Source organism: Rana temporaria, chromosome 1, assembly GCF_905171775.1.
Source record: "Rana temporaria chromosome 1, aRanTem1.1, whole genome shotgun sequence".
Classification (NCBI taxonomy): Eukaryota; Metazoa; Chordata; class Amphibia; order Anura; family Ranidae; genus Rana; species Rana temporaria.
The window spans coordinates 247340183-247484361 of record NC_053489.1 but is presented as its reverse complement, the minus strand read 5'-3'; the positions used below and the strand labels follow the sequence as shown (position 1 = coordinate 247484361).

Below are 144179 nucleotides of genomic sequence, written 5' to 3'. Positions count from 1 at the left end.
CGGGAATCCCGGCCGTGTGTACAGGGCTTCAGTGGTAATAGTAAACAGGACAAATAAAGGGGGTGAATCTTATTAACAGGGGCACAGTCAGCAATAAAAAAAAAATGGCAGGTGTTCTAATTCTTGTCCACTCTAAAAATGCCAATTGTGTTTCTTGTGAAAAAAAAAAAAATGCCAATTGTGTGGCTGTCAGGCTTAAATTGCAAGTCAGTGGCTAAGCAAATAAGTTACAAGCAGAACGCAGAGCTCCTGATCTGTATGCTTGTGTTGGGTCGGTGACTCAGAAAGAATCGAAGACAAAGGATAAGAATGACAGGCAATTAGCATTTTTAGAAGGAGAGCTCAGTAATAGCAGCCTATATATTTCTATTGGTATAGGTTTCCATTTGGTGTGGTATTACTGTACAAAAGATATGCATGCAACAGCCTTTACTACACCAACAATAGCTCAGATATGTATAAATGAGTAGTTGGTACTTTCTCCTGGTCCATATGCTTATTGTAATGCACCATCAAAAGCTATGAATTTGGTGCATTAGATAGGAATGTACTAATATAAATGTACTTCGGGAAATATAGATATAATTTTTTTCATTTTTACTACCGTTATCCTATTAAGAGAGAACTTTTTTAAAAGAAAAAACTTCCATAATAAATATACATTGACTCGTCTTTCAATGTTATGGATACAAACCAGCCACTGCACACAATTTTGCAGGAAAGCACACTCTACTCATGTACACAATGCTCTAATGTAAAATTCTTAGGCAGCCACAGGTAACAGAATGCAAATATCCATTGCTGGTCGTGCTTGTGTTGGTCGTGCGTGTGTTCTGACATTTCTCACACATGGTAAAATCATCATTATTTAATTTGTTTGCTGGAATATTACTAATAACCCCCAAACATTATAGAAGGGGTGCACAACCCTGGAGAATATGTACCAATGCAAAAAATGTATTCTATGTGCCATGAGCAGTATTTTTTTTCCTGTTTTTAGGAAAAAATTATTTTAAATTGCCGGTACTACTGTTTTTAAAATAGTCGGTGTTCATTTGCACTGCCTGATCTGCGATTTATATGGACTGCAACAAACTTGATAGCCTTTCCTAAGTTGCCTAAAATCCTGGAGATAATATCTTAAAGGGGTTGTAAAGGATTGTTTTTTTCCTAAATAGCTTCCTTTACCTTAGTGCAGTCCTCCTTCACTTACCTCATCCTTCCATTTTGCTTTTAAATGTCCTTATTTCTCCTGAGAAATCCTCACTTCCTGTTCTTCTGTCTGTAACTCCACACAGTAATGCGAGGCTTTCTCCCTGGTGTGGAGTGTCGTGCTCGCCCCCTCCCTTAGACTACAGGAGAGTCAGGATGCACTCTAAGTTGCAGATAGAGAAAGGAGCTGTGTGTTAGTGGCCGTCCTGACTCTCCTGTAGTCCAAGGGAGGGCGCGAGCACGACACTCCACACCAGGAAGAAAGCCTTGCATTACTGTGTGTAGTTACAGACAGAAGAACAGGAAGTGAGGATTTCTCAGAAGAAATAAGGACATTTAAAAGCAAAATGGAAGGATGAGGTAAGTGAAGGAGGACTGCACTAAGGTAAAGGAAGCTATTTAGGAAAAAAAATTGTACCTTTACAAGCCCTTTAATATGTAACACATGCTGCTTCAGAATAGTATGATCTAATAAGCAGTGCTCGCTACTATTAGGTATTGATTATTTATGTCTTGAAGGTGTGCAGTACAGTAAAACCTTGGATTGCGATCATAATTCATTTAGGAAACTTGTAGGCCAAAGCACTTGCATATCAAAGCAAATTTCCTCATAAGATATAATGGAAACTCAGATAATTCGTTCCACAACCATTTATTCATAAATATTTCCGTTTATAATCCATATAAAAAGATTCTAGCAATGTGATAGGTTGTGTAACTATAAAATGTCCTTAAACAAATGGAAGCCTCCACAAGGGGATTAGGAGCTAGAGAGTATAAAAAAGAAGAGAGGTGACTCTAAGGCCCCATACACACCATAGAATCTATCCGCAGATAAATCCCATCAAATGGGTTTCTGCGGATAGATCCTATGGTGTGTACACGCCAACGGATATTTATCCGCAGATAAATCTCCCCTGGGATGGATTTCCAGCAGATGGATATTTGCTGACATGCTCAACAAATCCATCTGCTGGAATCCATCCCAACGGATGGATCCGCTCGTCTGTACAGACTTACCGGATCCATCCGTCTAAAGGGATTCCCCGCACGCGCCGTAATGATTTGACGCATGCGTGGAATTCCTTATATGACAGCGTCGCGCCCGTCGCCGCGTCATAATAGCGGCGACGGCGCGACACGTCATCGGCAGAGGATTTCAGCGCGGATTTCAATGCGATGGTGTGTACACGCCATCGCATAGAAATCCTCTGAAATCTTAGAGAGGATTTATCCGCGGATACGGTCCGCTGGACCGTATCTGCGGATAAATCCTCTCGTGTGTATGGGGCCTAAGTGTAGCAATATGGTTACATTTAATGAAGGTACAACATTTAGCAACTCACATGGTTGATGATTAAAAGAGGCACATCTAAGTATGCAGTCATCCAGGGTAAAGCTGGCCACATAGACCATCCCCCGCACCGCCGTCTCTCACAGCTGTCAGTCTGCAATCATGACCAGGAAGACTACCCTGCAGTAGGGCGATCTGAAAGCGAGGTTTGAACCGCTCGTAGAGTGCAGCATGGAAGGGACAACGTCGATGGCGGTGCGGAGGAAGGTCTATGTGGACAGCTTTACCCCGGACGCACCTCTCTTCTCTTTTTTATACACAGTTGTGACATGACACTACTTGTATATCAAGACATCGCTTGTTTATCAAGTCATAATTAATAAATACATGTTGCTTGTCTTGCAAAATACTCTCAGACAAAGTTACTCTCAATCCAAGGTTTTAATGTGTATGTAAAACGTTAGGTTGCCTAAATGCATGTGCTCTGTGTTGTTTTTTTTTTTACTTAAACATATCAATGTAATTTCAAAAGCTATTTTAATATATTTCTATCTGCAGCTTACATTAAAATCATACCTGTTGATTCTGCCATGAAGGTCCTTTTGCAGTCACTTCCTGTTATAGGGTAACAATGCTCCGTCCCTGTCTCCAAATTGTTCCTTGCGTTGTCACAATGTCACACAGGCTTCTAATGAAAAGGACAAGCGACTGTTTTCACTTTGCATGCACAGAATCATCATGAAACCATCACTGGAGTACATGTAGACAGCAAGAGGCTACAAAGAGGATGTGGGAGATCACATTTAAATAAAAAATGGTAATTTTATATGATACAGTGTTTTATCAAACTGGCATTGGGGCTTACATCTACGGTAATTTAATGCTATCTGGAATCCTTATGCCGCGTACACACGATCATTTTTCGTGTTGTAAAAAACAACGTTTTCCAGGCTCTAGAAAAAACAAAGTTTTTTTCAACTTCGTCATTAAATCGGCGTTGCCTACACACAATCGTGAAAAAAAAAAATGCTCTAGCAAAGCGCGGTGACGTACAACACGTACGATGGCACTATAAAGGGGAAGTTCCATGCAGATGACGCCACCTTTGGGGCTGCTTTAGCTGATTCCGTGTTTGTAAAATACGATTCACGCTTTTCTGTCTGTTACAGCGTGATGAATGTGCTTACTCTATTACGAACGGTAGTTTTACCAGAACGAGCGCTCCCGTCTCATAACTTGCTTCTGAGCATGTGCAGGTTTTTCACGTCTTTAAAGCCCACACACGATCATTTTTTACAACCCGAAAAACGACATTGTTAAAAACGTTGTGAAAAAATAGAGCATGTTCGGAAAAAAATTGGGCCGTTTTTCAGAACCCGAAAAATGCTCTGAAGCCCACACACAATCGTTTTAAATTACATTTTTAAAAAACATCGTTTTTTACAACCCCAAAAATGATTGTGTGTACGCGGCATTACAGTTTACCCAATCCTTTAACCTGGCCCTTGTTGCTTAACCCCTATGCCTACTAGTAGCCATACACACTTAAATTTGTATTATTCGATCAATGTGCAGTTTGATCAAAGCGATTGGATCTGTAAGCAATTGAATAGGCACAACTTCCCTTTTCAATCAATTTAGGCCAATCAATTTAGGTCAGATCTGATCAAACGGAGTTGATCATCCAGGGAGGAATACTATTGATCGTTTTGTAATGATTGACAGCACTGACATGCTTTGGTCATGAATTTGATTACATTTCAGTCGATCAGTATTATGAGATTGCAACACATATTTACGATCATATCTTCCAAATATCGATTGAATTTCATTCCCTTTGTTTGGCCCATCGATTAAATGGTTTGTAAACTATAGATTGATTATCTCTATTGAGTGAGATTGATCAGAAAAGTAGTTGAAATCATTTATTGAAGCATGTATGGACACCATAAGAGTCTCCATACACATTGCACAACCTTTGTAAAATCGACTTTAGATTGTTCAAAATTAAAGTGGAAGCACAGTCAATTACTACCTATACTTAAATGTACTCCCACCTACATTCTAAGCCTAATCTAATTACCCTATAAAGGAAAGATGTGCACCTATGCTGAGGGCGCTCTGGCCCAGTCACACGATCGGCTCCCAGTGGCGGCTTCAGTGAAGAGGAGAGATCGCCGATAACTGCTGTAGATCCTGGGCGATGATCTCACCTATAGGCTTACTATGGGGCATCTATTGTTGGCTGTCTCTCCTCTACACTGAAGCTGGTGCTGGGACCCATTCATGTAACCGGACCGGTGTGCCCTTAGAATAGGTAAGTATAGGTATCTATTCTCTTACAGGGTAGATACAATAGGCTTAGAATGGGGGGGGGGGTAGATTTAGAGTGGTTTTAAAGGCTGAAAACCTACCTTCATTCATTCCATGCAAAACCATTTTACAGAGCAAGTAAGTATAACATGTTTGTTAATTTAAAAAACAAAACAAAAAACAAAAAAAAACCTTAATAGCACATTGAGGCTGGGTTCACGCTAGTGCGAATCCACTGCGAAACCACTGCGGGTTCCCGCATCTCACCCGACTCGCACGGCAGTTCACACTGCACTATGCAAACTGCTGTGGAGTGTCATACAACATTAACGACACCCCCATTTCAGCTTGCATATCGTAGTGCGCACTGACAGTTCGGACATGAATCGGATCGCATAGGTGTGAACACCCATGCGATCCGATTCTGGTGCGGACCAAAAAAAGGGTCCTGTGCGTGTTTGGTCCGAATGCGGTGCGATATCAGCCATACTCTCTGTATGACTGAAATCGCATTTTGCACGGACATCGCATGTGATTTTCACTGCAGTGCGGTGCAAATCACATGCAATATCACACAGCGCACTAGCGTTAACCCAGCCTGAGTATAGTTAGTGTTTGACTGTACTTCCACTTACAGTATATGGGGACCTACCCAACCTCCATGCAACAAAAAGTCTTGTTGCCACAGTAGTATCAAGAGATCTTTCATTTGCAGACAGCCTTGGAGCGGTATACACTCTACTTCCCACCTACCCGAGCTCACCAAACAATTTGTATCCAATCAGGAAGGTCCTTGCACTACATAATTGTTGATAGAGCTAAATGAGTTTGTACAATTATATTACTGTGTTTCCCCGAAAATAAGACCTACCCCAAAAATAAGACCTAGTGTTATTTTCCAGGAAGGCTGCAATATAAACCCTACCCCGAAAATAAGCCCTAGTTTAAAATGCTTGTAAATCCTATAATCCACTCTATTACAGTAGTATATAATGTACAATGTGTGTGTTTCTGTAATATAATTGTGGGGAAGAGAGCTTCGGAAGTGCAGAGTAGGGATGAGCCGAACATACCCGGGTTCGGTTCGCATCAGAACGTTCGAACAGACCGCGGGTTCGCGCGAACATTTAGAACCCCATTGAAGTCTATGGGACTCGAACGTTCGAATTCAAAAACGATCATTTTAAAGACCAATATTCAATTTAATGTTGGTAAACGTCTTTCAGAACCCGGGTCTTGCCCCAGGGAACATGTATCAATCGAAAAAAATATTTTAAAAACGGACGTTTTTGCGGAGCAGCGATTTTAATGATGTTTAAAGTGAAAAAAAAAAAATGAAAAATTCCTTCAAATATCACACCTGCTGTGTGTCTCTAGTAGTGGCACATGTTTAGAAATGTCCCTGCACAACATTAAATTATTATAAGAACAAAGTAATTTAATACTGGTTGCGCACGTGCTGTCTGGGAACAATATCTCGATTATTTTAGGGGTGGTGGGGGGGTGGCATTATCTTTTTGGGAAGCAAAATTGTAGAAAAAAGGGCACCCCTCAAACATACTGTAATTGTAGCGCAACAAAGAGCCACGTGCAAAGTATTGCATCAAAAATTGTTATTAGGCGCCCTTGTTACAAAGGGCATAAAAATGTGTCCATAGGCGCAACATAACACTGCAACCCCTCCCAATATCTGTAATTGGAGCGCAACAAGGAGCCACGTGCAAAGTATTGCATCAAAAATTGTTATTAGGCGCCCTTGTTACACAGGGGCATAAAAATGTGTCCGTAGGCGCAACATAACACTGCAACCCCTCCCAATATCTGTAATTGGAGCGCAACAAGGAGCCACGTGCAAAGTATTGCATCAAAAATTGTTATTAGGTGCCCCTGTTACACAGGGGCATAAAAATGTGTCCGTAGGCGCAACATAACACTGCAACCCCTCCCAATATCTGTAATTGGAGCGCAACAAGAAGCCACGTGCAAAGTATTGCATCAAAAATTGTTATTAGGCGCCCTTGTTAACAGGGGCATAAAAATGTGTCCGTAGGCGCAACATAACACTGCAACCCCTCCCAATATCTGTAATTGGAGCGCAACAAGGAGCCACGTGCAAAGTATTGCATCAAAAATTGTTATTAGGCGCCCTTGTTACACAGGGCATAAAAATGTGTCCGTAGGCGCAACATAACACTGCAACCCCTCCCAATATCTGTAATTGGAGCGCAACAAGGAGCCACGTGCAAAGTATTGCATCAAAAAATTGTTATTAGGCGCCCTTGTTACACAGGGGCATAAAAATGTGTCCGTAGGCGCAACATAACACTGCAACCCCTCCCAATATCTGTAATTGGAGCGCAACAAGGAGCCACGTGCAAAGTATTGCATCAAAAATTGTTATTAGGCGCCCTTGTTACACAGGGGCATAAAAATGTGTCCATAGGCGCAACATAACACTGCAACCCCTCCCAATATCTGTAATTGGAGCGCAACAAGGAGCCACGTGCAAAGTATTGCATCAAAAATTGTTATTAGGCGCCCTTGTTACACAGGGGCATAAAAATGTGTCCGTAGGCGCAACATAACACTGCAACCCCTCCCAATATCTGTAATTGGAGCGCAACAAGGAGCCACGTGCAAAGTATTGCATCAAAAATTGTTATTAGGCGCCCCTGTTACACAGGGGCACAAAAATTGTGCCTTAGGCCACGTGCAAAGTATTGCATCAAAAATTGTTATTAGACGCCCCTGTTACACAGGGGCACAAAAATTGTGCCTTAGGCCTTAGGCCACATGCAAAGTATTGCATCAAAAATTGTTATTAGACACCCCTGTTACACAGGGGCAGAAAAATTAGGCCTTAGGCCACGTGCAAAGTATTGCATCCAAAATTGTTATTAGGCGCAACATAACACTGCAACCCCTCCCAATATCTGTAATTGGAGCGCAACAAGGAGCCACGTGCAAAGTATTGCATCAAAAATTGTTATTAGACGCCCCTGTTACACAGGGGCACAAAAATTGTGCCTTAGGCCACATGCAAAGTATTGCATCAAAAATTGTTATTAGACGCCCGTTACACAGGGGCACAAAAATTAGGCCTTAGGCCACGTGCAAAGTATTGCATCAAAAATTGTTATTAGACGCCCCTGTTACACAGGGGCACAAAAAATTGTGCCTTAGGCCTTAGGCCACATGCAAAGTATTGCATCAAAAATTGTTATTAGACACCCCTGTTACACAGGGGCAGAAAAATTAGGCCTTAGGCCTTAGGCCACGTGCAAAGTATTGCATCCAAAATTGATATTAGGCGCAACATAACACTGCAACCCCTCCCAATATCTGTAATTGGAGCGCAACAAGGAGCCACGTGCAAAGTATTGCATCAAAAATTGTTATTAGGCGCCCTTGTTACACAGGGGCATAAAAATGTGTCCGTAGGCGCAACATAACACTGCGAACCCTCCCAATATCTGTAATTGGAGCGCAACAAGGAGCCACGTGCAAAGTATTGCATCAAAAATTGTTATTAGGCGCCCCTGTTACACAGGGGCACAAAAATTGTGCCTTAGGCCACGTGCAAAGTATTGCATCAAAAATTGTTATTAGACGCCCCTGTTACACAGGGGCACAAAAATTGTGCCTTAGGCCTTAGGCCACATGCAAAGTATTGCATCAAAAATTGTTATTAGACACCCCTGTTACACAGGGGCAGAAAAATTAGGCCTTAGGCCACGTGCAAAGTATTGCATCCAAAATTGATATTAGGCGCAACATAACACTGCAACCCCTCCCAATATCTGTAATTGGAGCGCAACAAGGAGCCACGTGCAAAGTATTGCATCAAAAATTGTTATTAGACACCCCTGTTACACAGGGGCAGAAAAATTAGGCCTTAGGCCTTAGGCCACGTGCAAAGTATTGCATCAAAAATTGTTATTAGACGCCCGTTACACAGGGGCACAAAAATTAGGCCTTAGGCACTGGTGGCGGAGCACAGAAAAACAAAATTTCCTACTAGCTAACAGCATGAAAAGTGAGGAGGAGAAGGATATTCCATCAGCAGCACAACAGGACAGTCACTCAGCATCAGCAGTCTCAAAGGGATCTGATATTTCAACACAAAATTCTTATTCAGTAACATCAGCATCAGGTGCTTGGTAGCCGGTGTTGATCCAAGCCTGATTCATTTTGATGAAGGTCAGTCGATCAACAGAGTCGGTGGAGAGGCGTACCCTGTGATCGGTCACAAAGCCTCCAGCAGCACTGAATGTACGTTCTGAAAGAACACTGGATGCAGGGCAAGCCAGTAGCTCAATTGCGTACTGTGCAAGCTCTGGCCAGTGATCCATCCTCAAGACCCAGTAAGCCAGAGGATTTTTCGTGGGGAAGGTGTCCAAGTCGGATCTTGCCGCTAGGTATTCCCGGACCATGTAAACCAGACGCTGGCGATGGTTGCTGGAACCGGTCAGACCTTGGGGCTGCGGACAAAAAAAATTGTCTGAACGCATCGCTCAGACGGCCACCTTCTCCACCGCTCCTTCTCTGACTCACCGAAGCCTCAGCAAGACGTTGTCCAGGGCCAGGTTTTGGTAATCCCCCCGGTTCTGGGACGCATTGCACAGACCCTTCTGCAAGGCCTCCCGCAGTAGTTTCATTTTCTGCTCCCTCTGCGATGGCAACATAAGATCCGTTACCTTACTCTTGTAGCGTGGATCAAGGAGAGTTGCCAGCCAGTAATGATCCCTCTCCTTGATAGCACGTACACGAGGATCCTTACGCAGGCTTTGCAGAATCAGGGAGGCCATGCAGCGTAGGTTTGCAGAGGCATTCGGGGCACAGTCCTCTGGGTCACTGAGGACGACAGGATCCTCAGCCACCTCATCCCAGCCACGTAAAAGTCCACGTGTTCCTTGGGACTGTAAATGATCCCTTGAAGACTGCTGCTGTTGATGCTGAGTGCTAGGCTCCACCTCCATGCTGCTGATACAATCCTCCTCCTCCTCCTCCTCTTCCTCATCCTCCTCCTCCTCTTCCTGTGTCCAGGTGGGCAAGCAGGAACAGTGTCTGGATAAAGGGGGCCTTGAGAGGTAAGGAAGTCCTCCTCTTCCTCCCTCTGTTCTGCCTCAAGGGCCCTGTCCATTATTCCACGTAGGGTGTGCTCCAACATGTGAATAAGCGGGACAGTCTCACTGATGCATGCACTGTCACTGCTCACCATCCTCGTGGCCTCCTCAAATGGTGACAGGACAGTGCATGCATCCCTGATCAAGGCCCACTGGCGTGGTGAAAAAAAACCCAAGCTCCCCTGAGCCAGTTCTGCTGCCATATTGGCACAGGTACTCATTGATGGCCCTCTGCTGCGTGTGCAGCCGCTGCAGCATGGCCAACGTAGAGTTCCATCTGGTGGGCATGTCACAGATTAGGCGGTTCTTGGGCAGGTTTGTATTCCCTCTGGAGGTCTGTCAGCCGAGCAGTGGCATTATATGACCTCCGAAATGCACACAGACTTTCCTGGCCTGCCTCAGGACATCCTGTAAGCCAGGGTACCTGCCCAAGAACCGCTGCACCACCAAATTGAGAACATGCGCAAAACAGGGCACATGGGTGAGTTTTCCACGTCGCAGGGCAGAGAGGAGGTTGGTGCCATTATCGCTGACCACCATTCCAGGCTTCAGCTGGCGTGGCGTCAACCACCTCTGAGCCTGCCCCTGCAGAGCTGAAAGAACCTCTTCCCCAGTGTGGCTCCTGTCTCCCAAGCACACCAGCTCTAGGACCGCATGGCATCTCTTGGCCTGCATTCCTGCGTAGCCCGTCGTACGCCTACGGAGCACGGCTGGTTCTGAGCCAACATCACCACAGGAAGAGGCCACAGAGGAAGAAGAAGAGGAGGGGGTGGAGGAGAGAGGTGTGTCACAAGCAGTTGTAGTGTTTTGGAGGCGTGGTGGTGGAACAACCTCCAAAACTACTGTGCCTTGACCTGCGTCCTTCCCAGCTGCCAGCAGAGTCACCCAATGGGCCGTAAAAGACAGTAACGTCCCTGTCCATGCCTGCTGGACCATGAGTCAGCGGTAAGATGCACCTTACCACTGACCGCCCTGTCCAGCGAGGTATGGACATTGCCTTCCACATGCCGGTAGAGAGCCGGAATCGCCTTCCGTGAAAAAAGTGGCGTTTGGGTACTTGCCACTGAGGTACTTGCACATTCCACAAACTCACGGAAGGGGGCAGAATCTACCAACTGAAAAGGTAGCAGTTGAAGTGCTAGCAATTTTGCTAAGCTAGCATTCAACCGCTGGGCATGTGGATGGCTGGGAGCGTACTTCTTTCGGCGCTGCAGCAGCTGGGGCAGGGAAATTTGTCTGGTAATATCAGTAGATTGGCCGGATGTACTACCACTACTACGTTGTGACACACCTATTTCTACACCTTCGGTGCAGGCTGCAGAGAGGACTAGGGGTCTAGTGGGGTTTGAGGTCACAGAAGGGCAAGGGGAGGACCGCTTTGGTCTTTGGTGTGGGTCTTTCTGGTATGCCTGCCAACGAGCTGCATGGCAGGTCGACATATGTCTGGACAAGCATGTGGTGCCCAAGCGGGTGATGTTTTGGCCACGCGAGATACGCTTGAGACATATGTTGCAAACAGCAAAGGTAGCATCTGATGGACAGGTTTCAAAAAGGCCCACACCAAAGAACTTTTGCTGTACCGTTGAGACACAGCAGCGCCACGTAATGCAGTTGGTGTACTGCCCTTAAGCTGACCCCTGGAGGGCTTCCTGCCTCTTTGAAGATGTGCCTGTGCCTCGTCCTCTTCCTCCTCCTCCTCTCTCCTACCAGGCACCCAGGTAGAGTCAATGACCTCATCATCCCCTCCCTCCTCATCATCACTGGCGACAACCTGGCAGTATGCTCCAGCTGGGGGAACATCACTCCCAGATTGTTGTCCCTCTCGGCCACCCCCTCTCCCTGGGCTCACATCAATGCCTTCCTCTATCAGTGTTCCGTCATCGGAGTCTTCAAAACGCTGTGCATCTTCAGCTAGCATGTACCCAACACTGTGTTGAAACAGTTCGGGGGACTCCTCAGGAGGACACGGTGGGACTAGGGAAGGATTGTGTGATCCCATTGTGCAGAGGGTAGAGGACGCCTTGGCAGCTGCTTTGCCAGACAAACTATAATCAGTCTGTGTGAGAGAGGATGAGGAGGATGAGGACGGCTTGGTCATCCACTCAACTAATTTCTCAGCATGTTGAGGCTCAACACGGCCAGCTCCCGAAAAGAAGGACGAGCGGCCACGGCCACGTGCTGAAGAGGATGCACCACATCCATCACCAGCGTTACCTCTAGATGCAGAGCCTGCTTGCCCTCGTGACTCTCTGCCTCTCTTTGTCCTTCCAGCCATAGTTATGCGTTCAGGTGTTATGTAACAAAATAGTCGCTGTCACACCAACTGCGTTCAGATGGTATTAAACAGCAACCACACAGTAAGAGCGACTTGGCTCAAGTGTAAAGTAACAAAATAGTCGCTGTCACACCGACTGCGTTCAGATGGTATTAAACAGCAATCACACAGTAAGAGCGACTTGGTTCAAGTGTAAAGTAACAAAATAGTCGCTGTCACACCACTGCGTTCAGATGGTATTAAACAGCAACCACACAGTAAGAGCGACTTGGCTCAAGTGTAAAGTAACAAAGTAGTCGCTGTCACACCGACTGCGTTCAGATGGTATTAAACAGCAACCACACAGTAAGAGCGACTTGGCTCAAGTGTAAAGTAACAAAGTAGTCGCTGTCACACCGACTGCGTTCAGATGGTATTAAACAGCAACCACACAGTAAGAGCGACTTGGCTCAAGTGTAAAGTAACAAAGTAGTCGCTGTCACACCGACTGCGTTCAAATGGTATTAAACAGCAATCACACAGTAAGAGCGACTTGGTTCAAGTGTAAAGTAACAAAATAGTCGCTGTCACACCAACTGCGTTCAGATGGTATTAAACAGCAACCACACAGTAAGAGCGACTTGGCTCAAGTGTAAAGTAACAAAATAGTCGCTGTCACACCGACTGCGTTCAGTTGGTATTAACAGCAACCACACAGTAAGAGCGACTTGGCTCAAGTGTAAAGTAACAAAATAGTCGCTGTCACACCAACTGCGTTCAGATGGTATTAAACAGCAACCACACAGTAAGAGCGACTTGGCTCAAGTGTAAAGTAACAAAATAGTCGCTGTCACACCGACTGCGTTCAGATGGTATTAAACAGCAATCACACAGTAAGAGCGACTTGGTTCAAGTGTAAAGTAACAAAATAGTCGCTGTCACACCAACTGCGTTCAGATGGTATTAAACAGCAACCACACAGTAAGAGCGACTTGGCTCAAGTGTAAAGTAACAAAGTAGTCGCTGTCACACCGACTGCGTTCAGATGGTATTAAACAGCAACCACACAGTAAGAGCGACTTGGCTCAAGTGTAAAGTAACAAAATAGTCGCTGTCACACCAACTGCGTTCAGATGGTATTAAACAGCAACCACACAGTAAGAGCGACTTGGCTCAAGTGTAAAGTAACAAAATAGTCGCTGTCACACCGACTGCGTTCAGATGGTATTAAACAGCAATCACACAGTAAGAGCGACTTGGTTCAAGTGTAAAGTAACAAAATAGTCGCTGTCACACCAACTGCTTTCAGATGGTATTAACAGCAACCACACAGTAAGAGCGACTTGGCTCAAGTGTAAAGTAACAAAATAGCCGCAGTGACACCAACTGCCTTTAGTTGCTATTAAACAGCACGCACGCAGTAATAGCGACTGCGGTCAAATGCGATTTAACAGCACGCACGCAGTGACACCAACTGCCTTTAGTTGCTATTAAACAGCACGCACGCAGTAATAGCGACTGCGGTCAAATGCGATTTAACAGCACGCACGCAGTGACACCAACTGCCTTTAGTTGCTATTAAACAGCACGCACGCAGTAATAGCGACTGCGGTCAAATGCGATTTAACAGCACGCACGCAGTGACACCAACTGCCTTTAGTTGCTATTAAACAGCACGCACGCAGTAATAGCGACTGCGGTCAAATGCGATTTAACAGCACGCACGCAGTGACACCAACTGCCTTTAGTTGCTATTAAACAGCACGCACGCAGTAATAGCGACTGCGGTCAAATGCGATTTAACAGCACGCACGCAGTGACACCAACTGCCTTTAGTTGCTATTAAACAGAACGCACGCAGTAATAGCGACTGCGGTCAAAGCGATTTAACAGCACGCACGCAGTGACACCAACTGCCTTTAGTTGCTATTAAACAGCACGCACGCAGTAATAGCGACTGCGGTCAAATGCGATTTAAACAGCACGCACGCAGTGACACCAACTGCCTTTAGTTGCTATTAAACAGAACGCACGCAGTAATAGCGACTGCGGTCAAATGCGATTTAACAGCACGCACGCAGTGACACCAACTGCCTTTAGTTGCTATTAAACAGCACGCACGCAGTAATAGCGACTGCGGTCAATGCGATTTAAACAGCACGCACGCAGTGACACCAACTGCCTTTAGTTGCTATTAAACAGCACGCACGCAGTAATAGCGACCTGCGGTCAAATGCGATTTAACAGCACGCACGCAGTGACACCAACTGCCTTTAGTTGCTATTAAACAGCACGCACGCAGTAATAGCGACTGCGGTCAAATGCGATTAACAGCACGCACGCAGTGACACCAACTGCCTTTAGTTGCTATTAAACAGAACGCACGCAGTAATAGCGACTGCGGTCAAATGCGATTTAACAGCAACGCACGCAGTGACACCAACTGCCTTTAGTTGCTATTAAACAGCACGCACGCAGTAATAGCGACTGCGGTCAAATGCGATTTAACAGCACGCACGCAGTGACACCAACTGCCTTTAGTTGCTATTAACAGCACGCACGCAGTAATAGCGACTGCGGTCAAATGCGATTTAACAGCACGCACGCAGTGACACCAACTGCCTTTAGTTGCTATTAAACAGCACGCACGCAGTAAATAGCGACTGCGGTCAAATGCGATTTAACAGCACGCACGCAGTGACACCAACTGCCTTTAGTTGCTATTAAACAGCACGCACGCAGTAATAGCGACTGCGTTTCTGTGCAATTCAATAGCCCCAGTTGCATTAACAGCGACTGCGCTTCTGTGCAAATAAATTGCACACGTGCAGTAACAGGTAATGCGTCTGTGTGTGCAATTAACTAGCACACGTTAAATAACACAGAATAATTATATTTAAAGTAAATCCCTAATGCAGGCAATACAACACGTTAGAGCGCTGCATGTAGAACAATCTCCTGCCTGATAGATAAACTAGCTGAGCTGTACAGTTTATAAATATATTGACAACGCCTAAGGATGTGAATATATTCTCTACAAACTGTACTTTTAACTATACTGACTACACTTCCTACTCTATCTATCTTTCTATCTATCTATCTATCTATCTATCTAGTTAAGACACTGTGTCTCTATCTCTCTATCTCTCTCTGTCTGACTGACTGATCTTCTCTAGAACCGCCAACACACTACACTAGGCAGCCGTGCAGGCTGCCTTTTATAGTGGGGGGCGTGTACTAATCCCCCTGAGCCATAATTGGCCAAAGCCACCCTGGCTTTGGCCAATTATGGCTCTTCGTTTTTTGAGCGCTGTGATTGGCCAAGCATGCGGGACATACAGCATGCTTGGCCAATCATCAGCGCTCAACGCCCCAGTGAATTATGGGACGTTTTGCGTCACTCGAATTTGGCGCGAACGACCCGTTTTGTTCGAGTTTCGACGAACGATCGAACGACCGATGTTCGAGTCGAACATACGTTCGAATCGAACGCGGAGCTCATCCCTAGTGCAGAGTGGCGCTGTAACGAAGATATTTGCCACAATTATATTACAGAAACACACACATTGTACATTATATACTACTGTAATAGAGTGGATTATAGGATTTTACCAGCTTTTTATCTCAGTTCACAGTGGGGATTCCTGAGAGGCAGGGAGAGAGAGGGGGAGAGAAGACAGCACATTACATGGTAAGACCTACCCCCGAAAATAAGCCCTACTGTGTCTTTTGTTGCCAAAATTAATATAAGACCCGGCATATTTTCAGGAAAACACGGTATATGTATGGTGAGCTTAAACTAATCCCCAACAATAAATATCCCACTCTTATATAGCCACCTCATCTTGTGCCTGAAACCTATGTGTGAGACTCTCACAATTCTAGTCCTGAAAGTTTACAGCACTGATTCCATTGCACTGAAAGCTATTTTTTACATTTATTTGTTTATATCGTGATATATATATATATATATCATTGGTAAATTACAACAAAATCCGTTCAGCAATAAAGCAGCACTGGACCATGCAGTGATTGACTAATTTTTCTGATTTTGCTGAACCTGCCTTTGTCCAGATTTATACAAAAATGCAACCAATGCATCCTGCCATTGATATGATGTAGAGTCTGAAATGCTGACACAGCTTTTTCAGCAATATCAGTGCAGAATAAAATGGTAACATGGTATGCAGTATCCTTGTCTGCTCTACAATACTCTAGCCTTAAAGGGGCTGTAAAGGTAAAAAAAGAAATCCTAAATAGCTTCCTTTACCTTAGTGCAGTCCTCCTTCACTTACCTCATCCTTCCATTTTGCTTTTAAATGTCCTTATTTCTTCTGAGAAACCCTCACTTCCTGTTCTTCTGTCTGTAACTACACACCGTAATGCAAGGCTTTCTCCCTGGTGTGGAGTGTCGTGCTCGCCCCCTCCCTTGGACTACAGGAGAGTCAGGACGCTCTCTACGTTGCAGATAGAGAAAGGAGCTGTGTGTTAGTGGGCGTCCTGACTCTCATGTAGTCCAAGGGAGGGGGCAGGCACGACACTCCACACCAGGGAGAAAGCCTTGCATTACTGTGTGGAGTTACAGGCAGAAGAACAGGAAGTGAGAATTTCTCAGAAGAAATAAGGACATTTAAAAGCAAAATCGAAGGATGAGGTAAGTGAAGGAGGACAGCACTAATTTAGAGCTATTTAGGGGGGAAAATTTGTACCTTTACAACCCCTTTAACCACTTAAGGACCGCCTCCTGCACATATACGTTGGCAGAATGACACAACTGGGCACAAGCACGTACATGTACGTCCTCTTTAAGTGCCCAGTCGCGGGCGCGCACCCACGGCGCGCCCGCGACCCGGTCCGAAGCTCCGTGACTGTGGCCGAGACCGCGATCTTTCCCTGGAGCTGAAGAACGAGGAGAGCTGTGTGTAAACAGCTTCCCCGTTCTTCACTGTTCCCTGATATAGGGAAACACGATCAATGATGTCACACGTCCAGCCCCGCCCCCCTACAGTTAGAAACACATATGAGGTCACACTTAACCCCTTCAGCGCCCCCTAGTGGTTAACTCCCAAACTGCAATTGTCATTTTCACAGTAAACAATGCATTTTTATAGCATTTTTTGCTGTGAAAATGACAATTGTCCCAAAAATGTGTCAAAATTGTCCGATGTGTCCGCCATAATGTCGCGGTCACGAAAACAATCGCTGATTGCCGCCATTAGTAGTAAAAAAAAATTATTAATAAAAATGCAATAAAACTATCCCCTATTTTGTAAACACTATAAATTTTGCGCAAACCAATCGATAAACGCTTATTGCGATTTTTTTTACCAAAAATATGTAGAAGAATACGTATCGGCCTAAACTGAGGGAAAAAAAAGATATTTATTATAGCAAAAAGGAAAAAATATTGCATTTTTTTCAAAATTGTCGCTCTATTTTTGTTTATACCGCAAACAATAAAAACCGCAGAGGTGATCAAATACCACCAAAAGAAAGCTCTATTTGTGGGAAAAAAAGGCGCCAATTTTGTTTGGGAGCCACGTCGCACGACCGCGCAATTGTCAGTTAAAGCGACGCAGTGCCGAATCGCAAAAACTATCCGGGTCCTTTACCTGCATTTTGGTCCGGGTCTTAAGTGGTTAAATATGACAAATGTCTTCTTATAATAAAACTAGCTTTAGGTTACAATATTCAATGTCCCTGTAGTCCTCATTCTCTATCCTCTATAAGACAAGACACAATACCTGAATCTGCAGATCACGTAGCCTCATGTATACATGGAAATATGTAGTCTCTGCTCATTCTGGTTTAGGTAGGAAACTCTTCAGTTCTATTTTTTATAAAACCAGAATTATTTGGTTTTGTTTTACATCGCCACTTCCTCCAGCAGAAGAAATACGTAAAAAGTTATTGTTACACCAACTTTAAGAAGATCCCCCCCATTCTCTATAAAAACTGACAATAATATGTAATGATAATAAAAAAAGTCTACCTAAACAAGTACGCTATATTCTCTTCTTATTGCATTTGCAGCCGTTTACAGGCTGCCTTTGTGCTACCTGTGGCCCAGCTCCAACCCTACTTTTTTTTTAGAATTAACATCACCCCATGGGTGAGTACATGGCAAAAAAAGAGAGGATTGAGAAATGTTGCCTGGTGGTGGTGTCAGCAGGTGGCAGAGAAACAGCAGTACGCTGACCTTCCTGGCAAAGAGCTGGGCAGGGGGCATGTAAGCAGGAGGCAGAGAAACAGCAGTGCACTAATATCCTCCTAGTAAATAGCTGGGCAGGAGACATATTAGCAGGAATCAGAGACACAGCGGTACACAGCTTTGTTTAGTGAAGAGGTGTGCTGGAGGAGGGGGGCTTTAGCGGGAGGCAGGGAAATAGCGGAATGCTGATCTTCCCAGAGAGGAGCTGGGCAGGAGGTGCATGTCAGCAGGAAGCAGAGAAACAGCAGTACACTAATCTCACCAGTGGAGAGCTATGCTGGGGGTTATGTTAGCAGGTGGCAAAGAAACAGCAGTACACTGATTTACCTAGCAAAGAGCTGGGCAGGGGGGCATGTAAGCAGGAGACAAAGAAACAGCAGTACACTGATTTACCTAGCAAAGAGCTGGGCAGGGGGGCATGTAAGCAGGAGGCAAAGAAACAGCAGTACACTGATTTACCTAGCAACGAGCTGGGCAGGGGGGCATGTAAGCAGGAGGCAAAGAAACAGCAGTACACTGATTTACCTAGCAAAGAGCTGGGCAGGGGGGCATGTAAGCAGGAGGCAAAGAAACAGCAGTACACTGATTTTCTCATTGAAGAGTGTGGGGGTGTCAACAGGAGGCAAAAAACAGTCTTTCTCCAGGCAAGAGCTGGGCATTGGGCTTTGCAAAGAAGCAAACTGACCACACAGGGTTGGATGTGCTTCCATGCCTAGCATGGTCAATTTAAAATAGGAAAGCAGGGATCACCAGATATTTAACCCCTTTCTGCCTGGCGTATACTGATATGAACCTCTTGTCCCTCCGGGCGGACGTCATATGATGTCTGGGCATTCCCGGTTGTCTAGGGGGCGCGTGTGCGCCGCATTGCTCGGGACACGTGCGCGTGCCCGGCGGCTGCGATGTCCGCCGGGCACCCACGATTGCCCGCAATCACGGCAGGACCATAGATCTGTATGTGTAAACACACAGATCCACGGTCCTGTCAGAGGTGAGGAGACCGATGTGTGTTCCCAGTACAGAGGAACACAGATCTGTCACCTCCCTTTGTGAGTCCCCCTACAGTTAGAATCACTTCCATGGAACATATTTAACCCTTTCAGCGCCCCCTAGTGTTAACCCCTTCCTTGACAGTCACATTTACACAGTAAACAGTGCATTTTTATAGCACTAATCGCTGTATAAATGTGAATGGTCCCAAAAATGTGTCAAAAGTGTCCGATATGTCCGCCGCAATGTCACGGTCACAAAAAAAATCGCAGATCGCCGCCATTACTAGTAAAAAAAAAAAAATATGCCATAATTCTATTCCATATTTTGTAGATGCTAGAACTTTTGTGCAAACCGATCAAATACGCTTATTGCAAATTTTTTTTACCAAAAATTTGTAGAAGAATACGTATCAGCCTAAACTGAGGAAAAAATTTGCTTTTAAAAAAGAAATTGTGATATTTATTAAATCAAAAAGTAAAAGATATCTAGCCAGATTCACGTAGATCGGCGCATCTTTGTGCCGGCGTAGCGCATCTCATATGCGCTACGCCAACGTAACTCTGAGGGGCAAGTGCAGTATTCACAAAGCACTCGCTCCCTACGTTGCGCCAGCGTAACGTAAATTGGCCGGCGTAAGCCCGCCTAATTCAAAGTAGGAGTAAGTACAAGTACGTTCCAGAATCGGCGTATCTTGGTCATTTTTATAAAAAAACATATATAATGTTTGGGGGTTCTGAGTAATTTTCTAGCAAAAGAATGATGATTTGTACATGTAGGAGAGAAGTGCCAGAATAGGCCCGGTATGGAGGTGGGTTTTAAAGCCCTGTATTGAAGTGGTTAAAAAAAAAAAAATCCTCAGTTTAGGCCGATATGTATTATTCTATATATTTTAGGTTTGCGCAAAAGTTATAGCGTCTACAAAATAGGGGATAGATTTATAGCATTTTTATTATTATTATTATTATTTTTACTAGTAATGGCGGCGATCTGCGATTTTTATTGTGACTGCGATATTGCTACGGACATATCAAACACTTTTGACACATTTTTATGACCATTCACATTTATGCAGCGATCTGTGCTAAAAAAATGCACTGATTACTGTATAAATGTGACTGGCAGGGGTTAACACTAGGGGGGCAATCAAGGGGTTAAATATGTTACCTAGGGAGTGATTCTAACTGTAGGGGGAGCGGACTCACAAGGGGAGGAGACTGATCTGTGTTCCTCTGTACAAGGAACACACCATCGGTCTCCTCTCACCTGACAGGACATGGATCTGTGTGTTTACACACACAGATCCACCGTCCTGCTTCGTCACTGGGCAATCGCGGGTGCCCGGCAGACATCGCAGGTGCCTGGCGGACATCGTGGATGCCGGGTGCGTGCATAGGGTCCCCAGTGATGCGGCGGGCACACATGCACGCCCCCTAGTGGCCTGGGAAAGCAAGGACATCATATGACTCCCGCCCAGAACAAGGGCCGCACCGCCCAGCTGTCATTTGATGGCAGGCGGGCGGCAAGTGGTTAATGGTGGGGTCATGGATGGCAACAGCCTTGCCTTTACTATCTACAGAAGTGACCCTGTATACAATGTCCTTTTTCCAAGGTTTGCAGATCACAACCTTTTCAGCCTAATTATACAGGCTATAATTCCAAGAGAGAAGGCAACTGTTGTACCTGCTGTCATTAGCCGTATTAGCTGCTATTATGTCATTAAAGAGGAACTGCAGTCTGCTCACATAATTTGTATTACATTTTTTTTTGCCATTCTGAAGCTTCCCTCCAACCACTTTGCATATTTTATAAATACTGTGATTCTGTACCTTTGCCAAATATGCTGCAGAAATCTCCCTCCACTGAGTCTGGCTGCATCCATTTTAACTGTGGGCAGCTGAAGCTGCTGCCTCTTCACTTCCTAGATTTACACAGACACACAGAGGCACACCTCCAGCTCTGCAGCTCTCATTGGCCCCTTATGACTCACCCCCCCTCCCTTCCCGGCAAACACTCACAAGCTGTGCATGATGTCATAAGCCTAGACTTTTTACCAGACAAGAAACAGGAAGTGGGCTGTATAATGTATTTACTGGCAGAAATAAAATGTTTTACTATCCAAAGTTAAAACAACAAGGGCAGAAGATTTAATAAATGGAAAGATGAAACAATTACTGAAGGTCCATTATGTAATTAATATTATTAACATTATTGTATGTCATTACTATTATGCTATTAGCTACTATTGTAGATTTCATTCATGAATTGGGTCTCATTTACACTGGCAGTGACATATACAGTAAGGTGGTTATTTATGAAAGGCAAATCCACTTTGCATTGCAAGTCCACTTGGAAGTGCATTTGCTGTAGATCTGAGGGGAAGATCTGAAATGAGGGGAAGCTCTGCTGATTTTATCATCCAATCACGTGCAAGCTAAAATGCTGGTTTTTATTTTCCTTGCATGTCCCCCTCAGATCTACAGCAACTGCACTTCCAGTGCAAAGTGGATTTGGCTTTCGTAAATAACGATCCACAAGGAAGTTACGCTGGCGTATCTATTGATACGCCGCGTAACTTCTATTTTGCTCCGGCGTATCTTTGTTTTGTATCCACAAAACAAGATACGCCTGAAGCTGTGCTAGATCCGACTGGCGTACGTCTTAGTACGCCGTCGGATCTAAGGTGCATATTTACGCTGGCCGCTAGGTGGCGTTTCCTTTGATGTCCGCGTCGAGTATGCAAATTAGCTAGATACGGCAATCCACGAACGCACGTCCGGCCGGCGCATTTTTTTACATCGCTTCTGTAAGGCTTTTTTCGGCATATAGTTACCCCTGCTATATGAGGCGTATCCCTTGTTAAGTATGGCCGTCGTTCCCGCGTCGAATTTTGAATTTTTTACGTCGTTTGCGTAAGTCATTCGCGAATAGGGCTTTACGTAGAATGACGTTCACGTCGTAAGCATTGGCTTGTTGCGGGTTAATTTCGAGCATGCGCACTGGGATACCCCCACGGACGGCGCATGCGCAGTTAAAAAAAAACTTAATTTACGCTGGGTCAAGACGTATTAACATAAAACACGCCCCCATCACATACATTTGAATTGCGCGCCGCCAAAGTTACACTACGCCGCCGTAACTTACGCCGCAAATTCTTTCAGGATACAAAAAATACGCTGTAAGTTACGGCGGCGTAGCGTATCAGAGATACGCTACGCCGGACGGAAAGAAGCGCCGCGCTTCGTGGATCTGGCCCTAAATGTTTATGTCTTTATAGGGCATTCCTAAAGGCATATACATGAATGTACTGACTTTAAATTGTGTAATTCACACAATGCGTTTACCTGTGTTTAGGCATATGTGGGTGATATGCATTTAGAGAAAACAGAATTCTGAGTATCCAGGGGCAGATTAGATACTCTAAAAACACACGTAACCATACATACATAGAAACGCAGGAGAACCTTACTGTTCTGCGTAAAAAAAAACAATGTTTTTAAACAACATTTAGCCCATTATTACCCATTAGTGAACCCTAAAAAAATTATATTAACAGCCTGCCTTAACTTTTTTTGCTGAATTCCTGCAGGATTCATTCTTTACTATTTGTTTACCAACACAGAGCTCTGGGTTGTGATTGTACACAGCAGATCAGCAGGTCCCGCCATGAATCATTGGCTGGGACTTGCTGATGGGGGGGGGGCATGCATTTGCGAACCCTAAAATCACAAGCAGACATTGACATAAAAGTACATCGCTTTGCCTGTCCACAGTACATTGCGGCCGGGAGGTTCGTAAGTGGTTAAATGAGAGAAAAAAAAAGGTTTACAACCGCTTTAAATCACCCGTCTATACTAAACTGCACAGATGGATGAATCTGCAGTGGCAGCTTATTGTATTGTGACAGCCGGCACCCACAGCTGTGAAAATACCTGAACAGTGCCACTGTCTGATTGGATGCACTCCACTGATCACAGGTACAATGCAATGCAAGCAACTGTGAAAAATAAAGTATGCACCTTTGCTTTCCTGCAAAACCTGTGCATGTATGGATTTTTTATTTTATTTTTTTAATATGAACTTAGGGCCAGATTCAGGTACATTTACGTTGCGCAGCGGCGGCGTAACGTATCCCATTTACGTTACACCGCCGCAGGTTTACAGCGTAGGTGCCTGATTCACAAAGCTCTTACCTGTAAACTTGCGGCGGTGTAACGTAAATCCGCTCGGCGCAAGCCCGCCTAATTCAAATGGGGCGGGCACCATTTAAATTAAGCACGTTCCCGCGCCGAACGTACTGCGCATGCTCCGTCCGTCAAATTACCCGACGTGCATTGCGCTAATTGACGTCGCAAGGACGTCATTGGTTTCGACGTTAACGTAAATGGACGACTTACGCAAACAACGTGAAATTTTAAATTTCGACGCAGGTACGACGGCCATACTTAACATGGGTTACACCACCTAGAGGGCAGCCTTAGTTTTACGCAGCGTATCTCGACGGAAACAACGTAAATTTAGAGCGACGGGTAAAGCGTTCGTTCGTGAATCGCCGTAACTAGTCATTTGCATATTCTACGCCGACCGCAATGGAATCGCCACCTAGCGGCCGGCCTAGAATTGCATCCTAAGATCCAACGGTGTAAGTCAATTACACCTGTCGGATCTTAGGGCTATCTATGTGTAACTGATTCTATGAATCAGCCGCATAGATACGACGGGCGGATCACAGAGATATGACGGCGTATCAGGAGATACGCCGTCGTATCTCTTTTGTGAATCTGGCCCTTAGCCTTTAAAGGGGTTGTAAAGGTAAAAGTTTTTTTTACCTTAATGCATCCTATGCATTAACCACTTGCCAACCGCGCTATAGCAAAAATACTGCTACAGCGCGGTCGAGTTACTGTGACAGGACGTCCCTGGGACGTCCTCGTGCACTTCCGCGTTTGCGCGTCCCCTGGGGCGCGCTCGCGGAAGTGTCCGTGCTCGCCGGGTCTAGAAGACCCGGCGCATCACGGATCACGGTAAATTGCCGCGAATCGCGGGTGTTTACCACGTGATCGCTCCGTCAAATGACGGAGCGATCACTTGTTAACAAACCGGCGTCATTTGATGACGCCGGTTCCTCCCTCTCCTCTCTGTACCGTTCGGTACAGTGCGAGAGGAGAGGAGAGAGGGGGGGGGAGCGCGGGGTGTCAGCAGTTCTGTGGCTGGATCTGTGACAACTGCAGTCACAGATCCAGCCATCCCTCCCTGCACAATACTCTGCCATACCCAAATACTCTGCCATACCCAAATACTCTGCCATACCCAAATACTCTGCCATACCCAAATACTCTGCCATACCCGAATACTCTGCCATACCCGAATACTCTGCCATACCCGAATACTCCGCCATACCCCAATACTCCGCCATACCCCAATACTCCGCCATACCCCAATACTCCGCCATACCCCAATACTCCGCCATACCCAAATACTCCGCCATACCCAAATACTCCGCCATACCCAAATACTCCGCCATACCCAAATACTCCGCATATATAATGTTTTGGGGTTCTATGTAATTTTCTAGCAAATAAATTGTGATTTTTACATGTAGGAGAGAAATGTCAGAATTGGCCTGGGTGCTCCAGAACGCCTGATGGCGCTCCCTGCATGTTGGGCCTCTGTATGTGGCCACGCCGTGTAAAAGTTGCACACATGGGGTATCGCCATACTCAGGAGGAATAGCAGAATGTGTTTTGGGGTGTCATTCGTGGTATGCATATGCTGTGTGTCAGAAATAACCTGCGAATATGACAGAAACAAGTTTGTTTTTTTTTGTTTTTTACAGAATTTTCGGTCGTTTTTCTTTTATAGCGCAAAAAATAAAAAACCCAGAGGTGATCTAATACCACCAAAAGAAAGCTCTATTTGTGTGAAAAAAAGGACATACATTTCAAATGGGTACAATGTTGTATGACGGAGTAATTGTCATTCAAATTGTGAGAGCACCGAAAGCTGAAAATTGGTCTGGTCAGGAAGGGGGTTTAAGTGCCCAGTGGTCAAGAGGTTAAGGTAAAAAAACATCTGATAGCACCGCCCCCCCCCCCGAGCCTCCGTTTTACTTACCTCTCCACTCGAAAGTCCCGTGCGCGTTCTCATCTTGCTGTTCGGTTCCCAGCCTTGCCATTGATTGGCTAGGCTGGGCGGATTGATAGCAGTGCAGCCATTGGCTGGCGCTGCTGTCAATCACAGCGGATGACGCGGCGCGCCAGGGGCAGGGCCGAGTGATACAGTCGGCGGCTATGGCCGCCGCTGTATCACGGGAGCGCGCTCGTAAAAGCTTTCCACCATGCGAGGGAGATCGCATGAAGGTGGAAAGCTTTTGCGAGGAGGAGCCGAGACAGCCGCCGAGGGACCCCAGAAGACACGGATCCGGGTCACTCTGTGCAAAACGACCTGCACAGCGGAGGTAAGTATAACATGTTTGTTATTTATAAACAAAGACAATTTTGCCTTTAGTGTCCCTTTAACTTTCCCTCAGATTGTCAGTCCGTTCACATAGAGTTGCCTCTCTCTTTTGAGACACTTTTGCTCTCCACCAATAGAGACTACAAGTGGCTAGACTGACGTACATTACGCAGACATGTTCCACTGTAGCACTAGTCACCATCAGGAAACCCACCCTGGGAAATGATACTTTACATTCACCTTATAACTGAATTTCAGTTCAAAGTCTTTTGCAACAACTGTGCAAACTTTGACTCCCACACCGCACAAAACAAGAAGTAGGGTGTTAAGGTAGGCCAACGGTTTTGTGACTGAAGATTCAAATGTCTTTTTAAACCACATTAGCCTGAGATAATAAGGCTTAAGAAACAAATATGCAATTTCTGATGCAATGGTTGTGGTCTTCCTGTTCTGCTATTGTCACTTACTAACTTTATTCTAGGTAAAGGGATTTTTAAACATGACAGCAATCAGCATTAAATCCACAGTAACTAGCCCCTGTATTTCCACTTTTGCAGTCAAACACCCACTTTATATTTGTTACATGTCCCCATTCACAAAGCATAACTTATAAAAAAAAAATTAAATTGTCAGCTTACCTGTTTAAGGTGTTTTATTCTGGACCCTCCAGCAAGGAAAACCTAGGTACCTCTATTTGTTTATGAGCCTGGATAGAAAACGATTATGGTGCAAGTTTGAAAATGAGTTGCTAAGCTATTGCTATACTTACTAGCAAGTCCGCATTGCAATACTCCAGATCAACTTTCTTTGCAAACATTCTGCTGCAAGTTCTGGTTCAGTTATGTTGTGAAATAGTCATCCCACCACAGGGGGCACTGTGATTTGCAGAGCTCTTGTAGAATCACCGCTGCAACTTTGCTATTGATAGAGACTTGCCAAGCAAATTTGCTACAAATTGGAAAAGTATCAACTAGAATGTGTGCTTTAAGTGCTCTGCAAGTGTGCAGTTTTCCAGTGACAATGTGCAGTAAGTGAACAGGCTTAAGCTTCGTACACACGATAGGTTAACCAGAGGACAACGGTCTGAATGACCATTGTCATAGGTTAACCGATGAAGCTGACCGATGGTCCGTCACGCCTACACACCATAGGTTAAAAAAACGATCGTGTCACATCGATCGTGTCACAACAACGTGCTGAAAAAAACGAAGTTCAATGCTTCCAAGCATGCGTCGACTTGATTCTGAGAATGCGTGGATTTTTAACCGATGGTTGTGCCTACTAACGATCGGTTTTGACCTATCGGTTAGGAATCCATAGGTTAATTTTAAAGCAAGTTGTCTTTTTTTTAACCTATGGTTAAATAACCTATGGGGCTCACACACGATCGGTTTTGACCAATGAAAACGGTCCATCAGATCGTTGTCCTCTGGTTAACCTATCGTGTGTACGAGGCCTAACAGTTCAACACTGCCACAAATTTGTAGCTTCTTGCATTGTATGTTAATAAGGACAGACTTGGGACAGCTTCACTCTAACATTGTCCAAAAAACCTTGCACAGCCATGACATCTCCTCCTGAGAAACATCTGAAAGGTAACAAATATAAAAATAAAATAAAATTCTGACATACCGTATTTATCGGCGTATACCGCACACTTTTTCCCCCTTAAAATAAGGGGAAATCGTGGGTGCGCGATATACGCCGATACCCGCTTCCCGCACTGTATTTGAACCTTGCCGCCGACATATACCGAGCGCATCACTCGGGTACACTCGGCCAGGCTCAGTTCCTTCGCGGTCATGCGGTCACGCCCTGTGCCGCCTCCTATGTGAGAGGAGCCGAGCGTGGCCGAGCGTGCCCGAGTGTACTGCGCTTGGTATATGTCGGCGGCGGTGTTCAAACACAGCGCGGGAAGCGGGGATCGGCTAAGAAACAGCGCGGGAGAAGCAGGGAGGACACCACCGAGGCCGCAGACGGACGACAAGGCCACCGATGGACGCCGGGCAAGACACCGACGAGGGGCATTCAAACTGTAAGTATTTTATTTTTTCCTCAAATTTCCCTTCTAGGTTGGGGGTAGGCGCTATACGGCGGTGCGCGTTTTACCCCAATAAATATGGTACTTATTGAATGAAAACACTTACGAAACATATAGTGAGGTTTTCTCAGATCTGACTACAATAGTGTGCAGCCGGAAGGTGCATCCAGGTGAAGAAGCGCTGCAACCCCCACTGGATTCCATGGCTCAGGCAGAGGCGTCCCTAGGGGGGGACCAGAGGGGGCCCTGACCCCCCCAACATCATGCTATGCCCCACCATGTGCCCCCCCCCCCCCCAAAAAAAATGTTGTTTTTTTTTGCAATTTTTGTATTTTGCTCCCCGAGAGGGAGAGCGTCCCCAGTCAGCTCTGCAGGGGATTCCTCCCCCTCCCTTTTGTCCCTGTCCCCCTATGTGCCCCCCCTAAATATGAAAGCTGGAGACGCCACTGGGCTCAGGGCAGGGGTGCTCATGCTGAACAGGCTTCGATCCCCCTCCAAAGCCGAACACATGCAAGGATAAGCCAGCACTCCATTATAACAGCATAAACAGACTTCATTAAATGCAAGATGATAAAATATAGCTGAAAAAATAACCAGCACGTTTCAACCGTTAGGCCTTAATCATGGCTATTGCAAAAAGGTCTCATACACTTTAATAGTGAAACAACAATCACATAATCATACCCAGGTCACATGACTTTACAAACAAACTAAAAACAAACATGAAAAAAACAACTTATATCAATACGTGTATGTCATGCCTTCCAACAAATGCTTCTTATGTTCTTTTGTTAATTGTTCAATACGTTAATGGTATGTAAAGTAAATTGTAATATCGCCATCTAGTGGCTCTTTAGTATACTTATAGTTCTACAGATTAATTACTGCAGGTAGGCAGGTTGTTGCTTAAAAGCCACCATAGCTTCCCATCATTCTAGTGGACTAAACCATGAGGTCTGAGAGACAGCCCCCAGTAGCCATCTTATTTTCATTAATGCGTCTTCTCTAGAGGATACCACACTTTCTCAGCTGCAATTCTATCATCAGCCTAATGGAAGCATCGTCTGTATGTTTATAACCCCTTTCCCTAGTTAGACTAGTGTGTCAGTGTCAGGATTGTATATTTTGTATATTGTATACACTGATTGAATGTTATTTCTTTTATTTGTAGTTTTACTCTAATATCCCTGCAATAAAAGTTGATAAAAGACCTAGCGCCTGCCTCAATGAGTTAATGAGTTGTTAAGGGAGGAGAGTTAGCTGTCTGTCTAAATATACCTCAGCCACATGTATTGAGGGCAGAACATGTATATACACATACTCCACATCAGAAACATGGGAGCACAAATAAAAAATCTGCAACATATAGAGCATTCATTTTAATGCTAATGTAGCACCCTGCTGTTGCCAGGTATAGTTGCCTTGGCCAATTGATAGGAGATCAATTGATTCCGAATCCACCTTAATGCTGTTCTTGGCTGAGGACAATTAATAACTTATCTTATTAACCTCCCTGGCGGTATGATTCTGTCTGGAATTACGTACCAAAAGCGGTACAATTATTTGCAAGGAAATTTGGCGTCTTATACTGTAGGCCTGTAATTTTTAGAAATAACTCACTTAAATCTGACCAAGCAAGAGTCTTGTAGGCATCCCGGGTATGATTTTTTTTAAAACAAAATTATAAATTATAATATAATAAATAATTATAAATAATTATAACAAATAATAATATAATTAAAATAAAAATTATTCAATAATGTAATCAACTCAAAATCACTGAAATTTGCTCAGTTGCAGAATTGTCGCTGTCATTATTTATTTATTTTTATGACGAATTTCCCCACAAATCGCTATCGCACAATTCTGCAAGTGATTATAATTTATTATCGCTGTTTTCTAGCTGATCTAAAACCATTTTTGACATAAAGGGACACTTTTGGACAATCTACAGTTTGCAGGCAGAAAGAACAGTTTTTATTATATAAAAGAACATGTAGGACACTGGGCAGACCACTAGGGACAAAGGGGGTGTGTATTTTGTACATACAGTACTGTAATCTATAAGATTACAGTATACTGTATGTAAAGTGTTTGTTTACTTTTTTTAATTTGGCGCCGTTCTCCGCTCCCGTGCGTCGTAACGTTGCAGGGAACGGAGATCGGGGGCACACGGGGAGACTGTGAATCAAGCGAGGAGGACCCGCTCGCTCACACAGCGGGGTGGCATCGCTGGATCCAGAGACAAGGTAAGTAACTTGCCTGTGGATCCAGCGAGAAGGTAAGCCGCGCCGCTGCACACTCTGCACGTCCACCCCGAGCGTGACTCGGGGATACCGATCTTAACATGAAAAACCAACCCGGAGTCACGCTCGGGTTTACCGCCAAGGGGGTTAAAAGGATACTTGCATTGTTGTTTATTTTCTCTTTCACGTGTTCCGGCATCATTGCGTCTTCCTTGGACAAGGAGAGACAGTGGCCCGACATGTATAATAATGCTCAATATTCATGGCTTTTATTACCGTATATATTAGATACCGTGTTTCCCCCGAAAATAAGCCCTACCCCGAAAGTAAGACCTAGTGCAATTATCAGGATGGACTGCAATATAAGCCCTACCCCGAAAATAAGCCCTATCAAAGTAAAAAACTGTAATCCATTACTGTATACTGGTGCAGTGTCTCCGTTTATTACGGTTTAATTATATGTTTCACAGCCACTGGAGGTCCTCTTATCGTCCCGGCTGATGTCTGCAGCCCCTTTCTATTCAGTGTACGAGCGGGCTGACGTCAGCGGGATCTCGGCTTTCATCCTCTCCTCTCCACTAACGTTGCCTGGATCTCGGCTCTTCTCTTATCCTCTCCCCCGCACTGATGTCTGCAGCCCCTTCATCTTCAGTGTATGGAGCGGGCTGACATCAGCGGGATCTCGGCTCTTCTCTCTCTTCCTGTCCCCCCCACTGATGTATGCGGCCCCTCCCTCTGCCATACATGGAAGGGGCTGACATCAGCGGAGATCTCGGAGAAGAGCAGATCACACGTGAATGCCCAGGGGAGCTGTAAAAGGTATTTGATAAGGACTTTAAGCAAGATGTTTTTTTTTTTTTAATAATTAAACTGACTTCTTACCTGTCAGTGGGAGGGGGGAGTGGTGGGGGGTGACACAGGAACTGTTTAATTTCTTACTGATTTATTCATGATTATTTTTAGAACATGGAGAGGGGTAAATGATGCAGCATATGCACTGTGCTATCTATCATGCTTTAAAAGGAACAGTTTTTTTTGTTTTGTTTTTTAGGGTTACAACCACTTTAATGCCGTTATTAAATAATCCCTACCCCGAAAATAAGCCCTAGTGTGTTTTCTGTGGCAAAAATTTATATAAGACCCGGGCTTATTTTCGGAGAAACACGGTAGATAGTTAGGATATAAGGCTATTGTATATATGTTTTCCCTTAACTATTGGGTGGTACACCACACGTTAAATTATATATATGATGTCTGATATTTAGCTACGCTGTTTGAAATACCATTCGCTCATATATGTGTTGCACATGTTTATTTCATGTGGTATGCCACTTACATTGTTTGTTGTTGTTATTATTATTCCTTTCCTGTTTCCCCACCCATCCCAGTTTTTGCCAGGATATTAGATCTCAGGCTTGAGGGTTCAAATTATTTTTCTGCAAACTCTGAGATGTAGTTTTGTAGACAGGGGGGGGATGTTTAGGCAGGGTTGCAAGTAAATTTACCAGCCAGGTATAGTTGCCTTGGCCAATTGATAGGAGATCAATTGATTCCACCCTAATTCTGGAATTGCTGCACTTCTCTCTTCTGTCACTAGATAGCCGGGTATCTGGTGGCACTAGACAAGGGCATTACAAGGACAGATTAGGAATAGGTTGGGTATCTCCGCCAATGGGCAGGGATCTTCTTGGTTCACTTGGCCTGCTGGGAGAGCCTATTTATTTGGGTGAGGTCAGGTGATCGGGGTTCTGTGCCACCTGGATGGCTGTCTGGGTTGACATGTGTTGTACTGCCTGGGGCTGCTAGGCCAGAGCCTGAGGCCTATCCCGGGGGCATCTGGCTGCTAGGCTATCTGAGATCCTATGCAAAAGCAGAAGAGCAGTACAGGGTTGGAACTGCGGCTTGTAGTCCAACCAGAAGGGACTGTTCTGCGGACCGGAGAACTTGGCATGGTCATAAATAGAGGGGAAGCTGTCGCCACTAAGGGACCATCCACCTTGTTTCCATGGACCACCGTGAGTTATTGAAGTAAGTACCAGAGCAGTATTCTCACCAACCGGGGACAGTGAAGGATTGGGAAACTTCAGCAGATGTCAAGCCAGGGACCCAGCCAGTGAAGGTGACGCTTGCAGAGCAGTCTTGTGTGCCAAGCCAGGGACTGAGCAGGCCAGTGGGGTGATGCTCGAGGAGTATCTGTGAGTGCCAATCCAGGGACCTAGTAGGGACAAGAGGGGTGACGTTTGAGGAAGATATTCAGTGAGAAGATTGGAAGAGCTCAGGAGATCCAGTGGCAGTGGATCAGCGGATCTAAGTGATAAACTGGGAGCTCAGTTGAGTGAAAATCTAAAAAAAGGAGATTGTGGAGGAAGTGAAAGCATTCATTGCAAACTTTGTTAGAAACTGTTCAAGATTGTTGCCATAGGAGACAATGTGTCTACACATGCAGATGTGGTGCCCATCTGGGTGCGTTTCCCTGCGTGGCTGTCTACCTATAGAAGTTTTGGAGTCTGCTAATTAACATTTCAACTACTAAAGGGTGTCCTGGCCCTAACCCTTTCTCCCCCAGTTCTGTTCAAGAGAATGTATTTTGCATTCAAGAAGAAGTGTCTGGCGCCCATGAATATACCTTGCATTACATCCACCATGGCTCGTAACCCACTCCACCTAGAGGGATATCAGCTGTCCCTAACCCTGGAGGCCTGGAGAGGCCCGGCTACACTATAAATATCTCCAATGTTTCAAGCACTTTAGGAAGATGCATGGAGTAGACATTTTCATCTTGTGATATAGATGGATTTCAGCCAGCAGCCAGGTGTGGGGTAAGATATTGCAGGTTATTGGAGTGAAAGGTTTTCTTGATACATAAATTGCAGACCCACATCCCACATGAACTCAACCATAGGTGGGATGTGGATCTGTATTTTAGATAATTATAATACATTTCTCCCATTCCACCTGCACCATATTACCTTCTGGCTTGCAATTTTGTTTCCATATTCTTTATATATTTTGCAGTTATTTATTTGTCCTCCCATGTTTTTTAATGTGGAAGATCTGTATATACAGGTAGTGATACTGTATATACTACATTTGCTATGATGTTTTAATATATTTTTAATGTTTGTTGCTAGTAGTTTGTTTGGAAAGGTATGTGACTTGATTGTTTCACTATTTAAGTGTATGAGACCTGAAACATGCTGGTTGTATTTCAGCCGTATATTATTGTCTTACATTAAAGTGGATGTAACCCCAATTCATGAAATTTGAGCTGGGCACATAAATCTGCAGTATTTTGTTATCTCTCTTCAAAGAGCTAAGTCCCGTAGCTCTCTCCTGCATCGTTTTGATAACTTTTGATACATTTTCTGACACATCAGATAAAAGCAGCCTGACATTTCTGTCAGGGGAGGTTGCTAAAATAGATTAGCAGGGAGCTGGCCCTGTTTCAAAACATATCTGAGAGTCTCTGCCTATGAAGTGAGGGTGTGTGTGCCTTTCCTCCAATCAGCAAGTTTAGCTATCTTGACTGTATGTCCAGACATCACACTCTGTGTTAAACAGGAAGAGAAAATCTCCTAACACAATCTGAACATTCTAAACAGTATATAAATGTGAAGACAGTAGATATACATGTAAAACCTGTGTAGGAATATTTGGTTCATACCTGTGTATCATCTGAGGCTGTTCACTTCACTGAGTGTATGGAGGGTTTACATCCACTTTAAGAAAGTCCATTTATGTTGTTATATTGGAGTATCGGCTTTTCCATGCATGTATTCAGGTGCAGAATTCAGCCCCGTAGCCAGAGCATGTTAACCTCTTTCAGGGGTCGAAAGTTGCTGTATCCAGATAGGGCTGGATGGTGCAGCAAGTGCTACTAAAGTTGGGAGCAATATGAATGAATGCCCAGAACTCAAGATGCCTGTATTCTGAACATTCATCCTGGGTGCATAATGCCTTAAATGTTAGTACCGCTAATTGCATGGTCCAACCTTGTCCAGCCACAGCAACTTAAGTTTAACAGGCTGCTTGCAGTGGAGCTGGGCAGTTCACCTGTACCTACTGCCTTTACCTCATCTCTGGAGCTTCATGCACTGAGGCCAAATGGCCAGTATGCATGGGGCCTCAAAGGTAGATTAAACAAGTACCTTTTTTAGCACCCAAATAAATATGCAGTTAATGCTTGTCAGTATGCTTGAGAGAGAGACAGAGACTTGTAAAGCGCAACACATGCGAACTGAATCGCCTCTGGGCGCTGTATCCATTTCATGGGTAAGGAACCCCTTGACCTCAGAAGAGATGGGTTTTAATCTTTCTCCTGAAGGCCAAGTGGTCCGACTCCAGTCGGATGGTGGTTGGTAGTGCATTCCACAGGCGAGGTCCCTGGACTGCAAATCTTCGATCTCCTTTGGACTTGTATCTGGCCTTGGGTATCTGGAGGAGGTTTTGATTGGTGGATTGCAGAATGCGATTGGGGTTATGGGCTTTTATTTTTTCGCATAGATATTGGGGGGCGTTGCCTTGAATACACTTATGTATTAGGCAGAGTGCCTTGAAAGTGATTCTGTCTTTTACTGGCAACCAATGAAGGGATCTCAGTGAAGGTGAGATTGATTCCCATGGTTTTTTCCCAGTCACTAGTTGAGCGGCCGTATTTTGAACGACTTGCAAACGAGTGATTTGGTATTTTGGGAGTCCTAGATAGAGGGCATTTGCGTAGTCGAGTCTGGAATTGATGATTGTTCCCACCACGACTGCAATGTCCTCTTTCGGGATAAAGGGCGTGAGTCTGCGTAGTAGGCGCAGCAGATGGTGGGATCCGCTGACTACTGACCCTATTTGTGCATCCATTGTCATGTAGGTATCGAAAATGACTCCGAGACTTTTGACTTTGGTGCTAGGGGTGATAGTTTTACCCAGAATGGGCGGGGGAGTCCATGTTGACGCGGGGTGATTTTTCCGGTTAGCGTGAAACAGGAGAAGTTCTGTTTTCGAATCATTGAGTTTAAGATAACTGTTTGTCATCCAGTTATCTATTAGAGTGAGGCATTTCTCTAGTCCAAGAGAATGATCCTTTTTGTTGCAGATGCGGAAATACAGTTGTGTGTCGTCTGCATAGGAGTGGTAAAGTAACTTCTGGTTACTGATGATTTCAAAGAGAGGGCGAAGATAGATATTAAACAATACGGGCGATAAGGGAGATTCCTGAGGGACTCCGCATGACACCGTACGTTTTTCAGAAGTGAAAGACCCCAGTTTCACTATTTGTGATCGGTTTTCCAAGAAGGAGGAGAACCAGGGTAAAACACATTCAGCGACTCCGGCTACTTCAGCTAGCCTAGCCAGTAGTAGTCCGTGGTCTACAGTGTCAAAAGCCGCGCTTAGGTCCAGCAGTATTAGGAGACAAGATTCTCCTTTGTCTGCCGCCTCTAGAGCGTCATCCCATATTTTGAGCAGCGCCATTTCTGTTCCGTGACCCGGACGGAAGCCTGATTGAAACGGATCGAGTAATTTATGGGTGTCTAAATGCAGTTGCAGCTGTTGCAGCTTGATGCCCATTTATACAGTTTGGAATGCAATGCACAAATAAATTCTTCAGCTCATTTAGTTTAGGAGTTGAGAATCTTCTCTTAAAGCGGGGGGTGCACCCAAAAAAAAAATTCTAACATTACAGTGAGCCGAGTTGTGATAATGACATTATGCTGACCTTTTTAATTTTATTGCCGTACATACCGTTTTATCCATATTTTCACCGCGGCTTCCGGGTATGTAATCTGCGGGACTGGGCGTTCCTATTCACATGCTAATTGATTGACATGCTTCCGACCGGCGCATACAGCGCGTCACGAGTTGCCGAAAGAATCCGGACTGCGAGTCGGCTCTATACAGCACCTGCGCACCGACGTTCGGCTTCTTTCGGCAACTTAAAGTGGCGGGGCCCCACTTTAAGTTGGCAATTTTGGTGAGCCTGTGTGGATTGTAGCCTTAGTTTACTGTTCTTATGTGTTCTTGTGTGTTCAAAGTTGGTATTCTGCATACCTTGGTTGTAACGAGATGTTATTTGAGTTACTGTTGCCTTTCTATAATTTCTGCCCATTCTCCTCTGACCTCTGACATCAACAAGGCATTTTCATCCACACAACTGCCCCTCAATGGATATTTTCTCTTTTTCAGACCATTCTCTGTAAACCCTAGAGATGGTTGTGCATGTAAATCCCAGTAGATCAGCAGTTTTTTAATTACTCAGACCAGCCCGTCTGGCACCAACAACCATGACACGTTCAAAGTCACTTAAATCCCCTTCCTTGCCCATTCTGATGCTTGGTTTGAACTTCAGCAAGTCATCTTTGCCACGTCTAGATGCCCTAATGTGTTGAGTTGCTGCCATGTGATTGGCTGATTAGCAATTTGTGTTACCAACAGGTGTACCGGGGAGTGTATATTGTAAATAGGCCTGTAAATCATTTGCCTCTTTTTTTACAGTTATAAAATTTCTGCTAGCATTCAAATCCACATCCATTCAAATAGACTGTTTGACATCACTACTATACAGAGTTTATACATAATGTAAATCTGTATTTATTAAACAGCTATGCCATTTTATACTACATCACACATGAACAATTTCAGATGATTTCCTATAAAACATAAAAAAAAAAAATGATCATTGTGAAAACATGGAGAATAATATCACTTATCTGTTTTTTTTTATTTAATGTTACTAAAAGAACCAAAGCTATATTAAAAAAATATCTAATGTAAGGATACAGTCCTACATATTGCATTACCGTTACAATTTGGAACATTTATGCTAAGTTTATTTATCAATTTTGGAACTTGCTCATAGTTTTTGTTTTTCATATTTTAGGATGTAATTATAGTGTACAGGTGTTTATTGCGAGGAAATAAGTGTATGCATGTTCAGTAAAAAGACAAATTTTCAAAGAATAGAGGGGGATTGGTAGTTAACAATGTATTTTTATTTAGTCTAATTATGCTTTGGTCTCCAGTGAGGATTTGGCTCAACAGCTAGTCTGACTAACCCTTGCTCTGGATTGGACAACATATCTGCCATCAGTAGCAGATGGGGCTGAGATTAGCAGCATTCTAATCCAGAGGAAGAAGTTGCAGAATGAAGGAGACGCAGCTGAGGATCTGACAAAGGTAATACTCAGGACACATTAAATAAATTATATTAAGAGAACACAATATGAAAATACTTGGTGGGAATTTGAGCGAATAGCATACACCATATCAATAACCGTGTAAGAGCAACACGTAAATATATTAACAACCATTATTCTAACCTTATAGTGTTAGACACTTTTTTCAATATCCATGTATTGTATTTTTCATTAGCTGGAAAGACGTGACTATGTCCTTGATGGATGAGACAGCCTCAGACCTTCCAGTAAAGGACACAGACTGCACACCGACGGTATTGAGGGCTATACAAGGTATTAGGTTCATTACATTTTTATTTATACTTTTATGTCTTTTTCACTAGTTCTTTTGAATATTCTTCAACTTTAGTCAGTTTCCTTTCCCTTTCTTGGTTACTGTACATTTATTTATGCCTGATTTGCAGATGTAATAACAGGATCCAACCAGCAAAGGATGTTGATGCAGAAATCTTCCAAAATGAAAGGTAAATTGACTGCTTAAAGAGGCTTTTGTCATTTCCTTATGTATTGCCTTGCTGTAACGTACATTGTTTGATAATCTCACATAAACCATGACTCTGTTGTGATAGTTGGGTATACACAGTACATAGTGTTCTGTTTTTGAGTACAAACCCCAGTACACAATATCCATTTATATCAATTAATTTGATACAATGTAAACACAATACAAGGTCGACTACTGCCACGTACACACGATCGGTTAAACCGATGAGAATGGTCTGATGGACCGTTTTCATCGGTCAAAACCGATCGTGTGTAGGCGCCATCGGTTAGTTAACCATCGGTTAAAAAAAGGCAACTTTTTTTAAATTAACCGATGGATTCCTAACCGATAGGACAAAACCGATCGTTAGTAGGCACGACAATCGGTTAAAAATCCATGCATGCTCAGAATCAAGTCGACGCATGCTTGGAAGCATTGAACTTAGTTTTTTTCAGCACGTCGTTGTGTTTTACGTCACCGCGTTCTGACACGATCATTTTTTTAACCGATGGTGTGTAGGCGCGACGGAACATCAGTCAGCTTCATCAGTTAACCAATGAAAACGGTCCATCGGTCCGTTCTCATTGGATGGATTGATCGTGTGTACGCGGCAATAGAGTACATGATTATACCAGAAAGCCGTCACACCTGATCTCACAAACCTGTCGGTAAAGCTGAACTCCACCTGCTTATTAAATTCATCATAGAAAGGCCCAATATTGCAAAAAAAATGAATGATCATAGCTATATATTGGTAATGCTTATAACGATAGTATTAGGTATATGAATACCTTTTTTATTTCATATGTCTATATTTTATGTTTCTTCACATTTGTAGACCAAGCTGTCCAGATTAAGTGACAGTTAGGCCTCGTACAGACGAGAGGATATCCGCTGAAAACGGTCCACCGGACCGTTTCCAGCGGATAAATCCTCTTGCGGATTTGGATCTGATGGCTGTACACACCATCAGATCGAAATCCCAGCGGAATACATCCGCGGTGACCGCGCCGTCGCCGCGATGATGAAGCGGCGACGTGCGCGACCCTGGAAGGTAAATACTTCCACGCATGCATCGAATCATTACAACGCATGCGAGGGATGGGAGCGGACGGACTGATCCGGTGAGTCTGTACAGACGACCGGATCAGTCCGCTGGACTGGATTCCAGCGGATAGATTTCTTAGCATGCTAAGAAATTTTTATCCGCTGGGAATCCGTCGGCTGGATTTTTATCCGCTGGGAAATGTCCGCTAGGCCGTACACACGACCGGATCTATCTGCTGGAACTGATCCGCGGATCAATCCCAGCGGATAGATCCGGTCGTGTGTACGGGGCCTAATGGGTTTGGGCAAACTATAATGCCTTGTACACACGACCGGTTTTCACGCCGAGAAAACTGCCATCTTTTATATTGGTCGTGAAAATCGGTCGTGTGTATGCTACCTAGCAGTTTTCTCGACAAAAAAACTGCCCGCAAAAAAATTGAAACCAGCTCTCTTTTTTCTCGTCGTGTTTCCCGTCAGTTTTTTTCTCATCGCGAAAAACGGTCGTGTGTATGCATGCTCAGAATCAAGTATACAGCCCAAAGGGTGGCGCCATTTGAAAGGAACATCCCATTTATAGTCCCGTCACTTTGGTCGGACGTTTTTTTGCATGAACGTGTGTATGCAAGTCAGGCTGGAGAGGAATTACGTTGGGAAAAACATTGTTTTTTTCCCTGCCGAGAAAAATGGTCGTATGTACGAGGCATTATACTGTTAAGGGTTCTTAAAATGGGTACCCTTTATTCACATGGCATAATTAAAAAAATACTCTGGTGGGTAATATAAAAAATACTCTGGTGGGTAATATAAAAAATACTCTGGTGGGTAATGTAAAAAAATACTCTGGTGGGTAATGTAAAAAAATACTCTGGTGGGTAATGTAAAAAAAATACTCTGGTGGGTAATGTAAAAAAATACTCTGGTGGGTAATGTAAAAAAAATACTCTGGTGGGTAATGTAAAAAAATACTCTGGTGGGTAATATAAAAAATACTCTGGTGGGTAATGTAAAAAAAATTCTCTGATGGGTAATTGGCTCAGAATATTGTATTTCTCGCAATAGTGGTCCTTTAATGCAGCTGTGTATGCGTTAGAAAAATATCATGTTACTAATCTACACATTTCAATCTGTCTTGATAATGTCCTTCTATAAAAGTACTATAAGGCAGGGGTCATTAAACGTTCTAAACAGAGGTCCAGTTTATCGTCCTTCAGACTTTAAGGGGCCAGATTGTGGCCAGTGGGAGTAGAAAATGTCCCAGTTTTAGTGGTAATAAACAATGCCTCGGGGTAGGTGGCCACTGGGACTAAATACATTACATAGCACCTGTGGTCAATAGGAGGAGGAATAGTTTCTATCATTGATATCAATGAGAGGAATAGTGCCCCATCATTGGTATCAGTGGAGGGAAGAATGCCCAATCATTGGTGTCAGTGGGAGGAATAGTGCCCCATAATTGGTATCAGTGGAAGGAATAGTGCCCCATCATGGGTGTTAGTGGGAGGAATAGTGCCCCATCATGGGTGTCAGTGGAAGGAATAGTGCCCCATCGTTGGTGTCACTGGGATGAATAGTGCACCATCATTGATATCGGTGGGAAGAATAGGGCCCCATCATTGGTATAAGTGGATGGAATAGTGCCCCATCGTTGGTGTTAGTGGGAGGAATAGTGACCCATCATTGGTATAAGTGGATGGAATAGTGCCCCATCGTTGGTGTGAGTGGGTGGAATAGTGCCCCATCATTGGTATAAGTGGGAGGAATAGTGCCCCATAATTGGTATTAGTGGGAGGAATAGTGTCACATCATTAACGTCAGTGGCAGAAATTATGCCCCACTGTTGATGTCAGTTGGAGTAATAGTGGCATGCATCAGTAGGAGGAATAGTGCCCCAAGGCCCGGTTAAAGGCCCGGTGATGAGTAAGCACAACTGTGTGAAACTCATCCACTGAGCACCTTTTTTGGATTGATGTTTGTCATGTTCGCTTAATTTTATGGACTTTCAAAAAAAATTCTTTTGATTTTACTTCTGGATGTGCCACCATTCTTCTTTGTTTCCAACAAAGTAACCAGTCAGTCAAGGATTTTCCAGATTGAAACAAAATTTACTAAAGCTGTTTCTGTTATTGTATCTTTTATAGAGCTCTTCATTTTTATTTTTGGATGGAGTTCTACTTTAAACCTTGTCTATAATTCATGAAAACAAAAAAACAAATCACTTTCAGTTATGTAATTAACACAATGCTCAGTGGTGAGCAAATAACTAAAACACTTTGTTGCAGTGCAGCAGCCATACCACTGCAACCATATCCTTGCTGGAACAGGCACCCTTCCAATAGAACAGTAGTAATAGGTCTACTGTACCAATTAATATATACAGCCATTGCTGAAAGACATTGCTGAAAGAAAAATTATTTTGTCTGTTCATATTGTTCAGAGACATGATATGAAAGGATGCAATCTAGGGAGAACAATACATTATAGGTCATACTTTATATGAATAGTCATCAGTAAAGTTGATTTGCAGCTTTATACTGTACCTAACTAGCTTTAAAACTTCCCCCCATCCTAATACCTATGCTAACTAACCTAAAAAAAATGTATATACAGTAGCAGGATAACCATAAAATGGTGGTTTATGCAGAAATTGGTGGGATGCAAGCACACATGTTTCATGATCAAGAGGACTGAAAAGTTTACTGAGGTTCAAGAGACCCGTAAGAGGTACTTGGAGCAATAAAGCTGCCACAAGAAAGCCAGCAGGGTAAATGTTATGTTTTGCAGTGATGGTGAGAACCCTCTGCGTGGGAAGACATACCTGTGTAAAGTTTTGATGATTGTTTAAATAAAAGTGGGCAGGAAAGCCCTAAAAACTATGGGCCAGATTCAGATACATCGGCGTATCTTTAGTGCGGCGTAGCGCATCTGATATGCACTACGCCGACGTAACATAGAGAGGGAAGATCACTATTCACAAAGCACTCGCCGACAACGTTGCACCGGCGTAACGTAAATAGGCGGGCGTGAGCCTCCCTAATTCAAAGTAGGTGGAAGGTGGGCTTGATGTATTTAAATGAATCGTGACCCCATGTAAATGAAGCCTCGAACGAACGGCGCATGCGCGCGCATGCTCAGTATCACGTCGAATTTACTCCCTAACATACGCCTGCTCAATGCCTGTGACGTGAACGTAACCTACGCCCAGCCCCATTCACGTACGACTTACGTAAACAACGTAAAAATCGACGGCTGTTCCGACGTCCATACCTTAACATGACTTACCCCTGCTTTATGAGGGGTAAACTTACGCCGGACGTAAGCCTTACGTAAACGGCGTAGCTTAATACGACGGGCGCAGGTAAGTTTGTGATTCGACGTATCTAGGTCATTTGCATATTCAACGTGTAAATCAATGGAAGCGCCGTTTGCGGCCAGCGTAAATATGCACCTAAGATACGACGGCGTACTAAGACTTACGTCAGTCGGAAGAAGCCATATTTCAGGCGTATCTAGTATTGTGAATAAGGCGCATAGATACGGCGGCGCATCTCTACACTTTTGCTGCGTATCTGTAGATACGCCAGCGTAAGTGTTTTCTGAATCTGGCCCTATATCTGGTGTGACGTAAACTCACTGTTTTGGCACTACCATTGAGCAAACCTCAACGTGTCGCAATAATTACCTTTTTTCAGGCTGCTCCGGTTCAGTCATGTGATCTGGCTCTCCTGTGTCAGCCAGTGCCACTGCAAGGGAGAGGAGGGCGAACTTACAAAGTATGGTCCATTGAAACCTATGGGTGACATCACCAGTGCAGGCTTTACGTTGGCTGGCACAGGGGATCATGTGACTGGATTGGTGCAGGCTGAAAATAGGTAAACGTGTACATCTTACACAGGCATATGTGTTGGAAAGGGTGGGGGACAATATTAAGGTTAGTTAGGTGTATAGCTGGAATTAAAATGTGTATTAATTGTAATAAGTACATTACAGTTTTGTACAGCAATCAATCAGATCTCAATTTACTGAAGACAGTTCAGTGAAAAATGATTTCTGTTGGAGCTTATCGCATTTTCTTATTGGTTTTGTCTAACTGAAAAGTTCAGACGCCTGCTTGTTACAGAACTTGGCATCTTGTTCACACCTGAATATGAATCTTTATATACAGAAAAAGATGTGAAGACCAGACGCAGAGTGGCTTTGATATCCCGTGAAGAACTGGAGGACAAGTTTCTACGGCTTCATGAAGAGAATCTGCTACTTAAAGAATATGCCAGGAAGCAGGAGGACAAAATGAAGAGGTATACAGTATATTCAATAAGAAAATGTCTTTCATATAGTATGACTTATGTACAGTAGTTACTGTCCATAGATGCCATCACTGTCAGAATGACCGTTACTTGGACCACTAACAATGCAGGGCCCTGACAACAGAACTGCTGCAACATGTGTGACAAAAGTTAAAATCTAGATTAAATTAATTTAATATGCTTTACTATGACTTTTTGACTATGTTCTTAAAGCGGAGGTTCACCCAATAAACAAGTTTCTAACATTACATTCAGTATACCTCAAACATGTACAGTATGCTGTTTTTTTCAATGTTTTCTTTTTTTTTAAGCACATGATTAGAGCCTGAGGCTCTAATTGGCTTTAAAAAAGGGTGGGCTCAGGGCGCAGAGCACTGCGCCCTGAGCCCACCCAGTTGTGTGACATTAGCGAATTAATATTCACTAATGTCTTCCTGCTTCTTCTCCTGGCCAATCAGGAAGCGGGTCCTGAGACCTGAATGGCCAGGGAGTCTTAGGACTCCCAGTCAATCGGGTCTCAGGACCCACTACCTGTTCAGCCAGAAGGAGAAGCAACACCTGTTTGGCCGGGAGCCTGGAGCGAGAAGCAGCCTCCTAGGGTAAGGTGCTGGCGGTTGTGCGTGATAGAGGGGGCAGGATTGTTTGATGCCCCCCACCTAAAATATTGAGCACCAGCCTCCACTGGTCCCCAGAGGAATTATCTATATACAGTATGTACAAATGTAATACATTCACTGAAGTATGGAAAAGTGAACCCATAAAAATGTTAAAACAGTTACAAATAAAATTATACATCACAAATAAAATAGCTAGTTACCTGTCTGTCTTACCACTGGTGACACTGTGACACTGGTTTGGATACTTTGTGTCACTGACTTGGAAGTAGTAGGTCAGGATATCTGACTCCACTCTAATAACAAGGATGTTACTCTGAGTTAGTGGCTTGAAATGGATTTAAGTCCAAGACAAGTTAACAATGGAATTCTACTTATTTGCTTAAAGCGGGAGTTTACCCGAAAAACTATTTTTAACATTAGATTGATGCTCGTTTTGTGAAGGGGAATCGGGTGGTTTTTTTTTTAAATCGAAGCAGTACTTACCGTTTTAGAGATAGATCTTCTCCGCCGCTTCCGGGTATGGGCTGCGGGACTGGGCGTTCCTATTTGATTGACAGGCTTCCGACAGGCTTCCGACGGTCGCATACAGCGCATCACGAGTAGCCGAAAGAAGCCGAACGTCGGTGCGGCTCTATACGGCGCCTGCGCACCGACGTTTGGCTACTTTCGGAAAATCGTGACGAGCTGTATGCGACCGTCGGAAGCCTGTCAGAAGCCTGTCAATCAAATAGGAACGCCCAGTCCCGCAGCCCATACCCGGAAGCGGCGGAGAAGATCTATCTCTAAAACGGTAAGTACTGCTTCGATTTAAAAAAAACACCCGATTCTGCTTCCCAAAATGAGCCTCAATCTAATGTTAAAAATTTCGTTTTTGGGTGAACTCCCGCTTTAAGACAGGTTTCCTTTAATCATGAAAGCAGGAATAGGCTCTATATTTTATTTGATAATAACTGAAAAATAAATTCACAGTGTTAACAAGATATGTGCATATAATACTGTATACAAATAGCAAGGATAGTAAAGCCAACAAATGCAGGTTATTTTAAGGAAGGTAAAATTACCATTTTCCTTTACAGAATGGCAACTAAACTGCTCCGTCTAACATCGGATCATGGGCAGCATGAAGTAAAGAAAGCCAGAAAAGATGGCCGAGATTTGGAGGCTGAGGACACTATGGAGAACTTACAAGATCGCGTGAGAGACCTGGAACGCAGAAATGAAGCCTTAAGGCAAAGACTGACTACATATAAGCAGCGCCTTCAGCTGCAGGATGGTTGCAGACATTGTCCCTATGGCGCAATATCAGCACGCATAAATTCCGGTATTAGAAAAAACACAACATTGCCAGAAAAATATAAGAAGGGTAGGTGAAAGACACTAAAGAGAATGTTAGTGCATTCAGCAATTCAGCAGCAAAGTGTGTGAAAATATGAATTATCCCAGTCTTCATTCATTCTTTCATTCATTCTAAATCCACAAATACACGATTATGTGCTAGTGCTGGCTACAAACAGTACTCATTAGCTTTTGTTTATGATTCTAGGTTTACGTCTGCAAGGTCTAGACACGGGTCCGCCACGAGTAGCTGCTGATTGTGGGGAAACTCTCAGTGATGAAGCCAGAGCTGAAATTGATAGACTGTAAGTATCATTTAAAAATGTTAAATGACACTCTTACTGAGCTTTTGGAGACCTGAGTGCACCCCAGACCAGGACCTGGCCTATATCCTGGCCTAGAAGCATCCATTCAGAACTTTTGTTTTAGATAGAGAAATACATTTTAAAAACTGATGTCAAGTTTTTTTTCTTCTTTGCTTTATGTCCGGCTGGGGAGATTTCTCTTCACCTGCTATCCTACACATGCAAAAGAAAATTAGAGGAAATCTCCCCAAAGTGAACATATGTCCCTTTAACCACTTAAGCCCCGGACCAATATGCTGCTAAATGCCCAAAGGCATTTTTACAATTCGGGACTGCGTCGCTTTAACAGACAATTGCGCGGTCGTGCGACGTGGCTCCCAAACAAAATTGGCGTCCTTTTTTCCCCACAAATAGAGCTTTCTTTTGGTGGTATTTGATCACCTCTGCGGTTTTTATTTTTTGCGCTATAAACAAAAATAGAGCGACAATTTGGAAAAAAATTCTATATTTTTTACTTTTTGCTATAATAAATATCCCCCAAAAACATATATAAAAACATTTTTTCCTCAGTTTAGGCCGATACGTATTCTTCTACCTATTTTTGGTAAAAAAAATCGCAATAAGTGTTTATCGATTGGTTTGCGCAAAATGTATAGCGTTTACAAAATAGGGGATAGTTTTTTTGCATTTTTATAAAAAAAAATTTTTTTACTACTATTGGCGGCGATCAGCGATTTTTCGTGACTGCGACATTATGGCGGACACTTCGGACAATTTTGACACATTTTTGGGACCATTGTCATTTTCACAGCAAAAAATGCATTTAAATTGCATTGTTTATCGTGAAAATGACAGTTGCAGTTTGGGAGTTAACCACAGGGGGCGCTGTAGGAGTTAGGGTTCACCTAGTGTGTGTTTACAACTGTAGGGGGTGTGGCTGTAGGTCTGACGTCATCGATCGAGTCTCCCTATAAAAGGAATCACTCGATCGATACGCCGCCACAGTGTAGCACGGGGAAGCCGTGTATACACATGGCTCTCCCCGTTCTTCAGCTCCGGGGAGCGATCGCGACGGGGCGGCTATAAATGAATAGCCACGCCGTCATCCCGGATCGCTCCCCGCGGGAATCCGCCCGCCGCACGCAGCAGGGGGGGTCCCGATCGGACCCCCCACCCGCCAGAAGGCAAGGACGTATATATACACGCCCTTCTGCCTGTCCGTGCCATTTTGCGGACGTAAATAGTCGTGCGGCGGGCGTTTAGGGGTTAAAGATTTCCCCTCACCTCTTGCTGATAACTTAAAGCCTTCCATACTTCGTCCAAAACTAAAAAAAATTTGGCCTTTACATACACTTTAAGCAGACGTTACTACCAAAACTTCTTTACAAAACATCCCATTACGACCACATTCGCTAATTTACCTTCTTAATTTCCAATATTTAATTATTATTATTTTTTATACATTATGTTAATGACCAATACAGATGATATATACAGTATCTTACAGAAGTGAGTACACCCCCTCGCATTTTTGTGAATATTTTATTATATCTTTTCATGTGACAACACTGAAGAAATGACACTTTGCTACAGTGTAAAGTAGTGAGTGTACAGCTTGTATAACAGTGTAAATTTACTGTTCCCTCAAAATAACTCATCACACAGCCATTAATGTCTAAACTGCTGGCAACAAAAGTGAGTACACGCCTAAGTGAAAATGTCCAAATTGGGCACAATTAGCCATTTTTCCTCCCCGGTTTCATGTGACTCCTTAGTGTTACAAAGTCTCAGGTGTGAATGGGGAGCAGGTGTGTTAAAGTGGATGTAAACCCACTCTCATCCTTTCTAAACTACTGCCATAGTGCTGATCTACAGTATAAGGATATAGATGCCTCCTGCATGTATCCTTACCTGTCAAATGTTTCCCCTCTGTCTGTTATAAGAACTAAAAAAACTGCAGATTCTGTGGGTGGATCTGTTGTCTGGAGCTCTGTGGGTGGAGTCGTGATGTCAGTAGACTTCCCACCCTCCTCTACACTCCCCTTACACTAAATTCTGCTAATCTCTAACATTCAGTCAAAATATAGAAAAGTAACCACATGACTTCAGAAAAGGGGAGGGGTGGGAATTAAAAAATAATGCCTGTCTCCAGGCTAGTATATGAGATATGTAAATAACCTGTCATTCACAGCAAGGGGGCGGAACGGACAAAGGTTTTTCTCCGTAAGTCTGTTTTATTTCACTGAATAATAAAAGAGGATTTCTCAGAGTTGGATTAACTCTGTGTGGCAAGACTGGGCACAGATAATAGGAAATCGTATACTCTACATTGTGACATAAAAAAAAATAATTCTAATTTTCGTGTTTACATCCACATTAAATTTGGTGTTATAGCTCTCACTCTCTCATACTGGTCACTGAAAGTTCAACATGGCACTTCATGGCAAAGAGCTCTCTGAGGATCTGAAAAAAAGAATTGTTGCTCTACATAAAGATGGCATAGAGGCTATAAGAAGATTGCCAAGACCCTGAAACTGAGCTGCAGCATGGTGGCCAAGACCATACAGCGATTTAACAGGACAGGTTCCCCTCAGAACAGGCCTCGTCATGGTCCACCAAAGAAGTTAAGTGCACGTGCTCAGCGTCATATCCAGAGGTTGTCTTTGGTAAATAGACACATGAGTGCTGCCAGCATTGCTGCAGAGGTTGAAGTGGTGGGGAGTCAGCCTGTCATTGTAGCAGTGTTATTTCTTCAGTGTTGTCACATGAAAAGATATAATAAAATATTTACAAACATGTGAGGTGTACTCACTTTTGTGAGATATTGTATGTTACAGTACAGTGTTTTTATTGTTATTTTCTTACATCATATTAATATCTTAAATTACATAAAATTAACATTTTACCTTCCAGATTTCAAATTATCAACAGGCAAAACTGCAATATGGATGAGAAAGCTGCAGTTATATTGAAGCACATGGCTGCTGCCAAGCCTAAGGATCTGGAGACTGAAATGCTGCTTTCTCTGCAGCATGTGCAGCAGGCTGAGGACCAGCGGTAAGTATGGACTGGATTTCAACTGACCGGCTGTCATAAAATCTGAAATAGATTGCTAGAGGTTTCTGTCTCTATTGGGTTTCTTGTGTATTCTAAGCATAGATTAGTAGTGTTCAACCTAGCTAATGTGTCTAGTCAGATATTAGCATCGTGTTTCCCATAGAAATACAAGTAAACAATTAAAACAAATTGAAATAATAAAAAAATTGTTGTGTAGTGTTAGATAGTTGTATGGACAGTTATGAGCCTGGAAAGTATTGCAATCTCTAAAACATGCTATAAGAATGACTTAAAGTACAACAAAAGGCTCCTGTATGACAGTCTAAGCAACTACCAAATTCGACTTACAATGTACTGTAGTCGTCTTGTGGGACAGAAGTCTTAAACCACTTTATCAGTTCATCAAAAAAAACACTTCAATTTAGTAATAAAGAGATATTTATTTTCAGATGGAGCCAATAACTCCCTTTCTCAATGAGAAGTGCTCCGAGTCCTTTCTTCTGGGACACCTTAACAGAAAAAGAAAGCGTCAAATGCACTTCTCATTGGTCAGTGTAAGGCCACTACACTGGCAGCAAGGGGCATCATGGCTGCAATGCACAGCCAGGTCCAAAGGGTTGGCCAAAATATTTAAAGTTAGTTCATCTTTTCATTTTTTTTTTCTTTTTTCTTTTTTTTTTGTGAAAAGGTGATCTTACCGTTTAAAAATTAAGATTTCTGCTCTTTTCATCTAATAGCAGAAGGTCTGATTTGAAGATCCACAGTTTAGGAAGAGAGGGAAACTTCTTTAATGCATGCTCTTTTTTTCAGAAAAATCATCCAAGAAAACGTCATGAATATTCGTCTTCAGAAGGAGCTCAGGGAGAAGAACACAAGTCTCTGTGCCCTCAGAGAGCAATTTCAACAGCTCAAAGAGGTGAAGTTGTTTTTACTTCCAGATCCCGTAAATATGAAAGTAAACACAACCTGCATAGCCAAAAATATGTGGACACACCTAGAAATGATTAAGTTTGGGTGTTTCCTGTGAAGGACAACATACACCAATCAGCCATAACTTTATGTCCATCCCTTTTGCCACCAAAACAGCCCTGTTCCATTGAGATATGGATGCCACTAGATCACTGAAAGTATGCTGTGGTATCTGTGTCACCAGATACCAGATTCTGTCTATTCTGTCTAATTTATTTTCGTTGATTCGAAATTCGTAATTTTGTTAGATAATAATTTTCGTTTAATGGATTCGTAATTTTGGACTTTCGTAAATACATTGCGGCGCAGTGATTCGCAATCTCGTATTTTATTTTTATTTTCAACACGTGGCTAATCCATATTAAGATAGACTTTCTCTTAAGCCCCGTACACACAGTTGGACTTTTTGCCAACAAACTTCAAAATGAGCACGTTTTCCAAAAAATCCGACCGTGTGTATGCTCCATCGGACAAACTTTTCCATTTTTTCATCGGACAAAAGTTCTCTCTGCAAACGGACAAACTTTTCGGCAACAAAAGTCCGGTCAACTCCCTTCGGTCAAAAATCCACGGGAAAGTTTGTTTGAAGTCTGATCGTGTGTACGAGGCTTTACACTGTCCAATGTGACTCAGCACAAAAGAGATAAGCTGATTGGCTAAGATAATAAGTAAGATACATCACTCACTAACTACACTGCCCAGTGCCCATTCGAAAGAACGATTCGAGTACACAAATGTACGAACAGACAAAGAAACGGATTTACAAAACACACAAAGGAAAATACGAACATACGAATGAAAATACGAATATACGAAATTACGAACAGACAAGGGATTTAAAATACGGAATGCAAATCGTTCGTTATAGATGTCATTTTCGTTCTTTTGCTGTTTCCGTGTTTCATATTTTAATAAGTTTGTCCAATCGTACGTTCGTATTTTCGCTTGTTCGTTATTTTGCTTATTCTTAATTCTGTAATTTTCGTATTTTAGTACTCTCAGCTATTCGGATGTTCGAATTGATCCGAATGTACGAATACTAACAAATTCGTACAAAAATCCATTCATTACGAACCGAATCGCACATGTCTATTACTAAACACCTTTGGGATAACATGGAATGGCAGTTGAGAGCCAGGTCTTTTTGTCCAACATCAGTACCAGACCTCACAAAAACACACATCAAAATATTGTAAAAAAAATACATAGGCCCAGATTCACAAAGCACTTACGCCGACGTATATCAAGTTACGCCGACGTAAGTGCAAATGTGCGCCGTCGTATCTGTGTGGGCAAGACCCACAAACATAGATGCGCCTAAAAATAGGCTTCACCCTGCCGACGTAACTTGCTTACGCCGGCGTAGATAGGGCGCACATTTAGGCTGGGCGCATAGTGCCGCTCCCATTGATTAGCTATTCAAACATGCAAATTAGGGAAATACGGCGATTCACGAACCTGCGTGCGCCCGACACAGGCTACGAGAGGTGCGCATAAGTTGTACGTCCGGTGTAAAGTTATGCCACATAAAGGAGGTGCAACCCAGCAGCAGACATGCAAAGGTCTGCACCAAGGAACACAAGCCGGCGCATTTTACGTTGAACGTGTGTCTGGCTGGGCGTAGGTTACGTTCACGGCGTACGCAGTGATCCGGCGTATCTTAGGCAGTTGTTCCGACATGGTTGTGAGCAGGCGCATGGGGATGCGTCCACGTTACGGCGCATGCGCAGTTTGTTATAAGTACTTGTCTGGCGCTCGGCCCATCATTTGCATGGGGTCACGCCTCATTTGCATGGGTCACGCCCACTTCCACCTACGCCGGCCTGCGCCTTTGATACCCACGCCACGCTGGCGCAGCGTTGGGAGCACTGGCTTTCTGAATTCCATGCTTGCCTCTCTGCGCTGCCTCGGCGTAGCGTACATGGGTTACTCTACGGCGGCGTAATGTGCGCCGTGCTCTCTGTGAATCTGGGCCATAATTTTGAAAACGTAATGCCCTTAGTTCGGGAATGCCCAACACGCTCACATAGGTGTGATGGTTAGGTGTACACAAACCCTTGGCCATACAATGTATATACTAAATTTAAGATGGCTGAGCTGTATTTCTTCTGATGGGGAAAAAGCTTCCTTTTTGCCTCTGCTGTCTATAGGCAGAGGCCCTTTGTATCTAACTGTAAATCTTGCCTTGTGTGTAGTGGTTATTTGTTGTCTCTTCTCACACCATTCTTCATTTTATTTCCAGTCTTATGAGACAGAAATACAAGAGGTATGTTACATATCAAATTTCCTTAACAACTGCTATGATGAACATCGAAAAATGTACCTAATGTAACTAGTAACTAGTGCTGTTTTTCACTTTTTCACTGTGATAGAAACAGAAATCACTGACAATAAGTCATAAGGCTGTGTTGATGCAGTTGGAGGAGCTCAGCACACAGCTGAAAGAAGAGAGGAGTAAAGTTGTGGCACTGGAGGTGGATCAGCTAAAAATGGCTAATCTTCAGAGATCACTGGTTGAGGTAATCAATCGGTACACTTTGCCAGGTTTGGTAATGCAAGGTCAACTAAAATCTTAAAAGCAGATTGTATAGAAAACACAATGGACAAATATTGAGAATATTCTAAACCAATTTTCATCCACATATGAAAAAATCTTAAAATGATTCTGATTTAAACAAAATAATTCAAGGATGTACTCTTAATTTAAAAAAGTACCTTCTACTGCTTCCTGCCTCCTTCAAATCTTCAATTTTTGTTTTTTGATTTTTTTCTGCTGTGATCTGATTTTCTGTTATAGGGTGGCTACGTTCTTCCTCATGGTCCCATTGTATGTAAAAGTGTAGTCACCCTCTCTTGCTCGCTTATAGCACGGATTATGGACTATGTAATTTGTAGTGTCCATATTTTTTTTGAAGGATAGACAATCGGACTGTATGCTATATTAGAACCCCAGACACTGTGTGCTAGTTATAAAGATTTACCCAAAATACAGCACATTGAAATTTTAACACAAAAAAGCACATTCTTTGTATAAAGATGTGAAACCCTGCCATATTTGAGTGTTAATGCTATATTGACTCTCTTTCAGTATGAAGAAAGGGCAATTGAACTGGAAAGAGAGAAAGACCTTCTTAAGGAACACTATGGAAACCTTCTAAAAGGGTGAGAAGAGAAATCCTTGTAAGCCGAGGTTCACACTGACAGCGAGAATGAAATTGTGCGAGTTCAGCTGAACTTCGAGGGAGTATTCGGGGGGGGTTTAGTCCCTACTTGGGGGGGGCGATTTCAGAGACATCAGTGCGGGTTTCTGCACAGATGTCCAAAGAAATTGCACCCCAAAGTTGCCAAAAGTAGTACAGAAACGACTTTGGGAATCGGTACAATATACCGATTTGGACGGTGATATTGCCAGCAATAACTGCCGATTTGGCATGCGATTTGACATGCCAAATCGCTGCAATGTGAACCAGGGCTAAGCGGAATGAGGAAACTTGAGAAGAAATAAAAATCAGTAACCAGCTGCTTTCATTTATTCACAGTTCTTTGGACCTAGAGCGGAGTAACTCCTCGAAAGTGGCAGAAGAAGAGTTAAAAGGACTTCTTACAAAACTGGAGGCACAAATTAAATGCTATGAATCTGACCTGACAATCAGCAAGGAACAATTACAGCATGCAAGAGGCAAGTTTTATTAAAGTGACACAAAAAAAATAATCTATTCAAGTATGTATTTTTACATCAAAATAGTACCTTCTATTCAGGCCCGGACTGGGACAAAAAATAGGCCCGGGCATTTTAGACTGAGCCGGCATGGGCGGGGGGGGTTTGGGGGGTTGGGGCGCCGTGGCGGCACTTCGCGGTAGGGGTTAATGTTGGGATGTGGGGTTCCAGCACCTTGTACCTCTGGACCCCTTTACATTACACAGCACCCTGCACCTCTGGGCCCCTTTACATTACACAGCACCCTGCACCTCTGGGCCCCTTTACATTACACAGCACTCTGCACCTCTGGGCCCCTTTACATTACACAGCACCCTGCACCTCTGGGCCCCTTTACATTACTTAGCACCCTGCACCTCTGGACCCCTTTACATTACACAGCACCCTGCACCTCTGGGCCCCTTTACATTACTTAGCACCCTGCACCTCTGGGCCACTTTACATTACACAGCACCCTGCACCTCTGGGCCCCTTTTACATTACACAGCACCCTGCACCTCTGGGCCCCTTTTACATTACACAGCACACTGCATCCCTTTACATTACACAGACACCCCCTAACAGTTCTGGACCCCCTGCATGTTACACTGGGGGGAGAAATTGCGGCCAGCGGGCCGCCGCAGGCAGTTGCGGGCCGCCGGCAGCCCACCGGGCATTTCCCCGGTATGCCCTATGGCCAGTCCGGGCCTGCTTCTATTGCTCTCAGCCTCCTTTAAATCTCTTAAATTCCTTTTTGTGATCCAACTTTCTGTTCAAGGGTGGCTAAAAAAATACAAACTTTTTTTATAATATACGTGTGATTATTAAAATGTTTCTTTTCATTTGTCAGAGCAAAGTGAGCACCCACTGTATGTAGGAACCTTCTCTTGCTCACTTCCAAGATGGACTATAGGATGTATAGTGTGCATAGAGCAGTGCATATTACTGCAAGTAACGTACACTGCTTGTTCCAAACAAATGTAAGTGGGGGAGAGAAGGAGAAGTTTGTGAGCTCATGCAGAATGTTACAAGAAGGTAGAAAACAGAGTAGAAAAGAATTTCATGAAAAATTGATTACAGGGCCATTAAAGTGGTATTAAAGGTTCGGCTTTAAAAAAAACAAAAAAAAAAAAAACGAACAGACATGTTATAATTAACTGCTCGAAGCAAAGGTTTTGCATAGAGCAGCCCCGATCCTCTTCTTCTTGGGTCCCCCACTGGCACTCCTGACTCCCCCCCTTGACCAGTACCCCAATAGCAAGCCACTTGCTATGAGGCCAATGATGTGTGATCGCTCCCAAGCACTGTTCTATGCATCCATAAGACATGTGCCCCGCACCCTGCTTTCTCCTCACTGGCTTACTGGCTGTGATTGACAGCAGTGGAAGCCAATGGGACAGCCAAGGCTCTCGTGAACATCGCTGGATCAAGAGGGGGCTCAGGTGAGTATTGGGGGGGGGGGGGCTATGGAGGGAACAGCACACAGGAGTTTTTTTTACCTTCATGCATAGAACGCATGAAGGTAGAAAACCTTCAGCCTTTACAACCACATTAAGTAGTAGATGATTTTTGGAGAATAAGGATGTTGTTTGGTGTCACTTTAAGTCATTAATGCTGCCACCATTGGGCTAAGGCATGTCAGCATCTTTTGTATGCTGCTGAGTGACAAAAAAGTGAATGGATAAGGATTGACCTTAAAATTGCCATGTGAATTAACATACATTAATAGACAAAAAAGTAACAGTTAATACAAACTTTTTTTTATAATATATGTGTGATTATTAAAATGTTTCTTGTCATTTGTCAGAGCAAAGTGAGCAGTTTAAACAAGACATTTCCAGGCTACAGTGCCAGCTGTTAGAAAAAAGGCAAGAAATCAACGATCTTCAGGATAAAATATCAGCCCTTTCATCTTCCTGTTCTGCCAGAGAAGTATCTCGTGAGCAGGATATGACACTGCAGAAACCACAGGTAAAAATGAATGAAGAGCATAGATTAGGTTCTGCATCAGAGTGGGCCGACTTAGTGAGATAAGCAAATAGTGCTTATTGGACCAGCAAACCCACTGGATGGATCTAACCATTTTGAAAAAGTATTCTTTTTAGCCTTCAAGTGGATGTAAACCCTCCATACACCCAGTGAAGTGAACAGCCTCAGATGATACACAGATAGGAACCAAATCTCCCTACATAGGTTTTACATGTATGTCTGCTGTCTTCACATTTATATACTGTTTAGAAAGTTCAGATCCTGTTAGGAATTTTTCTCTTCCTGATTAACACAGAGTGTGATGTCTGGGCATACAGCCAAGATAGACTACATTGCTGATTGGAGGAAAGACCCCCCCCCCTCTCATCATAGGCAGAGACTCTCAGAGGTGTTTTGTAACAGGGCCAGCTCCCTGCTAATCTATGTTAGCAGCCTCCCCTGACAGAAATTTCAAGCTGCATTTATCTGATGTGTCAGAGAATTTGTCAGGAGTTATCAGGCTGATAACAGAGGAATGGGTCAGCAGAGAGCTATGGGACTTAGATCTTTGATGAGAGATAACAAAGTACTTCAGCTATATGTACCCAGCTCAAATTTCATGAATTGGTTTTACATCCACTTTAATGAAAAAGTGCTACTGACTAGTCAGCTGAAGCCACTGATTATTCTGACACCAATGGGTGCTGCTGTCAGAATACAATTTCCTGGCCTAAAACAAACCCTGTGTTCCTAAACATCCTGCTATAGGTCCTCTTCTAGTCTAGGAATATCTGCAGCCTGTAACTTGCAGATGCAAAATGAGTAAATACTTTTGAGATTCCTTCTTGGGATAGAAGATCTTGGGTTTTAATGTTTACTAACAGGCCAATTTTTTAATTTCTTGAATATTTCAAAGATAGAATTAGCAAATAAACCCTCTTCTACTTTCTTATATCTCCTTCTTTGAGGCACAAAGGTGAATTGTTGCACAAAGTTTGTGTCTTTCAGGGCAAAGAGTGGTAAATGCCTTTTCAAAGCCTTTCCCACACACGAAAAAAAAACTGATTCAAATGAAAAAAAAAAATGTTTAGCTAATCTGAACCCAGCAAGCAGAGGCTTGGAAGTGGATTATGCAACCTCTTAAGAAAGCATATTAGGAGGTTTTACTTATTTGATCACCCCTTGTGAAACTTCACTGTGATGTGACCTATGTTGTATGATCATTACATATTCTTGAAGTACAGTGGAACCTTGGTTTACGAGTAACGTGGTTAACGAGCGTTTTAAATAACAAGCAACTTTTTTAAACTCTGACTCGGTTTGCAAGGGTTGTCTCACAAAACGAGCAGAATTCAAGCTAATGGGGTGTGCAGTACTTCACTAGGCCAGAGGTGCGGGACGCCGGTGACACTCGGAATGGTTCAGAGCCGTTCGAAAATACTCAGAATCAGTTGGAATCGCTCGGAAATACTCAGTTCCCGAGTGTTTCCGAACCTTTCCGAGATCAGCCGTCCCCGAGTATTTCCGAGGCTCTCCGGTGCCCCCCACCTCTGGCCACATGCGGTATTGCATGCCAAAGGAGTCAATGCAAAACGAATTATCTTTGCTTCCATTGACTTCTATGGGGAAACCCGCTTTGATATGCAAGTGCTTTGGATTACAAGCATTCTCCTGTAACGGATTATGCTCGTAATCCAAGGTTCCACTGTAATAGTGAAATCCTGACTGCGTATTTACCTGATCTAGAGTCACATACCAGAAGACTATTGGATATTAAAGAAAATGTTCAGTGAAAAAGAGGATTTGTGGAATACATACAGAGAAGGAAAGAGACAAGCAGAAGAAGAGGATAGGAGCCAAATCCAAGCTGAGATGGAGGAAAGCAGAAGATGCAGAGATCTCAGAATGGAGGTGCAGGAAGAGGAGAGAAGAAAGCCAGAACAGGAGACACAGAGGAAACTGCTAGAGATGGATGCTGCTCATGCTGAGACTATTTTAGAACTTGAGAAAACTCGGGAAATGCTTATTTTGCAGCATCGGATTAATGAAGATTATCAGGTAAGTGGAAAATCTGAGACATATTATAATAAAAACAAAATACTTACACTATAACATTGCCTCTAATTAAGCACTGGTTGGCAAAATGCTACATTTCTATGACTTTAAATAAACGTTAAAAGTCCTGTTGAGGAGATTCCATTCACTTCTGCAGCGGATTGCTTTTTACAAAGAAGTACAGATGCGGCTGATAGGCACTCAGGAGGTGATATCGTAGCCTCCTGGATGCCTGTTTTTTTAAGCCATTAGGGGATCCACAGGTAGCATTGTACAGTGGAACCTTGGTTTACGAGTAACGTGGTTAATAAAAGAAGAGCAACTTTGAAAACAAAAATCCTGACTCAGTTTGCGAGTGTTGTCTCACAACACAAGCAAAATTCAATCTAATGGGGTGTACAATACCGCATTTGGCCAGAGGTGTTGGGGCGCTGGTGACATTTGGAACGGTTTGGAAATACTCGAAATGACTCGGAAATACTCAGTTCACGGGTGTTTCCGAGCCTTTCTGGGGGCTTCAGAGATCAGCCGAGCTGTCTCCGAGTATTATCGAGGCTCTCCGGTGCCCCTCACCTCTGGCCACATGCGTATTGCATGCCATAGAAGTCAATGCGGAACTAATTATCTTTTTTTCCATTGACTTCTATGGGAAAACTCGCTTTGATGTGAAAGTGCTTTGGATTACAAGCATTCTCCTGGAACGGATTATGCTCGTAATCCAAGGTTCCACTGTATATCTCTGTATGGCTGCTTTTGCAGCTTGGGGGGGTGGGGCCTGCATCACGCATTTGGCAGTGTATACCTCTGTACGGCTGCCTTTGCAGCGTGTGGTGACAGTGAAGAGAAGAATCAAAAGTAGGATTTTATCACCCCTCAAATGCAAGTGTAAACATGGCCTAACAGTAAGGCCTCGTACAGACGATTCCTCCTCCGGATTTTGATCCGATGGCTTGTACACACCATCGGATCAAAATCCGCGCGGAATACATCCGCGGTGACGTGTCGCGCCGTCGCCGCGACAATGACGCGGCGACTTGCGCGACGCTGGAAGGTAAGTACTTCCACGCATGCGTCGAATCATTACGACACATGCGATGGAGGGGAGCGGACGGACTGATCCGGTGAGTCTGTACAGACGACCGGATCAGTCCGCTGGACTGGATACCAGCAGATAAATTTCTTAGCATGCTAAGACATTTTTATCCGCTGGAAATCCGTCGGCTGGAGAAATCTCCGCCGAAAAATGTCCGCTAGGCCGTACACACGACCGGATTTGTCTGCTGGAACTGATCCGCGGATCAATCCCAGCGGATAGATCCGGTCGTGTGTACGAGGCCTAATATATACTTGACAGCAATATCAGGGTAATTAAATAGGTGCTAAGCAAGTTGTAGACATGTGCGGTTCGTTTTGTTCCGAATTTAAATTAATCCGAAATTACGAAATTCGAACGCATTTCGAATTCAAATAGTTTTTGAATGCTTTTAGAATTCAAACCTTTTTTTGAATTTGAAAATGTTTCCAATTTCCAAAGAGAATAAAATAGAATAGAAAATAAAGGAATAGAACAGAAAAAAGGCTTCTGTCAATGGGCGGACCATCAATTGCCCTCTATAAAGTGGCGAAAATCCGTTGACACCTGCCGACACCCGATCTGATTGTATCCGCTAAAAACAGACGAATGGCGGATCCATTCCCCATCCATCTGGTGGATTGGATCAGATGACAAAATTGAGCTTTTTGGCCACAACCATAAATGCTACATTTGGAGAGGAGTCAACAAGGCCTATGATGAAAAGTACACCATTCCAACTGTGAAACACGGAGGTGGTTTGCTGATGTTTTGGGGATGTGTGAGCTACAAAGGCACAGGAAATTTGGTCAAAATTAATGGCAAGATGAATGCAGCATGTTATCAAAAAATACTGGAGGAACATTTGCATTCATCAGCCAGGAAGCTGCGCATGGGTCGTACTTGGACATTCCAACATGACAATGATCCAATACACAAGGCCAAGTCGCCCTGTCATTGGCTACAGCAGAATAAAGTGAAGGTTCTGGAGTGGCCATCTCAGTCTCCTGACCTCAATATCATTGAGCCACTCAGTGGAGATCTCAAAAGTGCAGTTCATAAAAGACATCCCAAGTAATTACAGGAACTCGAGGCTTTTTGCCAAGAGAAATGGGCAGCTTTACCATCTGAGAAGATAAAGAGCCTCATCCACAAATACCACAAAAGACTTCAAGCTTTCATTCATGTTAAAGGGGGCAATACAAAGTATTAACTGGGGTATGTAAACTTTAGATCAGGGTCATTTGGGTAGTTTCTGTGCTGACTTAAAAAGAGTAAACACAGTTGACTGATAATAAATGGCTTCAGCCAAACACTAACCATGAGTGAAAGAAACTTTTTGTGTTATTCATATTCTCTGAAAAATGGCCAAGAAATCATAAATTCTGCCAGGGTGTGTAAACTTATGAGCACAACTGTAAAGTGTATCTAAACCTAAAACCAAGAATGTAATATAGTGCAGCTCACCAGTCCTTGTTGTGGTGGCTGCATTCGTTTCATTTGTATGGATTATTTTTTTGAGAACAAGGACATTGTTTAGTCTCACTTTAAAGCCTCGTACACACACTTAGATTTTCGGACGACCGAACGTCTGTTTTTTGTTGTATGTTGGTCTCATGTCAAAAGTGAAGAGGTTACTCACAATACGAAAATTTTCATACGACAGAATACAACGTCATAAGTGATGTAATGTGTTGACTAGTTTTGTATGTATTGTTTCATTTCTGAGCATGCATAGTCTTGCTCTTACAATTTTTTCGTACAAAAAACATACTAATGAAACGAAAATCGGACGTTGAATTAACATCCTACAAAAATGTTATAGTCTGCACATCAAGCTTTTGTCTGACAAACCAGCTAAATCTGCTGTCGAAAGCACCATACTAACAATCCGAAAATCGTCAGACAGCTCGTCGTACGAATTCTCCCATCTGATTTTCGTATCATGTGTACGGGCCTTTAGTATAATAAAATGAACCATTTCATAACTTGTGGTCATGTACCCCATATCATTTTCAGGGCTTGTTCACACATATTATGCATAATGCTTTATTATATACTGCATGAAAATGTAGACAGCAATGCTTTTTAAATGAGGCATGTTCATACATACGAGTAAAAACTACAAAAAAAGTTTTGTTTTGACTCTTTAGCTGTGCTTTCATGCTCTTTCATGGTGAGATTAAAGAACACGTTTGTGATCAATAAATACAAAGTTGTTTTTCTGTTGTTTTTTGTACTGTATCACTGTATGATTTTTTCACCAATTATCAGGAAGAGCTGAAGTCAGTGAAACTTAGAACAGAGTGTGAAAGTCGTGAAATTGAAGAACGTGAGCACCACTATGAGGCCAGACTGCTTAAACGCAACTCCAGAATCCAGATGTTGGAAGGTATTAAATCCAACCTTTACTTTTTCATTTCTAAGAGTTGACTCAAATTAGGAAGCAAAAATGAGAATTAAACAGGGTTTTTGTACATGGTATCCAATGAGGTTTCACTTTTTTATTTAAGGAAAAATAAAATACAAATTCTAATTGCCTGCCATGTGCTACAACTTCTATTTGACATAGTTACGCAGTTAGTCAGGTTGAATAAAAGACACATCTAGTTCAACCATAAAAATAAAAAATATAGTATATTTACATTTACCCAATTCTATAACCCGATATTTTGTTCTCATTATTTCGCTCCTGTTTCTGTTAATAGTGTGACAGAAGCAGGTGTTAGACCCCTGCCCTTCTGACCAACTCATGACAAAGGACTGGCCAATCTCACAACACAATGTGACTTGCGTAACAATGCCACTCTCAGCTGCACCCTGCACAAAGATTTTCCAACTTGCGGAACCACAATCTAGGTACCAGCAGCCTGAGAGCGATTGTCACTGGGCTACATTAATTAAACAATTAATCCTTTAGCTACCACCACCGCTTTTTAACAGAGAGTCGGAAACTCATAATCTTAGCAATACCAATTATGATTTTAGAATAAACATCTGAGGCCTCGACACACGATTGAGGAACTCGACGGACGAGACACATCGTTTTCCCCGACGAGTTCCTTGTTAGGCTTGTGGAGGAACTCGACAAGCTTGCTTTGCATACACACTGTCAAGACAAAATCTCCTCGTTCTCAAACGCGGTGACGTACAACACATACAATGGCAGGGGAAGTTTGATTCCTCTGGCACAACCATTGGGGCTGCTTTTGCTAATCTCATGTTACTGCGTGTTAAGTAAAAGTTTGGTAAGAGACAATTTGCACTTTTCAGTCTGTTACAGCGTGAAAAGTGTGCTATCTCCATTACAAACGCTACTTTTACCGAAGGTGCGCTCCCGTCTCATACTTTATTTTGAGGATGCGCGGGTTTCTTAGCATACACACGCTCGCGTTTCTCGTCAAAAACCAGCCGGACGAGGAACACGGCGAGGAAATTGAGACTCCCGTCGAGGAAAAAGAAAACTTGTTCTCTTTTTTCCTCGTCGAATTCCTCAACAGTTTCCTCGATGTAAAACGTACACACGACCGGTTTCCTCGGCAAAAAAGCTCTGCCACCAAGTTTCTTAATGGATTCTATCGAGGAAAACGGTCGTGTGTACGAGGCCCGACACACACTGTCACCACAGACAGGTGTGTTCAGCTATTTATTGTATACTGTAGTGCTCTTCAAGAGACAGAGATTCATTTAGCTTGCATTAAAAACTTAAGGACATGGTTAACACTTATGAAATGATGGTTTAACCTCTTGACCACCGCCCCATGTCAAAAAGACGTCCTCTTTTTAAAGTTGAATATCTCGATAACGGCAGCAGCTGCTGCCACAACCGAGATATTCATCTTTTCAGGGGGCGGTGGTGTACACGATAACGGCGGTCTCCGCGGCGGATTCGCCGCGAGATCGCCGTTATCGGTGGCGGGAGAGGGGCCCCCCCCCCTCCCGCCGCTCTCCCGCGCCCTCCGCCGCTTACCGGAGCCGTCGGTAGCGGCGGAGGGGATCGGATGTGTCCGGCAGCTGAGCGGGGACGGGACTGAAGGAGAAATCTCCTTCGCCCGTCCCCATAGCTCGGCTGGGCGGAAGTGACGTCAAAACGTCAGTCCCGCCCAGCCTCTTAAAGAAACATTTTTTTTTTTGTCATTTGAAAAAATGACATTTTTTTTTTTTTATTTTTTTTTTTGCATTTAAGTCTAATTATGAGATCTGAGGTCTTTTTTACCCCAGATCTCATATTTAAGAGGACCTGTCATGCTTTTTTCTATTACAAGGGATGTTTACATTCCTTGTAATAGGAATAAAAGTGATCAATTTTTTTTTTTTTTTTTCAGTGTAAAAAATGATAAAACTAAATAAAAATAAATAAGAAAACCAAAAAAATTTTTTTTAAAGCGCCCCGTCCCGACGAGCTCGCGCGCAGAAGCAAACGCATATGCGAGTAGCGCCCGCATATGAAAACGGTATTCAAACCACACAAGTGAGGTATCGCCGCGATCTGCAACTCAAAAAATGCAACCTGTAGAATTTTTTAAACGTCGCCTATCGAGATTTTTAAGGGTAAAAGTTTGACGCCATGCCACGAGCGGGCGCAATTTTTAAGCGTGACATGTTGGGTATCATTTTACTCGGCGTAACATTATCTTTCACAATATATAAAAAAAATGGGCAAAATGTATTGTTGTCTTATTTTTTAATTCAAAAAAGTGATTTTTATCCCAAAAAAGTGCGCTTGTAAGACCGCTGCGCAAATACGGTGTGACAAAAAGTATTGCAATGACTGCCATTTTATTCCCTAGGATGTCTGCTAAAAAAAAATATATAATGTTTGGGGGTTCTGATTAATTTTCTAGCAAAAAAATTGTGATTTTCACATGAAGGAGAGAAGTGCCAGAATTCACCTGGTGGGCAAGTGGTTAATATTGAAAAGGTCAAACGGTGCAAATGAAATTATCACAGAAAAATGGATGTTACAAAGAAATAAAAAAATAATACAGCAACAGAGAAATAAAACAGAGTTGAGAAGAAAGAATACTTGCAGTGTCCTTGGTTTTATCAGAGTTCAGTAGATGAGCCAGGTATTATCGGTTTTCAAACTTGACAGATGTTCCTGGTTTGATGGTACATGAGAACTGTCAATGGTCTTGGCATCTCCCCTTTTCTCTGGGATCAAAGGGGTGTTCACAGAGGCTATCTGACCAATTAAGCATCTAAGGATTGGCCATCATGTTTATGACAGTATCATGGCCTACCTTCGACATCGTTTTATACCACGAGAAATATCATCCAATATCTACCAATTGCATTTTTTTAAATCGATTATTGTTCAGCATTTCATTTCATGTCCAGGGATACTAAACACAGGGTAGCCCAGATAAGCTTGTCTCCCAGGAGGTATCTGATTGCTATCTTCCCTTCTGTAGGTGCTAGCTTAGTCGCGTATGACCTCGATTTGTTCAGTATGATATTTCCCATTCAAATATATACTTATTATTAATGTGTATTTTCCTGTCTGATTTTATGAATTGTGTGTGGATTTGTTAAGTTTTTTGCATTGGGCAGAGGTCTCTGAAGAGTCACTTTTCAGCCCTAAATGCCTTTTACGATCTCCATTCGTTCTGAATACACCTTTTTAAGGCATGCTATGTATTCTTAATGGATTTGGTCATAGTTCCGCAGAAACCTGCCAGAACTCAATTAGCTATTTACAGCTCTGCAAAGGCCTAAGTGCTGGTTTCTGATGTCCCTTGAGATAACAGGCTCTTTTGGTGTGTTAAAGTTAAACCTTTGGATTCCATGTATTGAAGAGGGGTAAGATCACTGCTATTATGACAAACATGGCTGAGACCTGACAAATTGGGATGTTACATACAGCTTTTCATGGGCTCAATGCACACATCCATTACAAATACAATTTATATTTAGTATTTGCATTATTTCAAAACAACCTTTTTTTTACACAGTGGCGGCTGGTGCTCAAAATTTTTTGGGGGGGGCGCAAACAAACAAACAAAAAAAACAATTGCAGCCTCAATGTGCCCATCAATTGCAACCATTGTGCCCATCAAATGCAGCCACTGTGCCCATCAATTGTCACCACTGTGCCATCAATTGTCGCCATTGTGCCATCAAATGCAGCCACTGTGCCATGCCATCAAACGCAGCCACTGTGCCATCATTTATCGCCACTGTGCCCATCAATTGCCACCACTGTGCCATGCCATCAAACGCAGCCACTGTGCCATCATTTGACGCCACTGTGCCCATCAATTGTCGCCACTGTGCCCATCAATTGTCGCCACTGTGCAATGCAAAACGCAGCCACTGTGCCATCAAACGCAGCCACTGTGCCATCAATTGTTACCACTGTGCCATCAATTGTTACCACTGTGCCATCAATTGTCACCACTGTGCCCAGCAATTGTCACCAGTCACCACTATGCCATGCCATCAAACTCAGCCACTGTGCCATCAATTGTCGCCACTGTGCCCATCAATTGTCACCACTGTGCCATGCCAAACGCAGCCACTGTGCCATCAATTGTTACCACTGTGCCCAGCAATTGTCACCACTGTGCCCAGCAATTGTCACCACTATGCCATGCCATCAAACGCAGCCACTGTGCCATCAATTGTCGCCACTGTGCCCATCAATTGTCACCACTGTGCCATGTCAAACGCAGCCACTGTGCCATCAATTGTCACCACTGTGCCATGCTATCAAGCTCAGACACTGTGCCATCAATTGTTACCACTGTGCCCAGCAATTGTTGCCACTGTGCCCATCAAATGTCGCCACTGTGCCCATTAATTGTAGCCACTGTGTCCATTAATTGTAGCCACTGTGTCCATTAATTGTAGCCACTGTGCCCATCAATTGTAGCCACTGTGCCCATTAATTTTAGCCACTGTGCCCATCAATTTTCGCCACTGTGCCCATGAATTATAGCCACTGTGCCCTGGAAAAAATTCTGCCACTGTGCCCTGGATAAAATCCCCCCCCCCCCCCCCCCCCGCCTGGCACTTACCTTTCTGGGGTCAGCCATCCTGTGTCTTCCATCCCTCGATGTCTTCTCCCGCCCTCAATGACGCTTCAGCCAATCAGGTTACCAGAACCGGTGAACCTGATTGGATGAGACGCCTGTCAGTCTTATCCAAGGAACGCCCCCCCTCCCCCCGTGCGTCCCTGGGATAAGCTGTGGAAGCCTATTACAGCCGCTGGCTCTGATAGGCACTTCCACAGCCAACCAGCTGCCGCTATTCAGATTGGCGGCGCTCACCAGGGGGCCGGCCATCTGAATAATCGGCGACAGCGGCCGGCAACAATACATAGAGATTCATGCAATGCATGAATCTCTATGTATTGTGTCAGTGGCGGTGCGAGAGCCAGAGGGGGCGGTGCTCCGGCGCCCTCTATACACACACCTCCACTGTTTATACAGTATATAGTATATTATCATATGATGTAGAGAGAGTTTACACATGACTGATTATAAAAAAAAATTATCACTTGAAAGAACAGCAATATATAATTATACAAATGTCGGTCAGCAAAAAATACTTTCTGTAAATCTGCAAGCCTGATGTATTCTTTAATAACATAAAATTTATTTCTGAATGCAATGAATACAACTATTTGAATTTGACTTGGGAGCAGCCTCCAGCTATTTCATTTTTTTTCAAGCCTATGGTGCGGTACACGAAAACAAATCACCAAAGTGAACCAAAAAAGTACATGTGAACACACACACAAAAAAGTGCACAAGGGTGGGTCTTTGATCCCCTTCTGAAAAATAATGACCCCTCCCTGGCCCCCCTGGGGCACAAGACTTCTGAGGCATGTCATACTCTGGTACACCTAGCCAAATGGCCTGATGGACCCTACTCCTCATAATCAGCTGAAGCTGATCAACAAGTACTGGGTGGTGGGCTCTCCCAAAGAGAGACCGCCCCAAAGTAGGGGAGGACAAAACCCGATGGCCTCCCCATAGACTTCAGGGTAGGCCCAAAGACCCACACCCTACCATTTATGAGTAAAGGAAAAAGACACATATAAAAAAAATATTTTATAAGAGCCTCCAACAATCCTATATAGAACAGAACTGACTTGGAAAGGGAGGGACAGTACTCTGAGCCAATCAGAAGTCCTGCATGTTCTGAAAAGAAACAGGCTCACACAAAGAGAGATATGATGATCAATCAGTTAGTTGCTGTTCCATCACTGTCCAATCATCGTTTGGGAGCTGAGAAGTGACCTTTATGCAGAGAGAAAGTCAGGTCACCAGCCTAGCTGTGCTCTCTGGCATGCCTATGTTAATGTCAGGATTGATTGAACACTTAAGCCTCGTACACACGACCAAGTTTCTCTGCAAAAACCAGCAAGAAACTTGCTGGGTTCTTTTTTTTGCCGAGGGAACCGGTCGTGTGTACATTTTTTGACGAGGAAAGTGTCGAGGAACTCGTCGAGCCAAAAAGAGAGCATGTTCTCTTTTTCCTCGACGGGAATGGAGAAAATTGGCTCGCCGAGTTCCTCGACAGCCTAACAAGGAACTCGATGAGCAAAACGATGTGTTTCGCCCGTCGAGTTCCTCGGCCGTGTGTACGAGGCTTTACATGTATTTATTTCAACTGTCAATTTAGCATTTGTTTCTGGAGTGCACATAAACCTTGTCCATATCATCTCACCTGTGTTCATTGCCTCTGCACCTGATTAGCTCTTCACAGGGTTATACGGTAAATATGGTATTTGTTATGGATGAGATGTTTCTTTAAATGCAACTCTATGGTGCATCTCTGTTGTACTTCTTCATGTGTGGTGTTTCATGTTCCTGCTGGGTCATTGAGTAAACATGGCTTTTGTACGGTAATGGCTTGTGCTGTCTCTTTACATATATCACATCAAACAGTATTCTGAGTGTGTAATCTTGTGAAAAAGTTGAATTCATAAGTAAGTCCCCCATTATATATGCCTCTGATACATTGTTCTTTTTCAGCTCAGCTAAAGGACATTGCATATGGCACAATTCCCTACAGACTTAATGTTGAAGATTCCACCTCTGCTGAAGTTGGTACTTCTCCACCTCCCTCTCTACATCGTGGAGAAACTCTGTTTGAGATTTATATTGGAGCGATTTGTTTCTCACTGCATGGAATAAGGGTTGTAGATGACCCTCAACCCGTCACCTTCTGTATCTATTCCCTGTATGACTTTGAGACACATGCAACCCCTGTTGTGACTGGAATCCAACCACAATTTAATTTTACCTCTCGCTATGCTGTAACCCCAGATCCAGAATTTCTGTGCTACTTAAGGGTGGGTACCATGACAGTGGAGCTTTATCAAGTCATAGGTGGGGAGCACAGTGAGTTGGCAAGAGGACGACTAAGGTTGGACACAGCTCTACAGAGTACAGACAGAGTCCATGGCACCATAATTATGACAGGTAAGTATATATAAATTGTAGTACAATCTGTTTTCTACTGCCTTGGCTGCCAAAAGCAGTATGTTTTTTTTACTTTTCATGGTAATTACCTATTTAGCTGTTCATGATTTCTGAGGCCATATGTTTTCCATATATTTATCAATATAAATCTAAAGTCCCCCCCAAGTGCTTTAGGCTTCATGCATACAGGCCGCACAGTGGTCGAACAGTGTACAAAGTGACAATCCCGGGACCTGTTGCTTGCATGCACCCATTGAGATACGTTAGAAGAGGCATTTGTACAGGGTTGTGTTACAAAGGTTTCAGAAAAACACTGGCATCCGCACTGACATGTCCTTCAGAGTTATGGTGTTGTATGCAAACCCCAGCACACAACCACAAAGAGCCACCTCCTCTAATGCATCTCAGTGGGCAGTTGTACGCAGCGGCATCGGGTCCTGGGAATGTCATTATGCAGGCTCTGCATGCTGAATGGCTCCTGTACAGGCAAATGCAGGACTAGACAGCTGACAGCATACATTTTCCTGTAAACGCCTCTTACCTTAACATTTGTCCCTGAAGCATGGTCCAGAGACCTCTTAAACTGGCTATGTAAATACCAACAGTGCAGTAGTGACAATGCATAGCTGGAGGCTTCTATACCCCATGGGACAATGCACAGGACTAATGAGAGGTCAATTGTGTCTAAATTTACTATTGGTATAAGGACCATGCCTAATCCTCCCCACCAGTAAGTGGAGAGATCAAAGGGAGAGGGGTAACCCCTGGATGCTGCACATGTAAAGTAACCTGCAAAGAGTGGCAACCTTTCAGCCTGGACTTCAGCCAGGCCACGCCCAGAGCAATATATAGGTAGCCATTTCTGATTTCCTTCTGACATTTCTAATTATATTAAATGTGCAAACCAACATAAGTAAAGTGCTAAAAATAGATTGTTGAATGTAAAATGTCCATACACCGCCTTCAATCAAGTGAAAGTGAAGTATATCTTCTTAACAATTCATATGTGGAAAAAACAAGGTGCCATCTTTCACCAGCCTCTAGGCAAACATCCTACTCACTGGACATGTGAGGTCACTTCCGCCATCTCTTTGGAACATAGGTTGAATGCGATCGGCGGACCTGCTTGTTTTTTTTATGGGCCTTTAAAGATTTACTGTGTTTCCCCGACAATAAGACATAAAATAAGCCGCACTACTGCACTACGAGTAGCTCTCTTTTTTCTCCCTGATATTAGTGATTATATCCTCGCCCCGTGGGCGTTCATCGTTCTGGGCCATTTTCACTGGAGGGTACATCTCTGTTATACTGCATATTATTACCTGTGATGGGTGTCATATACTGTATGTCCGGTGAGCAGGATGTTTGCCTAGAGGCTGGTGAAAGAAGGAACGTGTTTTTTCCACATATGAATTGTTAAGAACATATACTTCACTTTCACTTGATTGGAGACATCTGGTGGCGGCATATGGACATTTTATATTTAACAATCTATTTTTAGCACTTTACTTATGTTGGTTTGCACATTTAATATGAATAGGAGCGTGGTATGAAAATGTGAAAATGTATTGTTATTGTTTTCCTTTTATATTATAGACACTGGGCCGAAAACAGATACCTGAGCGTATCTGTCCGGGCGGCGTAACGTATCGGAGATACGTTACGCCGCTGTAACTTTGGGCGCTTAGTTCTGTATTCAGAAAGAACTTGCGCCCATATTTATGGCGGCGTAACGTATGTGTTGTGGCGTAAGGCCGCGTAATTCAAATGGGGATGTTGGGGGCATGTAGTATTTAAATTTGTCTTGACCCCGCGTTTTTTACATTTTTATTGAACGGCGCATGCGCCATCCGTAAAATATCCCAGTGTGCATTGCTCTAAATGACGTCGCAAGGACGTCATTGGTTTCGACGTGAGCATAAATCGTCCAGGTGTATTTGCAAACAACTTACGCAAACGACGTAAAATTTTCAAAATTTGGCGCGGGAACGACGGCCATACTTAACATAGGATACGCCGCACATACCCCTCATATAGCAGGGGTAACTTTACGACGGAAAAAGCCGAACGCAAACGACGTAAAAAAAAAAGCGCCGGGCGGTCGTTCGTTTCTGAATCGGTGTAAATCCTAATTTGCATATTCCTCGCGTAAAACATACGGAAGCGCTACCTAGCGGCCAGCCTGAAATTGCAGCCTAAGATCCGACGGTGTAAGACACTTACACCTGGCGGATCTTAGGGATATCTATGCGTAACTGATTCTATGAATCAGTCGCATAGATACGACCGAGCGCACTCAGAGATACGACGGCGTATCAGGAGATACGCCGTCGTATCTCTTTCTGAATCTGGCCCACTGAGTCTTACTACGGTCTGCTCTTTTTGCTTATAATTTATTTAGATTTATATATTTTTTTACATATACAGTACCTTGGTTTGAGAGTAACTTGGTTTGAGAGCATTTTGCAAGACAATCAAAATGTTTTAATAAATTTTGCCTTGATATACAAGCGATGTCTTGATATAAGAGTAGCGTCATGTCACAACTGAGTATAAAAAAGAAGAGAGGAGACTCTAAAGCCCCATACACACGGTCAGACTTTTGGCCAACCAACTTCAAAATCTGCAACTTTTCGAATTTGTCCGACCGTGTGTACGATCCATCGGACCAACTTTTTCGGGTCTCATCTGACAAAAAGTTGGGTCTGCAAACGGACCAACTTTTCGGCAACAAAAGTCCGATGGTGCCTTGTCTGACCGTGTGTACAGCAAGCCAACCAACTTTTGGACAAAGTGCAATAACGCTTGCTCAGAACCAATGTTAAAAGAGACAAACAATAGCAGAAGTTAACCAAAGGGTGGCGGTAAAGAGCAGAAAAGAGCAAAAAAAAACATGTGATGTTAGAAAAGTTTTAGAAAAGTTTGCAGAAAAGTCTGACTGTGTGTATGCTATGGGTGTGGCCGGACAAATCAATTAGGACAAAAATCCAAGGGAAATTTTGTTGGATGTCTGACCGTGTGTATGAGCCTTAAGTGTAGCAATATGGTTACATTTAATGAAGGTTCAACATTTAGCAACTTATTGCTACATTTAGAGGTGCCTCTCTTCTCTTTTATACCCTGTAAATAAATGCTTTGATATACAGGTGATTTGGATTACAAGCATGTTTCTGGAACTAATTATGCTTGCAAACCAAGGTTTTATTTTATTTCTTTTGTACATCCAGAGAAGGTTTGCAACAATCTTGTTTTTCACTGAAATTTCTAATTGTCTGGTTGTTTCTGACATCAGTATTTTCTGAGTAACCCGGAACAAGCATGCAGCAAAATCAGACAGTCAGGGAGAAACATCAATGTCTAAGCATCTATACACAGTCTTCTGTCATTAAAAAAACCTACCTGTCAGCATGTTTGCTACAGTAACCTTAGTCCTATAATAAGAGCCGGTTCACACAGCCGCCTGACAAGTCGCAGTCTGCTCTATTCAATGGAACCGTTCTACTAGGAGCGACGCAAGTCGCTCTGACTTAGAAAAAGGTTCCTGTACGACTTTGGGGGTGACTCTGGGCGACTTGCATTGACTTCAATACAGAAGTCATTTTGCAAGTTGCCTCTCTAATCGTCTTGAGATCGCCTTGCCGAGTCGCCCCCAAAGTCGTGCCGCCTGTGTGTAAACCGGCTCTGACTGCATGTGTGTATGTATCTGTGTGGGGGCAGAGTTTTTTTAATTTTTTTTATTATTACATTAGATTTTGTAATTTTATGGATACCCCATATGATAATACACTGACAGGTACTCTATATGAAGATATAATAGACCTCTGATGTCTCTATTGCAAGCCCATACAGATCAGGGACAGATGAATGCACTTGTGTAGCTTTACACCCCCTGAATTACTTTTTTAAGAGAATTCAGATGTCAATTTTTTATGCCATCTTCAAAAAATATAAAGGATACCATTGCTGAGTTCCTTCTAAAAAAATTTTCCTGGTTGTGTCTGTCATTATTTGAGTCACAAACCCAGAACATGAATGCTTGAAGGGGTAGTAAACTTCTGAAAATGTAATGTCTTTCCTTCTGCGAGATAATATCATGTTTTTTAATTTTTCCTATGGATAAAAAACCAATAGAAAAATCTGATCGTCTGTGTGGAACTCCATCGGACAAAAATCCACGCATGCTCAGAATCAAGTCGACGCATGCTCGGAAGCATTGAACTTCGTTTTTTTCAGCTTGTCGTAGTGTTGGCACGGTCGGATTTTTGACTGATGGTGTGTAGACAAGACTGATGAAAGTCAGCTTTATCGGATATCCGACGAAAAAATCCGATTAGATTCCATCAGATATCCGATCGTGTGTACAGGGCTTTAGTATGTGTTAAAAACACAGTTGTTTCTTTATTAGACTTACAACAGAGGGTAGGTAATTGTTATCACTGTACAATAATAAAAAGAAAAAGTACATAAAATTACTGTTGAAGCCAAACATTATGAACAATATTGCTTTCCCTAGATGCCAACGGGGAAAATATGGGAGAGCTTGACTACTGGTTGCGGCTGCACGGACCCATGTCGCAGGCTCAGTGTCTGCAAAGGCAAAAAAGTAAAGCTAAGGTTTACTTATCTACTCGCAAAAACACTGGGCTAGGAAAGGTGAGAAGCACAATAGTGACAAAGAGAAACATGGTAAACTAATAATAATAAACTAGAATAATTGATTATTGCTGCCAGCAATTAATTTGCACTCATAAATGACTTATGCTTTAATGATTCTCTATTTTCCAGGGTTGGGCACCTCAGATAAACAGTGGAAATCAGAATGCATTGATCATCCATATCTGGGGCTGCAGAAGTCTAAAAACAAGCACTCTGGGGCATCAACCAAGTCCATATATAGTATATCGTTTTTTTCATTACCCAGACCACTCCAGCAATATCATACCCTGTAGCAATAACCCCCAGTTTGGGAATGAAGCTGTCTACCCTGTTCACTTAACAAATGATCTAGAATGTTATCTGCAGAAAGAGCGTCTCTATATTTATGTGTTTGATGATGAAGAGACCCAGCCAGGAGCATACCTGGGAAAGACAGAGGTGTCTCTGCACAGCCTGGCTCAAGGTGCCAGTATTCAAGGTAAGAAGTTCTTAGTTACATCATTTGGTTGAAAAAAAAAACACAAGTCAATCTAGTTAAACCAATAGAAAAAAAAAACTCCATATTAAAAATCCTACACCCACAGCTGAGGGCAAAGAAAAAACAATAAAGTATGATATAATTCTCTCCAGTCTGTAAAAACAATTTCTTCCTGAGACATATTCCCTGGATCAATTACCCCTGGTGTTATTACCTATATAAATGTTAGTATCCAATTATATTTTGTGCTTTTAGGAATGTATCAGCACTTTTTTAAAACAATCTACTGTCCTGGCCAGAATTAATTCTTGAGAGAATCCTTTACACCAGTGGTCTCAAAGTACCGGCCAGTTATAAATGGCCCCCAGGCAGGGTGGAAGTGAGGGGAGCAAAAAAAATAAAAAAAAAAATTTTTTTTTTTTTTTTGAGCTGACCCCATCTGGTGGTGAGCCGTTGGTATTACAAGTTATTACCACCAGATGTGAGCTGGCGCCATCTGGTGGTGGCCGTTGGTATTACAAGTTAAGCATTACAAGTTAAACAGCAATTCTAATGTCATTTTTCACTATTTTCACTGCCATCTTCTTCCCTCTAATTAGAACCCCCAAACATTATATATATTTTTTATCCTAACACCCTAGAGAATAAAATAGCGATCGTTGCAATACTTTCTGTTTCGCCGTATTTGCGCAGCGGTCTTACAAGCGCACTTTTTTGGGAAAAAATTACACTTTTTTTAATTAAAAAATAAGACAACAGTAAAGTTATCCCCATTTTTTTTAATATTATGAAAGATAATGTTACGCCGAGTAAATTCATACCCAACATGTCACGCTTCAAAATTGTGTCCGCTTGTGGAATGCCGACAAACTTTTTTTACCCTTTAAAATCTTCATAGGCGACGTTTAAAAAAATCTACAGGTTGCATGTTTTAAGTTACAGAGAAAGCCTAGGGCTAGAATTATTGCTCTCGCTCTACCAATCGCGGCGATACCTCACATGTGTGGTTTGAACACCGTTTACATATGCGGGCGCTGCTCACGTATGTGTTCGCTTCTGCGCGCAAGCTCGTCGGGACGGGGTGCGTTTTCTGGCTCCTAACTTTTTTAGCTGGCTCCGAGATTCCAAGCAAATTTGTCAAACCCTGACTTACACCAGTGCTGGTGGTAATAATGCGCTCGCTGACACCAGTGCTGGTGGTAATAATGCGCTCGCTGACACCAGTACTGTTGTTTTTGAAGTTTGAAAGTTTGCATGCGGCCCCTCATGGCATATGAAAACTTGTCTTGTGGCCCTCAGGTAATTTGAGTTTGAGACCCCTGCTTTACACACTCACTGGGGCAGATTCACGTAGATGGGCGTAAATTTGGGCGGGCGCAACATATCTGATTTACGTTACGCCGCTGCAAGTTTTTCAGGCAAGTGCTTTATTCACAAAGCACTTGTGTGTAAAGTTGCGGCGGCGTAACGTAAATCACCCGGCGGAATTCAAATTCTGCGGATAGGGGGCATGTATCTTTTAAATGAAGCGCGTCCCCCAGCCTAACGAACTGCGCATGCGCCGTCCCTAAAATAATCCAGCGTGCATTGCTCTAAATGACGTCGCAAGGACGTCATTGGTTTTGACGTGGACGTAAATTACGTCCAGCACCATTCAGGGACGACTTACGCAAACAACATAATTTTTTACATTTTCGACGCGGGAACGACGACCATACTTAACATTGACTGCGCCTCATAGACCCAGGGGCAACTTTACGCCGGGAAAAGCCTAACGTAAACGTCGTAACTTTACTGCGTCGGCCGCGCGTACGTTCAGGAATTCGCGTATCTAGCTAATTTGCATACTCGACGGGGAAATCGACGGAAGCGCCACCTAGCGGGCAAAAAAAAATTGCAGTTAAGATCCGACGGCGTAAGAGACTTACGCCTGTCGGATCTAATGGATATCTATGCGTAACTGATTCTAAGAATCAGTCGCATAGATACGACGGCACAACGCTGAGATACGACGGCGTATCTGGAGATACGCCGTCGTATCTCCGTTGTGAATCTGGGCCACTGTGTATAAGACTTTCCATATGTGGAGGCTAAATCAGACATAAAGAGTACCCTCTTGTCCTCTGTAATCTCCTCAACACAGAGTTCACTATATGGACCACTTATGTATTTATATGATCATATGCCGCCACACTCAATGACATTGCTTTTTAATACGATCAGCATTTATGCAAACAAAGCTCTAATTATGGCCTATTATCCTTTTTTCAAAAGGTGATTTTGCACTTATAAACCCATGTGGTAAATGTGCAGGGACAGTGCAGTTAAGTATGGAATGGAAATTTCCTTATCACGCTCCAGGAAAGAGTCTTTGGGATTCAGTCACCAGTGGTCAAGTGATTCGGAGAAACAGTCAAGAGGTTCCATTTTCAGAGGTAATAATATACAATATAATATACAATATCATATATATATATATATATATATATATATATACACACACACACACACACAGTTTAAGATTTTTTATGTTTGTATTCAATAGATATGACACCTCAGCTGGAGATTTCATTTTTAGTTTGAATAGACTCCGGAGCAGCCATTCTCAACCAGGGTTCTATGGAACCCCTTGGGTTCATCCAGAGTTTGCTAACGATTCCTTGAGCTGTGGCTGATTGATCTCACATTTAATGGTGTCTGCATAGTTCCAGGGCCAGTGCTGCTTACCAAAACCAGCAGAATGACAACACTAATGATCTTTCTAGCTGTCTTTAACCACTTTCCGACTGACATACGTATTAACTGTATACGTCCTTGTCGGGAAGTGGTGATATCAGGATTATGGCTGCAGATGCAGCCATGATCTTGATATCCTTCTTTAGGTGATGCCCTTCCTTGGAAAAGTGATCCGAGTGGCTAAACATCCATCCAATCACTTTTACAAGCACTGGAAGGGGGCCATGCTGCTTGCCACTGTTTCTGGCCTTTCCTGTCCCACCTGACCACAGAGATGAAGGAGGAACTTACTTTTCCCTGTTTGTTTAATAGCCGGATAGGAAAGCAGCTGATCAAATTGATCTTAATTTGATTGGTTGCTTTGGAGGGCAGAGAAGAGATCTGGGGTCTATTAGACCCCTCACTGCCCATGCGATCACAAGATATGATGTTGATAGCAATAAAGCTGATAAAAAAAATGTAATTCTTTTCTTGTCAGATAACTTTTTTATTGCAAATATTTTTTCAATTATTTTCTGAGAAATGCAAAAAGGACGGTGTACAAAAAAGTATGATGGTATTATGATAAAAGTCGGAACATAGAGCAACAAATAACCATTTAGGTAAACCATTTCCAATATAACCAGTAAACTTTAGTAGAAAGGAGCAAAAAGGAGAGAGTAGAAAAGAAATCAAAGGGTAAAGAAGGAGCGATTAAAAAGGAGTGAAAGGAAATAGGGGTATTAAATAGCGGTATCCAAATATACCGCACAATGAGATGCAAAACAATCTTTCTTTTCATAATTCTATTGGCCCTGGACCATTTTAGCACCCTGCAGCAAACTCAACACTATGCACCACGCGCCAAGGTCACCACCCATGCAGGAGTCAGTGCTGAAGGAACATTGTGGGACGGCCCCACATCTTCTCCAAGTGGGGTACAGATATAGCTCAGCCGAGGAGTCAACAAAACTGACAGGTGCCGAAAGGAACTGCAGTGGCTTTGGTGCAGCAAGGAACCTTGATAAAATAGACTTTTCTTATTAGAATAAAGACATCCATCACCTAAGGATACTAGCAAAACATTAGACTAGCTGGGAGTAGGAAGGGTTATATAGGGTGTATCCCTGCATCTTTCTTTTTGGCTGTCTCCAATCACCTGAAGGTAGTCACATACAACCAGTGGTTAAAGACCAAACATCCAGTGTCCTGTACTGTACGACAAGGAAAATTGCATTTCAACAGGGCTAGCAATGGGTTATTCCCAGAGATTGCAATTATAGCATGTTATTTACATTTTGCTTGTGCGATTTTAAAAGGTTTACATAAATATATATAACACACATATCACTTATCAGGGAAAAACGCACGGCAAGCAATTGCCTAAAGAGGACCTAAGCAGATCAAGGCCAACCAAATCCCGTAAAGCTGAAGAAGATCTGCATAGAGATGTTTTATCTAATAAAAGGGGAAGAAGAGATGGTCACATAATTAAGGACTTTAATGTAGCTGAACACCAAAGAGATGAGATGGACATGACTGCGCAGGTGGGTAAGCAGGGATTTAATAGAACTTAGTGTGTAATGCCGCGTACACATGATAATTTTTCGGCATTAAAAAAATAATGTTTTTCGGCATGTAGAACAAACAACGTTTTTCCAACTTCATCATTAAAACGACGTTGCCCACACACCATCGTTTTTAAAAAATGCTCTAGCAAAGCGCGGTGACGTACAACACATACAACGACACTCTAAAGGCGAAGTTCCATGCGGATGACCCCACCCTTGGGGCTACTTTAGCTGATTCCGTGTTAGTAAAAGACGATTCGCGCTTTTCTGTCTGTTACAGCGTGATGAATGTGCTTACTCCATTATGAATGGTAGTTTTACCAGAACGAGCGCTCCCGTCTCATAACTTACTTCTGAGCATGTGCAGGTTTTTAACATAGTTTTAGCCCACACACGATCATTTTTTACAACCCGAAAAACGACATAGTTTAAAACGTCGTTAAAAAATGCAGCATGTTCAAATTTATTTTTTTGTTGTTTTTCAGAACCCTAAAAATTATGTGAAGCCCACACACGATCAGTTTAAATGACATTTTTTTAAACCAACGCTTTTTTCATGCCGAAAAATTATCGTGTGTACTCGGCATTACATTAGAAAAAAAAAATCATTTTATTCAACCTTGGCATTAGCTTGTTAATTTTAAACCAGCATGTTTAATATGAAATAGAGGTGTCAATAGAAAATCTTTTGTGCAAATTTAAACAACACTTCTAAACAGTAGAGCTGTGTAATATAAACCATAGTGTGCAACCTGTGAAACAGAAAGACTGCATGTCACAATTTGGCTTGTGCATTATCAGGAATCATGCATTTTCATGTAACACGCATCCATGCATCAAAAAACCTAAAATGCACATCAATGCATCACACAGATGTGCCACCACGTAAAGCAATAGAGTTGATTTACTAAAGGCAAATAGGCTATGCACTTTGCATGTAAAGTTGCACTCATTTTTCCCAGTAAATTTTTGTAAAGCTCTGCTGATTTCCATCATCCAATCATTTGCAAGCAAAAAGTGCAGCTTTACCACATTGACATTTACTAAGAAAAAAGTCCACAGTGTATTTTCCTTTAGTAAATCAACTTCATTGGCTTACCTGTATACATGTGTTAAAACTCAGAGGTGTGACATGACCCTAAATGTAGTCCCACAACCAAGTCTGAGATCCTTTGAATACTACATACATTGGGGTAGATTCACAAAGGAGATACAACGGCGTATCTCCAGATACGCCGTCGTATTTCTCTGAGTCTGGCCGGTCGTATCTATGCGCCTGATTCATAGAATCAGTTACGTATAGATTTCTATTAAATCCCACCGGCGTAAGTCTCTTACACCGTCGGATCTTAACTGCATATTTACGCTGGCCGCTAGGGGCGTGTACGCTGATTTACGCCTAGAATATGTAAATCAGCTAGAAACGCGAATTCACGAAACGTACACCAGGCCGACGCAGTACAGTTACGCTGTTTACGTTAGGCTTTTCCCGGCGTAAAGTTACCCCTGCTATTTTTAGGCGTATATGTGGCGTACCAATGTTAAGTATGGCCGTCGTTCCCGCAACGAAATTTGAAAAATGTACGTAGTTTGCGTAAGTCGTCCATGAATGGGGCTGGATGTCATTTACGTTCACGTCGAAACCAATACGTCCTTGCGGCGTACTTTGGAGCAATGCACACTGGGAAATTCCACGGACGGCGCATGCGTCGGGTCAGGGTTAATTTACATAAAACACGCCCACCTCTTCACAATTTGAATTAGGCGGGCTTACGCCGGCCTATTTACGCTATGCCGCCGCAACTTTCTTTCGAGAATACGGCACTTGCCTGTAAAGGTTGCGGAGGCGTAACGTAAATAGGATACGTTACGCCCGCACAAACATATGCCATTCTACGTGAATCTACCCCATAATGTATTCTGTTGGCTGCTGTTACTGATGGCATTAGCTACAATTGCTACTGGTAATGGCATCTGCCGCTGCATATCCAATAATACACCTCTTGTCTAGTTAAAACAATCATGTTATTTAATTTCCAGCAAAACAACCTTTTGAAATATGTTTGTTCTAGGATATTGCAGTAGGACAAGAAGAACCACAAGGTCAGATTGATCAACTGATATATGAAGAAGCAAATGAGTCAGATCATGAAACAACGTCTATGCATTCTGATAAGTTCCTAAAAGAAAATGGTAAAACACTAGCAATTGATTTTAAATCCATAGTGATCAAAACATTAAATAGTAAAACAGTTAGTAAAATTCATTTTTTTAAGATGAGAATAACTTGAGTGAACCACAGTTGGAAAACAATGGCAGTGATGATGATGATGACGACATGGTTGTAGTGGCACAACCTCTAGTTCCATATAAGCTGGTAAGTGCAGAAATCCTAAAGTGTATTTTGTAACCAAAAATATTTTTTTTTAGTTTAAGATCAAGTGAAGAAAGAATTGGAACTCCTTTCATTTTTACTGCAATTTGAGAGGTTCTGTCCGTTAATGTTTGTTAAAAAGTTTGCCCCAAAGACAAGAAGTGATGGGAAATCCCCACAGAAGTAAGCTAAACTAAAGCTAAACCACAGGGTAATGTCTAAAGAGACATGTGTAATACTTATATCTTGGTGTGATTTCTATATTTCTTACAGATCTGTGCAGTATTAGGCCTCATACACACGATAGGTTAAACAGAGGACAACGGTCTGATGCACCGTCTTCATTGGTCAAAACCGATTGTGTGTGGGCCCCATTGGTTATTAAACCATCGGTTTAAAAAAAGTCAACTTGCTTTAAATTTAACCGATGGATTCCTAATCAATGGGAAAAAAACGATCGTTAGTATGCAAAAGCATCGGTTAAAAATCCACGCATGCTCAGAATCAAGTCGACGCATGCTTGGAAGCATTGAACTTTGTTTTATTCAGCACGTCGTTGTGTTTTACGTCACCGCGTTCTGACACAATCGTTTTTTTAACCCATGGTGTGTAGGCACGACGGACCACCAGTCAGCTTCATCGGTTAGCCAATGAAAACGGTCCATCAGACCGTTCTCATCGGATAGACCGATCGTGTGTCCTCGGCTTTTAAGTATGAAACTTTGCCTCTGTGCAGGAGCTTCCTGTAATCAAGTCCAGCCACTGTTAATCTCTCAGGGAGGGTACAAGGTGACTGGTCTTGTATCTGCCCCTCCTGTAGTTTTCTGCAGGTAGCCTGTTGGGTGGACTTGCTGGATCCATTCCACAGCTCTGCTCTCTGCACAGGCTATGTGAGGCAAAGTGATGATGTCACTGCTAATCAGGGTTGCCTAACTACCAAATGCTTTTTTTACTGACAAAACATGAAAAATTTACTGACGGAGCACATATTTTACTGCCAACCTGAAATATGATAAAAATACACACATCCCTTGGTCAAAATTATTATGTGCCAATAATGACATAGCATGCCTGACCTGCATGCTGAAAGGAAGCCAGCATATGGCTAATTTGCATAAATAGGAAAAACTCACCTGGACCAAAGAGACTGGTGTTGGGAAAATAGAGGATAAGCACAAGCTGTAGGTTATGTATCAGGAAGTTACAACAGACCTGTAAGCCAGTCAGGGAACAAAAACAGATTCATATCTGCTAGCTTTTTAAACATTTGGGCCCAAAACAGACTCTTTATAGCGCATACTTCAACAATGGGGTTGTTTTACTAAATGCAAAGACTTTTCACTGTGCAAATGAAGTTGCACTTTAAAAGGGAATTTACCCAGAGCTTAGTGAATGAGGTAAAGCTTTGCTGACTTCCATCATCCAGTCATGTGCAAGGGAAAATGCTGTTTTTTTTCCTTGCATGTAATTGGGTATTCTTTGCAAAGCAAAATTGCACCATATTCATTAACCTGTTGCCAACCAGTCGCCATGTGGTGTGGCTGTTTGAAGATGCACAAAAAGGAGGCACTTGAAGAAAAGCTGCATGATCGAGTCGCCAGAAGAAATCCCTTACTACGCAAATGCCACAAAGTATCCCACTTACAATACGCCAAACAGCACAGAGACAAGCCTCAAACCTTCTGGCACCAGGTCATTTGGAGTGATGAGACCAGAATTTAGCTTTTTGGCCACAACCATAAACACTACATTTGGAGAGGTACTACATGAAAGGTACACCGGGCCAGATTCAGGTACAAAAGCGGCGGCGTAATGTATCGCATTTACGTTACACCGCCGCAAGTTTTACGGGCAAGTGCTTGATTCACAAAGCACTTGCCTGTAAAGTTGCGGCGGCGTAGCGTAAATCCCTCCGGCGCAAGCGCGCCTAATTCAAATGGGGCGTGGATCATTTAAATTAGGCGCGTTCCCGCGCCGAACGTACTGCGCATGCTCCGTTTTGAAATTTCCCGCCGTGCTTTGCGCGAAATTACGTCGCACCGACGTGATTTTTTGAACGTCAACGTGAGTTACGTACTTTCCTATTCACGGACGACTTACGCAAAAAAATAATAATTTAAAATTCGACGCGGGAACAACGGCCGTACTTTAACATGGCACGTCTATCTATACGCCTTAGAATAGCAGCTTTAACTATACGCCGGGAAAAGCCGACTAGCGACGACGTAAGAGAATGCGACGGCCGCGCGTACCTTCGTGAATCGTCGGAAAAAGCTAATTAGCATACCCGACGTGGAAAACGACGCAAACTCCACCCAGCGGGCGCCGAAGTATTACATCTACGATCCGAAGGTATACGAAGCCGTACGCCTGTCGGATCGAAGCCAAAAGCCGTCGTATCTTGGTTTGAGGATTTAAACTAAAGATACGACGCGGCAAATTTGAAAGTACGCCGGAGTATCAGTAGATACTCCGGCGTACTTCTTCTGAGAATCTGGCCCACCATTCCTACTGTGAAAAACAGAGGTGGATAGCTGATGTTTTGGTGATGTATGAGCTACAAAGGCATAGGAAATTTGGTCAAAATTGATGGCAAGATGAATGCAGTATGTTACCAAAAAATACTGGAGGAACATTTGCATTCATCAGCCAGGAAGCTGCACATGGGATGTACTTGGACATTCCAACATGACAATGATCCAAAACACAAGGCCAAGTCACCCTGTCATTGGCTACAGCAGAATAAAGTGAACGTTCTGAAGTGGCCATCTAAGTCTCCTGACCTCAATATCATTGAGCCACTCTGGGGAGATCTCAAAAGTGCCGTTCATGCAAGACAGCCCAAGAATTTACAGGAACTGGAGGCTTTTTGCCAAGATAAATGGGCAGCTTTACCATCTGAGAAGATAAAGAGCCTCACCCACAAATACCACAAAAGACACACGGTATCATAAATTCTGCCAGGGAATGTAAACTTATGAGCACACTTGTACTTGTGGTTAGCAGACAGATAGCATGGTTCTATGACAGTCCATGTAAAAGGCAGGCGCAGGCTGAGCTCAGGGAATAGTCAGAAATACGGTCCAAACTAGTCATACACAGGTAAATCCAATCTAGCAGAGCAGTGCAGACAGACATGGAGCTTGATCAGGAACAACATACGTATTACTGTCTATCACAAGCACCCAAATCAGGGTTTAGCTGGCTTATAACAGGTTTGAGTTTCCACCTAGAGACTGACCAAATCTATCAGCCTGCTAGACGCTCCTGACAGCTCTGGGGTAGATTCCCTTGCAGAGTGCAACTTCCTATTGCAGCCCATATATCTTTAGTAAATTAACCCATTGCCTCAAAACTAGAGGTTCGTTTTGCTACTTGCATGTAGCGCCATTGGTTTTTTGTATGTTTTATCTTTCTTTTGCAATGGTAATGTAAAACTTTTTATAACTTTTTTCTTTCTTCAATAAAAAAAGATTTGATTTAACCTCTTAAGGATCAGGCCTATTTTTTACACTTGGTATTTACAAGTTAAAATCATTTTTGTCTAACAAAGGCAGTCCTTACTATTTCAAGGACCTGCATTAGAAAAACTAAGGTCCCCTGCTTAAATCTTATCTACATGCATTTTTTTTTTCTATCTACTTAGCCATCAACCAGGATTCGTGTAGAAATCGCCTCTCTGACACTCGATCCATGTTCAGAGGTGGTGGCTGATGGATCAGTGGAAAGAGTGTTTGTGGAGTTTCAATTTGCAGGAGTTCCCGCTGAAGAAACAGAGACTCCTTTGTCACTTCGCAAACCTAGTCAAGGAGAGGAAATATACTACCACTTCAACAAAGGTATGAAAAATGTCACAAGATAGATTTTTAAAAACTCATTGTCCCTTTATGTAAATATTTTTTTCTCTCTCTAAAATTTTACTTTAACACAGTTCACACATTAATTATTTTCCTGATCCCATGCAGTAATTCACCTGGATGGCAAAGAACATGCAGATCGCAGACATTTCCTTTACATGCTTTTGGAGGGATCAGACACAGAGGGAGAAAGAGTAAGGTAACATAAGGTTTTTGATGCAACCTTTGATACATACAAAGGATATTTTCTTGTTCAGTTCATTGGGGAACAAGGAGACCTCTGTGGTATTATCCTTATCCATAAGAGATTAGGCAGTAAGCTGCTTCGCTATGGACAATACCCTCTTACAGGCACTAGATCTCCCTTCCATAGAAAAACAGTGACCAAGTCTGAGAACAACAAACATATAAACTAATAAATCAAAGCTCTGGCCAATAGGAGTGAAGTCTAAAAGTTGAAAGTGAACGCCAATCTATCATCAGAATGGTATCTATACCCAGGAGACCTCAAACCAGTGGCGGCCCGTCCATAGGGGGCGCATGGGCGCCGCCCCCCCTCTCCCCAAAGCCAGTAAAAAAAAAAAAAAAAAAAAAAATGAAAAAATTTTTTTTTTTTTGGGCCCTTTAAGGAAAAAAAAAGGTCCTTTAAGACGGTGCATGTTCAGGGTGAGCGCCGGTCAAAGACTCAGAGCACTGCTATAGCATCATTGAAGCGTCATGCCAATGCAGCAGGCAAGACGCTTCATTTGCAGTTTTTTTTTAAGCTCTGTGGCTATGTGCTGTGCGCCATGAGCCAATCACTCTCCAGTGTCTCCACTCTCCTCTCTAATTGGGTCCTGCTGCTTCCTCACTGCAGAAGGAAATGGGCGGTGCTTTCCCCAGGGCAGTGTTACTTCGGTTTTGACTCCAGGAGGACTCTAAGGTAAAGTAACTTATTAAAACACTTTATTTGTCTCATTGTCTGTCCTGTCCAGTGTCCCTGTCCACCCCATCATGTCCAGCACCTTATGCTGTATGCTCAGCCTGTACTGTGATCGGACTGAGAGAGGACAGGAGGGAGGGGGGAGGGTGCCGTGCTTCACATCTCCTGTCTGTGTGTGAGGGCTTAGAGTGCCTGCGTCCTGCAGCTGTGCTTTACAAATCTCTTATCTCTGTCTGTCTATCTATCTGACTGTCCTGCCTGTCCCCCCCTCTCTCTCTCTCTCTCTCCCTCTCTCTCTCTCTCTCTCTCTCTCTCTCTCTCTCTCTCTCTCTCTCTTTCCATATCTATCTCTCTATCTATCTATCTCTCTATCTATAGATCTATCTATCTCTCTATCTATAGATCTATCTATCTCTCTATCTATAGATCTATCTATCTCTCTATCTATAGATCTATCTATCTCTCTATCTATAGATCTATCTATCTCTCTATCTATAGCTCTATCTATCTATCTATCTCTCTATCTATAGATCTATCTCTCTCTCGATCTATAGATCTATCTATCTATCTATCTCTCGATCTATAGATCTATAGATCTATCTATCTATCTATCTATCTATCTATCTATAGCTCTATCTATCTATCTCTCTATCTATAGATCTATCTATCTCTCTATCTATAGCCATATCTATCTCTCTATCTATCTATCTCTCTATCTATAGATCTATCTATCTCTCTATCTATAGCTCTATCTATCTATCTATCTCTCTATCTATAGATCTATCTCTCTCTCGATCTATAGATCTATCTATCTATCTATCTCTCGATCTATAGATCTATCTATCTATCTATCTATCTATCTATCTATCTATAGCTCTATCTATCTATCTCTCGATCTATAGATCTATCTATCTATCTATCTATCTATCTCTCGATCTATAGATCTATCTATCTCTCTCTATCTATAGCTCTATGTCTCTATCTATCTATGTCTCTATCTATCTATCTATAGCTCTATCTATCTCTCTCTCTCTATAGATCTATCTCTCTCTCTCTCTATAGATCTATCTCTCTCTCTCTCTATAGATCTATCTCTCTCTCTATCTATCTATGTCTCTATCTATCTATGTCTCTATCTATCTATCTATCTATCTATCTATCTATCTATCTATTAGCTACCTCTGTCTAATTATCTATCTATTTATCTATCTAATTGTCTGTCTATCTATATCTATCTGTCTGTTTAATTATCTATCTATCTATCTATCTATCTATCTATCGCTCTATGTCTCTATCTATCTATCTATCTATAGCTCTATATCTCTATGTCTCTATCTATCTATCTATCTATCTATTTGTCTGTCTATCTAATTATCTATAGCTAGCTGTCTGTCTGATTATCTATCTATCTATCTATCTATATCCATCTAATTATCTATCTATATCTATATATCTGTCTGTTTAATTATCTATCTATCTATCTATCGCTCTCCCTCTCTCTCTCTCTCTTTCTCTGTCTCTCTCTATCTGTTTAATTGTCTGTCTGTCTATCTATCTATCTATCTATCTATCTATCTATCTATCTATCTATCTATCTATCTATCTATCTATCGCTCTCTATCTAATTATCTATCTATATCTGTCTGTCTGATTATCTATCTATCTATCTATCTATCTATCGATCTATCTAATTATCTATATCTATATGTCTGTCTAATTATCTATCGATCTATCTAATTATCTATATCTATATGTCTGTCTAATTATCTATCTATCTATCTAATTATCTATCTGTATGTCTAATTATCTATCTATCTAATTATCTATAGCTCTATCTCTCTCCCCCTCCCTCCATCTATCTATCTGTTTAATTATCTATAGCTCTATCTAGCTATGTCTCTCTATCTATCTATCTGTCTGTCTAATTATCTATCTAATTATATATAGCTCTATCTCTCGCTCCCTCCCCCTCCCTCTATCTATCTATCTATCTATCTATCTATCTATCTATCTATAGCTATCTGCCTAATTATCTATTTATCTATCTATATCTATCTATCTATCTATCTGTTTTATTATCTGTCTGTCTATCTATCTATCTGTCTCTCTGTCTGTCTGCAGGTCCCATTGTCTGCGAGTGGCGGGGGGGGGGGGGGGTTGACTGGGGTTTTGTTTGCGCCCCCCCAAAAAAATAGAGCACCAGCCGCCACTGGTGTAATTGTTTTACACTGTCGGATCTTAGGATGCAGTACCGCGGCCGCCGCTGGGGGGAGTTTGCGTCGTAAACCAGCGTCGGGTATGCAAATTAGGAGTTACGGCGGATCCACGACGATTTTTCGCGTTCACTACGTCGCTGCTAGTCTAGTTTCCCGTCGCAAAGTTAGTCGTTTTTTTTGCTGCCCTAACTTTAGTCAGCAAGCGTATTGCTGTCTAAAGTATGGCCGTCGTTCCCGCGTCGAAATTCCAAATTTAACGTCGTTTGCGTAAGCCGTCCGGGAATACGGAAGTACGCTACGCGCGTCGCCGTTCAAAAAAATGACATCACGGCGCGCAAAGCACGGCGGGAGTTAAGAAACGGAGCATGCGCATTAGGTCCGGCGCAGGAGCGCGCCTAATTTAAATGGCACACGCCCATTTAAATTGGCCCGCCTTGCACAGGAGGCCGCCGGCGTAGTTTTCATCACAAGTGCTTGGTGAATCAGGCACTTGCGATGAAAAATTGCGACGGTGTAACGTATCTAGCAGTGGCGGCCCGCCCATAGGGGGCGCCCGGGCGCCGCCCCCCCTCCTGTAGGCACAAAAAAATATATATATATATATATATATATATATATATATATTTTTTTTTTTTTTTTTCAGTTGCCCCTTTTAGAAACTTGAAAAAAAAAAAATGTTTTCCTTTATTTAAAACATGTTTGAGCGCCGGCCACCATTGCCCTATGAAGCGCCGTGTCAATGCAATCTTTAGATTGCATACATGGTGCTTCATATGCGGCTTTTCAATCCCCGCCTATCGAGCGCATTGCAAAGCGCTGATGAGCTTCCCGTCCCCCTGACAGTGCTTCTATTGGCGCTGGGAGGCGGGAGCATTGTTACTTCCGGCCATTCGTCTTTTAGCCGAAAAGCGGAAGTGACGTCACGCGGGAGCGCACATCATTTCATACAGCCCGAGCGGAACGGTAAGCCGATGGATGCCTGCCTGGGTTGTTGTGTCACGTCACGGCTGATGACTTTGGGGGCGATCAAGCCAATCCTGCACTACTTGATCCCCATCCCGATTGGAGCCTGTTATTGTAGTTAGACTGCTGGGACTTGTAGTTCTCCATCTTCTCATGGAGAAGATGGAGATTGGAGAACTACAAGTCCCAGCAGATTATACATACAATAAGGCTCTGAGGTGGATGGGTGTGTGGATTACATGCACCCATCAATCCCCGGGGGGGGGGGGGGGCAGGATCAGATAACACTGTTATCCGATCCTGCACACCCCCCCCCCCCCGGGATTGATAGGTGCATGCAATCCACACCCATCCACCTCAGAGCCATATTGTATGTATAATCTGCTGGGACTTGTAGTTCTCCAATCTCCATCTTCTCCATGAGAAGATGGAGAACTACAAGTCCCAGCAGGTTTCATATACAATAAGGCTCTGAGGTGGATGGATGTCTGGACAGTGACAATTGATGGGCACAGTGGTGACAATTGATGGGCACAGTGGTGACAATTGGTGGCACAGTGGTGACAATTGGTGGCACAGTGGTGACAATTGGTGGCACAGTGGTAACAATTGATGGCATGGCACAGTGGTGACAATTGATGGCACAGTGGTGACAATTGATGGCACAGTGGTGACAATTGATGGCACAGTGGTGACAATTGATGGCATGGCATAGTGGTGACAATTGATGGCATAGTGGCTGTGTTTGATGGCATGGCACAGTGACTGCATTTTATGGCACAGTGGTTGCGTTTGATGCCATGGCACAGTGGTTGCGTTTGATGGCATGGCACAGTGGTTGCGTTTGATGCCATGGCACAGTGGTTGCGTTTGATGCCATGGCACAGTGGTTGCGTTTGATGGCATGGCACAGTGGTTGCGTTTGATGGCATGGCACAGTGGTTGCGTTTGATGGCATGGCACAGTGGTTGCGTTTGATGGCATGGCACAGTGGTGATAATTGATGGGCCCAGTGAGGCTGCAATTGTTTTTTTTTTTTTCCGTTTGCGCCCCCCAAAAAATTTGAGCACCAGCCGCCACTGCCTCAAACCCAAGTGAGATGTAAATTTTCACCTTGCAGAAGGAAGATCATCCCAATGAAAGAAGGATAATGTAGCCTTGAGTATTCCAGATGTGAATATACTATAAGCATGGTCTAGAAACACATAGTCAAGAGTCTTAGACTATTCAAGTAAGCCTGTCTGAGACCCAAAGAGGATATCCAAAAGTACAATAATGAAGATCAAGCAACACTGTAATATTACAGTGGCCCAGTAAGGAGCCCATAAAATACAAGAACACCCCTTCCCCACCTCTTCAGAAGCATTCAGCGAAGCAGGCTCAATGAAGTATCTTGACTTTGTGTCTAGAAACTCCAAATATAAGGGAAGTATGAGGAGTGTTGAAATATACTATGAAGAGAAAAAATTAGTTGACAAAGTAATTGCCAGACCATTGTTTCTAATTTTTAATGACAGTCTACTGACTGGAATGGTACCAGATTGGAGAAAAGCCAATGTAGCACCAATATTTAAAAAGGGCCCAAAATACATCCTTGGGAATTACAGACCAGTTAGCCTAACATCAATCGTATGCAAGCTCTTGGAGGGGATAAGGGACTATATACAAGATTTTAGTAATGAAAATGGTATCAGATTCATTAGCAGTAATCAGCATGGATTCATGAAGAATCAGTCTTGCTAAACCAATCTATTAACCTTCTACGAGGAGGTGTGTTTCCATCTAGATAAAGGAAGGCCCGTAGACGTGGTGTATCTGGATTTTGCAAAAGCATTTGACACAGTTCCCCATAACCGTTTACTGTACAAAATAAGGTCTGTTGGCATGGACCATAAGTTGAGTACATGGATTGAAAACTGGCTACAAGGGCAGGTTCAGAGGGTGGTGATAAATGGGCAATACTCGCAATCCTATTTAATTTGTTCATAAACTACCTGGAGGATGGGGTAAACAGTTCAATCTCTGTATTTGCGGACAATACTAAGCTAAGCAGGGCAATAACTTTTCCGCAGTATGTGGAAACCTTGCAAGCAAATCTGAACAAATTAATGGGGTGGGCAACTACATGTCAAATGAGGTTTAATGTAGAAAAATTTTAAATAATGCACTTGGGTGGCAAAAATATGAATGCAATATATACATTTAGTAGATGATAGGCTCAGCAATGGCATGCAATGCCAAGCTGCTGCTAACAAAGCAAACAGAATATTGGCATGCATTAAAAAATGGATTAACTCCAGGGATAAAGCAATAATTCTCCCACTCTACAAGGATGTGGAAAGGGCCGCACCTGGAGTTTGCTGTCCAGTTCTGGGCACAAGTCCTCAGGAAGGATGTACTGGAAATGGAGCGAGTACAAAGAAGGGCAACAAAGCTATTAAAGGGTCTTAAAAACATTTGTTATGGAGAAAGGTTGCGAGCACTGAACTTATTCTCTCTGGATAAGAAGCACAATTACAGTACTGGTGACCCCACAATAGGGATAAAACTTTTTTTTCGCGGAAGCGAGTTTAACAAGACACGTGGCCACTCAATAAAATTAGAAGAAAAGAGGTTTAACCTTAAACTGTGTAGAGCAGGGGTGGGCAATTATTTTTTCGATGGGGCCACATGAGAAACTAAAAATATTTTGGAGGGCCGGGCCAAAAGGCTAAACTCAATACTGCATAAAATCAATTGTATTTCTTTATAAAAAGCAGTAAATATCATTGTTGGAAAACTGGTACGAGTACTTGTTATAGACATGGCACAGGAGGGGGACAGAGGCTGGGGACATGACACAGGAGGGGGACAGAGGCTGGGGACATGGCACAGGAGGGGGACAGAGGCTGGGGACATGACACAGGAGGGGGACAGAGGCTGGGGACATGGCACAGGAGGGGGACAGAGGCTGCGGACATGGCACAGGAGGGGGACAGAGGCTGGGGACATGGCACAGGAGGGGGACAGAGGCTGGGGACATGGCACAGGAGGGGGACAGAGGCTGGGGACATGACACAGGAGGGGGACAGAGGCTGGGGACATGACACAGGAGGGGGACAGAGGCTGGGGACATGACACAGGAGGGGGGACAGAGGCTGGGGACATGACACAGGAGGGGGACAGAGGCTGGGGACATGACACAGGAGGGGGACAGAGGCTGGGGACATGACACAGGAGGGGGAAAGAGGCTGGGGACATGACACAGGAGGGGGACAGAGGCTGGGGACATGGCACAGGAGGGGGACAGAGGCTGGGGACATGACACAGGAGGGGGACAGAGGCTGCGGACATGGCACAGGAGGGGGACAGAGGCTGCGGACATGGCACAGGAGGGGGACAGAGGCTGGGGACATGGCACAGGAGGGGGACAGAGGCTGGGGACATGGCACAGGAGGGGGACAGAGGCTGGGGACATGACACAGGAGGGGGACAGAGGCTGGGGACATGACACAGGAGGGGGACAGAGGCTGGGGACATGACACAGGAGGGGGACAGAGGCTGGGGACATGACACAGGAGGGGGACAGAGGCTGGGGACATGACACAGGAGGGGGACAGAGGCTGGGGACATGACACAGGAGGGGGAAAGAGGCTGGGGACATGGCACAGGAGGGGGACAGAGGCTGGGGACATGGCACAGGAGGGGGACAGAGGCTGGGGACACGACACAGGAGGGGGACAGAGGCTGGGGACATGGCACAGGAGGGGGACAGAGGCTGGGGACACGACACAGGAGGGGGACAGAGGCTGGGGACATGGCACAGGAGGGGGACAGAGGCTGGGGACATGGCACAGGAGGGGGACAGAGGCTGGTTACATGGCACAGGAGGGGGACAGAGGCTGGGGACATGGCACAGGAGGGGGACAGAGGCTGGGGACATGACACAGGAGGGGGACAGAGGCTGGGGACATGACACAGGAGGGGGACAGAGGCTGGGGACATGACACAGGAGGGGGACAGAGGCTGGGGACATGACACAGGAGGGGGACAGAGGCTGGGGACATGACACAGGAGGGGGACAGAGGCTGGGGACATGACACAGGAGGGGGAAAGAGGCTGGGGACATGACACAGGAGGGGGACAGAGGCTGGGGACATGACACGGGAGGGGGACAGAGGCTGGGGACATGGCACAGGAGGGGGACAGAGGCTGGGGACATGGCACAGGAGGGGGACAGAGGCTGGGGACATGACACAGGAGGGGGACAGAGGCTGGGGACATGACACAGGAGGGGGACAGAGGCTGGGGACATGACACAGGAGGGGGACATGACACAGGAGGGGGACAGAGGCTGGGGACATGACACAGGAGGGGGACAGAGGCTGGGGACATGACACAGGAGGGGGACAGAGGCTGGGGACATGGCACAGGAGGGGGACAGAGGCTGGGGACATGGCACAGGAGGGGGACAGAGGCTGGGGACATGACACAGGAGGGGGACAGAGGCTGGGGACATGACACAGGAAGGGGACAGACGCTGGGGACATGACACAGGAGGGGGACAGACGCTGGGGACATGGCACAGGAGGGGGACAGAGGCTGGGGACATGGCACAGGAGGGGGACAGAGGCTGGGGACATGACACAGGAGGGGGACAGACGCTGGGGACATGACACAGGAGGGGGACAGACGCTGGGGACATGGCACAGGAGGGGACAGAGGCTGGGGACATGACACAGGAGGGGGACAGACGCTGGGGACATGACACAGGAGGGGGACAGAGGCTGGGGACATGACACAGGAGAGGGACAGAGGCTGGGGACAGGCAGCCACTGTTTAATCAATAACAATTGATTAAACAGTGGCTGCATGTGATAGCACAGTGGCTGCGTGTGATGGCACAGTGGCTGCGTGTGATGGCACAGTGGTTGCGTTTGATGGGCACAGTGGCGACAATTGATGGCACAGTGGCTGCGTGTGATGGGCACAGTGGCAACAATTGATGGCACAGTGACTGCGTGTGTTAGCACAGTGGCTGCATGTGATGGCACAGTGGCTGCGTGTGATTGGCACAGTGGCTGCGTTTGATGGGCAGAGTGGCTGCGTGTTATTGGCACAGTGGCTGCGTGTGATTGGCACAGTGGCTGCGTTTGATGGGCACAGTGGCTGCATGTGATTGGCACAGTGGCTGCATGTGATTGGCACAGTGGCTGCGTTTGATGGGCAGAGTGGCTGCGTGTGATTGGCACAGTGGCTGCGTTTGATGGGCACAGTGGCTGCATGTGATTGGCACAGTGGCTGCATGTGATTGGCACAGTGGCTGCGTGTGATTGGCACAGTGGCTGCATGTGATTGGCACAGTGGCTGTGTTTGGGAACAGTGGCAACAATTGATTGCACAGTGGCTGCGTGTGATTGGCACAGTGGCTGCGTTTGATGGGAACAGTGGCTGCGTGTGATTGGCACAGTGGCTGCGTGTGATTGGCACAGTGGCTGCGTGTGATTGGCACAGTGGCTGCGTGTGATTGGCACAGTGGCTGCGTTTGATGGGAACAGTGGCTGCGTGTGATTGGCACAGTGGCTGCGTGTGATTGGCACAGTGGCTACGTGTGATTGGCACAGTGGCTACGTGTGATTGGCACAGTGGCGACAATTTATGGTGGCACAAGTGGCTGCGTGTGTTGGCACAAGTGGCTGCATGTGTTGGCACAAGTGGCTGCGTGTGATGGGCACAGTGACCCCTCCCGGCCCTGCCTCCTGTTATCACCGCGGCGGGGAACATTACAGACAGCGTTCGTTTGAACAGCTGTTTTCCCCGCTGCGCATAGACACTCCCCCTTGGACGGATCTGTCCAATCGCGAGCAAGGGGGAGTGTCTATGTGACTCCCCCTTGCTCGCGATTGGACAGATCCTTCCAAGGGGCGTGTCTATGCCATAGACACTCCCCCTTGGACGGATCTGTCCAATCGCGAGCAAGGGGGAGGGTCTATGTGACTCCCCCTTGCTCGTGATTGGACAGATCCATCCAAGGGGGAGTGTCTATGCGCGGCGGGGAAAACAGCTGTTCAGACGAACGCTGTCTAATGTTCCCCGCCGCGGTGATTAACGTGGCAGCGGCGGCGATTTCGGCGGCGGGGGTGGGCCGGATTAAAAGGTCCGCCGGGCCGTATACGGCCCGCGGGCCGTAGTTTGCCCAGGTCTGGTGTAGAGGGTTATTTACTGTAAGAGCTGCAAGGATGTGGAATTCCCTTCCACAGGCGGTGGTTAAGCACCTGAACATACAGGGATATACAATGTAATACTGACATATAATCACAAACATAGGTTGGACTTGATGGACTTGTGTCTTTTTTCAACCTCACCTACTATGTAGCTATGTAATGGTAGACAGACTGCCTGGAGAATGTAATTGTGGACTATGCATATGGAGGAATACTATATGTAGCAATAAATTAGGGTGCACATCATCCTCGAAAAGAGAGCAAAAGATGGCAATGGAAAGATCATCACCTGTTGTCTGGACTAAACAGCTTCAGCTTTCTTAGTTTGGCTGAAAAATATCAGCACTGACAAGCACTCTAGAGGCAAGTATTGCACCCAAAAAGGTGCAGCTTATTCAGGGTTTTAGAGACGCAAATAGGGGGGACAGTGCAGAAATGTCAATCGTGTTAGAAACATCTGAATAAAAATATAGGCCTACAAAAAGTCAACAACTCCTAGGTCCTCCAAAATGGGCAATATAACAAATTAGGAATAAGATGGAAAGAAGTGTCACCTACGAAAAGCACCAACAACATTGGAAAATCTAGACTTCAAATTTGGAACAACTGAGAAATGGGAAAGAGTAAAAGAGAAAACCAATAAGGGAAAAAATAAAATATATGTGGGTCATATGATAGGCTAAAACTGGGGGTGCAATTCCTGGGAGAGGGCCAAATCACATAAAGCAGGTTCACCTCTTTTTTTGCGTTCAAATTCCTATAGCTGGGCAATACCCCAGAGGCCTTGTGTCCCCAGTGGACCTCAAAATAAACTTTGCTATCCTGAAATGCCTTGTTTTACCTTGATGGTACTGTATGGTTAAGATTTTCTATAATTTTGTAATATTTATTTTGAAAGTTAAAGCAAACATTATATAATCTGTTTTAAGATTTATTAATCTTTATACCTAATAAAAGAGGACAATAACAGGAATGTTGTAGTTCAAACATATAAACAGGGTAAAATGTTCTTTACTTGGTGTGTGTTACTGGATCTGGAGAATATAGAAAACGTATAGCTGGATTAAATACCTCAGGTTTGTTTAATTATATGCTATGCAATTAGCAATAGCAAAAATCGAATTTCAGATTTTGTCAAAGTCAGAACTTTCTTCTGTTATATATAGAGTTCTGTATGTAATTAGCTTGCTTTTAGATTTAAAGTATATGTGAACCCTTACCTTGTTAGAGGTAAGTGTGTATATAGGCAAGAAAACACAAATACCTTTTTTTTATATAAGTGATCACATAACATCTGCCCTCACCTGCATAAGGGGCTTAAAGCGGTTGTATGCCCTAAAAAAAAAAACTGTAAGGCAAAGGCAAAATGAGCTAGTATGCAAGCTCACTATGAAATACTTACCTTAGAATGAAGTGCCCACACTGCCTCCCGGGCACCGCTGAGGGAGCTGACATATTCCCTCTGCGTTTCTTCCGGGCTCGTGGCTCGGGCTATGTGAGTAGTCAAAGCCATGATGACGTCACTCCCGCGCAAGCAGGAGACCGCTTTCCGGCAAGGTCCGGCAGCATCCACCATACCTTCAGAAAGCATGCCCCGCTGACATCAGCGGTTGCATGCAAGGTGAATATCTCCTAAACAGTACAGGTTTAGGAGATATTTTTTTGTACCTACATGTAACCTTATTATAGGCTTATACAACTGCTTTAAGGAGAAGGGGGAGAGGACTTCTTGTGATGATGCTTGGGGGTTTGCAACAGCAGTTTGAACTGATTACAGGCAGAATGCAAGGACAAAACTACACACGGACCAGATGGGCGGGGGGGGGGCTTGTCAGAAACAGTAATGCACTGATCTTCCCAGGGCAGGGGGATGTGCCAGCACAAGTCTGACCACTGGAGTACATGCTGGCTGCAGTACCAAGGAGAATGCAAGGAAGCAAATTGACCACATTGAGATGGATGTGTTTCCATGCCCTGTCACAGTTTCAACTAGGTCCATGGTAACACAGACACATATCAGAATTCTGATGTTGGGGTAACATACACTTTAAGCACTTTTTGACCGCCCACTGCACATATACTGCGCCAGGGTGGCCGCTCTGCATGGATCACCTACCTAGTAAGTTATCCAGCACTTCCAGGTCTGGGGAGTGCATGCGCACTGATAGCGACCCACCCCCCTAGAGGCATAACTAGAATCTTCAGGGCCCCGGTGCAAGAAACCACGAAGGGCCCCCCACCAGGGGCGTTGCTGGGTCTACAAAAGATCTCAGGCTAGAGCCCATAGCTGTGAAGTAAAGAAAGTCATACACTTGGGCAGGCATAGACATGTATATAATATACGCGTGTGCGTGTGTCTCTGAGTGCGGATCCCCCATTTACATCAGGGTCCCCAGAGAGCCCCCCTTACATCAAGGTCCCCAGAGAGCCCCCCTCTTGCATAAGGGTCCCCAGAGAGCCTCCCTAATTACATCAAGGTCCCCAGATAGCCTCCCTACTTATAGTAGGGTGCCCAGAGCCTCCCTCATTACATAAGGGTCCCAGAGAGCCCCTCCTTACATCAGGGTCCCCAGAGAGCCCCTCCTTACATCAATGTCCCCAGAGAGCCTCCCTACTTACATCAGGGTCCCCAGAGCCCCCCTCATTACATCAGGGTCCCCAGAGAGCCTTCACTTTACATCAGAGTCCCCAGAGAGCCCCCCTTACATCAGTGTCCCGAAAGAGCCCCCTTACATCAGGGTCCCCAGAAGGGCCCCTTCCTTACATCGGGGCCCCCAGAAATCCCCCTTACATCAGTGTACCCAGAGGGCCCCTTCCTTACATCAGTGTCCCCAGACAGCCGCCCCCCCCTTCCAGAGGTTCCCCTGTACCTGGCTGGTCTCTGCTGTGCACCTCCAACCCCCAACACATTTCTGGGGGAGGTGGGAGGCGGCGATCAGCAGCTCTTTGGTGTCCATGGGCGGCGGGATCTCCATCTTCAGGAGAAATGCATTATGGCACTCAGTCATGCAAAAAAGTTCTAGGATGCTAACAGCCACTAACATGAGGTGCAGTTACTTTCTACCAGCATCCCTGCTTCCTAGCTTACAGGCACGATGGCAACAGTCCTTTCTATCACCATCCTTTCACCAGAATCCCCCATACTCACCATCCTGCCAGTAAGCAACCCCCTCTCCTCCTGCTACCACCAGAACATCATTATGCACCACTCCTATACTCTCCTTCCAACCCTACATCTGTTACAACATCCCTTTAGTCCTTACCACCTTGACTGAATGACTTCCACTCCCATTCCGACAAAGTCTGCACCTCTGCCCACCCAACAATGGTGCTTGACTCGTATTTTCTCCCATGTTGTTAGCATCACACCTGCATTACCCACTGCCTTTTACACACAACACTAAGCCTGCACCATTTAACACTCTGACCATAGGGCTTGACCTGTACCTGCATGCCCACTTCCCCTGTTCTCACGCCCCCTCCACTAGTCTGGCCACCATGCCTTTACATATCCGCATTACAACCCCAATGTTTTACACTGCACCTACCCCCCTCATTGCATTTACCTTTATGCCTGTGCTTGCTACCCCTTCACTCTCACCTTTGCATAAGCTACCCCTGTGCTCTCACCACCATGTCTGTACATCCCCCCCCCCCATTTCAACACTGCCCCGGACACACCTCCACTACCACTTTACTTGCATGCTTCCCAGCTTTTACCACCACACCTGACTACTATTACCCTTCAGGCTAATTACTGCACCTGCCATCACCCTAACCTTTCTCTAACTACTGCACCTGCTGCCATTCCAATCCCCCCAATTACCTGGCTGTTTTAGAATGTCAAAAATATTTTTGATAGCAAATAACTCCAGTACTGGGAGCCATGCCCACACAGCCTGAACCTCCACATGTACCAACCCATCTGAAAGATAACATACACTTCCTTACTGTCTAAGCAGAAGCTGACAGAAAAAAACAAAGATGGACTCTGGGAAGGTGGGGATGGGTGAGGCAAACTGATTTTTGCAGTCATAATTAGGATTAGTATAATTAGATGCAGCCCAAATAGAGGTAGTATCAGTAGCTGGGGAGCCCGCAGAGCTTCTACTCTTTCCCATGACATACTATACCAACAGTATATACGTATATATGGTTTAGCAGGAAATGTAGAGGAGATCATTCACCAGAAAATGTTGCATCGCTAGTTGGGGTGGGGAGAGAACCACCCACATGTGAAACAAGTGTTGTGGCACCCAAATCATTGCGTTACGGCACATATAGGATGTGGGCCACAGAATATCTTAACTGTGAAATCGATATGAGACACTGACATTTACCTAATATTTGTCTTCCCTCATGGGCACAACAAAGGTTAAAATTTACAGTAGTAAGCGATCCAGTGAATGAAGATGATGACGATTGTCGTGATGTTGGGTATGCTTATTTGGACCTGCGGCATCTTTTACGAAGATCTGTAGATCCAGCAGAGGAAACTTTGCAGAGTGAGTAAAAATCTATTTCAGCAACTGTATGATTATCTTTAGATAACTTAGTTGGTGGAGAGCATAATCATCTATAATTTCCTTTTCCTCCTTGTACATCACAAGACACATTGACCTTTATATACAGTATATGACTACTTGGGTTATGCTGCCACCTTCAGGTGAATGAACACTGGCCAAAAAAAGGCATGAATCTCTGCCCCGACATAACCCCATCCAGCTCAGCTAAGCCTTATGCCGCACACATGATCGCATTCTCTGATGGTCTAAAATCGGATGGATTTTTTCATCGGAATTCCATTCAAGCTGTCTTGCATACACATTGTCAGACTAAATTCCGACCGTCCAAAACGCGGTGACGTAAAACACTACGACGAGCCGGGAAAAATTAATTTCAATGCTTCCGGGCATGCGTCAACTTGATTCTGAGCATGCGTGGGTTTTTTCTTCCGTCGGAGCTGCACACAGACGATAGTAATTTCTGGTTGGTGAATCTTCTCTGCAAGAACCAAGTTTATAGGCTGCCCTTTGAGGGTGAATGCTTATTTGGACAATTATTGGGTGCCTACATCCCATAGATAACACTGGGTAAAAGTGTTACCCTTAAAGAAGAAAGCAAAGGTGACTGGTCAGAAAACAGTGATGCCTTTAGAATCCAAGAAGAGTTCCTTTTATAAGCTACCAGCCCCAGACTCTAAGCAAAAGCCTACATCCCAGTTCCATGAGAGGAACTGAGCCCCTAGGTCCCCTAAGGCAAATTTTACTCACAGTGAAGGTGTGCCCCCACTTGTGTGGGCGGGGGGGGGGGCAGCATCCATTGGCCTTTGCAGCCTCTTGGACTCAAAAAGTCCCAGACAACTGGCTCTTGCATCCAGAGGCTACAAGCTAGAGTTCGGCTGCTGCATCATCAATCTGTGTTGTTACCCTTCAGCCTATCCACAGTCCCTAGGGTGTTCACAAGGTGTTGACTATGGTTCTGAGGTTGTTGAAGACCCTGGGTCTCTGGACGACCTGCTTCTAAGGATGAAATAGGCTCAGAAACTGACGTCAAATGTGCAACAGACAGTAAAAGTCCTGTAGAGCAGGGAGCAGTCAGCAACCAGTAGATCTCAGACAGGTGACTGGTAGATCACAGTCTGGGCTTGCTGACCCACCATTCCAGAGCATCAAACAGAGTGAAATGCAGAGGGACTACTTGTAAAGTTGGAGCTGTAGTAGGGAGCAAGAGCCTCCTCTGTAGTGCTGGCTCCTGTCCCATGCAGAGTGATACCAACTGCACTCTACGTCTTATCGCAGCTAGCGGTCTCCAGAGTGGTGCCAGCAGCAGGAAAGAAGAGATCTGCAGGTTATTGTGAAGCAATACACTTGGCATAGGGATGCTTTTTACACTGATGTGCTGCGGTTTACCCACATCGAGGGTGCAGTGCAGTGTACGGTACCTGCAGCTTTCCTGTGGGTTTGCTGCACTTAGTCATAGACTTCAATTATGTCTTGCGGGTTTGGTGCACTTCCTGAATGCAGGAGTCTTGTTGTGATTTTAGAAAGTCTATGGAAAAGTGCAGCTAACCCAGGAAAGTCCCCCCCCCCCCCAGATGTATAAACACTATGTGATTAGGTGTCAGCAAAAAATCCCCCCCCCCCTAAAAAATTGTGATTCGGCACTGCGTTTCTTTAACTGACAATTGCGCGGTCGTGCGATGTGGCTCCCAAACAAAATTGACGTCCTTTTTTCCTACAAATAGAGCTTTCTTTTGGTGGTATTTGATCACCTCTGCGGTTTTTATTTTTTTGCGCTATAAACAAAAATAGAGCAACAATTTTGAAAAAAAATCTGTATTTTTTACTTTTTGCTATAATAAATATCCCCAAAAAATGTATAAAAATGTTGTCTTTTTGGTGACTATAAAGTCCCCTGTGTCCTGTGGCGTACTCAAAGAAAAGGATTTTACAGGGAAACCAAAAATCTTAATATCTGGCAAACTCACTCTACCCAGAATAAAACATGTTTAAATACATATTTAGATCATGTCAGGTTTCCAGATGGTATAAATGTGCTTTTTTCCAGGAAAGTACTTGCTTGTTTTTTATGAAACATGTATTTTGTCTTTATTTCAGTAATAGATGTATCAGACCCCAGAAAAACAATTGGATCTTTGCATGTGATAATAGAGGCCAAAGAAGCAGCTCGGGAAGTATATAGAGAGAAGAGGATCATGAAATCATCATCATCACCTTTAATCTTTATAAACTAAAAAAATATAAGATACAAAAATGATATGCTACTAATGATATAAAGATATGCACTGCTCAGAGATTCAAACTTGGAAAACATATTTCCCCTTAACAGGACTTTAATGGCCCTAGTGATTGAAGAATCAATCACGATATGCGATAAAGAAAGTATAATTGGAAAAAGTTATAGAAAAATATAATTTTGTTTAATACATCAAATATAGCTAATATGGAGTTTCAATTTATATGCAATCAGGCAGGCCCTTGCACTACATGGTTTTGGTAAATCTAAGGCCTTGTACTCACGACCGGATCTGTGCGCTGGAAACTGTCTGCCCGACAGTTTCCGGCGTACAAGGCTGATTTGTGTTTTGTTCCGCTGGCGTGTACACACCAGCGGACCAAATTCCCGTCGTACCGGAACGCGTGCACGTAAACTACGTACGACGTCACTATAAAGGGGAAGACCAAAGTTAATGGCGCCGCCCTCTGTTCCTCTTTTGCTAGTTACGTGTTTGCTCGTGTTAGTGAAGGTTTGGTTAGAGCTGATTCGCGCTTCTCGGTCTCCAGGCTTTGACAGCGTGTATTCACGGGTTCAGTGCGTGTGCTTGCGGTAACGTAGTTGTCATTCGGCTATAGGCAAGCAGGTTGTTTCTGCTTTAGCAGTTGCATCCTGTGCGCTCGTATCTGTTTGTCGCGCGTTTGTCGCAGGTAGTGCTGGATTTGCGAGTGCTTTCTGTTTCAGTGTGTTCTTGACTGACCAGCCGGCCGGTTTGAAGCCATGATGGAGCAGCAGCGTCAATTTTCGCGAGTTGGTGCTGTTTATGGGATGGCTGCTGGATATGTTCATTTGTCCAGTACTTTGGCCAGAAACAGGGGGCGGAGGCGTTTCTGGACCAAGAATTGGTTGCGCCAGCGTGACCAGTTCTCACATATGCCTCTGCTTAGGGAACTCCAGGAGAATAATCCTAATGACTTTAGGAATTTTCTCCGCATGACGGACCCCGTATTCAACCGTCTGCTGGATCTTCTGTCCCCCTATATCACGAGGCAGGACACTGTGATGCGCCAAGCCATCACGGCCGAGCAGAGGCTTATTGCCACGTTGCGGTACCTGGCGACTGGGAGGAGCCTGCAGGACCTCAAGTTCTCGACAGGCATCTCTCCGCAGGCGCTTGGGGTCATCATACCGGACACGTGTGCTGCCATCATCAAAGTTATGCATGAGGAGTATATTAAGGTAAGTTTCCTGGCTCTAATAATGTGGCCAACTAACTTTATTTTTATTTTCCCAGATATGCTGTGTGTTTAACTAACGTTAGCTTTTCTCCCTATGCATGTTGATATCAGCTTTACATGTTTTATTCTTGGCCTACCTGCATATTTGTCCCTTACCCAATATTAACCTGTCCAGCATGCTATCCTAGGGACAAACCCACCTTGCCATTTTTTCAAACAGGACTTTTTGGGGTTTTTCCCCCCCCCCCCCCCCCTTCAAACTTTTATTGTCCCCATCAGAGGGCTGTGGAGTCTCTTAATGAAGTGGCCCTATATATTTCATTTTCCAAATTCTCCATGCACATTTTTCTAATGCAATTTTAATACTGTGAACTGTCACAAGGATGCTTGTAGGATGTATTTGTTACAAAGTACTAAATCTCTAATTTTGTTTGTCCCCACAGCTACCCTCCACACCACAGGAATGGCAGTCTGTGGCTTCCCAATTTGCCCAGCGGTGTGATTTTCCAAACTGCGGTGGAGCAATAGATGGGAAACACGTCCGCATTGTGCCCCCACCCCGCTCGGGGTCCTACTATTATAATTACAAGGGTTATCATAGTATTGTGTTGATGGCGGTGGTGTCGGCACAGTATGAGTTTCTATATGTGGACGTGGGGAAGAATGGCCGGATGTCTGATGGGGGAGTGTTCGCACGGACTGATTTCTATGATCGTCTCCAAGCTGGTGGTCTGGCATTGCCACCAGATGAAGATAATGTGGAAGGACTTCCGTTTGTGTTCCTAGCGGACGAGGCTTTCGGGCTTGGTCCTCACCTCATGCGGCCTTTTCCCCAGAGGACCCTCACCTCAGAGAGGAGTGTGTTTAATTTTCGGTTGGCCAGGGCTCGGAGGGTAGTCGAGAATGCCTTTGGGATACTCACCAACCGGTTCCGCCTGTTCAGGACATCGATACATCTGGCGGAATATAAATTGGACACCGTTGTATTTGCCTGCTGCATTTTGCACAACTTTTTACGCAGGCACTCCCAGACGTACCTACCCGACATCGGTTCTGAGGCAAGACTACCCTCAGATCCCCTTCCCGGGCTGGACACTGGTCGCGCTGGCTTGGCCCCCCAATCAGCTCGTTAGGTACGCGACAAATATGTTGAGTACTTCATGGGTCGGGGGGCCATTGCTATGCCAGATCATATTTCTTTCTAATTCGGCCCCCAAAGAAAGGAATATTCTAAAAAATAATAAATAATTAGACCATTGGACTTTATACAGTTGTTTGTCATTAATGCTTTTTCTCTTTTTCTGTCTTCCTGGTTCTCTAACTAACTTCTTCAATTGTAATGCATAATTGATTTCTCCACTTTTAGTAACTAACCACATTTTGCACAGTATTCACTCATCTACAAACAGGGTATTGAGTCTAGAAATAAGAAGCAACTCCATTTGTAAATGTTGAGGTCAATTTTTTTTTATTTTTGCTTGTTCATGACCCCAAAAAAATTTTTTGATTTTTTTCATTACTCCCTGCTTTTGTACTTAGGAGTCTTCAAAATTTTTTAAAAAATTTTTTTTTTTTTCAGGTAATTCAACCAAAAATATTATGCAGATTATACATTTATTAACAAGTTCACTTTTTTTTTCCTCAAATATAGTTAGATTTATTGTTTACATATATATATATATATATAGATTATATTTGGTGGGGTGTTTACCGCCTTAAATTTATTTTTGGCCATATTTTTTAGGCACAAAAAACAATAATTTTGTAACCATTTTTCTTGTTTTTGGTGTGTTTTTCTAAAACAAAATTTTTGGGTGAGAATTTGGAGTCAAATCTCTACTTCACTAAATTCAGTGATTAGAGAGATTTATAATTCTATATATATATTGAAAATAATTTTTGGCGTTGTTTATTCTTTATGGTCTAAACTTTATAGTATCCCAAAATGTTCAACATGGTCAAAAAGTAACAAAATCAAATTCAAAAAATATAAAAACTCACAACAGCAGTCAGTCATGGTGTGCTTTCACACTGGAACACGCCAAAATTGGAAGATACACACATTCAGTGCAAACTCGCCAAATGTCATTGGTTCAACAGACAAATGGCCACATGTGCTATCTGACATCATGGGTGATCAATGTCTGTGTTTTGTGGGAGCAAACCCTTCCTCTCAACTACTTGAGGATGGAGGAGGGGGTTGGACCCACAAAGCACAGACATTAGATATTCTGTGATGGCAGATAGCACATGTTGGCACACTGTGTGTGTATCTTCAAATTTTGGCGTATTCATTATTCAAACTGTTAAAATGTTTGTGGGGGCGGGGGATGGGCGGGGGGTGTTTCAGTCTTTGACACGGCCCATCATGTCAATAATGTTCTTAAAATTTGCTTCGATTACCATCATTCTTTGCCGCATATTGTCCATTTCCGTGCTGCATTCCAAAAGGACATTTGTTACATTCTGTTCCATGAGAAACATCCTTTCACGCATATTGTGCATTTCAGTGCTGCACTCCATTACCTGCTGAATAATTATAGCAGCACTTGCACGTGAAAATCTTGGCACACCATCCTCCTCCCCTAAACCAACAAAAAAAAAATGGCATTTACAATATTATTTTTCAATGAGGCCTATCTACATATGTTTTTTGGAATCAAGCTAGGGTGACACTGACCTGATGGGCTTCTCCTTTCCACCTCTTCGACATCTTCTATCACTCCTCCTTCTTCCACCACCTCCCCATCATCTTCAATCACTCCTCCTTCTTCCACCACTTCCCCATCATCTTGGACTCCTCCTTCATCCATCAATCCACCTTCTTTCAATTCGCCAAATTGTTCTTCCGCCACTTGCCCTTCATCTGCTATGACTTCTAAGTCCAAAATTACTTCTTCCTCCTCTCTTCCTTCCTCCTTTCTTCCTTCCTCCTCTCCTTCCACATCCTCCTCTCCTTCCACATCCTCCTCTCCTTCCACATCCTCCTCTCCTTCCACATCCTCTTCTCCTTCCACATCCTCCTCCTCCTCCACATGTTGAGATGGCAGATTTTGGCCTTGTCTGGCCCTCTCTGCCTCCTCCAAATGCTGGCGACTTCTTTCCCCTGAAATAAACCAAAAAAAATGTAGACTCATCAGCACACAGATATTGGAGAGCATAAATCGCACACATTGCTTAGAAGATGCTTTCATTTAGTTACTTTTATCTTTCACCAAACCTACATTTTGCAATTACTTCTATATGGCAAGCTCTGATCCTGCCCCTTTTTAGCAAAGTGACACACATGGATGTCCCCCCTAAACTGTATTTCTGGGATACCCTACCAAAACCCATTTTTGATTTGGGGAGACACAGGTGCTCTGCATTGCAGATGTGAAAACATCTGCTTTATTACCACTGTTTTTAGAATGAATCCTGTTTGCCTTTCCCATTCTCCTTCTTTTTTTTTATAGAACTAGCTTTTACACAATGTTTACAAACAAAGTTTTTGGCCAGTGAGCCATGTCCAGGTGTGTTGTTCCTGGAATAACCGAGCCTTTCTGATAAACTATGTGATGTTACGTTGTTTACTAAGAACACTGTTTGTAAATATGTAGTTATTTATGTTCTAAAAAATAAATAACAACATGTCTTTAAAATTACAAGCAGGCCAAGGAGGCAGATGGTGAAATATACATGGCAACACATTATTGCAGACAATCACCACCCCCCCCCCCCCCCAAACCCAATATATATTTACTTACTTTTACGCAGAATTTTAAGTATTTTCTTCATCTGATGTGGCTCCCTCAATTTTAAGTCTGACCATCGTTTCCTCAGCTGTTCCTTGGACCTGGTGATCCCAAACATCCTCTGCATTCTCCTCGCCACCTTGTCCATAATATGTGCCTTTCGGCGGTTAGGGGTCTTGTATGGCCCTAATTCACCATCATAGTCCTTTTTTCGCATGATGTAAACTAACTCCACCATTTCCTGGAACCGCATATTAGTGGCTTTATATCTTCTTTTCCTTGATCGGGACGTCCCTGCCTCTGTCCCTTCACTTGTGGCATGAGAGCATCGTGCCCGCTCGTGTGACATCGCCATCTTTCCTTTCCCACAGAGATTATGGGCGTGGAAAAGATGAATTCTTACGCCATGGGCGGAGAAGAGGGCGGCGTTTAATACATACGCGGAGTGTAGAGAATGCAAACAACGTGTTTACGTCCGTTACGCGGAGAATCTTCGAGCGCATCCAGAACATACACAGTTAACGCCATATTTCCTAAAATCATTGATTAGGGGCCTCGCAAAGGTGACGAGGGCGGGGTTTCATAAATACGCGGAGTGTTAAAAAGGTTTACGCCGTGATTACGCATCTTACGCGGTAATTAGGCGAGCGTGAGAAACGAGGAGCGAGAGACAGGAAGGTAAGGAATTTAAAAATGTGATCAGCAGAGGCCTTGAAAATGTAGACACATGGGATGGGGGTTTGGGCTGTTGGTTGCACCCTTTTTAAGCTATTCTGTCTATGGGGTACCACAATGTTATTTTGGTATCCAAATGCTTTTGGACACCTCACAAAATAGAGATGTGAACAATGCTGTACCTCATTGACAAGTTTTTGAATGGTGTATTCAGATCAGGCAAAGTATTGTTCAAGTGTTGGTTGTACAGAGGTCATTAGGAAGTGTCTTTTATGTCATCCATTGTCAGGGGTATGAGATTTACACATGAAAGAGTGCCTAGATGAAAACTGTCATTTGTAAGCATTGTTTAATTTAATATATTTAAAATATTTACTGCAATGTGAACAATGGCTCTGCATCTAGCAAATCAATGTTTGGTACAAGCAATGCGGCCGAGCTGCCAATCATTGTTTAAACAAGAGAGACTGTGTTTGGAATTAGATATAGGTAATAAATTTGAAGACACATATTAGATCAAGGTCAACGCTGATCCTTTGGAATATTTATTTTTCTGTGGTTTATGTTTTTGTAATCTAGACTCAAAAAGAAATATAATTTTTCAAAAATTGCAATGGACCTCCTACAAAGCAAGGAATCTATAGAGGCCTTACTTCAAAAATACCAGGACACGCCCATCCTGTGGAATTCAAAACACTCGTTATATTGCAATAAAGAGGTACGAGCGGCAGCACTAGAAGAGCTAGCAAATTATATGCAAACTTGGGTGCCAGGATGCACTGCCAACATGGTGAAGGATAAACTTGCCAACCTCAGAAGCACATACAGGAGAGCATACAAAGCTAATAAAATCAAAAAATCGGGAGCAGCAGCAAGACAAGCAAAGGAACCCAAACTGTGGTATTATAAACAGATGGCTTTTTTGCGGGACGAAATGGAAGGCAGGAAAACGATGTCCAGTCTTTCTTCCAACCTTTCCTCCATGCTACCTTCCAGCGGACATTCCCCAGATGACCACAGCCCTGCAGAGTCGGAGGAAGAGGGCCTGGCTGACAGAGATGCAGATCTGCCACCCTTCGATGAGGAGGTATAGTAGTTTCCTCTATATTTATGGCCTAAATAATTCTTGGTGGATTAATGATTAGATATTGAAAAAAAAAAACCAAGCTGGAAAAAAACAAACAAAAAGGTGTACAGACAAATAGGTGTCAGGGATGACAACTGCAGGGGTCAGAAGTAGAGTGTATTCAAGTAATAATGAACAGAAAATACTGAACGAAAAACATGAAAATGAGTGTGGTTTTATTTAGCGAAATTGTAAAAAAATTCCTTTTTTTTACACACAGGAAGAAGAGATCAGCCAGGAGGTGGCAGATCCTCAGGTGTCTGTCAGCCAGGAGGAGGCCGGGGTCAGTGGCAGCCAGGAGGAGGCCGGGGTCAGTGGCAGCCAGGAGGAGGCCGGGGTCAGTGGCAGCCAGGAGGAGGCCGGGGTCAGTGGCAGCCAGGAGGAGGCTGGGCCCAGTGGCCTGCAGCAGGTCCACCCGGCCAGGAGAACCACCACCAGCCAGTCTTCTCCCCCCCAGGTGAGGCCATCAGGCCGAAGGAGGCAGTTGAGGCCTGTGGAGGAGGCAAGCCTCCGCATGATCCAGGAGGCAAGCGCCATCATGAGGGCCCCCCTCAACCCCACAGAGGCCTTCAGTGCCTCATTGGCCCATGATTTAAATGAAGGGGAGGAGGACCAGAGAAGACTGGCAAAGGCCCTGATGAACCAGGTCCTTTGGTGGATGCAGAGGGGCCTGCTGACCCCAGACACTGGGCTATGTGACCCGGCCCGGCTTGCGGAACACCATCCTCCTGCTGCCACATCAACCCCACCTGCAAGACCCCGTGTTCGATCCGCTGGAAGGCTGCCTGGAGGGAAGGCTGGAAAGAGGAGGAAACGTTGATTTTCTGCCTTCCATTTCCTTCCACATAAAGGACATCTTGTTTGTACTACCACAGTTTGGGTTCCTTTTTTTGTGTGCTGCTGCTTAATATTTTTGTGTTTGGCTCCTGAGGCTTGGAAGTTTATCCTTCACCATGTTGGAAATGCAAGTTTGCATATAGTTTGCTATCTATTCTAGTGCTGCCGTTCTTTTTATTTTTTGTGATGACATTTGCCAGAATAAAAGGCCTTTTGCTTTCATTTGAAAACATGTCTATTGTTTGATATACTGTGGGGATTATTAGGCAGCAAACCTTTAATAAATATACAATGGGTAATTTACAAAGGACACACTCCTTGGGGGGGGGGGGACATTTGGTGTGCCAACATGGTTTAATATTCTCTAATGAAACACCAAAAAAAAAAAAAAAAAATTAAAAATACATGTAAAAAAAAAATAGTTTAAATGGTGACATAACTAGAAACAAAAAAAGAAATTAAAAAAATGCACATTCCTTTACAAAAATGAATACTCTAAATTATGGAGGACCACCAACCAAAACACACGTCTGGCATAGAAAACATTATTAAAGGATTACATCACAAGCAAGAAATGTGACATTTCAGTATGGGACAACTCTATTGAAATTGCATCAGCAAGAGAACGGGGTTATTCTAGCAAGAGAAGAATTAATCAAACGAGGCTTTAAAATGTGGTTTAGTGCGCCTTTTTAAGACATTGTTCTCTTGCTAGAATAAAAGGTTTCTAATGACGAATGTGCCATATCCCAAAGAAACGCGAGTTTTACCTGAACGAGCGCTCCCGTCTCCTCATTTGGACTGAGCATGCGCGGGGTTTTTGTACGCTGCTTTTGTGTACAGACGACCGAACATGTCTGACGGACACGATTCCAGCAGACTGTTTTAAAGCAAGACCAGGAAACAGTTGTTCGTTGGAAAACGGTCTGGCCGACGATTGTTTGCTGGAATTCTGTACGTTACTGCCTACACACGAACGAACATGTCCGCTGAAACTGGTCCGCGGACCAGTTTCAGCAGACATGTTTGGTCGTGAGTACGAGGCCTTAGGGAAATCAGGCAACAATATGTATAGTGTGTATGGGGTCAGAGGGCCAGATTCACGTAGCTGTGGCGCAGCGTAACGTAACCCGTTTACGTTACACCGCCGCAAGTTTTCAGATTTAGTGCCCGATCCACAAAGCACTTACCTGTAAATTTGTGGCGGTGTATCGTAAACACGTCCGGCGCAAGGCGGCCCAATTCAAATGGGGCGGGTACCATTTAAATTAGGCACGCTCTCGCGCCGGACGTACTGCGCATGCTCCCGTCGCAAATTTCCCGACGTGCTTTGCGCGAAATTACGACGCGCCGACGTTTTGAGAATCGCGACGTGCTCAAAGTACTTACGCCGGGAAAAAATTAAAAAAAAATTCAAAAGCGACGCGGGAAAGACGGGCATACTTTAACATGGTGGAGTACTTTTACACCATATTAAAGGTGCCCTATCTTTGCGACGGAAATCTAACACTTGCGACGACGTAACGACGGGAAAAACCTTTGTGGATCGCCGTAACGATGGGAAAAACCTTTGTGGATCGCCGTAACTCCTAATTTGCATACCCGACGCTGGTTTACAACGCGAACTCCCCCCAGCGGCGGCCGCGGTATTGCATCCTAAGATCCGACGGTGTAAGTCCATTACACCTGTCGGATCTAAGGGATATCTATGTGTAACTGATTCTATGAATCAGTCGCATAGATACTCTGAGAGATACGACGGAGTATCTGAGATACTCCGTCGTATCTCTTTTGTGAATCTGGCCCTAAGAGTCTATCATGTAAAGCATCCGCTTCCGTTTTGAAGGAACTTTCACTAGAGCAATTTCTACAGATCCATAGAAATCGACTATAGGGAATGGAATTTAATACAGGTCTGGGATGAAAACTGGAAAAATGTAGAATAGTATTTCCTGATGTAGGTTTCCGGAAAAGGCTGCTCCAGAGTGCTCCATCCAGGCCCTTTGAAATAGTAATGTCCAAAAAAGGTATAGAAGTTGGACGGAAATTCATTGTAAAAGACAGATTAAATTCATTAGAGTTCATTGCTTGTAAGAAACAATGGAGGGTCTCGAGAGGTCCATCCCACACTGACAGGACATCATCAATATATCTGTACCATGAACTGAAGTATCTGCAGAATTCCAGAAAATTATTATTATTATAATCCTTCTGATCTGTGAATGTTGGCCACAGTAACGAGTTATAATACACAGATCAGAAGGATTATGGATTATGGATTACTGGTGTGCAAACCACAATGGGTGTACAAATCATAAGCTCACACAAGCAGCAGCCACAACAAAAAAGAGTGTTTGTTTACACACTAAATAAAGTTAATAAAGAGGGGGTGAAGTGGCACTCAAATTAATCTAATATAAAACAATTAATATATAACCAATGTTCCTGTGTAAATAAACAATTCAATTCCCTTAGTGCATGTAAACAAATGCAGATATAGTGCAAACGAACAATACTACTTCAATTCATTCTGTGTAAATAAGAAAATGCAAATGAAAGTGCAAAATCAAGCATAAAAATGTGCAGCAATACTGTGCAAAGTAAAATTTGAAAATAAATATATATATGTGCAAACAAATGTTCAGTGTAAAACAGTCTTATGTGCAAGCAAGCAATTTCCAAAAAAAACGTGCCAGAAAAGGTCCATGTGCTGGAAAATTTCTGAAACAGTCCAAACGATGTGAATAAAAATCCAGGTGCAAAATGCAAAAATCCACTTTAAGATTAAATAATCTCCAAATGCCAAGAAAAAGTGCAAGTGCTTCAATCTTGTGCAGGTGCCATCGTTTTCCCCAGCCTCTTACCTCATATGGCTTAAAAATAAGCATTTCTGATAACCTCCAATGGCTGAGCGATCGCTTTTCCTATTCGATCAACCACGACCAGGTTTCATGTTTTTAGATGCTCAGGTAACATAAAAAGGAAAGGGGGACTCCATAGTGTAGTAATTCAAACAAGCATTATTTATTAAAGGTTAAAAAACTTACAATTAAGATGGTCACAAAACAGCATATCACAATGTATAATCCAACTTCCGGACTCAGCGGCGACCGGAAGTGATGTCACCGCAGCTCTGAAAAGCAGGAACAAAGATTGTCTCTGGACAGCCGCACTCTGAACAAATTGTAGCCTTTTATTAAAAGAAGGACAGCACTACAAGTCACAGCAAAAAAAAATAAAACCTGATTGCTGACGTGTTTCGCACTGAAACTAGCTATGACTAAGCACTAGTTTCAGTGCGAAACGCGTCAGTAGTCAGGTTTTATTTTGCTGTGACTTGTAGTGCTGTCCTTCTTTCAATAAAAGGCTACAATTTGTTCAGAGTGTGGCTGTCCAGACACAATCTTTGTTCCTGCTTTGCTAAGTGCATTGCCTGCACTTGAGTTATCTGCAACGGAGGATATTTGTCTGGGTTCCCACCTGGAGCGGCTATTCCCTTTCCCCACCGCAGCTCTGAACCCTGACTCTTACCAGACAGACTTTGCTATATGCCCCAAAAAAAAACTAAAGCCAATACCACCACGCATATTATAACTCATTGCTGTGGCCAACATTCACAGATCAGAAGGATTATGGACAAATATTGGCACCTTTTAAGCATGGACCCTGAGATTGGTCCCCTTGTTTCAGACAAACCAGCCATTACGTATGGAAGGGCAAAATCACTGGGAGACCAGTTGGTCTATGGTGAATTCAAGGGGCGAGAGCAAGAAAGGATCCATGCAAATACCCTGGCACTTTCCGCTGTGGTTGCAACTATTGCCAATTCATGAGGACGGAAAAGCGAGTACGCCTACCTAATGGCACTACTTTCAAGCATCACCACTTTGCTAATTGCAAAACGGCGGGTGTTGTATACCTTCTGACCTGTGAATGTGGTTGCTTTTACGTGGGAAAAACGATTCAGGAATTTTGGAAACAAGCATATACAGTGGGGATCGAAAGTTTTGGCACCCCAGGTAAAAAATTGTATTAATGTGCATAACGAAGCCAAGGAAAGATGGAAAAATCTCCAAAAGGCATCAAATTACAGATTAGACATTCTTCCTTACAAAAGTATATTTTTCTATAACCCTTTTCCAATTATACTTTGTTTATTGCATATTGTGATTGATTCTTCAATCACTAGGGCCATTACAGTCCTGTTAAGGGGGAATATTTTTTTTCCACTTGATTTATGTCTTTGGGATGTGGGCCCACCCCTTCGTTTAACCCTACCTCAACTTTTCTGCATATAGAGATTCAAATGTGACCATCTGAGGTGGTTTGCATATTGCATTATAAAGTGCCCTAGAAGGACTTCACTGTCATGATCTCAGGTATGGTAAAGTGAATGGAAACCCTGGAACATATATTAATATTTTGCATCTCTGTTGTTTTTGGCAGTTCTTGGCTACCTATTACTAGTTTTGTTACATCTGATAACTAAGGGGCAGATTCACGTAGAAATCTGTTACGCTGCGGCGGCGTAACGTATCCCATTTACGTTACACCGCCGCAGGTTTACAGCGTAAGTGCCTGATTCACAAAGCACTTACCTGTAAACTTGCGGCGGCGTAACGTAAATCCGCTCGGCGCAAGCCCGCCTAATTCAAATGGGGTGGGCACCATTTAAATTAGGCGCGTTCCCGCGCCGAACGTACTGCGCATGCTCGGTCCCTAACATTTCCCGACGTGCATTGCGCTAAATGACGTCGCAAGGACGTCCTTGGTTTCGACGTTAACGTAAATGGCGTCCAGCGCCATTCACGGATGACTTACGCAAACAACGTGAAATTTAAAATTTTGACGCGGGAACGACGGCCATACTTAACATTGGCTAGGCCACCTAGAGGGCACCCTTAGTTTTACGCCGCGTATCTCTACGGAAACTACGTAAATTTAGAGCGACGGGCAAAGCGGACGTTCGTGAATCGGCGTAACTAGTCATTTGCATATTCTACGCCGACCGCAATGGAATCGCCACCTAGCGGCCGGCCTAGAATTGCAGCCTAAGATCCGACGGTGTAAGTCAATTACACCTGTCGGATCTTAGGGCTATCTATGCGTAACTGATTCTATGAATCAGGCGCATAGATACGACAATCGTATCTCAGAGATACGACGGCGTATCAGGAGATACGCCGTCGTATCTCTTTTGTGAATCTGGCCCTAAATATTCAGTAACCACTGCTGACACAGAAACAAAAGGAAATTTGTGTTTACGAGCTAGCTGGCCATTTATTACAGGCATGATATCAGTATTTATAATGGACATTACACAAGGAAAATTTTTGTTACCGTATTTTTTATTTTTTTTGCTAGAATTAGTGAAGAGTATTTTTTTTGCATAAATCAATGTAAATCAATATTGCAAGTATAGAAAAATGCAGTTCTTGTATTAAAACCCAAAAATTATATTCAAACACCACTGGTACTTTTTTAATGAGCATCCACTTGAGTTGGTTTTGAAAAGTAATTAAATAAATTCCTTTTATGTAACCCAATACAAGCATCCATTTCATATTGAAAAAACACATGCAGATTTGTGTGATTCCCATATCAGATGACCAATAGGTCATCTATACCCGCCAAACCAGTAGCTCTTACTCCTACAGAGTTCATATTGCCAAACGTGGAGTTTTCTAACCCACCCCATGAAGAGGTTAGCTAGGAAAGCAGAAATCAGGCTCCCATAAAAGGTCGACATTTTTGGAGATCATGAAACCCATTAAATGTCAAATATTTGCTTAACCACTTGCTTACTGGGCACATATACCCCCCTCCTGCCCAGGTGAAATTTCAGCTTCCGGCACTGCGTCGCTTTAACTGACAATTGCGCGGTCGTGCGACGTGGCTCCCAAACAAAATTGACGTCCTTTTTTCCCCACAAGTAGAGCTTTCTTTTGGTGGTATTTGATCGCCTGTGCGGTTTTTATTTTTTGCGCTATAAACAAAAAAGTGTGACAATTTTGAAAAAAAATACAATATTTTTTACTTGTTGCTATAATAAATAGCCCAATTTAAAAAAAAATCTCAGTCTAGGCCGATACGTATTGTACATATTTTTGGTGAAAAAAAAAAATCGCAATAAGCGACTGGTTTGCGCAAAAGTTATAGCGCCTACAAAATAGGGGACAGAATTTTTTTTTTGTTATTTTTTTTTACTAGTAATGGCGGCGATCTGCGATTTTTATTGGGACGGCGACATTATGGCGGACACATTTTTGGCGCCATTCACATTTATACTGCGATCAGTGCTATAAATATGCACTAATTACTGTATAAATGTTGAATGTAAAGAAACCTGCGCTAGGATGTCAGAAGTCTGAGGCTGCTGCCTTCCTAAAAAGACTATCCCCTCGGGGACAGGATAAATATGTATGAATGAGTAGGAATGGTGGCGCTGCCTAAGTGTATGCCTGTGTCTGTGTGGGCCTGATGATGGTCCACCCAGACCAGGGTCAACTGTGGAGTAGCCCAGTATTCCCCGTTGGACTAAATGGGTACTACGCTGGTAATAGTTCCAAAGCTCCACGGGAACTAGAGAGCAACCACTCTGAGGCTGTCAGCTACACTTAAAGTGTTCTATGGATAAATCCTAACGCTAGACGCCAACAGAGGTGTAAAGGGGGTGTGTTACCCGGAAGTGACGTAACGCGTGACGTAGCGTAGGCTACGCTACGTCACGCGTTATGTCACTTCCGGGTTACGGCACTTCCGGGTTACGGCAGGTGGTTTGGTTGGAGCGCACGCCAAACACCTAGGCAGCACACGTTGGGCTTATAGACAAGCCAGTGCTGATACACGCTGCCCACTTGAAGCCTGTATCGCTGCCCGCTGTAGACCACGGATCTTTTTACTACTGTTTTTTTGGTTTTGTTTTTTACTTTTGTTTTTTACATCTGTCATTTTACTATGGATTTTTTAAATATGACTCTTTACCCTCACCTATACACTCCATCATTGGAGTAGCGTGGTTATTGGTATTATTACATTGCTGCAGCAGCCAGCCCCACAGCAGGTTATAAATATATATATATATTCATTTTATTTTTATCAACCAATAAATACCACTATTTTAGTTACACCACGTGGTCTCATACTTTATCACACCATTGGAGCTCTTGGATTTTTCTTTTGAGGAAACAAGGAAGCAGAGTCCTGGGAATATCGGGAGCCCGACATCTCTCTCTGGAGGAAGGATAGGAGCGGAGCAACGGACATAGGACCCCACAATACATGCACGCCACCCCAAGAGGGGATCTCTATCTGGTGAGTGGGGAACCCTGAGGGGAGCACCGGGATCACGCCGCAGTGTGTCGTAGGAGCACCCCTTTACCACATCTATACTCTGCTATCGGACTCCAATTGCATTACCAGGATTCCTGTATTTCCCATGCTTAATGATTTAATGGACATGTATGGACTATATATGTGACACCTATAGGTTGTTATACACCATCAGTTTCTTCCTTCACATCCTAGGGTCACGGACAATACTGAGCATACTTGCCCGGCCTGACCACAGGCTGGTTTGGTGATACTGGGATTTGTGCAATTGTTACACATCTTGCTGATATTTAATGTGATGTCTATAATATTGATGGTCTCTGGTATATACCCATTTACAACCTGATACACCTTTCAGCTACATATATTTATACAAGATACCTGTCTCACATTACTGTTCCCCATATAAGCATTCGCTTATACTTTGGAACCTCACATCTGGTATTGTTGCTACACAGAGACAGCACCCCCCGTTCAAACTCAGGTGTACCCTGGCACTTGAGGCGTCTCATTGTCTAGTAACACACCCTCTTTACACCTCTGTTGGCGTCTAGCGTTAGGATTTATCCATAGAACACTTTAAGTGTAGCTGACAGCCTCAGAGTGGTTGCTCTCTAGTTCCCGTGGAGCTTTGGAACTATTACCAGCGTAGTACCCATTTAGTCCAACGGGGAATACTGGGCTACTCCACAGTTGACCCTGGTCTGGGTGGACCATCATCAGGCCCACACAGACACAGGCATACACTTAGGCAGCGCCACCATTCCTACTCATTCATACACTGTATAAATGTGACTGACATTGAAGGGGTTAACACTAGGGGTGAGGAATATGTTCCCTGTATAGTGTTCTAACTGTAGGTGGAGGGGGGTGACTGGGGGAGGTGACCGATCTGTGTCCCTATGTACAAGAGACACAGATCGGTCTCCTCTCCAGAGACAGGACGCTGTCTCTGTGAGAGCCGGCAATGAGAGATGATCTCAAATGTTTACATTTGAGATCATCTCTCATTGGCCGCACAGATCGCATAGCAAACGGCCACTTTGATTGGCCGTTCGCCGCGATCTGTGATTGGCTGTGTCCAAGGGACACGGCCAACACAGAGTTTCCCCGCTGCGCGCTCGGGTGCGTGCGCAGGGAACGCCAAAAGGGGCGGACGTCAATTGAAGTCCAGTTGGATTTTAAGGTCCGCGCTGTAGCCGTCATTCGGCTATAGCGCGGGCCTCAGGTGGTTAAAAATATATTCTGTGATTGTGACCAAGAACATCTTGAAAACTGAAGTGCTGCAAGATTCAAAGTGGGATAAACAATAAAGTGATTTTGCATCAAGGGTACACCAAAAAACCTTGTTATGGATGCTACCAGTGTAGGCCCACCATTTGTTTAAAAAGAGTGGGTAAATATTAGCCTTGCCAAAAGGACATGGTGAATGGTAATAACACTAACTTGATAATACAACTCCCTGCCACTACTTCGATCCTCTAGAAGCAGAGACTTCTCGTGGATGTGGTTTACACAGAGGATTTATTTTCAATCATCTAGTCCAGGGGTCTCCAAACTTTTTACTTCGAGGGCCACATTGTATATTTTACAGATATTCGCGGGCCGGAAAAAAAGAAGAAATTATTAATTACTCCTCAGCTATGAAATAGAGCAGAATTTAAAAAAAGGCTGCCATTAGCAGGACTGGATGGTGCAGCTGTATCCTCCACCCGCACCTAAATGCCAGAGCCTCGTGCACTAGGGCCAAATATTAAGTGTGCATGAGGCCTTACATCAGTGTTCCCCATCAGAGCCCCCTCCACATATACATCCCCCCCAGAGCCCCCACCACATCCCTATCAGAGCCATCACCACATCCCCATCAGAGCCCCCACCACATCCCCATCAGAGCCCCCTCCACATATACATCCCCCCCAGAGCCCCCACCACATCCCTATCAGAGCCATCACCACATCCCCATCAGAGCCCCCACCACATCCCCATCAGAGCCCCCACCACATCCCCATCAGAGCCCCCACCACATCCCCATCAGAGCCCCCACCACATCCCCATCAGAGCCCCCACCACATCCCCATCAGAGCCCCCACCACATCCCCATCAGAGCCCCCACCACATCCCCATCAGAGCCATCACCACATCCCCATCAGAGCCATCACCACATCCCCATCAGAGCCCCCACCACATCCCCATCAGAGCCATCACCACATCCCCATCAGAGCCCCCACCACATCCCCATCAGAGCCATCACCACATCCCCATCAGAGCCCCCACCACATCCCCATCAGAGCCCCCACCACATCCCCATCAGAGCCCCCACCACATCCCCATCAGAGCCCCCACCACATCCCCATCAGAGCCCCCACCACATCCCCATCAGAGCCCCCACCACATCCCCATCAGAGCCCCCACCACATCCCCATCAGAGCCATCACCACATCCCCATCAGAGCCCCCACCACATCCCCATCAGAGCCCCCACCACATCCCCATCAGAGCCCCCACCACATCCCCATCAGAGCCATCACCACATCCCCATCAGAGCCCCCACCACATCCCCATCAGAGCCCCCACCACATCCCCATCAGAGCCCCCACCACATCCCCATCAGAGCCCCCACCACATCCCCATCAGAGCCCCCACCACATCCCCATCAGAGCCATCACCACATCCCCATCAGAGCCCCCACCACATCCCCATCAGAGCCCCCACCACATCCCCATCAGAGCCCCCACCACATCCCCATCAGAGCCCCCACCACATCCCCATCAGAGCCATCACCACATCCCCATAAGAGCCCCCACCACATCCCCATCAGAGCCCCCACCAAATCCCCATCAGAGCCATCACCACATCTACATCCCCATCAGAGCCATCACCACATCCCCATCAGAGCCCCCACCACATCCCCATCAGAGCCCCCACCACATCCCCATCAGAGCCCCCACCACATCCCCATCAGAGCCCCCACCACATCCCCATCAGAGCCCCCACCACATCCCCATCAGAGCCCCCACCACATCCCCATCAGAGCCATCACCACATCCCCATCAGAGCCATCACCACATCCCCATCAGAGCCCCCACCACATCCCCATCAGAGCCCCCACCACATCCCCATCAGAGCCCCCACCACATCCCCATCAGAGCCCCCACCACATCCCCATCAGAGCCCCCACCACATCCCCATCAGAGCCCCCACCACATCCCCATCAGAGCCCCCACCACATCCCCATCAGAGCCCCCACCACATCCCCATCAGAGCCATCACCACATCTACATCCCCATCAGAGCCATCACCACATCCCCATCAGAGCCCCCACCACATCCCCATCAGAGCCCCCACCACATCCCCATCAGAGCCCCCACCACATCCCCATCAGAGCCCCCACCACATCCCCATCAGAGCCCCCACCACATCCCCATCAGAGCCCCCACCACATCCCCATCAGAGCCATCACCACATCCCCATCAGAGCCATCACCACATCCCCATCAGAGCCCCCACCACATCCCCATCAGAGCCATCACCACATCCCCATCAGAGCCCCCACCACATCCCCATCAGAGCCATCACCACATCCCCATCAGAGCCCCCACCACATCCCCATCAGAGCCCCCACCACATCCCCATCAGAGCCCCCACCACATCCCCATCAGAGCCCCCACCACATCCCCATCAGAGCCCCCACCACATCCCCATCAGAGCCCCCACCACATCCCCATCAGAGCCCCCACCACATCCCCATCAGAGCCATCACCACATCCCCATCAGAGCCCCCACCACATCCCCATCAGAGCCCCCACCACATCCCCATCAGAGCCCCCACCACATCCCCATCAGAGCCATCACCACATCCCCATCAGAGCCCCCACCACATCCCCATCAGAGCCCCCACCACATCCCCATCAGAGCCATCACCACATCCCCATCAGAGCCCCCACCACATCCCCATCAGAGCCCCCACCACATCCCCATCAGAGCCATCACCACATCCCCATCAGAGCCATCACCACATCTACATCCCCATCAGAGCCATCACCACATCCCCATCAGAGCCCCCACCACATCCCCATCAGAGCCCCCACCACATCCCCATCAGAGCCCCCACCACATCCCCATCAGAGCCCCCCCCACATCCCCATCAGAGCCCCCACCACATCCCCATCAGAGCCATCACCACATCCCCATCAGAGCCATCACCACATCCCCATCAGAGCCCCCACCACATCCCCATCAGAGCCCCCACCACATCCCCATCAGAGCCCCCACCACATCCCCATCAGAGCCCCCACCACATCCCCATCAGAGCCCCCACCACATCCCCATCAGAGCCCCCACCACATCCCCATCAGAGCCATCACCACATCCCCATCAGAGCCCCCACCACATCCCCATCAGAGCCATCACCACACACAGTTTTGTCCCCCCTCTATACTTGTGTCCCCAGCCTCTTCTCTCCCCCGAGCACAGTATTTTCCCCCATCACTGTCTGTTTGCAAGTTTCCCCGTATATCACCGTGTTCTGTGCTGCTTCTGAAGAGCTGGCATTAGAGCAGACACGCTGTACTTCCCGGCTCCCGCCCCTTTTACACAGACAAGCAGACAGCTAAAATTAAACTACCTCTGGTGGAGGAGCTGGGAAGTGCAGCAGGTCTGCGCTGAAATCCTTCAATGCCTGTCAGAAGGCAAAGCAAGCCGTCCCTGCAGTGAGTCTGATGACTGAAGCTGCGGGCCGGACAAAACGTCCTAGCGGGCCGGATGTGGCCCGCGGGCCGTACTTTGGAGACCCCTGATCTAGTCGTTGGTTAGGATCTCATCACGGATACAGCTCCAACCTGGGCCGTTCCCTCTCTGTTTGCAATGGTATCATTGTCCTGCTGAAAAATAGTGATGGACGTATGGCAACCCCCAATCTTACTGATACGTTGGTGTGTCGCAACTGTTTTTCAGAAGTTTCCAGAGAATGAGATCTGGACAACCCTGAAGTCATGAATGTGATATGCTAGACTGCAGGATTCCAAGAGGAAGATTGCTTGGCAGCAGGATTCGTCTTTGCTTAAAAACAGCTTTTTATTTCTGCTGTTAGGAAAGACAAAGTAAGAAGATAGAGGGAAGTATCTTCCCTCTAAGGCCAAATAATGTTATCCTTATTTAAATAATAGCCACTCGCCATTTAATTTTCTGGAAGAAATGTACAATATATTTTTTGACTTACCTGTAAATTTCATATCTAGGAGTACAGAACATTGCAGGACACAGGTTGGATATTCATACACTTGTAGGTTGCTACATTTCGGGCTATTGGAAAACTTTTGGACAAGCATACCCCTATAACCCTACCACATTCCATGAGACTTTTTTCTTAGCAAGCAAAGCAGAGTAACAAAGGAACACAGGAGAGTGTGTCCCGTGTCCTGCTCTGTACTCCAAGATATAAATTGTCAGGTAAGTGAAAATGAATGTTATCTTGATCGTACAGAACAGGACGTAGGCTATAATTGTTAGCATAGGTGTTTTTTTAATTATAGAGATCAGGGCTCAAAATGTAAAGTCCTGAGCTTCTAGCCAGGCCTTAAGGGTTACTCGCCACCAGTTGCCCCACTCAACCTCCTAAACTGCCCCGCCCCTAATTCTACCCTAAACCCACCCTCTTATAAATGATCTTATGAAATTACATAGTTAAATGTTTTATGCAGAATTAAGTTACAAAAATAAATATTAACAACAAATGTATCAGTGCCCATCAGTGCAGCTTATCAGTGCAGCCTCACCAGTGCCCATCAGTGTATTCTGATGAGGGCTCATCAATGCAGCCTCACCAGTGCCCATCAATTCAGCCTCACCACTGCCCATCAATGCAGCATCACCAGTGCCCATCAATGCAGCCTGATCAGTGCTCATCAATGCAGCATAAGCAGTGCCCATTAATGCAGCAGTGCCCATTAGCACAGCCTCACCAGTGCCGATCAGCACAGGCCCACCAGTGCCCATCAGCACAGGCCCACCAGTGCCCGTCAGCACAGGCCCACCAGTGCCCGTCAGCACAGGCCCACCAGTGCCCATCAGCGCAGCCTCATCAGTGCCCATCAGCGCCGCACCAGTGCCCATCAGTGCAGCCGCACCAGTGCCCATCAGTGCAGCCGCACCAGTGCCCATCAGCGCAGCCGCACCAGTGCCCATCAGCGCAGCCGCACCAGTGCCCATCAATACAGCCTGATCAGTGCCCATCAGCGCAGCCACACCAGTGCCCATCAATACAGCCTGATCAGTGCCCATCAATACAGCCTGATCAGTGCCCATCAATGCAGCCTGACCAGTGCCCATCAATACAGCCTGATCAGTGCCCATCAATGCAGCATCACCAGTGCCCATCAATGCAGCATAACCAGTGCACATTGATGCAGCATAACCAGTGCACATTGATGCAGCATCACCAGTGCCCATCAGCACAGGCCCACCAGTGCCCATCAATGCAGCCTGATTAGTGGCCATCAATGCAGCCTTGCCAGTGCCCGTCCATGCAGCATAACCAGTGCCCATCAGCACAGGTTCACCAGTGCCCATCACCACAGCCTCACCAGTGCCCATAAATGCAGCCCATGAAAGCAGCCTCAACAGTGCCCATCAGCACAGCCTGACCAGTGCAGGGGATTCGAGAGTGGAGAGGAAGAGGAGAGCCAGTCGGATCATTACACAGAGCGGGTATCGCCCACTATGACAGCTTTGATTTGAATCGCGCTCGGCTCTCACAGTCACACAAAGTCGCGCCTGCAGTCTAGCATATCACATTCATGACTTCAATGTTGTCCTATGATAGACGTCACATGTCCCGGCATTGGACCCTTGTGTTGTCTATCAAATGAGTCAGTCCGGGAGGCGGAACTTAGTGTGAATGCAGGAGCTGAGCGCGATTCAAATCAAAGCTGTTCACAACGGCTCCCATTCAACAACATCTGCCGGCGGTGCTCGCTCCCCCTCTGAGGCGGCCCAACACTCGCCCTTAAGCTTTTTCCACTCGCCAAATGAGAGCAGGAGGGTGGAAAATTTGAGGGCTGATAGGGACAGAATACATGTGTTACAAATTGAGTTGCAGTTCAGTGAATAAAAAAAGTATTTGATCCCCTACCAACCAACAATCATTCTGGCTCCCACAGTCTGGCTACAGTATGTGTTTAAATATGAGGTACAGCGCTAGAAAATTAATATTGGTAATACCCGAAAATTTCTATGACAGAATTGGGAATATACAGTATACAACATATATGTGTAAAATACGTGAATGAAGAACAATATTCCAAAAACAAACATATATGAAATAACAATGAAAGTAAAACTAAATTGTAAACTATTTCAGTGTATAAATGCGTGAACGTGATATACTGTAGATAACAATATAAAATATTATAAAAAGTCCCAATGAGCCACAACTGAATGTGTATAAACCAAAGGAATTCTTCATATAAACTGTGTGGTAAACCAAGAAATACACTCCTTCCACCAGGGGGGACACCAAAGAGCTGTAAGTGCAGTCTCCTTACCAGAAGTTGTGAGCACAATCATAGCGGTCAGTATGCGCCTGGGGTGTTTAACGTCTTCCTGAAGACTCCAGGTTAAAACCGGACGTGTGTAGAAGATCGGATCAGTGATATCAGAAGTTGTGACCACAATCACAGCGGTCAGTATGTGCCTGGAGTGTTTAACGACTCCCTGAAGAAAACGCAAGTAGGAAATGCGCGGTGTATATGGGTACAGATACAACGTTTCTCGGCGTCTCCTCCGCTAAGTTCGCCAGCCGTTTCACAGGATCTCCGTAAGGAGAGGCGTAGTGAAGTCAGGAATGCAGACCACCCTACGCGTTTCGTCACTAGCGGACGTCGTCTGGGATTGGCTGCTGCCAATCCCAGATGACGTCCGCTAGTGATGAAACGCGTAGGGTGGTCTGCGTTCCCGACGTCATTACGCCTCTCCATACGGAGATCCTGTGAAACGGCCGACGAACTTAGCGGAGGAGACTTGGAGGAGACTCAGAGAAACGGCGTATCTGTACCCATATACACCGCGCATTTCCTACTTGCATTTTCTTCAGGGAGACGTTAACCACTTCCATACCATGCACTTACGCACCTTCCCGCCCAAGCCAATTTTCAGCTTTCAGCACTGTCGCAATTTGAATGACAATTGCGCGGTCGTGCTACACTCTACCCGAATGAAATTTTTATCATTTTGTTCCCACAAATAGAGCTTTCGTTTGGTGGTATTTGATCACCTCTTCGATTTTTATTTTTTGCGTAACAACTAAAAAAATACTGAAATTTTAGAAAAAAAAATAAGTTTTTATTTTTTTTCTGTTAATTTTTTTGTAAATAAGTAGGTTTTTGTCTTCAATTATGGGCACTGATATGGCGGCACTGGTCGGCACCGATGAGGCGGCACTGGTGGGCACCGATAGGCGGCTCTTTACCGAGATCGGAGATGCAGGGTGTCAGACATCCCGCATCACCGATCGCCGCGCTGCGTGCCTCCACGGGCGCACGCCGGCATGAAATTCTGCAGGACGTCAATAGACGTCCAGTTAGGATTTCACAACCACTTCCCGGACGTCAATCTCCTATTGACCGGGCGGGAAGTGGTTAAACACCCCAGGCACATACTGACCACTGTGATTGTGGTCACAACTTCTGATATCACTGATCCGATCTTCTACACACGTCCGGTTTTAACCTGGAGTCTTCAGGAAGACGTTAAACACCCCAGGCGCATACTGACCGCTATGATTGTGCTCACAACTTCTGGTAAGGAGACTGCACTTACAGCTCTTTGGTGTCCCCCCTGGTGGAAGGAGTGTATTTCTTGGTTTACCACACAGTTTATATGAATAATTCCTTTGGTTTACACACATTCAGTTGTGGCTCATTGGGACTTTTTATAATATTTTATATTGTTATCTACAGTGTATCACGTTCACGCATTTATACACTGAAATAGTTTACAATTTAGTGTTACTTTCATTGTTATTTAATATATGTTTGTTTTTGGAATAATGTTCTTCATTCACGTATTTTACACATATATGTTGTATATATTCCCAATCCTGTCATAGAAATTTTCGGGTATTACCAATATTAATTTTCTAGCGCTGTACCTCATATTTAAACACTTTTGTATCCACAATTTTTTGGTACTGGCAGCTATTTTCTCAATCACTCTGTTTAGTTCAGCGCAGTATCTTTTCCAATTCTTTGGTTTGTTTTTCTGGCTACAGTATGTGCTACGCAGATAAGTCCTGTCAATTTAAGAAGGTGCTCCCAACGGCAACTCGTTATGTGCATAAAAGACACCTGTCCACAGAATCTCTTTCTTCCATTTAAACATTATGGGCAAGAGTTGTCAAAGGATGCAAGGGACAAGGTTTTAGACCCGCACAAGGCTGGAATGGGATCCAACACCATCAGCAAGAAGCTTGGTGATGAGGAGACAGCTGTTGGAGAGATTGTTCACAAATGGAAGAAATACAAAATAACCAATCGATTGCCCTCGGTCTGGAGCTCCATGCAAGATTTCACCTTATGGGGTAATGATGATCATGAGAAAAGTGAGGGATCAGCCCAGAACTACACAGGAGGAGCTTGTGAATGATCTCAAGGCAGTTGGGACTACAGACACCAAACAAACCATTGATAACGCTGCCATGGATTGAAATCCTGCGGCTCCCACAAGGTCCCCCTCCTCAAGAAGGCACATGTGCAGGCTCGTCTGAAGTTTGCCAAACATCTAAATGACTAAGGCCCCATACACACGACCGAGTTTCTCAGCAGAATTCAGTCAGAAACTCGATGGGAGCCGTATTCTGCCGAGGAAACCGGTCGTGTGTACACTTTTGTCAGAGGAAGTCGACGAGGAACTCGTCGAGCCAAATAGAGAACATGTTCTCTATTTCCTCGTTAGTCAATGGGGAAACTTGGCTCGCCGAGATCCTCGGCGGCTTCACAAGGAACTCGACAAGCAAAACCATGTGTTTTGCCCGTCGAGTTCCTCGGACGTGTGTACGAGGCTTCAGAGAAGGATTGGGAGAAAGTGCTGTGGTCAGATGAGACCAAAATTTAACTCTCTGGCATCAACTTGACTGGCTGTTTGGAGGGGAACATTATGCTTTGATGTTGTTTCTCTGCTAAAGGAACAGGCCGACTTTGCCGCATTGAGAGGCCATGTATTGTAAAATCTTGGAAGAGAACCTTGAACACTGAAGATGGGTTATGAATGGATCTTCCAGCATGACAATGACCCAAAACATATCGCCATGGCAATAAAGGAGTGGCTCTAAAAAAGTAAAACATTTATTACAAAGCATATATATAGTAGAAAAACATTATCAATAGTGAAACAAAAATCATTATAAAAACAATTCAAATGATACTGTTCGTCACAGCATGCCGCAATCAGCAAGCTGAAGGCATGCAAGACAGATAGTCCGACGCGTTTCGAATGTGTGACATTCTTCCTCAGGGTAATTTACAGTATCAGATTCTAAAGAAGAAAAATACAAAAACACAAAGATAAATACATTAACCACTTAAGAACTGCCTCCTGCACATTTACGTCGGCAGAATGGCACGGCTGGGCACATGCACGTATAGGTACGTCCTGTGCTAGTACCCAGCCGTGGGTCGCAACCCGGTCCGAAGCTCCGTGACCGGGACCCGCGGACCCGATCGCTGCTGGAGTCCCGCGATCGGTCCCCGGAGCTGAAGAACGGGGAGAGCTGTATGTAAACACAGCTTCCCCGTTCTTCACTGTGGCGGCTTCATCGATCGTGTGATCCCTTTTATAGGGATACACAATCGATGACGTCACACCTACAGCCACACCCCCCTACAGTTAGAAACACATATTAGGTCATACATAACCCCTTCAGCGCCCCCTTGTGGTTAACTCCCAAACTGCAATTGTCATTTTCACAGTTAACAATGCATTTTAAATGCATTTTTTGCTGTGAAAATGACAATGGTCCCAAAAAAGTGTCAAAATTGTCCGAAGTGTCCGCCATAATGTCGCAGTCACGAAAAAAAACGCTGATCGCCACCATTAGTAGTTAAAAAAAAAAATTAATAAAAATGCAATAAAACTATCCCCTATTTTGTAAACACTATAAATTTTGCGCAAACCAACCGATAAACGCTTATTGCGATTTTTTTTACCAAAAATAGGTAGAAGAATATGTATCAGTCTAAACTGAGGAAAAAAAATATTTTTGGGGGATATTTATTATAGCAAAAAGTAAAAAATATAGAATTTTTTTCAAAATTGTCGCTCTATTTTTGTTTATAGCGCAAAAAATAAAAACCGCAGAGGTGATCATATACCACCAAAAGAAAGCTCTATTTGTGGGGAAAAAAGGACGCCAATTTTGTTTGGGAGCCACGTCGCACAACCGCGCAATTGTCTGTTAAAGCGCCGCAGTGGCGAATCGCAAAACCTGGCCAGGTCCTTTAGCTGCCTAAAGGTCCGGGTCTTAAGTGGTTAAGCACTCAAAAAGGCTGATCATCACCATACCACACCACAAAAAGTAGACGTGAATAATGACTCAGATTTCCCCCTTAGAGGTGTGTGTATCAATGTCTCAGGATGCACAGCTCGAAAGTTCCCCGGTGGTAATATTCACTCTCGGCACCAAGCGTATGAACGAGGCTCACCATCCCTCCAACTCATTCAATAAGACGGTACTTGCACTCCTCTCATCATATCACTATGGTAAAAAAAAAAAAGGGTGTGTGTATATCGATGTGACGTTCCATGAAGGTACTCACCATCCAAAAGCAATAGAAGAAGGAAAATCACCGCTCAAGGTGGGTCTGCTATAGGGTCATACACAGGTGTAGGATTCCAAGGGTGCTGGCAGTGCACTAGGCAAGCATTGGCGTAAAATGAAGGATGGATGGCCGCACTCCAAACCAAACAGGTTGTCTTTATTTAAACGAACAGCAAAAACATACCAGATCACAGCAACAGAAGCAGGAGGATAACCGACGTTTCGCACTGACTTAGTGCTTATTCATGGCACTAAGTCAGTGCGAAACGTCAGTTATCCTCCTGCTTCTGTTGCTGTGATCTGGTATGTTTTTGCTGTTCGTTTAAATAAAGACAACCTGTTTGGTTTGGAGTGCGGCCATCCATCCTTCATTTTACGCCAAAGGTACTCACCATATTTGAATGAAAAAAGTCCCAAAAAGTATCCGTGTAAGGACCCATATATCTCAAACCCCAACCGATGAAGAGGCAAAGGGTGTCTTTGTTGATGGAGGCAGAGACAGGCGTTCAAAAGCCTCCAAGAAAAACCCTCCTGATCATCCCACAGATGGGAGGAAAATTATGCTGAAGTGCCCCCTTGGCGCCCTTAAATACTCACCTTGTCCTCGTTCCTGGTAATGGGTTCCTCCCCTATTGACGACCGTTCCGTACGATTGATTATTGGACAGTATCACGCGTGCCGTGTCATCGAGGCGCTACCCGCATGGAAAGCCGTTGTTCGAAGACTTCCGCGAATGTCCTATGCGGAACAGGAAACAACGTCGCGGCCATCTTGATCATGGGTATCTACTCAACCAGGGAGACTGGCAGCCACTCAACAGACATTTAATCCCAAACAGGGAGATAAACAGCATAATCCCCAAAGGGGGAGAAAAATGCTAAATATGTCAAATACATCCCCTAAAAAAAAGGCCATATATGTCATAACCAGAAATAGTGCGGCGGCCATTTTGCTTATGGGCTACGCTACACCGTATCAGAAACCCGGTGGCGTCTCAAAAAGGGGAGACTCACCCGCATATGGTACAGCTGGAGTTTAAAGGACCGGATCAAGTCTCAAAAAGATTGTAAAAAGGGGGAAATATATCAGATGGCCCCTATCTCCTCTAAGAAATCCCACGAGGGGAAAAGAAAGAGGGGAGAGAGCTCTACTGATATAACTTGGAGGGACGTATATGGAGGGAATTGTGTTCCCTCTAAAAAAAAATATTCTAATGCCCAGTACTGAATGGAAAAAACCTGGGCAATGTAACATAAGGATCAAAAAAACACCGCCCTATTGGATGTAAATATACATCCCAGTGGGCATAGAAAGACAGGATATACCCGTGTTCCTCCCCCCAGCAGCGGATGAGAGAGGGATTGGGGAACCCCGAGAACCCGCCAGGCATCGAGGTGAAAAGGGGGAGGTAGAGAGCTGTACAATCGAGAGACACCCAACACACATCCCCAATGAGTGCCAATATGTTCAAAAAAACAAATATATACATATTTTGACAACAATTTGTCTAGAAAACATAAAAAGTCAAGTATGACAAAAAAAAGAATCCCATTCATGTATCTTCAAGGGCTAATTTAAATCAAGAGAGAAATACGTCTCCCATAAAATCTATTAGATAGAGTGTACCAGGGAGGAAAGATGATGTATAGGAGTGAGTTAATCAAAACTCTGTCAAAAAATTAGGGCAGATACTTAGTCGGTCTTTCCCGAGCTAAAGCACTCCAAAAAGGGCTTTAAAAAGGGCTATTCTACTCGTTTTTGAGCTGTGCATCCTGAGACATTGATACACACACCTCTAAGGGGGAAAAGTGAGTCATTATTCACGTCTAATTTTTGTGGTGCGGTGTGGTATGGTGATGATCAGCCTTTTTGAGTGCTTAATATGTATTTATCTTTGTGTTTTTGTATTTTTCTACTTTAGAATCTGATACTGTAAATTACCCTGAGGAAGAATGTCACACATTCGAAACGCGTCGGACTATCTGTCTTGCATGCCTTCAGCTTGCTGATTACGGGCATGCTGTGACGGACAGTATCATTTGAATTGTTTTTATAATGATTTTTGTTTCACTATTGATATTGTTTTTCTACTATATATATGCTTTGAAAAAAATGATGGTAGAAAAGGCCCTCTATAGACCACCCCCACTGGAGATATATAAATGAATGAATTAATAATGAACTATAGCAGCTGCTATTATAGAAAATATAAATGTGACAAAAATTACCTATAATGACAACTCTATGTAAACAATGTGTCAATAAGTGTAAAAAAAGCAGCGCTAACAAAAAAGCTTAATCACATATACAATTTAAATGAATAAACGGATAAAGTGATTGCCACCTTATATGTGAATAAATCAGTGCACACAAACACAACTAAAATGAGATGCACATATAAAAGTCTATGAAGTCCATGAACTTGATGAATCCAAATGAAACTGTGATTAGTGAGTGATAATATCACAAAAGAAATCTTCTAAAATTCTTCCACCACACCCAAGTGTTGAAAGTGAATCCACCACCCTTTTAGACTGCGCACTCACCGCAACAGTTTGCCTCACACTCTCGTGTTTTGGCAAATAAGTTTTAGGTAGGATCCCTAGGATCCGTTTCACAGCAGTAAAATCCAGGGAGGTTTTCACATGAATAAAGGAAAAAAAGTGCACAATAGTGTAATATTGTAAAAACAACTTTAATACAACATCTATTGCAAATCCTCCAATATATCCACTCACAAACAAACTTGAAAATCAGGCAGTGAATAAATCCAAACGTAAGTCAAGGTGATGAACAAAAACTTCTCCAGATATGACAGTGGTCACGGCGGACCATCGAACAGCCCAAAAACGTACTCACAGCCCTTATGGTATAATGGAGTGAAATGCTGAGTTTGAGGTGCCTGTCCTGGCTAAAAACGTCCCACATCAAAACAATTCAGGGTAGACTTGTAGTAGTGACCTAGTGACCAATCTCCGACATGTTTCGTCGTATAGACTTAATCATGGAGTTGGTCACTAAGTCCCAGGTCATTACTTAAATATGCTTACTTGATAATTAAACAAATCCGCGTGTGTCCGCCCCGCGTCAGCTTCCCGGAAGAGCTGCATCAGCTCACGCGAGTGCCCCGCTGTGAATGGCTGCGTCTATCCGTTCGTCAAACATTACTGGTAGCATCGCAGAAACCAGTCATCACCTGACCGCGGGGAGTGCACCCGGCAATGTCATCCCCGGCCAACGATGGATGCGTCACTGCACGCAAAGACATCAACACCAGACGCATCCTGAGTCCACGTCATCGCTAGCTGGCACGCCGACTACTATTTGCAATACGACAGTCCCCAGTGGTGGCGCCGGTGTACTGCACCCACCATACTATTCTGAGGCTGCTGGATGGCTCATCGGGTGTCCCTGTGCCCACGTGTCATCAATATTTAGCAAGCATAATAATCATAAAATCTAATACAAAGTACAACTAATAATCTGCATTATAACAGTGTTAACCCACAATACAGTTGACTGGTTAAAAATCATTAAAAATCGTTAAAAATATAAATATATATATATATTACTACATTATTACAGGAAACCATAGAGCATTAATTGTGTATAAATACATACTAAAAATCAACATTATATATAATGTGTGTCTACCTCCATCTACACATCGATGATCATGTGCACACAATATGCATCAATCCAATCACAAGTACAGAATTGCACTAAGTGATCCCATCATGTGATTGTATTCAGGAGATGTTAATAATGAAGAGCAACCCTATTATTAGGCCTCTCTATATAGAAACATCTGTATAACACAATTAACATATACACCACAAAAGTTAAAATTGTTTTAAATCAAGAACTAATCTAAAAAATATATAAAAAATATTTTTAGTTAATCTACACATACTTAATAATATGCATGACTGACAGTGCCTCGCTATAGTCACCAAGTATTAAAAGACGTGAAATCAACTAAGCATTACTGATGAAACAGTTCACGTCCAATTCTATGTTGAGGCCTCTCGGAAACTGACTTTTTAAAAGAAAAATCCACTGCGTTTCACGTTGAGACAGGTCTCTCACCCTGTTTGAACCCCCCCAAGAGGGTGAAACGCAGTCTAAACCGCAGAATTGGGCAAGCGAGGGATCTTTATTGTGTTTCTCTTTAAAATGTACTGAGACACTATGATAATCAAATCCCTTTTTTATATTTGCTAGGTGCTCAGCCACACATATTCTGAGGGAGGACAAAGAGGCTCCTCAAAATATATATATATATATATATATATGGCCTCGTATTGAGGTGGTTATACCGGGATCATGATGGAGGCTGCAATCATGATCCCGGTATTATTTTTTACATCAGGTGATTCTCTTTTATGGATTTTGTCACTTACAGTATTGGTTTGTTTGGGTTTGCTTATAAAGCCGCAGATCAAACCTAGTAGAGTGGGAGATAAGGTAAGTGCCTCTGGTAGGAGTACGTGTTAACTCAAGTGTAGACTATCCTGCAATGAATCCTGTAAGGTGAAGGGGCAGAAGGAAGCACCTGATAAGGGCTCGAGGTGGAAGTGACGTTTAAGTGCGTGACCAGTGGTGTGATGTAACATTTAGTCTTCCACCTGAGTTGATAAAATTTTAGCACCAAGTTTGATTGGACATATATTTGTGTATATACACATTAACCACTTCCCTACTGAGTCATTGTAAAATGACGTCGGCGGGAACCTTTCGTCTTTCAGACTGGACGTCATATGACGCCCTTGCATTCCCGGCCGCTAGGGGGCGCGCGCGCCCCCACCGCATTGCGTGTGCCCGGCGGCCGCGATGTCCGCCGGCCACCCGCGATTGCCCGCAATCACGGCAGAACCATGGATCTGTGTGTGTAAACACACAGATCCATGTCCTGTCAGCAGTGAGGAGACTGATGTGTGTTCTCAGTCTAGAGCGGGGATATGCAATTAGCGGACCTCCAGCTGTTGCAGAACTACAAATCCCATGAGGCATAGCAAGGCTCTGACAGCCACAAGCATGACACCCAGAGGCAGAGGCATGATGGGATTTGTAGTTTTGCAACATCTGGAGGTCCGCTAATTGCATAACCCTGGTCTAGAGGAACACACATCGATCTTCTCCCCTTGTGAGTCCCCCTCCCCCTACAGTTAGAACACACTTTAGGGAACATATTTAACCCCTTAAGAGCCCCCTAGTGTTAACCCCTTCCCTGCCAGTCACATTTACACAGTAATCAGTGCAGTTTTATAGCACTAATCGCTGTGTAAATGTGAATGGTCTCAAAAATGTGTCAAAAGTGTCCGATATGTCCGCCCCAATGTCACGGTCACAATGAAAACCGTAGACCACCGCCATTACTAGTAAAAAAAAAACATAAAAAAAATGCCATAATTCTATTCCCTATTTTGTAGACGCTAGAACTTTTGCGCAAACCGATCAAATACGCTTATTGCGATTTTATTACCAAAGATGTAGAAGAATATGTATCGGTCTAAACTGAGGAAAAAAAATGTTTTTTTTTTTTAAATTATGATATTTAGCACTGAAAACTAAAAATTGGTCTGGGCAGGAAGGGGGTGAAAATGCCCTGTACTGTATGGAAGTGGTTAAAGGCTTGTTTACACTTTCTTCAAAACATGGCATTGGAAATACTTTTTTTTTTTTAAGCACTCTGAACGCCAATCAAAGAACCTGCCACTAAATAAAATGATTAGCTTACAGTCCTGTTCACGTGTTGTGTTTGCTTTGCTTAAAAAAATATACTCCAGGTTGCTTTAGTAGTGCTTCAAACTTTCCATATAAGTCTACGACTGAGATCGCTTCAAGCACCTGCATCTTTTGAGAGGCTTTTATTCGGCTGTAGCTTTGGAGAAATTGCAGGTATGAGATATCAACACACACCCAGGGCATCTGCCATGCTTCATTAAAGCTTAATTAAAGCTTCAAAAAAAGCACCACCAAAAGCATTACAGAAATGAAAAAAGTATAAATGGTGCTCTTATTCCAATTCCCGTATAACATTACCCAAATAAAAAAAGGATTTTTGTACTCACCGTAAAATCCATTTCTCTGAGTTCATAGACGGACACAGCCTTCATTGACCTTAGGGTTATGCTTCTTCCTACCAGGAGATTTAGGCAGAATTCTACAGCACTTAAGGTGTTAAAAACTTTCCTTCATGCCGCTCCTCCCAGGGGGCGTGGCTCCCCCAGGCACAACCCACACCCTGCTCTAGCAGCTTCAGTTCGTAACAAGCAGTACAAACCAAGGAGGGGTGGGTGCTGTGTCCGTCTATGAACTCAGAGAAATGGATTTTACGGTGAGTACAAAAATCCTTTTTTCTCTTTCGTTCATAGACGGACACAGCCTTCATTGACCTTAGGGACGTCCCCAAGCAGTGTCAAAAAATTCGAGGGGTGGGAAAAATAACACAGCAAAAACAGGTTACACCCCAAACAAAACCAGAGTTACTCAACGGAGGAACTCCAACATTAAACTGCCGCCTGTAACACCTGCGGCCGAAGGAGGCATCATAAGATGCACACACATCCACCTTGTAAGACTTAGAAAAAGTGTGGAATGACGACCAGGTCGCTGCCATACACCCCTGTAACACAGAGGCATGATGCCAGAAAGCCCAAGAGGCCCCAATCGCCCTGGTCGAATGCGCCGTAACCCAAAAAGGAGGCGCCCGCCCCTTCAGGGCATAGGCCTGAAGCACAATCCGTCGGATCCACCCCGGAAAAAAGGTGGCCGACGAGACTACCAGGCCCCCTGGTAGAACCAGCCAGCGACACGAACAGTGAGACCGACTTCCGGAATGGAATCGTAGCAGATAAGTACGTACGTAGGGCCCGAATCACATCCAGAGGATGTAAAATGGCCACATCCCTCCATTTCGGCCAAGGACATAAGGATGGAAGAACAATGTCCACACCAACGTGAAAAGCCGAAACGACCTTGGGGAGAAAAGACGGCTGAACCGCAGCACCACCCCATCCTTATGGATGACCAAGTAGGGAGCCTTGCAAGACAAGGCCGCCAGTTCAGACAAACACTCGTCTGATCGAGGCAATTGCTACCAGAAAAAATCACAGTGGAAATGCCCACGACGAGCCATGGCCACGTGACAACGCAGACCTTCCTGGGCTGGAACCCAGAGTCAAATGCATGAAGGGGGCAGGCACTCTAGCACTGAGCTAAACCTGCTCCCTTCTCGTGACAGTGAACAAAAAACCTCCCGAATGTCCACAAAGGGAGCATCCAGAAGAACCAAAAGGACTAATACAAGTCCCATGGGAGTAGTGGAGGGGCCATATGCCAGACCCCCAGAACAGACGTACGCACCAAGGAGTGCGACGCCAAGGCTCATTGAAAGTAACAGCCAGAGCAGAAAACTGACTCCCAACTGTACGTAAGGCGAGACCCTGATCCACTCCCTGCTGTAAAAAACAGCAGAATCCTGGACACCACGTACGTACGTACGTACGTACGTACGTACGTACGTACGTATGAGGGTGCCATTTCATCTCCTCACCAGAGACGCAGGCCCTCCACGTATGATGTAAATCCTACGTGAGGTAGACTACCGTGCCGGCAGCACGGTAGAGACCACCGAGCCCAATAGGCCCCGGGCATTCAGCCCCAGGCTCTCAACAGCCACGTCGCTAAGCCAGTGGCTGAAAAAAACAGGGTGGAAGATCGGACCCTGTAACAGAAGATCAACCCCCAGGGGAAAATGCTAGGGGGCGTCAGCCACCAGACGCACCAGGTCCGCGTACCAGGAGCGACGCGGCCAATCTGGATCGATAAAATATCCTCGGCTTCCACTCTGCGCAGCAGGCGAGGAAGAAGCTACCGAGGAGGGAAGGCTTAAAGCAGGCGAGTGACCCCAAGGAGCCACCAACGCGCCCGACGCGTCAGCCCACGGGTCCCGTGACCTGGCCAAAAACATGGCACCTTCCGGTTGAGGCGGGACACTAGAAGGTCCACGCCTGGAGTGCCCCACTTTCGGCACAGATCCTGAAAACCCCTACGGGTGGAGAGACCACTCTCCGTGGTCTAGCACAGTCTGACTTAGGAGTCGGCTCGACAATTCCGTACTCCGGGAATGCACACGGCCGATAGAGCCGGAACGGACCCTTTGTCCCACCGAAGGATGTGCGCGACCCTCGTCGCTGCAACAGAACTCCGTGTGCCTCCCTGATGACCGACGTACGCCACAGCGTTGACGGACAGGGTCCCGAATGGTCGGCCCTGTAGATCCAGGGACCACCAGGCAAGGCAAAGCTCGATTCAGAACAACGATTAGTAGGCGGGTCACCACCTGAGTCCAGCGCCCCAGGGCTAACTGGGTGCCCCAAAAACCCCTCCCCAACCGGAGAGGCTGGCATCCGTCGCGACCACTGTCCAGTGGCTTGGCCGAAACGACTTCCCGGCCCGAAGCACCGGAAAACGTCAGCCACCACACCAGGGATTAGTCGACTCATCCGAACCTGGTAATCCAGAGATGACGGAAGCTAGTCCCCACGTGACAACAGGTCCCCCTGTAGCACCCTGGCGTGGAATTGGGCATACGGAACCGCCTCGAAAGAGGCCACCGTCAGATCCAGAACCCTCAAGCAGAATCGCAGAGATGACCACTACTAGGTCGACAACTGCTGCCCAGCAGATTGCAGAGTCTTAAATTTTTCCGTTAGGAGAAAAAAAACTCCCGCCCCGGCGGAATCCAGGACTAGTCCCAGGAATTCCAGTCCCAGAGACGGGACCTACACTGACTTCTGGACAAAAACAGAAGCCAGCCAAACTCCTGGAGAGTCTGACACATGATAGACACGGCTCCACAAACGCAGAGTTCTCAGAAGCTCATAGGAGAATGTCGTCCAGACATCCCACGATAAACCCCCGCTGTCACAGCCGGGCCAGTATCGCGATGAGCACCCCGGTGAAAACCCGTGGTGTCGACCCAAGTCGAGCGGGAGGGCCACAAAAAGAAAAAATGGTCCACCCTGACCGCAAAGCCCAGAATCCCTGGTGCTTAGAGCATATGGGAACATGCAGGTACGCGTTCATGACATCCAAGGACGCCATAAAAAATCCCCATCCTGAAATTTTGTATTTTACAAAAAAACAAACGAGGGCCCTGAGGCCCAGGATTGGACGGACCCCGTCCACCATGGGGACTACAAACAGATCAGAGTATTACCCCTGAGACCGTCCCATCGAGGGAACTGGCACCATCACTCCCCCGATCAGAAGATCCTGGACAGAGCCAACCGGCGAACCGGAGGAAGCCAGAGGATGGAGGGAAATAATCTGTTCGGTAGCCAAGAGAGAAAATCTATCTTGCACCGCGAGAAAACAACTTCGCAAAGCCAACGGTCGGAAAGAAGAGGCCTCAACCGAGCCGCAAAGTCACAAAGCCAGCCCCCCCCCCCGACACGGGTGGGGGCAGACCTACATGCGGAGGCAGTACTGTCCGCAGGCCCGTAAGGCACGAGGTGCCAGGCGCATCACAGCCCCGCAGCGGGGGCCTTAGCACCCTGCAGACATACCCACCGTGCTGGGCGCACAAACCGCTCGGGAGAGGAGGGCACTCACCGACGGCGAGGCTCCTTGCCCTTTCTAGCAGAGGAAGCAGCGTGCTCTCACCACCCGTGGCATCCCTAGGGGTGTCAACCCGGGAGGCCCAAAAAGCCGCCCACCCTTAAAGGGGTGAGTCCACCAAGGACCCTTTGAGGATCGGTCCGAAGACCAGCACGTAAGCCACACGAGGCGACGCAAACACCCCCACACAGGCGGAGGCCCTGGAAAGCAAGGGAAGCGCATCCAAGACTGACTCACAGACGAACTACAGACCCCAAACCAAACGTTCAGCTAGGTCCTTACAGGGCTCAGCAGCATCTTGTGCCCCCAGCTCCTGCAGCAGGAGCTACGCCCCTCTAGTCCGAGTCTGTGACACCAGAGACTGAGTCAAGACCGGTCTCAGCGGGGTCCCCACAGGCAGGAGCCCCTTCCACGGGCAACGTGGCGGCTTTGCTCCATCCGGACACTGTATATATATATATATACTGCGGTGTAACATAAAAAGTCCAAATAAGGAACACAGATGCAGTGCGCCGCGGTTTGCGGAACCCAAAAGGGACCGGTACATCTGGTACCTCCGCCAAAACCACAAACCGTCTAGTTACTGAGCTATAAGCTCCAACCGCAGAAAATAAGAGCTCCAATAAATTCCTTGGTCGCGTGGGTTTTTAGCCCGCAGCCACTGCCACCACAGAACCAGAGCCAGACGCAATAGCCGGGCATGGTCTAATGTCAGCGGCATCCCCCGAAGCAGGCTCAGGGAGGGGGCGCTTTTTTACCCCCCAACCAGGCACTAGCTGCTTCAGAAACAACACTCCCTCAACAGAAGTGGCAGGGGGAGGGGCATCAAGGGTTAACTCAGGCCTTAGTGGGGAGGATAGTACCTAGTACAGGCTCCAGGGCATGCCACCACCGAGTTACCCAAACTGCAAAGCAGAGAACCACCCACGGTCACCTCCCGGCTGTTCCAGCTCTATTCTGAGAATTGGGGCCCCCAGGGAACTCACCACCCCGCCTGGTGCATCGTGCTGAGAGGAGCCTGATGATGTGCCGAGAAGCCGGCTGCGCTGCTGACAGTCCCCACGGAGAGATTCGCGGTCTCTCCGAACGCTAAAACGGCCACACGAGGCCAAACGAAAGTGAAAGACGGCCGCCGTAATGCAAAAAAAATGCCAAGGACCACAAGAAAATGGCCACCGAGATATACAAGGCGCGACTACGGCAAAATGGCGGCCGTGGCGCACTTTTTAAAAAAAATTTTTTTTTTTTTTTTTTTTAAATAACAGACGCAGCCAGCAGCCACAGCAGCACAGTAAAACAGCACACAAGTCCCGCAGAGAACACTACAGCCCCCTGCAGTGAACACACACAGCCCCAGCTAACACACAGGCCCCGGTGATAATAAAGAGACCCCAGAAAAAAAAAACCCTCACAGCCGCTACCCAAAAGGGAAGGAAGGAGAGGAATAAGGGAGAGAGGAAAGCAGGGCGAACCCTCAGTCGACCTCCCCTGGAAAAATTCCAGCCAGACCACCTACCGAGTAAGGGGTCACTACTTACCTGTCCTGCGTCCACCGGCTGGAGGTATCCCAGACAGAACCAACGTCCGCTAAACGGCATGGCTGACAGCCAGACACACTGCGACAAGGCCATAAAAGACCGGTCATATGTGTGCCCTAGAACCGAAGTTCCCCGGCCGCCCCTGGAGCAACAGGGCCTGTCGTGGAAGTCCCAAAGCTGAGCTAAGGGCCGGCACACGCTCGAAGGCCGAACCTGGGGGGACTACAAGGGCCGAGGACCCAGCCTGTCACCCAGTCGGCTGTTGATAGAAGAATCGCAGGATTCAAAAATGCAGGAACAAAATAATAAAAAGCGAGAAAAGTCGCAAGAAAAATTGCAAGAAAAACTCCAGAGTCCAGGACTCCAGAGAGCCTGACTCCCCTGTCGGTTAGGCAGAAACAAACTGAAGCTGAAGCTGCTAGAGCAGGGTGTGGGTTATGCCTGGGGGAGCCACGCCCCCTGGGAGGAGCGGCATGAAGGAAAGTTTTTAACACCTTAAGTGCTGTAGAATTCTGCCTAAATCTCCTGGTAGGAAGAAGCATAACCCTAAGGTCAATGAAGGCTGTGTCCGTTTATGAACGAAAGAGAAAATAGGGTTGTAGCCCCAAAAAATTTAATTTTTTGTACTCACCGTGAAATCCTTTTCTCTGTTGTCCATGGACGGACACAGCTCCTTAAATCTCGACAAGTAGGTTATGTTCCTGTTCACAGGAGAGGACTAGGCAGAAACATGTTGGATAATTAAATACATGTTACTTTAACAGAGTTGAACAGCCCGCCAGGGGGGCGTTCCCTCTGGACATAACCCTCCTCCCTGCAGCATGCAGCCTCAGTTCGGTAGAAACCTAAAAAGGAGGGGTGGGTGCTGTGTCCGCCCATTAAGAGCATAGGCCTGTATGACGGTCTGCCTGATCACCGAGAAATGGTGGCCGACAAGACCGCCAGGCCCTTTTATGGACCAGATAGACACAAAAGTGCGCCAGTTCTCCGAAACGGAGCCACAGCGAACAGGTAGACCTGCAAAGCGCGTACCACACCAAAAGTATGAAGCGCAACCTCCTTAGGATGCGCCGGCCAAGGACATAAGGATGGAAGAACAATGTCCTCATTCAGGTGAAAAGCCGAAACCACCTTTCCGAAGAAAGTAAGGTCGCGAGCGCACCACCTCCTTATCTGTAAAAACAGCAGGACCCTGGACACCGAGTACGTCCGTGGACGCCACCCCATCTTTTCGCACAAAGAGATGTAGGCCTTCCAGGTGCGATGGTAGATCTTCCTGGAAGAAGACTACCGTGCCCTCAGCATGGTTGAGTCGGAAAGACCCCGGTCTCTTAAAACCTGGCTTTCAATAGCCATGCCATCAAAGCCAGCAACTGTAAAGCAGGATGAAGTATGGGGACCTTAAGACAAAAGGTCCTCCCGCATTGACAACCGCCAGGGTACATCCGCCACCAGGTGCACGAGAACGGCGTACCAAGGACGCTGAGGCCAATTTGGAGCGGTTAGAATCATCAGGATCCCTTTGGCCTCCACTCTGTGGAGCAGCCGAGGAAGCAACTTCAATGGGGGAAAGGCATAAAGTAGATGTAATACCGGGTTATTGACATCCAGATAAAAACGAATGCAAAAAACAGACTACCAGCGGCGGCTCACGCCGAACCAGCTGGAGTGTGATGACATCAGAGTCCTTAGCTCCAGCCGACACTGCGTTTCTCAGTACAAGGCGTCCATTGGGAAAGGAGGCTCTTATCGTTTTTATCTGGATGTCAGTAACCCGGAATTTTAATAAAGAGTTCCTTTTTTGATTTGCTGCACCATGAAGTTTTCCTCTTTTTTTCATTTTTAATATGCTCAAACCTGCTCTTTGAATGCCTTTACCTATCACTATCCCTGGAGGAGATAGTGTATATGTCCTGGGAAAAAGATCCAGCTGATCCTAAGACCCCTTTCACACCGAGGAGTTTTTAAGGCAGTACAGCGCTAAAAATAGCGCTGCTATACCGCCTGAAAAAAATCCTGCACTGCATACTCAATGTGAGGGCTTTCACACTGAGGCGATGCGCTGGCGGGAGAGAAAAAAACCTCCTGCCAGCAGCATCTTTGGAGCGGTGAGAGGAGCGGCGTGTATACCGCTCCTTCACTGTTCCTTCCCATTTAAAACAATGAGAAACTCTGCAGAGGCGCATTGTGGGTGGTATTAACCCTTTATCGGCTGCTAGCGGGGGCTAATACCGCACTGCTAGCGGCCGAATCCCACCAGCTATACCACCACCGCGCCTCAGTCTGAAAGGGGCCTAAGGTTGTTGGGTATCCCATGGAGAGGTGAAAAAGATCGCTAAGGGTGAAGAATTTCTGCTGTGGATCAACTTCCATATCCGGAGCCTGGTGAATTAACCCCTATGTGCTGAGCTCCGTAGCGGCCAATGTATCTATCTTTACCTGATGGAAGCATAAGCTGAAGATTTGTACCCCTGCTCCTGTGTTTAATCGAATCTTTGCAGTTTTTGTTGCTCTTTTTTTTGGACTTTAAAGTGATCACTTAAGATATCACTTAAAGATTATTTTACTGAAAGTGTGCGGCAATTCTTATTTATATTGCTTTTTTCATCACTTGTATGTGAGTGGCAATTTATTTATTTGTGTTTGCACTAGTCACTTTTTTTGATGATTATACATACATTATATATTACATACACACACACACACACACACACACACATATACATATATATATATACATACACACACACACACACACACACACACACATACATACATACATATACACACACATTTATACTCGCCTGTTTATGCGATTTTTTAGGTTGCGCATTATTTTTCATTCCATTACATTTATTCTAGTTTACTATTCAAGCTATTTTAATAATTGCAGCACCTTCATTTTGTTATACTTGGAATATTGTCCCTGTGGGGACAAGCATTATCCACATTTATATTTTTTTCACATGATGGCATATTTTTTTTTTTTTGCACTTTGTTGCACTATTGTACACCCCTTTTCCTTGGGGATAGCGCGGATTAACCATACTACACATAAAGTAGCAGATACTGACCCCACAGGGCCACCAACGCGTCTGCACAGGGATCTCTAGACCTGGCCACGAACTTTGACACCTGCGGTTGAGACGAGAGGCGAGGAGATCCACGCCCTGTGAGCCTCACCTCCTGCAAGGGAGTTGAAACACCCCCGGGTGCAAAGACCAGTCGCCCTGGTCCAGCATCTGGCGACTCAGGTAGTCCGCCTGTCAGTTTCCCCTGATGTTTGACATAAGCCACCGCTGTGGCGTTATCCGACTGAATTTCGATCGGACAATCGATCACGAGAGGCGTAGCCTGATCGCCCAGAGTTCTAGGACATTGAACGGCAGAAGGAATTCCACTAGAGTCCATTGACCCTGGGCCGACTGGACCCCCCCCCCCCCCAACCCGTGAGGCTGGCGTCCGTCGTACTCACTGTCCACTGGAAGGGAAGAAACGACTTCCCGGACTGAAGAGCCGGGGATCTCAGCCACCAATTGAGAGAGACTCCGACAAGGTGGCTAACCTGAATCTGATGATGCAGGGACAAAGGAAATTCATTCCGCATGGACAACATCTCCTCCTGACAAAAATGAGCGTGGAACTGGGCATACTGTACTGCCTTGAAGGAGGCAACCATCAGGCCCAGGAATCACATGTAAAAATGGAGAGACGACCATTTGCAAGATGCCAACATCTTCACTGCAAACTGAAGAGTCAGCCACTCTCCAGGGGGAAAAAAGACCTTTGCTTCCAAGGAGCCCAGAATCAACCCCAGGTACTCCAAACGCTGAGTTGGCACCAGGACCGACTCCTGAATGTTTAACGCCCACCCAAAGTCTTGGAGGGTCTCCCCAAATTCTGAGCCAGAACCTGCTCTCAGAAGAAGGTCGTCTAAGTAGCCCACGAGGGAAAAGCCCCGCTGTCTCAGCAAAGCTAGGATCGGTGCGAGCACCCTGGTTAAAAAAACTCTTGGTGCTGATGCTAGACCAAAAGGAAGGGCCACAAACTGATAGTGGTCCTCCCCTATTGCGAAGCACAGAAACCTCAGGTGACTTGTGCAAATTGGGACATGCAAGTATGCGTCCTGGATGTCCAAGAATGCCAGAAAAAACCCTGGATGGAGCGCAGCTAGCACCGAACAAATGGATTCCAGTGGAACTTCCGTACTTTCACAAAGACATTTAGGGCCCACAGTTGGACGGACCCCGTCTTTCTCCAGGACTACAAACAGATTTGAATAAAATCCCTGAAAAATCTCATCCTGCCGAACAGGTGAAATTACCCCGCTACTTAGCAAGTCCTGCACCGCCCCTAACAGGGCAAACCGACGAGCCGGAAGGAGAGGAAGACTTGAGGGAAAGAATCTGTTCGGTGGAGAAAAAAAATAAACTCTTGTACCCCAAAGAGATCACCTCGCAGACCCACTGGTCAGGGAGCAGAGAGGTCCACCCTGCAGTGAACCTGCAAAACCGTCCCCCCACCCATGAGTCGGGCGGGGGCAAGACTTCATGCATTGGCAGATTTTGGTGCCGGCTTGTTCGGCCTACGCACCCAGGGACGTTTTTGTCCCCCAGCAGAGCCTTTATCGGCCTGGAAGGGTTTACCCGCAGGCCCTGACTGATGAAAAATACCGCTTCTGAGTGGGAAAAGGACCCGGCTAACGGCGGGGCACCTTCCCCCTGGTGGACTGATGGAGGCGAATGCTCTTACCCCCAGTGACATTCTTGACAATGTCGTCCAGTGAGGTTCCAAAAAGCCTCCCACACTTGAAGGGTAAATCTGCCATGGCTTTTTTGGATGCTTGGTCAGCAGACCAGCATTTCAGCCAAATCAGGTGGCGAAAAACCACCACCGAAAACAGAAGCTCTGGATATCAAGGGGGCCACATTCAGGGTAGCATCAGACATATATAAGGCCCAAGACCAGCTGGTCCGCCAGCCTATAATAACTTCAGGAGGGAGTCGGTGCTCCTCCACAGTCTGGTGCAAAACACCAAGGTTGCGGCCACAATAAGCCACAATGCAGACCCCAGCATGGCAAACATGGAGCGGGTCAGCGCCTCGGACCTCCTATCAGTATGGTCCTTGAAGGCAGGGGTCCCTTCTATAGGGAGAGTCACCTTTTTAACCAGGCAACCGGGGGGCCACTACCGGAGGAGAAACCCATTTTTACAAGAGGCTCTCCTTTAAAGGGGTACTGAACCGCCAGGTGCTGAGGAACTACAAAGGACTTCTGTGGCCTTTCCCATTCCTTATCAATGAACCTGTCAAAAAGGACATGTAAGGAAAAACTTTCACAAAGCGGTCCAATTTGTGTGACCCAAAAAAGACAGAGCCCTCAGAGGATACCTCAGCTGCACTATACAGCATAAGGGAGTCCCTTACAGCATTAATAAGCGCACAAATAAGTGCCCTGTTACTGATCCAAGTGAGAAGTCCTCCTCGCAAGGAAGGTCCTGGTCTGAGTCAGAGCAGTCCCCAGGGGATGGTGGGGGCACTTTTCACCCCCCCCCAACGCCTGCACGCCGCTCCAACAAAGTGTTCATGGGAACCGCAGGTGCAGGCTGAAGAAACACTGGATTCCATAAACACAGCCCTATTACAGTCAGCCGACTTAATAGCGCCGAAACGTAAAACCCGCATCCGGAAAAATAACTCCAGCTGGTCCAACAACCAACTGGCATTACTGAAGCAAGAGCGCAGAAGGGCGGAAGCCGCCTGGAAAAGAGGCTCTTCAGATGAGAACCTCATCGTCTACAAAGCAACAAGAAAATACCACAAAGAAATCTTCAAAGCCAAGAAAAACTATTTTTCCGAAGCCATCAACAGCGCCCTTAATCGCCCACGCGAACTCTTC

At 44.7% G+C, this 144179-nt stretch overlaps 1 protein-coding gene across 1 annotated transcript; it reads left to right on the top strand.

Annotated features, from left to right (window-relative positions):
- The first annotated feature begins 37508 nt into the window (after positions 1–37508).
- On the top strand, positions 37509–100654 carry RPGRIP1 (RPGR interacting protein 1). Its single transcript, XM_040352976.1, has 25 exons — positions 37509–37600; positions 37732–37791; positions 43024–43156; positions 44859–45145; positions 45326–45422; positions 48336–48479; positions 49290–49395; positions 51691–51714; positions 51821–51967; positions 52537–52610; positions 52988–53127; positions 54953–55116; positions 56860–57171; positions 60515–60632; positions 67225–67674; positions 72188–72327; positions 72460–72808; positions 75083–75243; positions 76882–77070; positions 79167–79287; positions 79371–79471; positions 83115–83307; positions 83434–83524; positions 98004–98134; positions 100250–100654. Exons 1-25 carry the CDS (start codon positions 37519–37521, stop codon positions 100384–100386), a joined length of 3951 nt encoding a protein of 1316 aa, XP_040208910.1. The 5' UTR covers positions 37509–37518; the 3' UTR covers positions 100387–100654.
- The last annotated feature ends 43525 nt before the right edge of the window (positions 100655–144179 follow it).

Excerpts from the sequence above, each read along its gene's own strand:
- RPGRIP1 (XM_040352976.1), top strand. The coding sequence starts at position 37,519 with ATGTCCTTGATGGATGAGACAGCCTCAGACCTTCCAGTAAAGGACACA. Across the intron at positions 45,146-45,325 it reads GCCAGAAAAATATAAGAAGG|GTTTACGTCTGCAAGGTCTA; the intron begins GTAGGTGAAAGA and ends TTATGATTCTAG. Across the intron at positions 83,308-83,433 it reads ATACTACCACTTCAACAAAG|TAATTCACCTGGATGGCAAA; the intron begins GTATGAAAAATG and ends GATCCCATGCAG.